Raw genomic sequence first — 121,896 nt, forward strand, 5'->3', positions numbered from 1 at the left:
GGGATCTTAGAAGTCTTTATTCAGCCTAGTATAGCAGTATGGTGCAAACACTAGCAAACAAAACATAGACTTGGAACTCAGGTGACAATACAATAATCCAACAGGGAACAAAACCAAACACAGGGCTTAAATAGGTACAAGATTAACAGGACACAGGTGAACTCAAATCAAATCAACACAAGGATTGGCTGGGGGAAAAACAAGACACAGGTGAAACAAAGAACCAAAAATCAGGGAAGGTGAGACAAGGCAGGAAACTACTACAAAGGAGGACAGGAAACACAAAGCATCACTTCAAAATAAGAATCAGGAACACCAAACACAACCCACAGAAGGCAGATCCTGACAGGAATAAAAACCTTCTTCAACATTCAAACTGTGTTAATATGAAAAAAAAAGAAAATCACATAAAAAAGAAAACGATTTTATTTCGACCATTTCGACCATTTCATTCTGGCGAGTTGAGGACCAAAGTGCTGGCCTGTGTCACATATGGTCAGCACACTCTATAGTAGGGAGGATTATCACAAAAATTAAGTGATATTTGAATTAAGTGAAATCACTGAATATACCTTTAACTCAATCATTTTTAGCCCATTTTGTAAACCCATTTCTTTCACCCCTGTGTCAATTATCTAATGTATAATCCTGGGGCTCTATACACTCCCTCCGCCAACCTGGGGAGAGCAACGGACTGACCTCATGTTTCCTTCTATGCATGAGAGGAGTCCAAGCCGCTTCTTTTCACCTGACGGTGGGGGGGTGGTGGGGTTTCCCTGGCTGGACGTATAGCGCGTGGCAGGAACACGTTATTCCAAGATCTTGTTCACTTTAGAGGTTATTTCAAAAGAACCTTTTAATTACAAATTATATAAGCAGCAGATCCACAATCTCGCGAGGATTGCACCACTCGCTTCACACGGGTGTGATTTTTGTTTCATATTATACCTCATATACTGCAACTGCAATTATGATGTATTAGTAGTATTATTAATATCATAGTTTAGTTAAACTTAAAACGGCACTATGTAACCTTTTTTTTAATGAATAAAATTAAATTTTGTCCAATTTTTGGTTGTGTGAGATCCGGCGCGCGACAAAGTATATAAATCAGGCGTTTAATCCATTTTGGGCCGGCGGGGACCCCTTTTGGTGTTATAGCGTTACGTTATGCTTTAGCTATTTGACAAAATAGCAGATCTACAAGCTCGTAGCGCGCCACCGAGTGGCGCGCTACGAGCTTGTATAGGTCTGCTATTTTTGGAAAAATCAAAGAACGACTGACATAATAGAAACACAGCTTTTTCAGAAAACTCTCAGGATGTAGAAGACACTTTTTAGAATCTGATCTTAGCCCCTTCTCTCATCTCTCTCCTCTCTCACACACACACACACACACACACACACATGTGGTCGACTTCACCCGCACGCCCGCATTCTCCACCACCACCTCGGCTTTGGCTCACACTCTCTCAACCATCTCTCCTCTCGTCTCTCGTCGCTCATCAAGCTATATCTTCGTCGTCGTCGTCATCTCTCAGTCAAAGTCGTCCTCTTCTTCTCCTTCCTCCTTCCAGGTGCAGCTCATCCACGACAACACCACTCCGGCCAGCCCCGCCACCCCGGCCGCCACCCCTGGGGCTCCGCCCACAGGGGGGGCGGAGCCCCAGAGCCCCGGAGAGCAGGTCCAGATGACCTGGACGGAGAAGTGCGACGGGGAGGGGACGCCCAAGAAGAAGCCGCCGGGCGGCGGCGGCGGGGGCGGCGCAGCCACGCCCGAGGGCATCAAAGATATCTTCAACATGAAGCCGTGAGTTTTATGTTTATAGGACAGTTGGTTCTCAAACGTTTTCATATCACGGTAAACCCCCCTCAAATGAACACTTATTTATCCGCGGACCCCCCCATTTGAAAACCGTTTGAAGGACCCCCCCTCCCATGAGTAAGACTTTCACGGTTCTAGACTTCTAGCAGTGATTTTCAACCATTCTTTTCCATTACAAGGACCCGTAGTTTGATATGCATTAGGGCTAGTACGGACAGACCTCGATTTAATGGGATTTCTATCTCTGGGAACCCAATTTATAATTGTAAAAAATCTATGTTTCATTTAACTCTGAGAGTGTATATACCCAAATGGAACCAAACCTGGTTCCATTTGTACACTCTCTGAGTTACGGCTAATCCAGTCAAACCCCTATAAATAGTCAAGCACACAGACTTCATTATTTTTGTGCTACACTGGTGTCTACTAGTACAAATGCTATTAACGTTGGAGTGGCTGCAGTTTCTTCCATCTGTGAAATGTAAAGCTGCAATGCATAATGTTTGGTATGGCACTGATGACCATGTGTTTCTCTTCTCGCCATGCTGCAGTGAGTGGGAGAACCTGTAAGTATTATTGAAGTCCATATGAAGCTCCAACTCATACATTCTCATACTATATGGACCAAGTTAACCAGTCAGTTAACCAGTCAGTTAACCAGTCAGTTAACCAGTCAGTTAACCAGTCAGTTAACCAGTCAGTTAACCAGTCAGTCACATGGATGCATGTGGAGGATGAGGTCATTAATGTGTCAATGAGCTTCCATCACCCTATTAACGATTTAGGAGCTGAAAGACGCTTTGAATCATAATACAATCATTTAGGGCTGGCTGGGTGATAAGCATATAGTACTGTATACGTGTTTATCAAATGATTTATGGTCATGTTTCACCAGGAGCCTGGATTGCTTGGTTCTATAGGTATAAAATGTGTTGTGTGGGGCGCTAGCCCCTCCTATATTCAGCTATTCAGTGTAGATTTTCATCTTACACACAAACAAAATTAAATTCCCATTGACAACGAATGGAGACTTTTATACGTCATATGTGTCTGAGCAAATAGACGTGTTACGTCATGATGATGTACGTTGATAAGAGCACGCCTCACTTCACACGGGTGTGTTTTCTTTGAAATCTCTATGGGAAAACTTTATGGGCTTTCTACCTGTGACGCCACAAAATGGCCACCACTGCTATATGCCCTATAGCTGATCTTAAAGTTGAGCAATCGTAGCTATTTCTTTTAAATAGCTACTAAAAGGTTACCTACACAATACGTGATTAAAACTAGTATGAATCCAAATGACCAGATGATATCCAGTCTCATATGACGTTGCCCCATAGCCTTATCATTAGGACTCTTTGGATCTGGGATGGTTTAGCATGTTGTTAGACTGTGTGTGTGTGTGAAGGTGATTTCAACCTGTTGTGTATTCCACCAGGAACCAGTCCAACGTGCGCCGCATGCACACGGCGCTCAGATTGAACGAGGTCATCATCAAGAAGTCCTCGGAAGCCAAGCTGGTGCTCCTCAACATGCCCGGAGCTCCCAAGAACAGGATGGGCGACGAGAACTGTATCCTTCAATTCTCCTGGGTTTCGCTTTACACATTTTGACATTTTGGGTGTAGATTAAAAAATCACACCTGTGTGAACCGAGTGGTGCAACTCCCCTCTCTCTCTCCCCCCCCCCCCCCCCTCCTCTCTCTCTCTCTCTCTCTCTCTCTCTCTCTCTCTCTCTCTCTCTCTCTCTCTCTCTCTCATTAGCAGGCAGCAAACACAGCACTACCCCTCTCTCTGTTTCTGGCGCCCCCTACTGGTATCAATAAGTCACATACTATCGTTCCAATTTCACGCATGCGCACACCACTCGTGCTCATGGCCACTGATACAAACAAACAAACAAACAGGTAGGTACACGGACACGGACATTGCTGGTTGTAGGAGTGGTTGCACCACTCAAAAAAAAACATATTAGTTTACGGTTTCAGAGCGACCAGGGCGCACATTTTTAACTTGTTTCATAAAACACGCGTTTTTTATATTTCTAAATGTGTCCAAAAACTACAGGGCTATATTTCTGTGGCCTCTCTCGTGCAACACCAACAAGCGAGCGTCGACTCGTATAACCCTCACCGTTTGTTTTGAGAGGGCCAGGCAGGAATGTTGTCACTCGTCGCAGGAAACTGTGAGGAACATTTATTAGCGTCGTAAAATCAGCGATCCTATCCCTCCTCCGCCGAGGTATACAGTATGCTACTGTGGTCGTCTGGACTGAACAAATTTAACTCACCAGTGACAGCGGTGTCGTGTAAATGAAGAACTGAGGCCTTCCCCGCAGAAATTGGCAAGCTCACAACGAGGTGCCGGTTGCAACGCAGGCTTGATCTAGGCTATTTCTGGCGTGTGACAGGCTTTTAAAGTGCCATTACATAATACATTGCCTTGTCTGCAAGAACTTCTGTTTAATGATAGATACTATAATATGTTTAACAAATTTGTTGTTTTTCTGAACTGCCCACTACAGCCCTCCTATATGAGACACTGACCGAGTAGAAAATAATTGCGCCATTATTAGTGAGGACCTATTATTATGAAGACTAGAATTTCGGCCCCCTTCGGGGGCCTCATCCCAGTGTCGTTGCAGCGCAATATGGGAAGAAAGAAATTGCGGGAGTCGACAGACGCCACTTCATGTTTCAGCTGTGTTTTTAAACTCAGTAGTGTGCCCTGCACACAGCGCACACTCGCAATTGCAGCTGGAGGGCGACGCGACACACACACGCCCACACACACACAGAGCGATGTGTGGATAAATCACTGAGTTTTTTCCACTTTTGATCTAAGGGGGCAGAGAGGTTGATTTAGGGGGGCAAACACCCCTTTACCCCCCCCCCCCCCCGTGGCGCCAGGCCTGCAAATCCAGAAGTATTATTTCCACGTTATAAAGTCCATGCACTGTAGTGAATAGCATTTATCCATTTAGATATATTGAATTACTTATTTTTACACAGGAACATAATGTGTGTCTTTACAATAACTGTAATGTAACAATAATACTAATAATGTAATGTAGTAATTATTTAATTAACGAATTAAATAACCTTATTTTATTCTGAAGGCAACCGGATGTCTTAAATTAGCTAGCTCTCAAACAGGAAGTTCTAAATTTGCTTATTAGACGGAGCCAACTCGCAGGCAGTGCCTCAGCCCAGATGCAAGAGAGGATCGTTACAGGATTGTATAGGACACCAGTTTTGGTGTGACACACACGGCTACCACATATAGCTTCATACTGGGTGAAAGTGTCCTTCCAAAAATTATTTTGTCGCTCGAAATTCTTATTCACAATGACATCGAGTTGAGGTGTTTGTGTTTTTAGGGTAATTGTTGCATAAGCACTATTTCGCACTCGAGACCGGGCCATCTCCCTCCCCTGTGTCTGAAGCAGCTAGCATGGAAGCTATATGGATTATGGAAGCTTTCCCTCCGATTGCACACAACCATGCCGTTATCCACGCGTCCATCCGATTGCTTTTAATGTAAATGTCCCATCCACTGAGCAAAAGCGATATAAGCGCCTTATTCATTCATTCGATGCCTTTGGGTGTGTGACATGTGTGGGGCTGTGCAGTGCTGTGGGCTTTCGGACGGAGCTGCTGTTCGAGTCGCTGAAAGGGGGAGGGGACTTGGGATGGCAGTGTAGAGTAGGCACGACATTGAGGGGTAGAAACCATCCCGGTCACGTGGTTCATCTAACGCGTGTGTCACTGTGAAGGACTGGCCCCATTAAGTGAACGTAGTTGGCGAGACAGGAGCAGTGAAAGGGGGAGGGGCCTTCGGATGGCAGTGTAGAGTAGGCACGACATTGAGGGGTAGAAACCATCCCGGTCGCGTGGTTGATCTAACGCGTGTGTCACTGTGAAGGACTGGCCCCATTAAGTGAACGTAGTTGGCGTAGTAGACGCCAACATGACGATTCTGACGTAGGCTGTAGAGGTTGAGCAACAATAGCGTGTTTCAGAAAAGTAATATTTAAACAGTAAATAAGACATTTTTGGCGAATGCAATGTAGTCTATATGTTTTCTGGGAGTGTGCAGGTTTTATTTTGCATATAGAGATGTGTGGTAAAAGTGTGGTTCGGTCGGAGAAAGCTGTTGGATAAACGGCCATGTGCTTATGTACCCCTGTCTATTAGGGTAGCAGGATAGGTTGAAAAGTGGTAAAGTGGTCCTTTTAAGTAATGAATGGTTATCATTAAAGATGGGTCTTACGTTGCTTCAGTTGCCCGGTGAATTACGCAATATTTTCTAAACTGACTTTAATTTGGCCTTGGACCCCCATATCAAACGGGTCCACTGATATGAAAATGTAATTAATTTGTATCATTAATGTCCTAATCGCACATGAGAAATAGATTCATAGTGGCGATATTGGAACGGCGAATTGAATTATAGTGACAAAAGCCTCTAGCGCCACGGAGAAAAAAAAGGTGTAACGCGGAAACCTGTGGCCTGTAGAATGTTGCTACCATAGGTGCACGTCGCTACATGTATGGTGGCATTGCGTGTAGAGTGGTCCTAATGGGCAAAAGGAGGTGGCTGAAATGTGCCTGAATAATAGCGTTTTATATTAACCGTACAATATGTGAAGAGATTGAGGTAATAAGCCTATAGTATAGAACCTTGGCAGAGTACTTGGAGAGAGCCACCGAGTGGCGCGCTACGAGCTTGTAGGTCTGCTATTTTTGAAAAAAAATCGAAGAACGGCTGACATTTTTAGAATCTGATCTCAGGTCAGAATGGGTTAATAATCAGACCAGTGTGTGTCCCAGTGGAAACCTCGTATGAATCTGATCTCAGGTCAGAATGGGTTTTAACCTGTGGCACAGTGATGTTTGTCCGGTCAGACCGGGTCATTGTCACTCACACACACCTAAATCCTACACGAGGTTAAGTATTTATATACTCGAGAAGAAAAAAAAAAGACTTCATTCTGTACATGTGATCCAGGCACCCTCAGGGGTTATACTCGACAGACAGGGGTTCCAAATGGAACCCTTTGCAGGTCTGTGTATATAACTCTGAGAGTTAACGGGTCGAATCTGTTTTTATATATGCCAGGCCACAGAACCACTAGTATTAACCCATGAGGGTCGTGCATACATCAGAACATACAGTGTATAGTATAGTAGGTATTCTTTTGGGTTGATTTCCTTGACCGTTTTTCTCCCCCCTCCCAGACATGGAGTTCCTCGAGGTCCTCACCGACGGTCTCAACCGGGTGCTCCTGGTTCGCGGAGGTGGCCGCGAGGTCATCACCATCTACTCTTGAGAGAGCAACCCCCCCCCTCCTCCTCCCATCAACCCCCCCCCCCCCTTCATCGACCCCTAACCCCTATAGTCCCACACCCACCACTGTGCTCAGACCTTTCCTTCCCCCATCACCACGTCATAATCACATCCAAACCGTGTCATTTATTTACGTTTTGGAAGTCCTCTCACGCCCACCAGTCAACAGCCCGAACAATGGCATTCTCTCCCCGTACAGAATGTCCCCCCGTCCCCGTCCCCTAGCTGATCTATAAGGTCACAACACGTTGCAGATGTGATGCGTCGTGGTCTTATGGATCTGTTATTTTTTTTTCACCCACGGCATCGTTGTACGACGAAGCATAAAATCAGACATCGTATAGGAGACAAGCTGCTAAACGGCGATACAAACGTTAACCTATACTAGACGGCCAAACCGTTATACACTGGCTATACCTTTTGTTTCTATGGCAGACTCTTTTTTTTTTTTAAATCACCTCAAATCGTTTTTAGGAGTTCTTTAGACATTTTTTTTTTTTACCATGAGTGTTTTGCGTTAGTTTTCTTTAAGCATACAATCATTTGAAATAGACGGTCATTGGGGCTGTTGGCTGAGGTGTGTGAACGTATAATATGCATGTTTTTATCTGTCTTTCTTTTTAATCACAGCTCGCTATTTGAAGGTTGGACTTTTGTTAGCATGGTAGTGCCCACAGACTTCTCTGCAGCAAATTGTCTTCTGATGTCCAGCTGAAATGAGTTCGGAGTGTGTGCGCGGTCAAATCCACGCGTTTCCGGGTTTTCGACGCGAACGATCAGCTAAAACAGGAAAAAAAAGGTATAAAGACTGCTACCCACAGTCACGGGACAGTGGGTGGAAGGAAGAGGACACATGGCGGAACAGGCGGATGCTACAAGACTGTGAAAATCCCAGTGACATTTGAAGACTTTAATGGTACGTGGATCCATGACACTTTTTTTTGAGCACTCCTTAACACGTCCATCCTTTCCTTGTGATTGTGTCATTTCTTTTAAGGTCGATTATGTTTTCCCTTCCATTCACCCGTATTATTGTATTTCTACTCGTCCCCATATGTTACTCTCTTTTAAGTGGCCCACTCAACCCAAAGTGTGCCACTTGTTAGTGCCAAAAAAAAACAACAAGGCTAGCTTGGTTTTTAGAGATTGACAACGTAATTAAACTGTGAATACTGCGTTTCCTAAAGCGGAGGGGCGGCCGTCCGACAGAGGAGTGTGTGGGGAGAGAGTATTAATGTGTCCCGTCGAGATCATCATTGTCAGATGCCAGCACACCCCCCCCCCCCCCCCCCCGACCTCTCGTGTGGATCAAACTGACTGTAAATAATATAAAAGCTCTTGACGCGTTGTTCAGTATGAGTGTAGTATTTTTGTGACATACTAAAAAAAAAAAAGCTTCTAGTGGAGAAAAATGTTCTCTCTCAAGAGGGTCAGCTCAAAAACTTGCTTTAGGCTCCTATCACTATGGTAACTGTCACTGTAACCTTTGACAAAGTACTGCACCTGCACTGTCCGCCACTGTGCAACAAGTGACATTTTAAATCCAATCCAGTCAAGTTCATTAAATGAACATTAAATGTGTTATTTTTCCATCTTAGAGAAACAAAATGTATTTGTTATGTTTATAGACAGAGGGTTACATACATATTTATGAAATAGTTATATGCCATTTTTTTTTAGACTTGTCACTCAAAGATATATTGTTTTTTTTTTTGCCAAATTTAGATATCCAACATGTGCCATATTATTATAAAGTATTTTTCAAAGATTAAATAGCAAACAAATTTCTATTGTTCAAATTAGAAGGAACAAAAGTGTGCTTTAATGATGGAGAGATGCCTACATGGAGTGGCAACGCTGTTTTGGAAAGTTCCCCCGGTTACAGGATAATCAGTGACGTGTGTCAAATCAACCAACCTCTTGTTAGCCGAGGATTCCTGGAAATTGGAAGAAAATTGATTAGTTAGTATTTCATTTGAGCACTCATTGATTGTTCACGGGGGCACTGTCTGAACACAAGTTAAAGAAATATCGAGTTGCGCGTTCTGGAAGAGCAAATGGTATATCTGTAATAGCTAAGGGAACTCACTTGGTCCACAAGACAGAACTCTATGCAGTAGAACCTATACTAATGAGATTTTGTATCCTCTAGATTGGCATGAGCCAAACCAGGTCCTCGACCGTAGGAATGAATTGTTAGCAAAGTTTAAATCACATTTAAGTTCAAAAGTGTATCTTGAAAAAAAGGAATGTGCAATTGGTGAAATTAGGAACTCACATAATCATGTTATTTATTTTTACACATATATTTTGTATATGTAGATTTCATACGTCATGAATTCAGAACCATGTCACTCTGACCAAGGACAGAAATCACTGAGTGTTGACTTTATTTTCTTTTTCTTTTCTTCTGTTTTTGGTCATTTGCACTTGTAGTAGATCTATATAAATGAAAACATATAAATATATATATATATATATACCAACACACACACAGTAATATATACTGTATATACATTTATATACATATATACAGTATATATACAAATAGAGGCAAAACAAATTAGTTTATAGAGCTATTTAAACATTATTCAATGTTTTTTAAGTGGTGTTTGAATGTCAGACCATTATGTTGTGAATGCTGCTAGTATCAATAGATTTATTTGTACTGTACATAACGAGACACGAGTGAAGGAACATGACAAAAAGATCACGAGAAAAAAGGGTAAACGGCTTAAACAGACATACATATCATTGTTGCTCGTTGTCTCTCTGGACAGGGTTCCTCATTTAGTTTGTATTATAGTTTGGTGGTTCCCAAGCGGTGTGCTGAGGCACACTGGGGTGGTGTGCCGCCATGGGACAAGTCCAGCTGTGCTTTGGGATTGTGTGGCAACTATAACAGTATTACCGCAATATACACAACTATAACAAGTAGTTATAACTCATTTTTGAAATTGACTATATCAATAATTTGTACGTTCAATTTGCCAATACTATATATTTACCAAATGCTGTAATTTGGGCATGCCATTATTGGCGATTGTTTTTTTAAATTTACATTTACATTTGTACGTCTTTCACAGATAAACGTCGAGAAAATAGCCTATCTACAAAGCTCAAAAGGCAGCCACGATGCGACATATTTTGAGCGTGTAGATCAGCTATAGTTTCGCCATGAATACAGGTGTGCCTCGACTTGTCCATTGGTGTGCCTTATGCACAGAATTATTGAAAACCACTGTATTAGAGAACTAACTTTATGTTGAATACCTTGACGCAATATTACACTATAGGGTGCCATTTGTTTGGTTGGTCCAGGGGCAATTCCCCCAAGTTGTTTAATTTTTCTTTCTTTCTCTCTCTCTCTCTTTTTACAAAACTGCTTAGTCCCTTCTCTAATGTTATAGCTCAGTAAAGCAGTAAATCAAGTCCTATTGCAGGGGAAATATTCCATGAATTTGAGCATTCTGATTAGATAAAAAAACAAAACAACAACTAAAACGTTTAAGAATATGTTTCCTTTACATTTCTTTGAATTGTCTGTTAGTTGTTATATAGGTTGTGAGAACACATCTACCTGTGGCACGTTACGTATTTGTTCAAGAGGCCATGCTGTAGGTCTTTTTTAGAGACTCTTGGCGCCTCAGATCATCAGACATTTTCTTTCAAATACTTTGATCTTTACACATGATTATGTCCAATGTCTTGATGATGTCTTTGAAAAAAATAATAATAATACGTTTTGAAAGAATATGGCCTGTTTTGGGATTGTCACTCGAACATTGCCTGCATCGACTGAGCCTTTTAAAAATCTATTCTAAAGAAGAGATATCTGATATTTATTGGAAAAGTTTACTGGGAAAATGAGATTTATTTATCAAAAATTATCAATGTGTTTTATAATTACTGTTTGCATGGTCTTACGTGGCGATATTTGTTTTTTAGTGGTTTCTATATCGTGATGAGTTCTATGTTCAAGGTGGTAGGCGGGGAAAGGGAATGTTTTCTCTTTCGAGGATCACAAAATGTCACTTAAAATTACAGATCGGAGAACCTGTTTGCCACGTGGCGACATAGCTTGACCTTGTAAACGAGTCTTTCGCAAAAAAAAAGAAAAAAGTAAAGAGTATGAGTTCACATTATCGTTAGGCCTACTTGTCATATTTCAATCTTTGCTCAAGTAGTGAAATGTAACGAAAGCTTTTGAGTCAGCGAATGGATGGACCTCACGAACGGTCATTTCACCCTTTGTAAATAATCTTATTACTGCAGTCAGAAACACTGTAACCTACTACGATGTTGTCTTTCGTTGTTATACTGGTCTAATCACTGTGGACAGAGTCTTAGAGTTTTGTAAGATTATGTGCAATATTGTTCTCACATAGATGTTTTCGTTTATTTGATTTTTTTTTTCTCCGTTCCAGATATTGCTTTTGTTTCATTGTTTGCATTTAAACAGCTAGCAGTGCCACCAGTCAGTTAGTTCATCACTATGTTTGTCACCAGGTCTTATGGACCCTAAAAAAAAAGACCCTTAAGTGAAATTGTGGAAGTCGGCTGTCCCACAGTGCTCTCTGGTGGCATGGGTGTATATTACACCAGTTGTATGGGGTGTGACATGTTATTTAAGATAATAATCATATTACATCCATTAATACTGCAGTTTTGGGCTGCAATAAACTACCTACCTGTTCATTTTGTTGACATTTTTATCATTTATGTATTCTCTAGGTCAGTGAGGCATGCATCACAACTTCATTTTTTATTTTTATTTTATTTTCTCTTGCTATATTTCTAAAAAGAATCATAGTAAATGTTCAATCTATAGTGCTTGTCACTCTATCTGTGAGGTGAGCCTCCTCCAAAATACCATACCCCTCTCCCCCCCCCCCCCCCCCCCTGTCACAAATCCACCCCCCAGCTCTATACTTATAATATGTGATTGCAGTATAAATTCTGTAAAATGATCAAAGAATATAAAACAAGCGCTTCCAATACTGGTACTAGGCTCTGCTTGAACGACACACAAGGTGGTCAAAAAAATAAAACCAGCATGTTCCTTCCTCATCCCTATAGCCCATCAAGTGGAACAGATCAAATCTTTCGCCTGCACAAACTGTAGCATGAGACCAACCTGCCGGTGATCATTACAAAAGTCTCCATCCTCTAATGGATATTAAGGGCTCTGAAACACATCTGTTGCTGGGTTGAGGAGGCTATCCTTTTAGAAAAAAACACATCTGTTGCTGGGTTTGAGGAGGCTATCCTTTTAGAAAAAAACACATCTGTTGCTGGGTTTGAGGAGGCTGTCCTTTTTTTTAGAAAAGACACCATCAACGACCATTAAACTGGTATACGCAGTGCCTCACAAATTTTTGCTTTTGTTAAAACAGAAAGACGGAGAGAGCCAGAAAGCCTATAATAGCTCACATATAAGGTTTACAATTTTTAACCATGAATAATATCCTTGCTCAGACGCAAGCAGATCTGTGACTCAGAAGGTAAATTGAGTGCTGCTGCATTTGTTTCTAATGTATTTGTTTATTTATGAGTCAGTGTGATCTCTCTGGGAGTCTGGTGAGGAACAAAAATGAAGACACTATCCCGTGCAGTGCAAGCAGAGCCCTACTCCAGTTATGTTGTGTAACTCAATGCATGCATGCAGAAGACTTATTACTACACCTGAACAAGGTGCAGTATTGAAAATATATTGGGTGTTTGTGGTATATATAAAAAAAAAAAAAAGTATTTTGTTCTTCTCCGTTTATTTGAGACGTTTTCTTTCGGTAGTATGAGATGTTTGCTAGTATCTTCTTTTTTTTTTCTTTTTTTTTTTTTTGACTGGCCAATCAGTGTATCCAAGATGAATGAATATATTACAGTACAAGATTCTATTTTTTATGGTAGATTTATTTGTTGCAAGAGGTCCTTTCAGATTGTTGTCAATTGTGTCGTATATATCCGCAGATAAACTGATTACCAAAGTATATTTCAGTTACATATGATAGGTGTGCAAATGTGTACTCCAATGAATTAGATACAACAAAATACTGATGAGTCATTGGCTGATTAAATAAATGGTTATTACTCTGACAATTGTTAAATAGGGGTTCTCTTTTTTTATTTTGAAAAATTGATAGTATTTAAATAATCAAAACTCTTCCAATGAACAGCACAGAAGCAAACTTATCAGCAAAGAATGTCTGCTTGCTGAGACATCACAGTACCTCAATAGTAAAAATTAGCTAAACAGGAGCTCATCTTAAATATGTTGATTCCCAGTCAGAATAACACACAAAGCTGCAATTAGAGTGCATTATAAGCTTTTGAAGATGCAAAATGATTTTTTTCCATTTAAATATATACACCCCAATCCAGAGGAAACCAACTCCTTATCTGGGTTTGTTTTTAATTCACTGGAGTCGTGGAAAAAACATTTTGTACGAGTGCTTGAAAATGGAATGGATGTAGTTACGAATTATATATAAATACAGTATATACGTGCACACAAATGTGTTTCCCTTAGTTTTAATCCCTTCATTTAATAACCTTTCATTACTCTTCCTTGATTGTATGTAGTCTTATGGTAAAGCCGTAGTGCGTTCCTTTCAGTTATGTGGGGGGGGGGGGGGGGGGGGGGTGTGTACATGTGCACTTGTAAAACTGCTGGGGAGGTTGCATTGGAGATCAGGGGGTGGTGGTGGTTAGGGGGTTTATGTGTAAATAAATAAAACAGTTTATTGTGGAGGTGTTTATTTTTTGTGTCGGTGTAAGGTAAATATTCTATTGAACTAGTATTATTCTCTATTGTGTTTCATGATACCTTCAAAAAAAAAGAAGAAAAAAAAAAAGAGGAAAAAGTAGTTTTATCTTATACATTTCAAATGCTTCTATCTATGGCTTCTGGCGATTACCCGTTCCATTTTATAGATTTGTCAGCACAAAATGCAATAAACCAATACCATTTTATTACAGTTAATTGTGTCGAGTCTTTAATTCCATCTTGTAAAAAAAAATCCCTGCAAAAAGATCTAAGTTATTATGATAACATGATACCTGTGTCTGACTGCCTGCCTGTCCAATTCTCCATGAGTAGCTGTCTGTCTGTCTGCCTGTCTATGAGTAGCTGTCTGACTGCCTGCCTGTCCAATTCTCCATGAGTAGCTGTCTGTCTGTCTGCCTGTCTATGAGTAGCTGTCTGCCTGCCTGCCAGCCAGCAAGTTGGTTAACAGAAAATAAATTGTTATGGCTGAGTAAAATAAAATACAATAAACACAATTTGCCTGAAAATAGATTACCCAGCTATGACCTTTTTCATGAAAAAAAAATGAATAGTGATATGGCTGACTGAGTAAAATAATACAATCTAACTGAAAATAGATAGCTATAAGTGAAGAGCAATTTCCGCAATTACCATTTCCGCAATTTCCATTTCCGCAATTTCCTCAATTTCCATTTCCACCATTTCCGCAATTTCCGCAATTACCATTTCCGCAATTTCAATTTCCGCAATTACCATTTCCGCAATTTCCGCAATTTCCGTTTCAGCAATTTCCGCAATTTCCATTTCCATGTCCAACTATTAATGGCAGCTGGGTTTCATCATTCCAATAAAATAGAATTATGTCCGTTTAGCTATAAAATTATGTCAGGGAATAGGGATACACAGTATATGTCTTAAATTTGAATTGCATCTCCCCCCCCCCCCAAGCTTTTATTTTCGTTCGAGTAATAGTACAACTCTAATAGTATTACTTATAATAATGTAATTAAAGATAACTTCATTCAGATTTATTTATTTTTATTTCATTTTCCAGATTTTTTTTCTTCTTTTTTTTAGATTTTCATTGGTGGGCCAGTCATAATGGTCCCGCGGGCCTGAGGTTGAGTATCACTGGGTTATAGCCCATGTTTTTTGAAATTTTGAAAAAAAAAGTTATCCTCGTTTCTCATCATTTTGGACCATGGCCATATCGTACGGCATACTATAGCACGCAGTTTTTCATCATTTTTGAGGATTTGAAAAAAATGAAAAAAGGAAAAAAACGATGGGTTATAGCTAGGGGTGGGTCCCGAACCTCGGGACCAATCCGGTACCGAACCGAACATGCTTGAGTACCGGGTACCCATTACAATAATTCAATTTCGGTTCTCTCTATCGGTTCCTGGGTGACACCCTGCACGCACGCACGCACATAAAACAGCTGATTATAATCAGATCATGCTACTCGGAGAGCCAGCAACAGAATGGACCGTGGTAATCGCTTCCTATTGTTGCGTTGTCACACGTCTAACCATTAGACGTGCAATAACAACAACACGGAACAATAGACTCTAACGACCCTCGGCCATTGAAATGTTAATGCTTAGATGCATGAAGAAGACGCTGCAAACAGCTGTGCGTCATTATAGCCACACACGTTTCTAACTTGCGGTCACAGTCGCGATACTTTTCAGTTGTGTGGTACTTTTATATTGATTTAACTGTAACAGAAAGTTCTATCCAGACGACAGTTCCATCTCCCTGCAGTCACGGAGCTGGGACTGACAGTACACAGTACAGAGACGAGCAGAGCAGGCGCAGCAGCAAGGGTCCGGCCCATTCCTCTCTGTTATGTCATATGACGAGCATTTAACTTTTAATATCACAATTATTGAAGCTAATCTTTAACTGAATCTGGAAGTATTCCTTTATTAAATGATTCTTCATAGTCTGGAATTGTAACTGATCAATTTTATTTTATATGGAGGGACAGTCAGTGGTGTAAACTTTATTTATATAGCACATTTCATACATAAAATGCAACTCTGTCACATTCTGTCTCTCCCTCAGTCTCCACACTGGCCTCCCATATCCCATTCCAGCACACCCAGTTCCATTTACACACCTGTCAACTACCTAATCAGCCCAGCAGTGAACACTTCTCCAATCAACCTGCTCACTATAAAACTGGACTCAGTACAAACACTCATTGTCAGTTCATAACCTGTGTCACAGATGTCCTGCCTGTTCATGTGTTGACTTTGATGTCATTCTGATTCATGCCTGATTCCTACCTGCATTCCCCTGTGTAAGATATCTCGTAATTCTTTATTAAATACTTTATTATTATACTCTAGTTTGTTGTGACTTTTCTCCTGGGTTCAACTCTGTCTGCATCCTTGACAACTAAAGTACTTCACATATTAAACTTTATTTATATAGCACATGTCATACATAAAATGCAACTCAAAGTACTTCACATGAAAATAAAATAAAAAATAACAAGCAGCGGAATGCCAGAAACAAAAAGTAGGTCAATCTACAATTAGCAAATAAAAATAGCAATACAAAACTAAAACATTAAAAATGGTAAGGAAATTTGTATTGGATAATACATTTTAAATTGATATTATTAGATATTCAACTTTATTGACATTTATAATTAAATTGGTGTCTTTACACTGTAGAATCCATTGTTGTTTGTTTCTGTTGCTTAACTCTGTTGCTTTAACTACATATAAGTGTCTATTTGTTTGTCTCTAAATGTTTTGATGAATTGAACAATGCCCTTTGTTCAATTCATGCCATACTATAGCACGCCGTTTTTCATCATTTTTGAGGATTTGAAGAAAATTCAAAATTTCAAAAAACATGGGTTATAGCCCATCGTTTTTTGAATTTAAAAAAAAAAAATTATCCTCATTTTTCATCATTTTTGAACATGGGCTATAGCCCCTACCATACGGCATACTATAGCACGCCGTTTTTCATCAATTTTGAGGATTTGAAGAAAATTCAAAATTTCAAAAAACATGGGTTATAGCCCATCGTTTTTTGAATTTTTGAAAAAAATGTTATCCTCATTTTTCATCATTTTTTAACATGGGCTATAGCCCCTACCGTACGGCATACTATAGCACGCCGTTTTTCATCATTTTTGAGGATTTGAAGAAAATTCAAAATTTCAAAAAACATGGGTTATAGCCCATCGTTTTTTGAATTTTTGAAAAAAATGTTATCCTCATTTTTCATCATTTTTGAACATGGGCTATAGCCCCTACCGTACGGCATACTATAGCACGCCGTTTTTCATCATTTTTGAGGATTTGAAGAAAATTCAAAATTTCAAAAAACATGGGTTATAGCCCATCGTTTTTTGAATTTTTGAAAAAAATGTTATCCTCATTTTTCATCATTTTTGAACATGGGCTATAGCCCCTACCGTACGGCATACTATAGCACGCCGTTTTTCATCATTTTTGAGGATTTGAAGAAAATTCAAAAATTCAAAAAACATGGGTTATAGCCCATCGTTTTTTGAATTTTTGAAAAAAATGTTATCCTCATTTTTCATCATTTTTGAACATGGGCTATAGCCCCTACCGTACGGCATACTATAGCACGCCGTTTTTCATCATTTTTGAGGATTTGAAGAAAATTCAAAATTTCAAAAAACATGGGTTATAGCCCATCGTTTTTTGAATTTTTGAAAAAAATGTTATCCTCATTTTTCATCATTTTTGAACATGGGCTATAGCCCCTACCGTACGGCATACTATAGCACGCCGTTTTTCATCATTTTTGAGGATTTGAAGAAAATTCAAAATTTCAAAAAACATGGGTTATAGCCCATCGTTTTTTGAATTTTTGAAAAAAATGTTATCCTCATTTTTCATCATTTTTGAACATGGGCTATAGCCCCTACCGTACGGCATACTATAGCACGCCGTTTTTCATCATTTTTGAGGATTTGAAGAAAATTAAAAATTTCAAAAAACATGGGTTATAGCCCATCGTTTTTTGAATTTTTGAAAAAAATGTTATCCTCATTTTTCATCATTTTTGAACATGGGCTATAGCCCCTACCGTACGGCATACTATAGCACGCCGTTTTTCATCATTTTTGAGGATTTGAAGAAAATTCAAAATTTCAAAAAACATGGGTTATAGCCCATCGTTTTTTGAATTTTTGAAAAAAATGTTATCCTCATTTTTCATCATTTTTGAACATGGGCTATAGCCCCTACCGTACGGCATACTATAGCACGCCCAACATGGGTTATAGCCCATCGTTTTTTCATCATTTTTGAACATGGGCTATAGCCCCTACCGTACGGCATACTATAGCACGCCGTTTTTCATCATTTTTGAGGATTTGAAGAAAATTCAAAAATTCAAAAAACATGGGTTATAGCCCATCGTTTTTTGAATTTTTGAAAAAAATGTTATCCTCATTTTTCATCATTTTTGAACATGGGCTATAGCCCCTACCGTACGGCATACTATAGCACGCCGTTTTTCATCATTTTTGAGGATTTGAAGAAAATTCAAAATTTCAAAAAACATGGGTTATAGCCCATCGTTTTTTGAATTTTTGAAAAAAATGTTATCCTCATTTTTCATCATTTTTGAACATGGGCTATAGCCCCTACCGTACGGCATACTATAGCACGCCGTTTTTCATCATTTTTGAGGATTTGAAGAAAATTAAAAATTTCAAAAAACATGGGTTATAGCCCATCGTTTTTTGAATTTTTGAAAAAAATGTTATCCTCATTTTTCATCATTTTTGAACATGGGCTATAGCCCCTACCGTACGGCATACTATAGCACGCCGTTTTTCATCATTTTTGAGGATTTGAAGAAAATTCAAAATTTCAAAAAACATGGGTTATAGCCCATCGTTTTTTGAATTTTTGAAAAAAATGTTATCCTCATTTTTCATCATTTTTGAACATGGGCTATAGCCCCTACCGTACGGCATACTATAGCACGCCGTTTTTCATCATTTTTGAGGATTTGAAGAAAATTCAAAATTTCAAAAAACATGGGTTATAGCCCACCGTTTTTTGAATTTTTGAAAAAAATGTTATCCTCATTTTTCATCATTTTTGAACATGGGCTATAGCCCCTACCGTACGGCATACTATAGCACGCCGTTTTTCATCATTTTTGAGGATTTGAAGAAAATTCAAAATTTCAAAAAACATGGGTTATAGCCCATCGTTTTTTGAATTTTTGAAAAAAATGTTATCCTCATTTTTCATCATTTTTGAACATGGGCTATAGCCCCTACCGTACGGCATACTATAGCACGCCGTTTTTCGTCATTTTTGAGGATTTGAAGAAAATTCAACATTTCAAAAAACATGGGTTATAGCCCATCGTTTTTTGAATTTTTGAAAAAAATGTTATCCTTATTTTTCATCATTTTTGAACATGGGCTATAGCCCCTACCGTACGGCATACTATAGCACGCCGTTTTTCATCATTTTTGAGGATTTGAAGAAAATTCAAAATTTCAAAAAAACATGGGTTATAGCCCATCGTTTTTTGAATTTTTGAAAAAAATGTTATCCTCATTTTTCATCATTTTTGAACATGGGCTATAGCCCCTACCGTACGGCATACTATAGCACGCCGTTTTTCATCATTTTTGAGGATTTGAAGAAAATTCAAAATTTCAAAAAACATGGGTTATAGCCCATCGTTTTTTGAATTTTTGAAAAAAATGTTATCCTCATTTTTCATCATTTTTGAACATGGGCTATAGCCCCTACCGTACGGCATACTATAGCACGCCGTTTTTCATCATTTTTGAGGATTTGAAGAAAATTCAAAATTTCAAAAAACATGGGTTATAGCCCATCGTTTTTTGAATTTTTGAAAAAAATGTTATCCTCATTTTTCATCATTTTTGAACATGGGCTATAGCCCCTACCGTACGGCATACTATAGCACGCCGTTTTTCATCATTTTTGAGGATTTGAAGAAAATTCAAAATTTCAAAAAACATGGGTTATAGCCCATCGTTTTTTGAATTTTTGAAAAAAATGTTATCCTCATTTTTCATCATTTTTGAACATGGGCTATAGCCCCTACCGTACGGCATACTATAGCACGCCGTTTTTCATCATTTTTGAGGATTTGAAGAAAATTCAAAATTTCAAAAAACATGGGTTATAGCCCATCGTTTTTTGAATTTTTGAAAAAAATGTTATCCTCATTTTTCATCATTTTTGAACATGGGCTATAGCCCCTACCGTACGGCATACTATAGCACGCCGTTTTTCATCATTTTTGAGGATTTGAAGAAAATTCAAAATTTCAAAAAACATGGGTTATAGCCCACCGTTTTTTGAATTTTTGAAAAAAATGTTATCCTCATTTTTCATCATTTTTGAACATGGGCTATAGCCCCTACCGTACGGCATACTATAGCACGCCGTTTTTCATCATTTTTGAGGATTTGAAGAAAATTCAAAATTTCAACATGGGTTATAGCCCATCGTTTTTTGAATTTTTGAAAAAAATGTTATCCTCATTTTTCATCATTTTTGAACATGGGCTATAGCCCCTACCGTACGGCATACTATAGCACGCCGTTTTTCATCATTTTTGAGGATTTGAAGAAAATTCAAAATTTCAAAAAACATGGGTTATAGCCCATCGTTTTTTGAATTTTTGAAAAAAATGTTATCCTCATTTTTCATCATTTTTGAACATGGGCTATAGCCCCTACCGTACGGCATACTATAGCACGCCGTTTTTCATCATTTTTGAGGATTTGAAGAAAATTAAAAATTTCAAAAAACATGGGTTATAGCCCATCGTTTTTTGAATTTTTGAAAAAAATGTTATCCTCATTTTTCATCATTTTTGAACATGGGCTATAGCCCCTACCGTACGGCATACTATAGCACGCCGTTTTTCATCATTTTTGAGGATTTGAAGAAAATTCAAAATTTCAAAAAACATGGGTTATAGCCCATCGTTTTTTGAATTTTTGAAAAAAATGTTATCCTCATTTTTCATCATTTTTGAACATGGGCTATAGCCCCTACCGTACGGCATACTATAGCACGCCCAACATGGGTTATAGCCCATCGTTTTTTCATCATTTTTGAACATGGGCTATAGCCCCTACCGTACGGCATACTATAGCACGCCGTTTTTCATCATTTTTGAGGATTTGAAGAAAATTCAAAAATTCAAAAAACATGGGTTATAGCCCATCGTTTTTTGAATTTTTGAAAAAAATGTTATCCTCATTTTTCATCATTTTTGAACATGGGCTATAGCCCCTACCGTACGGCATACTATAGCACGCCGTTTTTCATCATTTTTGAGGATTTGAAGAAAATTAAAAATTTCAAAAAACATGGGTTATAGCCCATCGTTTTTTGAATTTTTGAAAAAAATGTTATCCTCATTTTTCATCATTTTTGAACATGGGCTATAGCCCCTACCGTACGGCATACTATAGCACGCCGTTTTTCATCATTTTTGAGGATTTGAAGAAAATTAAAAATTTCAAAAAACATGGGTTATAGCCCATCGTTTTTTGAATTTTTGAAAAAAATGTTATCCTCATTTTTCATCATTTTTGAACATGGGCTATAGCCCCTACCGTACGGCATACTATAGCACGCCGTTTTTCATCATTTTTGAGGATTTGAAGAAAATTCAAAATTTCAAAAAACATGGGTTATAGCCCATCGTTTTTTGAATTTTTGAAAAAAATGTTATCCTCATTTTTCATCATTTTTGAACATGGGCTATAGCCCCTACCGTACGGCATACTATAGCACGCCGTTTTTCATCATTTTTGAGGATTTGAAGAAAATTCAAAATTTCAAAAAACATGGGTTATAGCCCACCGTTTTTTGAATTTTTGAAAAAAATGTTATCCTCATTTTTCATCATTTTTGAACATGGGCTATAGCCCCTACCGTACGGCATACTATAGCACGCCGTTTTTCATCATTTTTGAGGATTTGAAGAAAATTCAAAATTTCAAAAAACATGGGTTATAGCCCATCGTTTTTTGAATTTTTGAAAAAAATGTTATCCTCATTTTTCATCATTTTTGAACATGGGCTATAGCCCCTACCGTACGGCATACTATAGCACGCCGTTTTTCGTCATTTTTGAGGATTTGAAGAAAATTCAACATTTCAAAAAACATGGGTTATAGCCCATCGTTTTTTGAATTTTTGAAAAAAATGTTATCCTTATTTTTCATCATTTTTGAACATGGGCTATAGCCCCTACCGTACGGCATACTATAGCACGCCGTTTTTCATCATTTTTGAGGATTTGAAGAAAATTCAAAATTTCAAAAAACATGGGTTATAGCCCATCGTTTTTTGAATTTTTGAAAAAAATGTTATCCTCATTTTTCATCATTTTTGAACATGGGCTATAGCCCCTACCGTACGGCATACTATAGCACGCCGTTTTTCATCATTTTTGAGGATTTGAAGAAAATTCAAAATTTCAAAAAACATGGGTTATAGCCCATCGTTTTTTGAATTTTTGAAAAAAATGTTATCCTCATTTTTCATCATTTTTGAACATGGGCTATAGCCCCTACCGTACGGCATACTATAGCACGCCGTTTTTCATCATTTTTGAGGATTTGAAGAAAATTCAAAATTTCAAAAAACATGGGTTATAGCCCATCGTTTTTTGAATTTTTGAAAAAAATGTTATCCTCATTTTTCATCATTTTTGAACATGGGCTATAGCCCCTACCGTACGGCATACTATAGCACGCCGTTTTTCATCATTTTTGAGGATTTGAAGAAAATTCAAAATTTCAAAAAACATGGGTTATAGCCCATCGTTTTTTGAATTTTTGAAAAAAATGTTATCCTCATTTTTCATCATTTTTGAACATGGGCTATAGCCCCTACCGTACGGCATACTATAGCACGCCGTTTTTCATCATTTTTGAGGATTTGAAGAAAATTCAAAATTTCAAAAAACATGGGTTATAGCCCATCGTTTTTTGAATTTTTGAAAAAAATGTTATCCTCATTTTTCATCATTTTTGAACATGGGCTATAGCCCCTACCGTACGGCATACTATAGCACGCCGTTTTTCATCATTTTTGAGGATTTGAAGAAAATTCAAAATTTCAAAAAACATGGGTTATAGCCCACCGTTTTTTGAATTTTTGAAAAAAATGTTATCCTCATTTTTCATCATTTTTGAACATGGGCTATAGCCCCTACCGTACGGCATACTATAGCACGCCGTTTTTCATCATTTTTGAGGATTTGAAGAAAATTCAAAATTTCAACATGGGTTATAGCCCATCGTTTTTTGAATTTTTGAAAAAAATGTTATCCTCATTTTTCATCATTTTTGAACATGGGCTATAGCCCCTACCGTACGGCATACTATAGCACGCCGTTTTTCATCATTTTTGAGGATTTGAAGAAAATTCAAAATTTCAAAAAACATGGGTTATAGCCCATCGTTTTTTGAATTTTTGAAAAAAATGTTATCCTCATTTTTCATCATTTTTGAACATGGGCTATAGCCCCTACCGTACGGCATACTATAGCACGCCGTTTTTCATCATTTTTGAGGATTTGAAGAAAATTAAAAATTTCAAAAAACATGGGTTATAGCCCATCGTTTTTTGAATTTTTGAAAAAAATGTTATCCTCATTTTTCATCATTTTTGAACATGGGCTATAGCCCCTACCGTACGGCATACTATAGCACGCCGTTTTTCATCATTTTTGAGGATTTGAAGAAAATTCAAAATTTCAAAAAACATGGGTTATAGCCCACCGTTTTTTGAATTTTTGAAAAAAATGTTATCCTCATTTTTCATCATTTTTGAACATGGGCTATAGCCCCTACCGTACGGCATACTATAGCACGCCGTTTTTCATCATTTTTGAGGATTTGAAGAAAATTCAAAATTTCAAAAAACATGGGTTATAGCCCATCGTTTTTTGAATTTTTGAAAAAAATGTTATCCTCATTTTTCATCATTTTTGAACATGGGCTATAGCCCCTACCGTACGGCATACTATAGCACGCCGTTTTTCATCATTTTTGAGGATTTGAAGAAAATTCAAAATTTCAAAAAACATGGGTTATAGCCCATTGTTTTTTGAATTTTTGAAAAAAATGTTATCCTCATTTTTCATCATTTTTGAACATGGGCTATAGCCCCTACCGTATGGCATACTATAGCACGCCGTTTTTCATCATTTTTGAGGATTTGAAGAAAATTCAAAATTTCAAAAAACATGGGTTATAGCCCATCGTTTTTTGAATTTTTGAAAAAAATGTTATCCTCATTTTTCATCATTTTTGAACATGGGCTATAGCCCCTACCGTACGGCATACTATAGCACGCCGTTTTTCATCATTTTTGAGGATTTGAAGAAAATTCAAAATTTCAAAAAACATGGGTTATAGCCCATCGTTTTTTGAATTTTTGAAAAAAATGTTATCCTCATTTTTCATCATTTTTGAACATGGGCTATAGCCCCTACCGTACGGCATACTATAGCACGCCGTTTTTCATCATTTTTGAGGATTTGAAGAAAATTCAACATTTCAAAAAACATGGGTTATAGCCCATTGTTTTTTGATTTTTTGAAAAAAATGTTATCCTCATTTTTCATCATTTTTGAACATGGGCTATAGCCCCTACCGTACGGCATACTATAGCACGCCGTTTTTCATCATTTTTGAGGATTTGAAGAAAATTCAAAATTTCAAAAAACATGGGTTATAGCCCATCGTTTTTTGAATTTTTGAAAAAAATGTTATCCTCATTTTTCATCATTTTTGAACATGGGCTATAGCCCCTACCGTACGGCATACTATAGCACGCCGTTTTTCATCATTTTTGAGGATTTGAAGAAAATTCAAAATTTCAAAAAACATGGGTTATAGCCCATCGTTTTTTGAATTTTTGAAAAAAATGTTATCCTCATTTTTCATCATTTTTGAACATGGGCTATATAGCCCCTACCGTACGGCATACTATAGCACGCCGTTTTTCATCATTTTTGAGGATTTGAAGAAAATTCAAAATTTCAAAAAACATGGGTTATAGCCCATCGTTTTTTGAATTTTTGAAAAAAATGTTATCCTCATTTTTCATCATTTTTGAACATGGGCTATAGCCCCTACCGTACGGCATACTATAGCACGCCGTTTTTCATCATTTTTGAGGATTTGAAGAAAATTCAAAATTTCAAAAAACATGGGTTATAGCCCATTGTTTTTTGAATTTTTGAAAAAAATGTTATCCTCATTTTTCATCATTTTTTAACATGGGCTATAGCCCCTACCGTACGGCATACTATAGCACGCCGTTTTTCATCATTTTTGAGGATTTGAAGAAAATTCAAAATTTCAAAAAACATGGGTTATAGCCCATCGTTTTTTGAATTTTTGAAAAAAATGTTATCCTCATTTTTCATCATTTTTGAACATGGGCTATAGCCCCTACCGTACGGCATACTATAGCACGCCGTTTTTCATCATTTTTGAGGATTTGAAGAAAATTCAAAATTTCAAAAAACATGGGTTATAGCCCATCGTTTTTTGAATTTTTGAAAAAAATGTTATCCTCATTTTTCATCATTTTTGAACATGGGCTATAGCCCCTACCGTACGGCATACTATAGCACGCCGTTTTTCATCATTTTTGAGGATTTGAAGAAAATTCAAAATTTCAAAAAACATGGGTTATAGCCCATCGTTTTTTGAATTTTTGAAAAAAATGTTATCCTCATTTTTCATCATTTTTGAACATGGGCTATAGCCCCTACCGTACGGCATACTATAGCACGCCGTTTTTCATCATTTCTGAGGATTTGAAGAAAATTCAAAATTTCAAAAAACATGGGTTATAACCCATCGTTTTTTGAATTTTTGAAAAAAATGTTATCCTCATTTTTCATCATTTTTGAACATGGGCTATAGCCCCTACCGTACGGCATACTATAGCACGCCGTTTTTCATCATTTTTGAGGATTTGAAGAAAATTCAAAATTTAAAAAAACATGGGTTATAGCCCATCGTTTTTTGAATTTTTGAAAAAAATGTTATCCTCATTTTTCATCATTTTTGAACATGGGCTATAGCCCCTACCGTACGGCATACTATAGCACGCCGTTTTTCATCATTTTTGAGGATTTGAAGAAAATTCAAAATTTCAAAAAACATGGGTTATAGCCCATCGTTTTTTGAATTTTTGAAAAAAATGTTATCCTCATTTTTCATCATTTTTGAACATGGGCTATAGCCCCTACCGTACGGCATACTATAGCACGCCGTTTTTCATCATTTTTGAGGATTTGAAGAAAATTCAAAATTTCAAAAAACATGGGTTATAGCCCATCGTTTTTTGAATTTTTGAAAAAAATGTTATCCTCATTTTTCATCATTTTTGAACATGGGCTATAGCCCCTACCGTACGGCATACTATAGCACGCCGTTTTTCATCATTTTTGAGGATTTGAAGAAAATTCAAAATTTCAAAAAACATGGGTTATAGCCCATCGTTTTTTGAATTTTTGAAAAAAATGTTATCCTCATTTTTCATCATTTTTGAACATGGGCTATAGCCCCTACCGTACGGCATACTATAGCACGCCGTTTTTCATCATTTTTGAGGATTTGAAGAAAATTCAAAATTTAAAAAAACATGGGTTATAGCCCATCGTTTTTTGAATTTTTGAAAAAAATGTTATCCTCATTTTTCATCATTTTTGAACATGGGCTATAGCCCCTACCGTACGGCATACTATAGCACGCCGTTTTTCATCATTTTTGAGGATTTGAAGAAAATTCAAAATTTCAAAAAACATGGGTTATAGCCCACCGTTTTTTGAATTTTTGAAAAAAATGTTATCCTCATTTTTCATCATTTTTGAACATGGGCTATAGCCCCTACCGTACGGCATACTATAGCACGCCGTTTTTCATCATTTTTGAGGATTTGAAGAAAATTCAAAATTTCAAAAAACATGGGTTATAGCCCATCGTTTTTTGAATTTTTGAAAAAAATGTTATCCTCATTTTTCATCATTTTTGAACATGGGCTATAGCCCCTACCGTACGGCATACTATAGCACGCCGTTTTTCATCATTTTTGAGGATTTGAAGAAAATTCAAAATTTCAAAAAACATGGGTTATAGCCCATCGTTTTTTGAATTTTTGAAAAAAATGTTATCCTCATTTTTCATCATTTTTGAACATGGGCTATAGCCCCTACCGTACGGCATACTATAGCACGCCGTTTTTCATCATTTTTGAGGATTTGAAGAAAATTCAAAATTTCAAAAAACATGGGTTATAGCCCATCGTTTTTTGAATTTTTGAAAAAAATGTTATCCTCATTTTTCATCATTTTTGAACATGGGCTATAGCCCCTACCGTACGGCATACTATAGCACGCCGTTTTTCATCATTTTTGAGGATTTGAAGAAAATTCAAAATTTCAAAAAACATGGGTTATAGCCCATCGTTTTTTGAATTTTTGAAAAAAATGTTATCCTCATTTTTCATCATTTTTGAACATGGGCTATAGCCCCTACCGTACGGCATACTATAGCACGCCGTTTTTCATCATTTTTGAGGATTTGAAGAAAATTCAAAATTTCAAAAAACATGGGTTATAGCCCATCGTTTTTTGAATTTTTGAAAAAAATGTTATCCTCATTTTTCATCATTTTTGAACATGGGCTATAGCCCCTACCGTACGGCATACTATAGCACGCCGTTTTTCATCATTTTTGAGGATTTGAAGAAAATTCAACATTTCAAAAAACATGGGTTATAGCCCATTGTTTTTTGATTTTTTGAAAAAAATGTTATCCTCATTTTTCATCATTTTTGAACATGGGCTATAGCCCCTACCGTACGGCATACTATAGCACGCCGTTTTTCATCATTTTTGAGGATTTGAAGAAAATTCAAAATTTCAAAAAACATGGGTTATAGCCCATCGTTTTTTGAATTTTTGAAAAAAATGTTATCCTCATTTTTCATCATTTTTGAACATGGGCTATAGCCCCTACCGTACGGCATACTATAGCACGCCGTTTTTCATCATTTTTGAGGATTTGAAGAAAATTCAAAATTTCAAAAAACATGGGTTATAGCCCATCGTTTTTTGAATTTTTGAAAAAAATTTTATCCTCATTTTTCATCATTTTTGAACATGGGCTATAGCCCCTACCGTACGGCATACTATAGCACGCCGTTTTTCATCATTTTTGAGGATTTGAAGAAAATTCAAAATTTCAAAAAACATGGGTTATAGCCCATCGTTTTTTGAATTTTTGAAAAAAATGTTATCCTCATTTTTCATCATTTTTGAACATGGGCTATAGCCCCTACCGTACGGCATACTATAGCACGCCGTTTTTCATCATTTTTGAGGATTTGAAGAAAATTCAAAATTTCAAAAAACATGGGTTATAGCCCATCGTTTTTTGAATTTTTGAAAAAAATGTTATCCTCATTTTTCATCATTTTTGAACATGGGCTATAGCCCCTACCGTACGGCATACTATAGCACGCCGTTTTTCATCATTTTTGAGGATTTGAAGAAAATTCAACATTTCAAAAAACATGGGTTATAGCCCATTGTTTTTTGATTTTTTGAAAAAAATGTTATCCTCATTTTTCATCATTTTTGAACATGGGCTATAGCCCCTACCGTACGGCATACTATAGCACGCCGTTTTTCATCATTTTTGAGGATTTGATGAAAATTCAAAATTTCAAAAAACATGGGTTATAGCCCATCGTTTTTTGAATTTTTGAAAAAAATGTTATCCTCATTTTTCATCATTTTTGAACATGGGCTATAGCCCCTACCGTACGGCATACTATAGCACGCCGTTTTTCATCATTTTTGAGGATTTGAAGAAAATTCAAAATTTCAAAAAACATGGGTTATAGCCCATCGTTTTTTGAATTTTTGAAAAAAATGTTATCCTCATTTTTCATCATTTTTGAACATGGGCTATAGCCCCTACCGTACGGCATACTATAGCACGCCGTTTTTCATCATTTTTGAGGATTTGAAGAAAATTCAAAATTTCAAAAAACATGGGTTATAGCCCATCGTTTTTTGAATTTTTGAAAAAAATGTTATCCTCATTTTTCATCATTTTTGAACATGGGCTATAGCCCCTACCGTACGGCATACTATAGCACGCCGTTTTTCATCATTTCTGAGGATTTGAAGAAAATTCAAAATTTCAAAAAACATGGGTTATAGCCCATCGTTTTTTGAATTTTTGAAAAAAATGTTATCCTCATTTTTCATCATTTTTGAACATGGGCTATAGCCCCTACCGTACGGCATACTATAGCACGCCGTTTTTCATCATTTTTGAGGATTTGAAGAAAATTCAAAATTTAAAAAAACATGGGTTATAGCCCATCGTTTTTTGAATTTTTGAAAAAAATGTTATCCTCATTTTTCATCATTTTTGAACATGGGCTATAGCCCCTACCGTACGGCATACTATAGCACGCCGTTTTTCATCATTTTTGAGGATTTGAAGAAAATTCAACATTTCAAAAAACATGGGTTATAGCCCATTGTTTTTTGATTTTTTGAAAAAAATGTTATCCTCATTTTTCATCATTTTTGAACATGGGCTATAGCCCCTACCGTACGGCATACTATAGCACGCCGTTTTTCATCATTTTTGAGGATTTGAAGAAAATTCAAAATTTCAAAAAACATGGGTTATAGCCCATCGTTTTTTGAATTTTTGAAAAAAATGTTATCCTCATTTTTCATCATTTTTGAACATGGGCTATAGCCCCTACCGTACGGCATACTATAGCACGCCGTTTTTCATCATTTTTGAGGATTTGAAGAAAATTCAAAATTTCAAAAAACATGGGTTATAGCCCATCGTTTTTTGAATTTTTGAAAAAAATGTTATCCTCATTTTTCATCATTTTTGAACATGGGCTATAGCCCCTACCGTACGGCATACTATAGCACGCCGTTTTTCATCATTTTTGAGGATTTGAAGAAAATTCAAAATTTCAAAAAACATGGGTTATAGCCCATCGTTTTTTGAATTTTTGAAAAAAATGTTATCCTCATTTTTCATCATTTTTGAACATGGGCTATAGCCCCTACCGTACGGCATACTATAGCACGCCGTTTTTCATCATTTTTGAGGATTTGAAGAAAATTCAAAATTTCAAAAAACATGGGTTATAGCCCATCGTTTTTTGAATTTTTGAAAAAAATGTTATCCTCATTTTTCATCATTTTTGAACATGGGCTATAGCCCCTACCGTACGGCATACTATAGCACGCCGTTTTTCATCATTTTTGAGGATTTGAAGAAAATTCAAAATTTCAAAAAACATGGGTTATAGCCCATCGTTTTTTGAATTTTTGAAAAAAATGTTATCCTCATTTTTCATCATTTTTGAACATGGGCTATAGCCCCTACCGTACGGCATACTATAGCACGCCGTTTTTCATCATTTTTGAGGATTTGAAGAAAATTCAACATTTCAAAAAACATGGGTTATAGCCCATTGTTTTTTGATTTTTTGAAAAAAATGTTATCCTCATTTTTCATCATTTTTGAACATGGGCTATAGCCCCTACCGTACGGCATACTATAGCACGCCGTTTTTCATCATTTTTGATGATTTGAAGAAAATTCAAAATTTCAAAAAACATGGGTTATAGCCCATCGTTTTTTGAATTTTTGAAAAAAATGTTATCCTCATTTTTCATCATTTTTGAACATGGGCTATAGCCCCTACCGTACGGCATACTATAGCACGCCATTTTTCATCATTTTTGAGGATTTGAAGAAAATTCAAAATTTCAAAAAACATGGGTTATAGCCCATCGTTTTTTGAATTTTTGAAAAAAATGTTATCCTCATTTTTCATCATTTTTGAACATGGGCTATAGCCCCTACCGTACGGCATACTATAGCACGCCGTTTTTCATCATTTTTGAGGATTTGAAGAAAATTCAAAATTTCAAAAAACATGGGTTATAGCCCATCGTTTTTTGAATTTTTGAAAAAAATGTTATCCTCATTTTTCATCATTTTTGAACATGGGCTATAGCCCCTACCGTACGGCATACTATAGCACGCCGTTTTTCATCATTTTTGAGGATTTGAAGAAAATTCAAAATTTCAAAAAACATGGGTTATAGCCCATCGTTTTTTGAATTTTTGAAAAAAATGTTATCCTCATTTTTCATCATTTTTGAACATGGGCTATAGCCCCTACCGTACGGCATACTATAGCACGCCGTTTTTCATCATTTTTGAGGATTTGAAGAAAATTCAAAATTTAAAAAAACATGGGTTATAGCCCATCGTTTTTTGAATTTTTGAAAAAAATGTTATCCTCATTTTTCATCATTTTTGAACATGGGCTATAGCCCCTACCGTACGGCATACTATAGCACGCCGTTTTTCATCATTTTTGAGGATTTGAAGAAAATTCAACATTTCAAAAAACATGGGTTATAGCCCATCGTTTTTTGATTTTTTGAAAAAAATGTTATCCTCATTTTTCATCATTTTTGAACATGGGCTATAGCCCCTACCGTACGGCATACTATAGCACGCCGTTTTTCATCATTTTTGAGGATTTGAAGAAAATTCAAAATTTCAAAAAACATGGGTTATAGCCCATCGTTTTTTGAATTTTTGAAAAAAATGTTATCCTCATTTTTCATCATTTTTGAACATGGGCTATAGCCCCTACCGTACGGCATACTATAGCACGCCGTTTTTCATCATTTTTGAGGATTTGAAGAAAATTCAAAATTTAAAAAAACATGGGTTATAGCCCATCGTTTTTTGAATTTTTGAAAAAAATGTTATCCTCATTTTTCATCATTTTTGAACATGGGCTATAGCCCCTACCGTACGGCATACTATAGCACGCCGTTTTTCATCATTTTTGAGGATTTGAAGAAAATTCAACATTTCAAAAAACATGGGTTATAGCCCATTGTTTTTTGATTTTTTGAAAAAAATGTTATCCTCATTTTTCATCATTTTTGAACATGGGCTATAGCCCCTACCGTACGGCATACTATAGCACGCCGTTTTTCATCATTTTTGAGGATTTGAAGAAAATTCAAAATTTCAAAAAACATGGGTTATAGCCCATCGTTTTTTGAATTTTTGAAAAAAATGTTATCCTCATTTTTCATCATTTTTGAACATGGGCTATAGCCCCTACCGTACGGCATACTATAGCACGCCGTTTTTCATCATTTTTGAGGATTTGAAGAAAATTCAAAATTTCAAAAAACATGGGTTATAGCCCATCGTTTTTTGAATTTTTGAAAAAAATGTTATCCTCATTTTTCATCATTTTTGAACATGGGCTAAAGCCCCTACCGTACGGCATACTATAGCACGCCGTTTTTCATCATTTTTGAGGATTTGAAGAAAATTCAAAATTTCAAAAAACATGGGTTATAGCCCATCGTTTTTTGAATTTTTGAAAAAAATGTTATCCTCATTTTTCATCATTTTTGAACATGGGCTATAGCCCCTACCGTACGGCATACTATAGCACGCCGTTTTTCATCATTTTTGAGGATTTGAAGAAAATTCAAAATTTCAAAAAACATGGGTTATAGCCCATCGTTTTTTGAATTTTTGAAAAAAATGTTATCCTCATTTTTCATCATTTTTGAACATGGGCTATAGCCCCTACCGTACGGCATACTATAGCACGCCGTTTTTCATCATTTTTGAGGATTTGAAGAAAATTCAAAATTTCAAAAAACATGGGTTATAGCCCATCGTTTTTTGAATTTTTGAAAAAAATCTTATCCTCATTTTTCATCATTTTTGAACATGGGCTATAGCCCCTACCGTACGGCATACTATAGCGCGCCGTTTTTCATCATTTTTGATGATTTGACAAAAATGAAAAAATGAAAAAAACGATGGGTTATAGCCCATGTTTTTTGAAATTTTGAAAAAAAAAGTTATCCTCGTTTCTCATCATTTTGGACCATGGGTTATAGCCTATATCGTACGGCATACTATAGCGCGCCGTCTTTCATCATTTTTGATGATTTGACAGAAATGAAAAAATGAAAAAAACGATGGGTTATAGCCCATGTTTTTTGAAATTTTGAAAAAAAAATTATCCTCGTTTCTCATCATTTTGGACCATGGGCTATAGCCTATATCGTACGGCATACTATAGCGCGCCGTTTTTCATCATTTTTGATGATTTGACAAAAATGAAAAAATGAAAAAAACGATGGGTTATAGCCCATGTTTTTTGAAATTTTGAAAAAAAAAAGTTAGCCTCGTTTCTCATCATTTTGGATCATGGGCTATAGCCTCTATCGTACGGCATACTATAGCACGCCGTTTTTCATCATTTTTGATGATTTGACAAAAATTAAAAAATTAAAAAAACGATGGGTTATAGCCCATGTTTTTTGAAATTTTGAAAAAAAGAAAGTTAGCCTCGTTTCTCATCATTTTGGATCATGGGCTATAGCCTCTATCGTACGGCATACTATAGCGCGCCGTTTTTCATCATTTTTGATGATTTGACAAAAATGAAAAAATGAAAAAAACGATGGGTTATAGCCCATGTTTTTTTAAATTTTGGAAAAAAAAGTTAGCCTCGTTTCTCATCATTTTGGACCATGGGCTATAGCCTATATCGTACGGCATACAATATCGCGCCGTTTTTCATCATTTTTGATTATTTGACAAAAATGAAACAATGAAAAAAACGATGGGTTATAGCCCATGTTTTTTGAAATTTTGAAAAAAAAAGTTATCCTCGTTTCTCATCATTTTGGACCATGGGCTATAGCCTATATCGTACGGCATACTATAGCGCGCCGTTTTTCATCATTTTTGATGATTTGACAAAAATGAAAAAATGAAAAAAACGATGGGTTATAGCCCATGTTTTTTGAAATTTTGGAAAAAAAAGTTATCCTCGTTTCTCATCATTTTGGACCATGGGCTATAGCCTATATCGTACGGCATACTATAGCACGCCGTTTTTCATCATTTTTGATGATTTGACAAAAATGAAAAAATGAAAAAAACGATGGGTTATAGCCCATGTTTTTTGAAATTTTGGAAAAAAAAGTTATCCTCGTTTCTCATCATTTTGGACCATGGGCTATAGCCTATATCGTACGGCATACTATAGCACGCCGTTTTTCATCATTTTTGATGATTTGACAAAAATGAAAAAATGAAAAAAACGATGGGTTATAGCCCATGTTTTTTCAAATTTTGAAAAAAAAAAGTTAGCCTCGTTTCTCATCATTTTGGATCATGGGCTATAGCCTCTATCGTACGGCATACTATAGCGCGCCGTTTTTCATCATTTTTGATGATTTGACAAAAATGAAAAAATGAAAAAACGATGGGTTATAGCCCATGTTTTTTCAAATTTTGAAAAAAAAAAGTTAGCCTCGTTTCTCATCATTTTGGACCATGGGCTATAGCCTCTATCGTACGGCATACTATAGCGCGCCGTTTTTCATCATTTTTGATGATTTGACAAAAATGAAAAAATGAAAAAAACGATGGGTTATAGCCCATGTTTTTTTAAATTTTGGAAAAAAAAGTTAGCCTCGTTTCTCATCATTTTGGACCATGGGCTATAGCCTATATCGTACGGCATACAATATCGCGCCGTTTTTCATCATTTTTGATGATTTGACAAAAATGAAACAATGAAAAAAACGATGGGTTATAGCCCATGTTTTTTGAAATTTTGAAAAAAAAAGTTATCCTCGTTTCTCATCATTTTGGACCATGGGCTATAGCCTATATCGTACGGCATACTATAGCGCGCCGTTTTTCATCATTTTTGATGATTTGACAAAAATGAAAAAATGAAAAAAACGATGGGTTATAGCCCATGTTTTTTGAAATTTTGGAAAAAAAAGTTATCCTCGTTTCTCATCATTTTGGACCATGGGCTATAGCCTATATCGTACGGCATACTATAGCACGCCGTTTTTCATCATTTTTGATGATTTGACAAAAATGAAAAAATGAAAAAAACGATGGGTTATAGCCCATGTTTTTTGAAATTTTGGAAAAAAAAGTTATCCTCGTTTCTCATCATTTTGGACCATGGGCTATAGCCTATATCGTACGGCATACTATAGCACGCCGTTTTTCATCATTTTTGATGATTTGACAAAAATGAAAAAATGAAAAAAACGATGGGTTATAGCCCATGTTTTTTCAAATTTTGAAAAAAAAAAGTTAGCCTCGTTTCTCATCATTTTGGATCATGGGCTATAGCCTCTATCGTACGGCATACTATAGCGCGCCGTTTTTCATCATTTTTGATGATTTGACAAAAATGAAAAAATGAAAAAACGATGGGTTATAGCCCATGTTTTTTCAAATTTTGAAAAAAAAAAGTTAGCCTCGTTTCTCATCATTTTGGACCATGGGCTATAGCCTATATCGTACGGCATACTATAGCGCGCCGTTTTTCATCATTTTTGATGATTTGACAAAAATGAAAAAATGAAAAAAACGATGGGTTATAGCCCATGTTTTTTGAAATTTTGAAAAAAAAAGTTATCCTCGTTTCTCATCATTTTGGACCATGGGCTATAGCCTATATCGTACGGCATACTATAGCACGCCGTTTTTCATCATTTTTGATGATTTGACAAAAATGAAAAAATGAAAAAAACGATGGGTTATAGCCCATGTTTTTTGAAATTTTGGAAAAAAAAGTTAGCCTCGTTTCTCATCATTTTGGACCATGGGCTATAGCCTATATCGTACGGCATACTATAGCGCGCCGTTTTTCATCATTTTTGATGATTTGACAAAAATGAAAAAAATGATGGGTTATAGCCCATGTTTTTTGAAATTTTGGAAAAAAAAGTTAGCCTCGTTTCTCATCATTTTGGACCATGGGCTATAGCCTATATCGTACGGCATACTATAGCGCGCCGTTTTTCATCATTTTTGATGATTTAACAAAAATGAAAAAATGAAAAAAACGATGGGTTATAGCCCATGTTTTTTGAAATTTTGAAAAAAAAAGTTATCCTCGTTTCTCATCATTTTGGACCATGGGCTATAGCCTATATCCCCAGGGGTACCTGAGGGAGTTCCAGGGGGGACCCATCTATTTTGTTCATGTTCATAAAGTGCTAAAGTGTTTAAAGCAGTGGTTCCCAAACTTTTTCATGTCAAGGACCCCCAAATTGACACTACTTAGCCTGTGGACCCCCATTTGAAAAGATATGCCAGGGACCCCCATAAGAGAAGACGTACACATTTAGACGTCTACATTTAGACGTACACATTTAGACGTCTACATTTAGACGTCTAATTTTGAAAAAAAAAGTTATCCTCGTTTCTCATCATTTTGGACCATGGGCTATAGCCTATATCTTACGGCATACAATAGCGCGCCGTTTTTCATCATTTTTGATATTTTGACAAAAATTAAAAAATGAAAAAAACGATGGGTTATAGCCCATGTTTTTTGAAATTTTGAAAAAAAAAAGTTAGCCTCGTTTCTCATCATTTTGGATCATGGGCTATAGCCTCTATTGTACGGCATACTATAGCGCGCCCTTTTTTCATCATTTTTGATGATTTGACAAAAATGAAAAAATGAAAAAAACGATGGGTTATAGCCCATGTTTTTTGAAATTTTGAAAAAAAAAATTATCCTCGTTTCTCATCATTTTGGACCATGGGCTATAGCCTATATCGTACGGCATACTATAGCGCGCCGTTTTTCATCATTTTTGATGATTTGACAAAAATGAAAAAATGAAAAAAACGATGGGTTATAGCCCATGTTTTTTGAAATTTTGAAAAAAAATGTTATCCTCGCTTCTCATCATTTTGGACCATGGGCTATAGCCTATATCGTACGGCATACTATAGCGCGCCGTTTTTCATCATTTTTGATGATTTGACAAAAATGAAAAAATTAAAAAAACGATGGGTTATAGCCCATGTTTTTTGAAATTTTGAAAAAAAAAGTTATCCTCGTTTCTCATCATTTTGGACCATGGGCTATAGCCTATATCGTACGGCATACTATAGCGCGCCGTTTTTCATCATTTTTGATGATTTGACAAAAATGAAAAAAACGATGGGTTATAGCCCATGTTTTTTGAAATTTTGAAAAAAAAGGTTATCCTCGTTTCTCATCATTTTGGACCATGGGTTATAGCCTATATCGTACGGCATACTATAGCACGCCGTTTTTCATCATTTTTGATGATTTGACAAAAATGAAAAAATGAAAAAAAACGATGGGTTATAGCCCATGTTTTTTGAAATTTTGAAAAAAAAAGTTATCCTCGTTTCTCATCATTTTGGACCATGGGCTATAGCCTATATCGTACGGCATACTATAGCGCGCCGTTTTTCATCATTTTTGATGATTTGACAAAAATGAAAAAATAAAAAAAACGATGGGTTATAGCCCATGTTTTTTGAAATTTTGAAAAAAAAGTTATCCTCGTTTCTCATCATTTTGGACCATGGGCTATAGCCTATATCGTACGGCATACTATAGCGCGCCGTTTTTCATCATTTTTGATGATTTGACAAAAATGAAAAAATGAAAAAAACGATGGGTTATAGCCCATGTTTTTTGAAATTTTGGAAAAAAAAAGTTAGCCTCGTTTCTCATCATTTTGGACCATGGGCTATAGCCTATATCGTACGGCATACAATAGCGCGCCGTTTTTCATCATTTTTGATGATTTGACAAAAATTAAAAAATGAAAAAAACGATGGGTTATAGCCCATGTTTTTTGAAATTTTGAAAAAAAAGGTTATCCTCGTTTCTCATCATTTTGGACCATGGGTTATAGCCTATATCGTACGGCATACTATAGCACGCCGTTTTTCATCATTTTTGATGATTTGACAAAAATGAAAAAATGAAAAAAAACGATGGGTTATAGCCCATGTTTTTTGAAATTTTGAAAAAAAAAGTTATCCTCGTTTCTCATCATTTTGGACCATGGGCTATAGCCTATATCGTACGGCATACTATAGCGCGCCGTTTTTCATCATTTTTGATGATTTGACAAAAATGAAAAAATGAAAAAAACGATGGGTTATAGCCCATGTTTTTTGAAATTTTGAAAAAAAAAGTTATCCTCGTTTCTCATCATTTTGGACCATGGGCTATAGCCTATATCGTACGGCATACTATAGCGCGCCGTTTTTCATCATTTTTGATGATTTGACAAAAATGAAAAAATTAAAAAAACGATGGGTTATAGCCCATGTTTTTTGAAATTTTGAAAAAAAAAGTTATCCTCGTTTCTCATCATTTTGGACCATGGGCTATAGCCTATATCGTACGGCATACTATAGCGCGCCGTTTTTCATCATTTTTGATGATTTGACAAAAATGAAAAAAACGATGGGTTATAGCCCATGTTTTTTGAAATTTTGAAAAAAAAGGTTATCCTCGTTTCTCATCATTTTGGACCATGGGTTATAGCCTATATCGTACGGCATACTATAGCACGCCGTTTTTCATCATTTTTGATGATTTGACAAAAATGAAAAAATGAAAAAAAACGATGGGTTATAGCCCATGTTTTTTGAAATTTTGGAAAAAAAAGTTATCCTCGTTTCTCATCATTTTGGACCATGGGCTATAGCCTATATCGTACGGCATACTATAGCGCGCCGTTTTTCATCATTTTTGATGATTTGACAAAAATGAAAAAATAAAAAAAACGATGGGTTATAGCCCATGTTTTTTGAAATTTTGAAAAAAAAGTTATCCTCGTTTCTCATCATTTTGGACCATGGGCTATAGCCTATATCGTACGGCATACTATAGCGCGCCGTTTTTCATCATTTTTGATGATTTGACAAAAATGAAAAAATGAAAAAAACGATGGGTTATAGCCCATGTTTTTTGAAATTTTGGAAAAAAAAAGTTAGCCTCGTTTCTCATCATTTTGGACCATGGGCTATAGCCTATATCGTACGGCATACAATAGCGCGCCGTTTTTCATCATTTTTGATGATTTGACAAAAATTAAAAAATGAAAAAAACGATGGGTTATAGCCCATGTTTTTTGAAATTTTGAAAAAAAAGGTTATCCTCGTTTCTCATCATTTTGGACCATGGGTTATAGCCTATATCGTACGGCATACTATAGCACGCCGTTTTTCATCATTTTTGATGATTTGACAAAAATGAAAAAATGAAAAAAAACGATGGGTTATAGCCCATGTTTTTTGAAATTTTGAAAAAAAAAGTTATCCTCGTTTCTCATCATTTTGGACCATGGGCTATAGCCTATATCGTACGGCATACTATAGCGCGCCGTTTTTCATCATTTTTGATGATTTGACAAAAATGAAAAAATGAAAAAAACGATGGGTTATAGCCCATGTTTTTTGAAATTTTGAAAAAAAAAGTTATCCTCGTTTCTCATCATTTTGGACCATGGGCTATAGCCTATATCGTACGGCATACTATAGCGCGCCGTTTTTCATCATTTTTGATGATTTGACAAAAATGAAAAAATGAAAAAAACGATGGGTTATAGCCCATGTTTTTTGAAATTTTGGGAAAAAAAAGTTAGCCTCGTTTCTCATCATTTTGGACCATGGGCTATAGCCTATATCGTACGGCATACAATAGCGCGCCGTTTTTCATCATTTTTGATGATTTGACAAAAATTAAAAAATTAAAAAAACGATGGGTTATAGCCCATGTTTTTTGAAATTTTGGAAAAAAAAGTTAGCCTCGTTTCTCATCATTTTGGACCATGGGCTATAGTCTATATCGTACGGCATACAATAGCGCGCCGTTTTTCATCATTTTTGATATTTTGACAAAAATTAAAAAATGAAAAAAACGATGGGTTATAGCCCATGTTTTTTGAAATTTTGAAAAAAAAAAGTTAGCCTCGTTTCTCATCATTTTGGATCATGGGCTATAGCCTCTATTGTACGGCATACTATAGCGCGCCCTTTTTTCATCATTTTTGATGATTTGACAAAAATGAAAAAATGAAAAAAACGATGGGTTATAGCCCATGTTTTTTTAAATTTTGAAAAAAAATAATATCCTCGTTTCTCATCATTTTGGACCATGGGCTATAGCCTATATCGTACGGCATACTATAGCGCGCCGTTTTTCATCATTTTTGATGATTTGACAAAAATGAAAAAATGAAAAAAACGATGGGTTATAGCCCATGTTTTTTGAAATTTTGAAAAAAAAAGTTATCCTCGCTTCTCATCATTTTGGACCATGGGCTATAGCCTATATCGTACGGCATACTATAGCGCGCCGTTTTTCATCATTTTTGATGATTTGACAAAAATGAAAAAATTAAAAAAACGATGGGTTATAGCCCATGTTTTTTGAAATTTTGAAAAAAAAAGTTATCCTCGTTTCTCATCATTTTGGACCATGGGCTATAGCCTATATCGTACGGCATACTATAGCGCGCCGTTTTTCATCATTTTTGATGATTTGACAAAAATGAAAAAAACGATGGGTTATAGCCCATGTTCTCATTGCGGACTCTCCAGGCCTGACGGCTGTGCCTCTCGGCAGGCTGGCGAGCAGGAGGAGGCGGGGCTGACTGAGCAGGTCTACCCGGGCGGGGGAGGTGGCTCCCCGCTTCGGCTTGCCGTTTCTGCTCCTCTCCGGAGGCGATGAGCTTGTTTAGAGCGTCGTGGAACAGGCCCTCATGGGTAATGGACCCTCTAAGCATTACAGAGCGGACGTCACCTGGGTTTGGAATTGGAAACACGTCCAGCCATCTCACTCTTTCTTGTTGGACCGCGTTGGCCATGCCTCGTCCAACAGCCTCCGTGACGGTCAGCGTGAGCTCTATGATCTCATCGACGAGGCGTTGGGCCTCGGCCAGTTGGTCCGGAGTGGGGGCTGCACCCGCCTCGGCCAAGAGCATCGATAGGGAGCCCTGCAGTAGGGCCCCTGCATTGGCTGACTTGGCAATGGTCACCATGTTGTCGTAGAGGCGGTTGAGAGCTAGCGAGGCGTCCTTGTCTTTCTTGTCAGGGAAAACCGGGTCCCTATCCATGGGGAAGTAGTGAGGGCTGTGAGGGTTCACCAGGTATCCTGCGGTGGCCCTGTCTATTTTTGGGAGTCCTAGCAAGCCCACCTCGTTGGCGAGCTCGGTGTCTAGGGCCAGCCCCCGACGGCGCTGTTTCTTGGCGTCAGAGGCAGGTTCGGCCCAGGTGTGGGTCAGTACACTTTTAAAACCTCCGGCGAGCGGCAGCGAGTCTTTAGGTGGAGGCTCGGTCCGCACGACTCTGCGGCATTGCCAGCCGTCCTCTGGCGGCAGGCCAGGGTCCTCTTTTGGCCAGTCTCGCCCGCACCTGACCGCTGCTGTTCTGTATAGATCCAGCAGCTCGGTCTCTCGCTTACGCAGCTCGGCTGTAGGTGGATTGGCCTCTGGTGGTGCGATGGCGCCCTGCACGGGCGCCACTTCCTGTCCAGCAGGGGCTGCCTGTTCGGCCGCCATAGCAGCTGCTTGGGCGTCGACGGCCGGAGGGTCCTCGGCCCGCTGCTCTCCGTCCACATCAACGTATTCCTCCTCAACAATGACGTCGTCGTCGTCGTCGTAGTCGGAGTCGTGGACCTGGTCCAGCACTCTATAGTGTTGGTAGGAGGGAAGGCCGGTCTCCATGTCGTCGCCTTCGTCCCCGTCTCCGTCCCATTCATGGTCGGCACGTGGGGCGTTGGTCAAGGGCGGGAAGTCCTTGTCCATGTCGAAGACTGGGGGGGTCTTGGCCGTCGCTACTGGGGTCCCCTGGGACTCGAAGGACCTAGACGTGGAGGCTACTTCCTCTGGTGGAGGCCTACTTACCGTGGCCGACGCAGTGGAGCGGGGCCTGGCGCCTTGCTTGATGAAAACATCTCTCTGGTCATTGTTATTATAATCAGCAGAGGGTAAGGGGATCCCTGAGCTCATTGGTACACACGAGGGACTATGGCTAGGTCGTGTGTTATTTACCGTGGCGGGGCCTGCACGGCATCCATCTTGTGCGTCTTCGAGCAGACGGTCCTCGAAGTCATCATAGTTTTCGTCGTTGTCGCGCTCGGGGGACTCGTATAACTTCCGTACACGGGTCAAACGGCGCCAAAGATTGCGTTTGTCCATGTTCGCGCACTTAAGACATTTATCCGGAAAATCTAGGGCCTCTTCTGCGTGGTCGAGGCCCAGACAGTAGGCGCACAAGTTGTGCTGGTCCCATCCGGACATGGAGTTGCCGCAAGAGCGGTTCTTACATGTCTTTTGTTGCATCGGGTACTTGTCGCCTTGGTAGCGGCGGGCTGAAGCTCTAGAACAACTCCGTTCAGCCATGCTGCTGTGGTTACCTTAAGAGAACACTAGCAGCTAAAAGGTACAGCAACGGAGATAAACGACACGGCTTGTGCAGCACGAGACAGTGTATGGCTTATACAGCAACCCGAACAAAAAGGCTAGAAGCTATCGCTTATACAGCGGGGCTAACTAGCTAACAAAGGCTAGGCTTATACAGCAGCTAACAGGCTAGAAGCTATCGCTTTCACAGCGGGGCTAACTAGCTAACAAAGGCTATGCTTGTACAGCAGCTAACAGGCTAGAAGCTATGCTTTCACAGCGGGGCTAACTAGCTAACAAAGGCTTATACAGCAGCTAACAGGCTAAGCAGTTTTAGCTTACACAGCGAGTACTTACTTAGCGATAGAAGTCTTAAATTCGTGAGCTTATATCACCGAGGTGAGATCACCGATAAAGGAACCTCGCGGTACAGGTCGAATTGCAGACCCGTCCTTATTGAGATTAATTGTTTTATTTAACCAATATCGGAAAAAGGATCTCAGTGATATGAAAGCTTGTGTCTCACGAGCAGAAGAAAATCGAATTAGTGCGCATGCGCGTATTTCGCCGGTTATACCCGGGGAGGTGACGGAATACGGCATGTCGCAAAGGCCCATTCGACTAGTAGAATGTGAGTTTATTAATAATTATTCTGTGTCTCGCGCTCAGAGGGAGCGCTCCCATAGTGAATCGCTGAAGCGAATATTCCGCTATATAACCACGGTTACTGCGTAACCTCCAGTTATAGCCCATGTTTTTTGAAATTTTGAAAAAAAAGGTTATCCTCGTTTCTCATCATTTTGGACCATGGGTTATAGCCTATATCGTACGGCATACTATAGCACGCCGTTTTTCATCATTTTTGATGATTTGACAAAAATGAAAAAATGAAAAAAAAACGATGGGTTATAGCCCATGTTTTTTGAAATTTTGAAAAAATAAGTTATCCTCGTTTCTCATCATTTTGGACCATGGGCTATAGCCTATATCGTACGGCATACTATAGCGCGCCGTTTTTCATAATTTTTGATGATTTGACAAAAATGAAAAAATGAAAAAAACGATGGGTTATAGCCCATGTTTTTTGAAATTTTGGGAAAAAAAGTTATCCTCATTTCTCATAATTTTGGACCATGGGCTATAGCCTATATCGTACGGCATACTATAGCGCGCCGTTTTTCATCATTTTTGATGATTTGACAAAAATGAAAAAATGAAAAAAACGATGGGTTATAGCCCATGTTTTTTGAAATTTTGAAAAAAAAATTATCCTCGTTTCTCATCATTTTGGACCATGGGCTATAGCCTATATCGTACGGCATACTATAGCGCGCCGTTTTTCATCATTTTTGATGATTTGACAAAAATGAAAAAATGAAAAAAACGATGGGTTATAGCCCATGTTTTTTGAAATTTTGGAAAAAAAAAGTTATCCTCGTTTCTCATCATTTTGGACCATGGGCTATAGCCTATATCGTACGGCATACTATAGCGCGCCGTTTTTCATCATTTTTGATGATTTGACAAAAATGAAAAAATGAAAAAAAACGATGGGTTATAGCCCATGTTTTTTGAAATTTTGAAAAAAAAAGTTATCCTCGTTTCTCATCATTTTGGACCATGGGCTATAGCCTATATCGTACGGCATACTATAGCGCGCCGTTTTTCATAATTTTTGATGATTTGACAAAAATGAAAAAATGAAAAAAACGATGGGTTATAGCCCATGTTTTTTGAAATTTTGGAAAAAAAAGTTATCCTCATTTCTCATAATTTTGGACCATGGGCTATAGCCTATATCGTACGGCATACTATAGCGCGCCGTTTTTCATCATTTTTGATGATTTGACAAAAATGAAAAAATGAAAAAAACGATGGGTTATAGCCCATGTTTTTTGAAATTTTGAAAAAAAAATTATCCTCGTTTCTCATCATTTTGGACCATGGGCTATAGCCTATATCGTACGGCATACTATAGCGCGCCGTTTTTCATCATTTTTGATGATTTGACAAAAATGAAAAAATGAAAAAAACGATGGGTTATAGCCCATGTTTTTTGAAATTTTGGAAAAAAAAAGTTATCCTCGTTTCTCATCATTTTGGACCATGGGCTATAGCCTATATCGTACGGCATACTATAGCGCGCCGTTTTTCATCATTTTTGATGATTTGACAAAAATGAAAAAATGAAAAAAACGATGGGTTATAGCCCATGTTTTTTGAAATTTTGGAAAAAAAAGTTATCCTCATTTCTCATAATTTTGGACCATGGGCTATAGCCTATATCGTACGGCATACTATAGCGCGCCGTTTTTCATCATTTTTGATGATTTGACAAAAATGAAAAAATGAAAAAAACGATGGGTTATAGCCCATGTTTTTTGAAATTTTGAAAAAAAAATATCCTCGTTTCTCATCATTTTGGACCATGGGCTATAGCCTATATCGTACGGCATACTATAGCGCGCCGTTTTTCATCATTTTTGATGATTTGACAAAAAATGAAAAAATGAAAAAAACGATGGGTTATAGCCCATGTTTTTTGAAATTTTGAAAAAAAAAAGTTAGCCTCGTTTCTCATCATTTTGGACCATGGGCTATAGCCTATATCGTACGGCATACAATAGCGCGCCGTTTTTCATCATTTTTGATGATTTGACAAAAATTAAAAAATTAAAAAAACGATGGGTTATAGCCCATGTTTTTTGAAATTTTGGAAAAAAAAGTTAGCCTCGTTTCTCATCATTTTGGACCATGGGCTATAGTCTATATCGTACGGCATACAATAGCGCGCCGTTTTTCATCATTTTTGATATTTTGACAAAAATTAAAAAATGAAAAAAACGATGGGTTATAGCCCATGTTTTTTGAAATTTTGAAAAAAAAAAGTTAGCCTCGTTTCTCATCATTTTGGATCATGGGCTATAGCCTCTATTGTACGGCATACTATAGCGCGCCCTTTTTTCATCATTTTTGATGATTTGACAAAAATTAAAAAATGAAAAAAACGATGGGTTATAGCCCATGTTTTTTGAAATTTTGAAAAAAAAAATTATCCTCGTTTCTCATCATTTTGGACCATGGGCTATAGCCTATATCGTACGGCATACTATAGCGCGCCGTTTTTCATCATTTTTGATGATTTGACAAAAATGAAAAAATGAAAAAAACGATGGGTTATAGCCCATGTTTTTTGAAATTTTGAAAAATAAAGTTATCCTCGTTTCTCATCATTTTGGACCATGGGCTATAGCCCATATCGTACGGCATACTATAGCACGCCGTTTTTCATCATTTGAGGATTTGAAAGAAATGAAAAAATTAAAGAAAACGATGGGTTATAGCCCATCGTTTTTTGAATTAAAAAAAATAATCGTATTTCATCATTTTGGACCATGGGCTAGCCCATATCGTACGGCATACTATAGCACGCCGTTTTTCATCATTTTTGGGCCTTCAAATGCTTCCATCTATGGCTTCTGGCGATTACCCGTTCCATTTTAAAAGATTTGTCAGCACAAAATGCAATAAACCAATACCATTTCATTACAGTTAATTGTGTTGAGTCTTTAATTCCATCTTGTTGCAACAAAACAAAAAAAAACATTCCCTGCAAAAAGATCTAAGTTATTATATGACAATGTGTTCATCACAGGGCGTATACTGTACATGTTTTGAAACTAACATAACTACGATCATTATATAGGAAGAAAAAAACAAAACAACTGATGGGCCTGCAGCAATCAAATAAATGTCAACACATGCGACAACTCAAAGGGAAAAAAAAAGATCCTGGTTACAATTGCAATCAGAGCAACGAGGAGTTCAAGCATCTGTGTACAATACCAAGAATAATAAAAATAGAAAAAGATTCCTCATTAAAAGCATTTACAAATGCGAAAACAAAAATGTCTACTTTTCATCCAGTCACATTAACTTGTGATTTAAACCGAACAGAAGTTTGTTCTCCTTTTCATTATCAAGTTGGTGTAGGGGCTGCACAATAATGGCTATAGAATGACAATTCACTTATTTTGCTTAACACTGCAATCAGTTAATAAATCACGGTTAGCACAATCATCGCTAAAATTAAATTTGTTTAACAATGACGGTTATTATTCAATACTCACCATAAGTGGAAAAATGTTCACGTTTCATTTTGGTAACTATTCAGGTTCATTAACCCATTCAATTCGGGAATGCATCTGTCATTTTAGATTTGATACTACATACTAGATATATCATAGCAAGTAGCAACGTTAGGATATAAGGCATCTTTAGAATCAGCCTCAGGTCTAAATGGGTTAAAACGTAACGCGGGCCAAGTACAGACCCCTGTGGACCCCCCCCCCCCCCCCCAGTGAATACAGTTCAAGTGATTAAACCGTGTGTGTAACGTCATGGAGGTGAGGGGACAGGTACAACTGCTGACCAAAAAACGAGACTTAATAATTGCAAACCGTGCAGCCCTTACTGGGGATGAGAGGAAAAGAATGGGGGGGGGGGGCTAAACGGAACTATTTTAGTAATGCCGCGCGTACATGGACATGGGGGGAGCCTGCTGCTGGCCCATGCTCGGGGGCATGCCCCCCGGTCCGGGCCTCGGAGGTGGCTGCTGCTGCTGCTGCTGCTGCTGGGAGCTGGCAGAATTCACCAGGTGGTTCAGAGAGGGTCCGCTCTGAATCAGAGTGTCCAGAGCCTTCTGGACACTCGGATTGTCAAAGTTGATGCCCGAGGCCGCGCCGCCGGGGGGCCGGCTCTGGGCGCTCCCCTGCAGCGTCGCCCCAGGCATGCGGCCCACCGGCAGCATGCCGTAGCCCGGGGGCACGCCCAGCTGGGGAGGAGGCCCGCTCAGAGGAGGCATGAGGGAAGGACGGACCCCGCCCATCATCATCTGCTGCTGCGGGCTCTGGGATGACATGTTGATGAGGCCCGACGGGAGGGGGTTGTTGTTGTGGCTCATGGCCTGCTGCGGAGGCTGCGCCATGGAGCTCATATACGCCTGGGACTGGGACGCCATGGAGGCCGCCGCCGCGCCGACTCCGACGACTCCTCCTCCTCCTGCCGACGCCGCCGACGATGGCGGCGTCGCGCCGCTGTTGAACAGGCTGAGGATCTTGGCCTGCAGCTCCGCCTGGTGGCTGGGGTTGGGAGGGGCACTGGACGCGGCCGCCAGGTGACCGGACTGGGCGGGCAGAGCAGTGTTGGTCGGAGGCGGGACTGCTTGGGCTGGGGGCGGGGCATCGCGGTGAGCAGCTGAGGTGGGAGAGATTGAACAGTCATTAGGATTGCTTTTCATGCAAATTGTAATTTTATATCACGCCTTTATCCAAGGCGCTTTACATAGATTGTGCATTACATTCACCCATTCATAAACAGATGGCAGCGGAAACCGTGCCAAGGCACCAACCAGCACATCGGGAGCAATTCGGGGGTTCAGTGTCTTGCTCAAGGACACTTTAACAGTAACTCTGGGGGAGCCCGGGTTCGAACTGGCAACCTTGCGGTTCCCATCCAGACATTTCAATTTATGGAGATGATCTTAGTGCACTTTGTTGCTATAATTATTTTCAAATATAGAACACCGGAAAGAAAACTAACGTAAAAGTATCGGATCGGCCCTTATTTGGTCATATCGGTATTGACACATATGCCAGTCTAACCACAGATCCGACACAGGCGTAAGGGGTTGACACTATAGAGCGCCGCAGTCCCCGCCCCCTTTCAGAAAGCGAGTGGCCCAGGAAGTGAAAGCCCCATGCATTCTGCCATCGCCACTTTTAATATAATTTATTTAAAGACGGTTACGCCGCGGACAAAGCCAATTCGGATCGTGACGAATCATGACAATGAACACAATATTTTGGGCCGATCAAATAATTTATAAGACGAAAAATAAAACAAATAGTGTTGTCTCCTGACTTTCTTTTCTTCTTTCTAATGATTTGATCGTCCCAAAATATTGTGTTCATTGTCATGATTCGTCACAATCCGAATTGGCTTTGTCCGCGGCGTAACCGTCTTTAAATAAATTATATTAAAAGTGCCGATGGCAGAATGCATGGGGCTTTCACTTCCTGGGCCACTCGCTTTTCTGAAAGGGGGCGGGGACTGCGGCGCTCTATAGCAGGTAAATTAAATGTTGGGGCATGTGGAGTTTGCTTTGGAGTTGCCCAAACTGCAAGTGCACATTCTTTTTTGTATTACAGACATTATTCTCTGGTATCCGTATCGGCCAACACAGAAATTGTGATCCACCCCCTGCTCGAGTCAAAATAAAAACCAACGAAGAAGAAGGGGGGGAAGAGTCCCGCCTTGTTGTCTGTGCCAGCCAATGGCCTGCAGCTGGGCCCAAACGGATCTAGAAAGATGGCGATTTACAATTCAAGGAATGACAGGCTTCATTTTACGTCAATATCAGACCCGGAGAACGCTTTGTCCATATCTTTTTTTTTTTTTTTTTACAGTATATGGACATAACGCTACCGGCAAATACTTTGTGCAGGCTGCACACCAGCCGTGCATCCCAGGCTTCCCTCCTCATTGATAAACATTAGCATCGCTCTACAAGAGCTGTTACCTGGGGGCTACTAACCCGATAGCAGAGTGGGTTAGGGTACCGCACAACATGGGCTCCAATGCCTGCCAGCGAGGCCCAGCTTGCGCCACCATTTGTTGCATGTCACTTCTTTAGTCTTCATTTCCCCAAAAATATAGGAAGCATGCTCACCTGTATGAGGGTCCGTTGCTCGTACCAAGCGCTCCCTCTTGTCCTTTAGGTACACAATCATACTGTCCAGTTCCTCTGGAGTCACAAATCTAAAAATGGGGCAACATATGGAAATTCATTTTTAGCCACCTTAAATCATCAACTGCTTGGTATGCAATTACTACTACTGTATTGGGCTGCACGATTTTGCAAAAAAAAAAAAAAAAAAAACGATTATTTTCTCTGAAACCTCAATTTCGGTTTCGATTATTTTTCAGTAAAATAAATACATTGTCTCAAAATATGTTTTTTCTTTTTTAAATGCAAACAAATGTGAATTTTCCTATTGGAATAAACTTTAGTGCAAAACTTAAAAGGATCCCTGGCTACAAGACAAATATGCCTTAAAACATTACACTTGCCCTCTATGAATAAAAACATAAATATTTTTATATATTAATAGATAATCTTTCAATCAATAGGGACTGCTCCCATCGCAGGTTGATATGTCCATGTGTGGTCCAGCCCTATGGAATGCATATGCTAATAAAAACAACTTAATACTTCCTAAGAATAATATGAGCATCAAAGCAATATTTATTTAAATACTTTTTATTAGCATGTGCATGCCATGCATTCCCTGGGGCTGGACCACACATGGACTGGGCATATGTCATATGACATCCTCAACTTGCGACAGGAGCAGTTCCTATTGAGTGAAAGATGAACAGTGTACACTACCCAACTTTATTTTATGAAAGAAATACAAATATTGAAGGTGTTTTTATTTTTAGTATAGTGTTTTAAGGCATATTTGTCTGGCCATGGATCCTTTTAAACAAAGAAAGATAAATCCCCTTTGGGATTAAAGTGAAAACGTTTACAAAATGTCCAAATTAATTCTTAAAAAAAATAGCCAATTTAATGTTTAGGTGCCCACTCTTCCTGCACCCTTTTGCAATGTGAAATGCCACTGAATCTGTAGGCCTAAACATTTTTCATTTTGATTCTGTCTCGTCATATTATGGGCCATGTGAAAAGTAATGATGCCACATCTTCAACTTGCGACAGCTGATGCTTGCTTGTACCGTCAAGGCAAAAGTTTCTGAACGTCTCATCCTCCATTTTTACGCGTGCTGAAAATAGCCGATCTACTAGCTCACAGCGTGTTGCCGAGGCAACACGTCGTGAGCTTGCAGATCAGCTATTTTTAGCACGCTGATGCAACAGGTCGTACGGCGAAACATAAGACAGGCTTTCCCTTTGTTTTTAGCCGAGACGACGTACAGAGTCAGACACACATGGCTATTGGCTCCTCGATGCAAAAGAAACAGTAGTGTACACTACCCAACTTTACGATAAGGGACAGTAGGTCGGGACACGGTATTGATATTAAAGCTTCATGTTCTGCAGACTCGCCGATTAGCTCTGATCCATAGCCCTAATGCTAGGGTAGAATTAGCATCAGGGCTATGGACCAGAGCCACTCTCGCCGCTATGCCTGTCCATTCTCCAGGCGTGCTGCCGTCTCCCACAGTACTCTCCCACAGGGACCGACCCTCCACTATGTCGGAACTAAAAACCTGTCCCCGTAAAAATTCTGTGCCTGTGAGAGAAGGCAACACGAGCGTCCCAACCTGCTCCAGCAGCCTGAAAACATACACAAGCAAAAGCGTGTGTGCATCCACAACTTTTACAACGCCGAGTAGTTTGCTCCACATCTGAAACGGAGAAGCAGAGTCATTTCAAGACGACAGACATTGTCTAGCCTATTTTAGCAACTAAATCCTCTTTCCTATCGCTCCCCGTGGCAGACATGCCAACGCTGCTTTTCTCTCTGCGCGGCAGAGGGAGGAGGAAGTAACTACGGTAGCCTTGCAGCCTGCAGGCGAGTGCGAGAGAGATTTACCGTAAATGCCCTAGTTAAAAGGTAAAAACGATTTTCGATTATCTTTTTTTTAAATCGTCCAAATCCAAAAATCGCGATTTCGATTAAAATTTTATTAATCGTGCAGCCCTATACTGTATGTATGTGGTATTTCCGCATTTAGTCGAGGGGCCACAGGCCCAAAAGCTCAAGGAATAGAGTTTAACTCATTTTGGTGTTGGCATTATGCTATGCTTTAGCTATTGAAAAATAGCAGATCTACAAGCTCATGGCGGGCTACGAGCTTGTAGGTCTGCCATTTTTGAAAAATCGAAGAACGACTGACATAGAAACATAGCTTTTTTCAGAAAAATGTCATTTTCAAACAGACATTTTTAGAAGTTTTAATGGGTTAACCTGTGATGTCATGCCGTACTTTTTATTTGTGTTTTTTTCTATTAATTTGGTCATTAGTGTGCACGCCCCACTTACCATCAACAGTGCTAGCACTAGCACTAAGTTCCTGAGGGTGCATATCTCTGATGAACTAGTGGTCCACTAACAACCTCAGTCCACTAACACCCTAGTTTGACATGTCACATATATGTCGTCTATGGTGTGGTATACAAATGTTTTTTCGCAATGTTTCCGGCAGAGCAGACCTCTCATTATGTGGACCTTAATGACCAAATGAATAGAAAAAACAAATAAAGAAAGGTATGGCATGACATAGCAGGTCCTCTCAAATATTGGGGTGACTGGCTCCCCCTGCTAATTTTATTTCAAACTGTCCAGTAATGTGCAACATTAAACATAACACTTACCTGTTCTCAGTCAACAACGTGATGGTGGTCAGCTGGGAGATCGGGTGGCTCTCTCGGTCGGGCTCTCTTACTAACACGTCATCGGCCATCTTGGCAGCCTTCCTGGCGATCTCGTCGCGTTCCTTGTCCCGGTGTTCCACTTTATAGGCGTCGTAGTTGTGGGCAACTAGGACCATGGCATCCTGCATGGGCATGTTTCTATGCTCTGAGGGGTAGAGGAGAAAATATGGTTGTGTGTGTCCGTCACACACAAATTAGCCTGGAACTCACCTATGCTTTTTATGGCATAGGCAGCTCCCGGCAGGATCCGCCGGGAGAATATATGCGCAGCTGCGCGACATGAGACTAATTACTTTGAGCGACAGAGAGAGAGAGGAGCGTGTGTGTACATGTGTGCGTGTGTATGTCAATTTTACAAAGGTGCAGACAATCAGAAATCAGCAGAGAGTGAGCAATGTTTGCGCTACTCTATGCCGAATTGAAGTGGACTCAGACCCAGACTTTTTTTTTCTCCCTGGAAATAAAAACGTCTGGGTTTCCGAGGCTACACACAAATAGAACCTGGATGATTCTGCAAACACATGGTAAAAAAAGACCTATCAAATTACCTTGAGGTGTGCCGAACAAGATGTTGACCGTACAGGAGCGGTGGACCTGGTGCTGCTGGGTGATGATGATGGCGAAGGGGGTGCGGGCGCGGCCGACGTCCTCCAGGGCCTGCGTCAATGACACCTCCGTGTTGAGGAAGATCAGGTCCACCACCATGCCCAGATCGCGGACCTTCCGCCCGACCGTCTCAGCATACTCCCTACAGTTGGTTTGAGGGCAACACAAAACACACAGACGCAAGACGTACGAGCGGTATGAAATTAAAACCTTCCATGTAAACGGTACTAGTTAAAATATTTGAGCCTCGGTAACAAAACGTCGACGTTATAGAGACGTGGTGGGCGGTCAACGGGGGACACGCGAATGCAGAGAGTGGACTTACTTCTGTACTTTGTTGACGACGATGACGGAGCAGTCGACGGGTCGTGCCGTGTCATAGCGCCGCTGGAGTTCTTCGTAGTACTGCCGGTACAACTCGTTGCGTCGCCGCTCCTCCGGCCGCACACGATCCTCCACAGCTGGGGGGGGGGGGGGATGAACAAGTTTTAATTGATTATCCGTCTTTTACTTTAAAGGAGAATTCCATGCTAGAATGCTTTCTTACCTTTCTTTGTAGTTGTTACGTCCCCACAAAGAGGTCCAGGTGTTTTTTTGTGCAAAAACTCCTTATTGTCTATTTTCCCTACCATAAGCCCTCAATGAATTGCATTGCATGGGAATTGAATGGGGCTATGGGGTGTTATGCTAGTTCGCTTATTTCCATCGAAAGAAGTAGTAAAGTGTGCCGCTTGGGATATTATTTACATTATGAAGAGAGGATATATACAAAGAAATTATAATTTTGAGCGATGGAAATAAGCGAATTAGCACAACACCCCATAGCCCCATTCAATTCAATGCAATTCATTTAGGGCTTATGGTAGGGGAAATAGCCAATAAGGAGCTTTTGCACAAAATAACATCTGGACCTCTTTGGTGGGGACGTAACAACTACAAAGAAAGGTAAGAAAGCCTTTTAGTATGGAATTCTCCTTTAATTCCGTTAATAACAGGGTTGTCAGTGCAGAGTGACATTCTCAGTGATAAAATGGGGCAGAGACGTTCAGAAACCTAATCCAACAACAATTGTCTATTTAATGTCAGACCATTTAACCACTTATGCCCTTTATACTTCACTTTGATGAAGAGTGGAAATACCAGATCTACAAGCTCACAACTCATTGCAATGAGTTGTGTGAGCTTGCCTGGTAGATCTGCCATCGTCAGAATTCTCTTGACATTTTTGGCCAAATTAGGGACACCTGGGTTAATTGCGAACGCAGTGATTGCGAACGCAGTGAGCACTTACTATGAGACCTAGCAGATCATGTCTGTCTGTCTGTGTGTGTGTCTCTGTAAAATCTGAAATTCTGAATCCTAGTGGCAAATAAGAAACGCAAAACACATACGCTCAGCTTCACGTCGGCCATTCCAGGGATCTCTGTAAGGTTCTCTGAAGGGATCATCCTTCTTCCGGTAGTAGTCGTCTGCACCGCCTGCGCCACGGTAGTATCGATCATACGGCTCTCTGTAGCACAGAGCAGAAAACAAACACATTGAGGAAATGACACTGTACAAACAATATCAGGACACTTTGGGGAGCACCTTCAGTTTTAACTAATTTGTCATACTAGAGGAAAGAAACAGCTTTTTGTAGTCAGTATCCATCATTAGGCCATCCCTCAGGGGTGGAGTGCGCTTGGAAGCGAAGTCAAATCCCTGTTCTTTGGATTAATGATTCAATTAATTTATGAGCCTTCACACCTGCCAAACGAAGTGCACTTTCCGACAATACTCGGCAGGATTAGTTTTTAAAGGAGAATTCCATGCTAGAATGCTTTCTTACCTTTCTTTGTAGTTGTTACGTCCCCACCAAAGAGGTCCAGGTGTTTTTTTGTGCAAAAATTCCCATTCAATGCAATGCAATTCATTGAGGGCTTATGGTAGGGAAAATAGCCAATAAGGAGCTTTTGCACAAAATAACACCTGGACCTCTTTGGTGGGGACGTAACAACTACAAAGAAAGGTAAGAAAGCCTTTTAGTATGGAATTCTCCTTTAACATCCTGGTGTGAAGACGACCTTAGTGTCAAAGTGTCCTTGAGCAAGACTCTGACTGCTGCAGATATGCAGGTTGGTACGTTGCATGGTTAACTCCTCCGTGTATGAACATGTGTTAATGGGTAAATGTAAGGCACAATCTGAATCCATGTAAAGCACTTTCGATAAAAGCGCTATATAAATGCACCATTTACCACCATAGGACAAGTTCAATATATTTGCAATATGTTGTGCAGTCATGGGACTCAACACTTATTAACACTAACATTAACATTAACACTTATACGGCAACATTAACATAGCAACCTTCCCCATGTTTCTTTACTGGTCCGATCCAAAAGAGTGCAGTTTGCCGGCCAATGCTACATAGCTGACAATGAGGTTATATCTTCCCTTCTTCTCTGGAGTCCTGCCTCAAAGCAGACCAGAGGTAGAAAGCTGTCGTGATGTCCCTGATGCAATCGCTAAGGACACATGCTTCAGTAGGCAGGAACTGGGGGTGGCAATGAAGGACCGGGAAGTCTGGCGTAGCATTGTGGAATCCATGATCTCGACCGCGGTCGAAAAATGATGATGAACACTTATGGTGCTGACGAATCTTTCTGAATAAAAAGGTACTAGGAGTGCCAAGCAGATGAGCATACTTCGCTAGCAGACGGTAAGTCTGATCTCTCTTTAGAGAGACTGTTAATATTGTAACCGAGATGCATGATGGAGTCAGACATTAGAACTGAACATCGGCGTTTATGATCAATACGGTATTTTCTCTGGCCGTAAACAAGTTAGTAATGGGTGCTGCGCACGCACCCACCCACACAGGTCCGGAGGAGCTGAGCAAACGGCCTTTTCCAAAAGATGGATTTCAGCGCCCCCGCGGGTTTCATTTGATAAGACCATTTCTCTCCACGCACGACCTTGAAATAGTCATCCACGCACTCATTTCATCCCGGTTAGATTACTGTAATGCCCTCTACACTGGGATCAGTCAGTCATCCCTGTCCCGTCTACAACTTGTCCAAAATGCAGCAGCCAGACTCCTGACCGGCACCAGAAGGAGAGACCACATCACCCCCTGTCCTGGCCTCTCTCCACTGGCTGCCGGTAAAGTTCAGAATTCAGTTCAAAACCCTCCTGTTTGTTTACAAAGCCCTCAATGGGCTGGCCCCCTCCTACATCACTGACCTCCTATGCTCTACCAGGACCCTCAGGTCAGCAGACAGGGGTCTCTTAGGGGTTCCGCACACAAATAAGAGGCTCAGGGGGCGACGGCGCCTTTGCCGTCTCAGCCCCCACTCAGTGGAACAGAATTCCCCTCGCGGTTAGGTCTGCGCCCTCCGTTGAGTCTTTTAAATCACAACTTAAAACATTTTTATATTCACCAGCTTTTCCACCACCGACATGATCCTGCACCTTTCCTTTTAGACTATTCTGTCCTATTTTTCTGTTGTTTTATTATTGACGTCTTCTACACTGTATTATATTGTATTGTATTGTATTGTATTTGTGAAGCACTTTGGTACAATGAGAGTTGTTTTTAAATGTGCTATATAAATAAATTTGATTTGATTTGAGACGTGCGTGGACGTCCCGGGCATCATAAGTGTTAACTTCCAGAATGAATCTCACGGTCACCTGAATGCAGGGTCCCTGGGATCAGCTCGGGGATCAGCTCGTGCATCACCTCTCGGATCTCCTCGCGGATCTCCCCGCGGATCACCGCGTGGATCTCCGCGTGGATCTCCGCGTGGATCTCCGCGTGGATCTCCTCTGATCTCCTTGTCCCTGCTCCCGGAGCCACGGTAGCGCTCGTCGTGGTCACGGTGGTGCCCACTAGCCCTAGGTTCCCGACTCGGTTCCCGGCTTGATTCTCGACCCGGCGGCTCTCGACCCGGCGGCTCTCGACCCGGCTCTCGACCCGGCTCTCGACCTGGCTCTCGACCTGGCTCTCCTCGACCTGGCTCTCTCCCGTCACGACCACCGTCCCGGGACTCACGTGGATACACCGGGGAGCGGGAACGAGGCCGGCCGTCGCCATAGGGACCCCTGAGAGAAGCCAAAGACAAAATACATTTGGAACCGTAGAATAATAGGACATTTCCAGAATATTTATTCCAATACCACCAGAGAGAAAAAAACATACGTGGAAACTAGATGACCTTTATCCCAAAGAAACTATTTCGAAGCCATGTTTGAAAATTCCAAATATGATCAATATAAATGTTTTTTTTTTTATTGTGAAAATATGGTGAAATATTATCTCCATGACCATATTTGAGTGCAACAGAGAGCAAACCCTCACCGTACCGCAATTCCCGACGTGGGAATGGCGTGGCTGTAGCTTGAGACAACTCCATCCCAGCAAAAGTAGTTCCAGTGACGTCATTGAAATTAAGAAAATGGTCCGTGATCCATGTGCAAGACAATTACGAACACTCTAGTGATTCATTGACCAAGCAGGCACATCACAGTTCGACCCGTGTTTCATGAACAAAGGATTTTTACACAATGATTTAGCAAATCTGAAAAAGACTTCATAGAAAACCACAATCCTGTAACATATATATTGTTGATGTGATTGAATTCTGCTGGTGAAAACTTTGTTTCAATCTAAAGAGAAACATTGTCAATATGCATTGCATTTTAATATTTATGGATGGCGCTTGACTGACATTTTTGAAGATATTTTTTTCCTTCTAAAGCCCAACACACACCGTCTGTGAAGCGGGTGCACAGCGACGCGGCACAGGTGTTGAACAGCGGCGTATCGGAGCGTCAGGCGAGGCGTGAACGCGCGTCGGACGCCGCCGGTGTGGGACAGGTTCATTGAAAATAACGGAGGTCGGCTGTTTTGACGCGCGGCGTTCGCAGACGGTGTGTGTTGGGCTTAAGCGAACAACTTACTAACCGTGCTCTGAAGCTGACCATTTTTCATCTTGAATTCTACTTGTGTAGATCTTATAAAATCTGTTAAAATACATGATTTACCAAGGAGATGTCTACAGGAGAATGATCAGAATGTGTTTTAGGCACAATCTGAAGCATGTGTGACTACGCAGTAAAAGGCTCCATTAAGATATAAAGCTAACCCATTCCACTATTTTAAAATCGCAACGTCGAGGTGCACAACAAAGTTTTTTTAAGTGGCCGTGGCACGAGACGAAATCACGCAAAGGACGCAAGACACAAGTGAAGAAAAAGCTGTGAGACAACATCTTTGAGACAGACACTTGGCATTGCATTCCATTTGTTTCTATGATTTATTTCAAACAACCTAGATATATGAAATAAAAGCGAAATACGTCGCAAACCGCCATTCCCGCACAAATCGCGCAAAATGTATTGCAGTTTTTCCCGCGAAAATTGCTTGAGAATCCCTGGTGGATTTTGTTTTTACCGGAACCATCTGGAGAGCGCTGGTAGTTTCTTCACACCCATTTGCCATTACTTTACCTTCGAGGAGGGCTCGGCCTTGATAGAGGTTTAGTCGTTCGTCGCTCCACTGCCATATTTACATCTGAAAATAAACCAGTCCAAACGTTCAACATAACAGTGATATATGGAACCGTACGCTTTTCACGTAGGATGGAACCGACCGGCGTGAACACTTCCATGGTCCCAAAATGAAATTAGGGCTTCAGAACTCCCCGAGCATGAAAAAACCAAAAGATGTAAATGTGTCGAGTAGTCACATTTGCAGGGCGTGGGTTGAAAATAAAATGTAAATTAAATGCAGAATTAGAGAGCCGTTCGCCATAAAATTGTATTGTCGTACAAGTTTGAATGGCCGATAAGCGATTATAGAACCTTCGAAAGAGAAATTATACATTTGAATCTCAGGGTCCCACTGTCAAACCCCTTTGAAATGAAATGTTTCTCTCTCTTTTGTTTGTTCCCTTTTAGTAATGTTTATAGGTGCTCTTTTTGTAATGTTGCTTGTTTTTTTGTATGGGGACAAAGGATTGAAAATTGGAATTTAGCATTCTTGCTAAATCCGGGTAATTACAATGGATTGTATGTGTGGTGTTCGATGTGTGCCGTCACTCCCAAATAAACGTATAAATGAATAGAAAGGTTATGGAAAGGAACACCGTTAAATCTTGTTTGTTTTCTTCATATATATATAATCTGGATGTGGTGTGGTGGTGGTAAACTCTTTATACATGTGAAATAAAAGCTCGGCAGATGCATCAGCACATTTAATATTAAGCTTGGAAGACGTATCAACACGTTTGATATTAAAGCTTGGCAGATGACGTATCAACACATTGGTATTATTGCTGAATTTTTCCTTTGTTTCCATTTCATCAATATTGGAGAAAAAAAATTGGCTTGAAGAACAATGTCTGTCAAATCCAGTTTGTAAATGTTTGGGTTCAATTATTTGAGGATCAAATGAACAAAGGCATGTTCATACTACGATCCAGGAAAACCTTTACAGACAAATTAATTAAATAGTTTTCACAAACTCTGTAGCATGTTGTTTTTTTGGTTGGTTCTATGGGCCTCATTTATCAACATGATTCCCCCCCCCCCCCCCCCATTTATCGTTCCAGCGTAACTTTGGACTTTTAACGTACGCACGGGAGCTATCTGCACCTGTATTTCTGTCATAGACAAGTGGAGCAGCAATGTCTGACCAACTGATCTAAACAACTCCAAAAATGTACTAATAATAAAATACATACTAATAATATATATATGTAGTAAAGGCATATCATGAAACAACGATGTACACAACCAGACAAAGTTTCAGGGACACTCGAGGGGGAAATTATGTTTTACTACGCAGCCACCACTCTGTGGCATGCCCTTTATCAGCACTGAAATCCCTACATTTTCTTGCAAGATTTTAAGAATGAGCTTAAATCATGGCTCCGTCTTCAGACCAACTGGTCATAGTTTGATCCCGACCCCGGATACCCCCCCCCCTCCCCTGCTCTGGATTCTTCTCTTAGGGTCCTTCGTGTATAGCTCCCAGCCTTATATAAAGGAATATCTGTTTCATGGTTGTTTGTTTGTACAGTGTGTTTTGTGTTTAGGTTTTAGGTGGACCACAATGGAAACAAGCTTTAGCTTTTTTGTGTATAGTCCATGTTGGCAGTTTCTAAATTGATGTCATTTTTTAACTGCCAATAAAGTATTCCAATTAAAAACACAAAACAATATTTACAATGTTACAATGTTACTGTGCTTTACATGAGCGCATACATGCGAGAGGATTTTGGGAGCAGCGAGCACTGCCTGTGCTGGAATGTTTTCATGACATGGAGTCATTGGACTTGGAGACTGCAGGAGAAAGTCTCCAAACTTGGGTACTATAACAGACAGTAGAAGCCAATGTCTTTTCTGGAGTTATGTGCAAAATAGCAGCTCGGGGTGCCACGCAGATATGGCAGCTTTTACTCTGAAAGCCCCCCGCCCCCCCTTTTCTGTTCCCGTACAAAAACCGAGAGAAATAGGTTTCTTGCTTACCTCGCTACGATTACGATAAAGTTAAAGTATAAATTTGAAGTCAGAAATGAAGAGCTTAGTATATACATCTGGTCAAAACCACAGAGAGCTCCCTAGATTAGGAGATACGAGCTACTAGCCTGTCTTTCTGAGCGGTAAACAGGGAAGTGAACGAATAGCAAGGACCCCAAAAGTAATATTTCTCTTGTTTGTTATCAATGAAAATGCGCTAGGACATGTGTACACATCCTCGCAATGCATCGGTTGGATTAGCTAGGAAGGCTCCACACGTCCTACGGTCTAAATGGGTTAAAGATAAACCCCACGAGACACTCAAATGCCTAAGTGCTGAGCCACAGTGCAAGTGGGGACCGCATCGGGAGATCGGAGATAGGCAACGCAACCAGCCCACCACACATATAACTTACACATATAATCAGTCTACTGATCTACTCAGTCACTCCATTAAAGGTTCATATAATTGACAGCCCCAGCTATCGGTCATAAACATGGTGTCCATGACCGGTGACAGGACGAGATGCATTCAGTACTCCTTTATTTTGGCGAAACAGCAGCGTGCGACATGCGGCTGCGTGTCAGGGCTGTGCGACATGCGGCTGTGTGTCAGGGCTGTGCGGCATGCGCTTTCCATTACATAACTCTGCTTTCCCATACATCGTTTGGTCGTATTCCGGCTATAAAAATCGAGGTGTTTCGAGAATATTTAAGTGTGTTTTAATTGAATGACGCTCAGTTGCAGCTGTGACATTTATCAAAGCTCCAACCTAAATTTACGCCAGGATCAGCTGATCACTTGATAAATTCCACGTTGACGTGGGCGTACACCAAAAACAAAGCTCGAAATGAAGGCAGATATTTTGAATATACAGTCCATTGATAAATGAGGCCCTATATTTGTCTGAATGTAGTTGATTTGTTTTCCCTACCTTCTATAAGTCACCCGCCACAACTAGCGCATCTTCTTTATCTGGGAACAGGGCAGTCACATCTACTGTACATAAGTCTTACCTATTTTATAACCTTTAAATATTCGACCCTTTTGGTGCAGCTTTGCAGCTTCGGCTTCCTCAGTGTTTTCAAATTGCACAAATCCAAACCCACGGAACATGGACACGCCTGGAAAAGGGAGCATTCCAGGAGGAGCACACATTTATACATCCCAAGGAACATTGATTTAATTAATACAACTCAAGAGTGCAAAACAATTGGTAGTATAAGTTATCAATACAACACATGGCGCAACTTAAGTTTCCGAAAACGCATGCCTTTTAATACGCTTTTTCTTCATGTGTGCAGTATGTTCATGTTTTTTGGTTTAACAACTAGGATGTAAAATAGTATATATAAATTTAATTTTCATAAATGTTAGAATTACAATGAACAACATATTCCTCCTTTGAGGATATTTTGAAGATTACTGACCGACTACTTTTCCGTATGTTGAGAACAGCTCTTCCAAATCCTTCTTTTCCATGTCCGAGGTGGGTAAATTCCCGACAAAAATCCTCCTTTCCAAATCTCGCGGGTCATTGCTGCTGCAGGATCGTTGGTAACTCCCAGCTGAAGGGCTGCGGCTTCTCCTGCGAGACATGACTTGATCCCGACGCTGAACTGGCTTCTTTGTATGTCTTATGCGCTTGAAAATGTTCTCTTTTTTTTGCTCTTTAGCGTGCACCTTTAAATTGTCGTCCGCGATTCTGAAAAGTCCCAGTGAGGTAACAGAAAACAGAAATTCCATGGATGGACAATCATTTTTCAGGAGAAGCAGAAGTAACAGATGGTCAGATGTGTCACTAAGAATGAGACAACAGACAAGTTAAAGAGTTGTAAATTGCAAAATGCTCTAAATTCAACATTTGATGCGTTATGAAGAAATGCGTCACACAAATGTATCCATAAGAGAGAGGGGTGATATTTGAGGGTTTGAGATTCCTTTAGTTGTTCATGGGAAATACGTTCTTTCATATCAGGAAATAGTTGCACAAACAGAAAAGCCCACAATGGGTGCTGAAATGGTTTTAATTCCAACTGGGCGCCTTTGCCGTCATGGCATTTTAGACAAAAGTATGTCTTCCAAGGTAAAATGCCATCTAAGAATGAGGTTGGAGCATCTGCATCTCTTGGTTTGCAGATCCCTTCATGAAAATTGTAGTCAATTAGGATTCACATGGAATAAATTGTCTGCACGCAGGTCCTCCAAAATGAAATGTGGTTCAAAATTGAAATGCAAGCTACAGCGATCGATCGATTAAATACGGCTGCTGAAGTGTAGAAATGTTTACTCGAAAATCGCACCGCGAAGTTAACGAAAACGTGGATTAACGTTGAACCCTGCATATGGGAAAATTATATTTCCACAGTGATCTTTGACAACGCCAGACATTCACTTCAGGTTTCAAAACCAAAGCACAGCAAACTTGTGCCATTTAGAGGCCAAAGCAATTATTTATTTTTATTTCATTGTTTGCCGTTTTTTTCATGCACGTTTCTACAGCAACTTGTTTACAATAACTCTAGCCACGTTAAGCCATTTATCCCCACTATGTCATGCTGTCCAGGCAGCAACCTTGTTTCATACCTTCTCTTGAGCTTTTGTCTGGGTAAGGTATCCTCATAATACTGGATCCAAGGTCCGAAGTCTCAGATCTATAAACAAAAGAGTTGGAGGATACAATTGTGAATCAATCTAAAGTCTTTAGACACATTCATTAAAGATCTGGGGAGACCCCCGTTACTGAATAAAAAAAACATATCACTTATAGCAGTGGTTCCCAAACTTTTTCATGCCAAGGACCCCCAAATTGGCACTCATTAGCACGGACCCCCATTTGAAAATACATTAGCAGTGATTCTCAACCCGTTTAATTTCAAGGAGCCCCAGTTTGGACATCCTACGGACACACATTTAATGGCATTTATATCTCTGGGACCCCAATTTATATTGTAAAATCAATGTTATTCTAACTCTGGGAGTGTACAAAAGGAACCAAATGGACCGTACACTCTCAGAGTTACAGAGTAGATGTTCCAAACTATCATTTAGCTGGGTACCCCCTGGAACTCCCTCAAGGACCCCTGGGGGTCCCCTGACCCCACTGACTTACAGCTACTTTAGTTACAAAGGCATACAATTTTAAAGCATATGAACATGTATTAAATCATTCTTATACCCCTTTTTCCATTTTTTTATGAAACTTAACCAAAGCTTACCTGCAAACTATGGTCTGTCAAATGAAAATAATATTAATATATGCCTTAAATTTAAAGAACATGACTAAATTACATTCGAGTTTAAATATCCATATCGGTACATTTTCTAATCACACACCAACTTTTGTAGTATAGTATTTACATTTTAAGACCTTCTTGTTATATTGATTATACTGGTAGTGTAAAATGAATGTGAAGTGTTATCCTCAATATACCGGCATTTATTTGTGTCTATTTAATTTACCGGTTGTATTAAAACAATAATAATCATAATGCAAGCGGGGTCTACACGATTATTATTATTATTATTATTAGGGAGGTGGTAGAAGGGAGGTATTAAAGCCAACAACGTGAGTTGTATTAAACTTCACATCGGCCAAGCGCGCCATTGTTGCAAAATGTGTTACCGTAACGTACGAGGGGTGACTTGCATTGAACCTTACTTAATTAACCACACTTTCTGATGCGTAGCCGAGTTTATTAAAGAAAAGGACTCCACGTATCTATCCCCTGATCCATCCTCATGCAACGTAATTCTTCGTGGGGATTATGAATGGATAAAATGGAGCCACCCGGACACATTAGCTAGCTTGCTAGCTAGCCGTTTAGCTGGTTTACGTCTGGTTGACGACCTAATGAACGGGTTGGTTTAGCCAGCGGACTAACGTTCACTATACGAATTAACCTCCTTTATTGGACTCCAATAATAAGCTTATTTTAATACTCTATTTTGATTACCTCCAAATGTTGTTTTGGTGTCTCGCCACGGAGACGGAGTTGTTCACTTCACCCGTAACCTCGTCGCTAGTCGTAGCGTAGTTGCTACCACTGTTGCCAGCTTTAGGGCAGAAACAAGCAAGCGAGCCCTTGAAAATATATAATAGCGGGCCCGGGACCTTAAAGTCTATGCCCGGGACACGGCTAGCGTAGCTTGTCGCGGGATCTAAAGTTTGTTTGTTTAGAAAGGACGGCCATTGAAAACGCAAATGGTGGAATGTTATTTTGGCTTTCACACATTAGCAGCTCAAAGTCGCTTATGATAAGCAGACATGGCAACACTGGCGGTTGGGCTGTCGCCAACCTCTCATTCTGCTGCTGCATTATTAGTTAGAGCGGCTACCTGCCGCCACCCAGTGGTGTATTGCAAGTTAACAGATTCAAGATTCAAAAGTTTGTTTTATTATTATAACATCCGATTTCGATTATACAAGAATACAATTATTGGGTTCCAGCTCCTCTCAACATTGCAGCAACACAAAATAGAAGAGCCATAGAATAAAAATAAAAGATGTAATATAAAATATAATCCAAATGCACAATGTTAGGTGCTGTGTGCAGGGTCCTGACTACTTCCTCTAAATATTAGGTGTGTATATACAGCAACTTTAAAAAGAAAAATCGAATATTGTGTAAAAGTAAAATTTCTATTGTAATATAATTCTATATAATATAATTCAGGATATAAGTAAATAGCGCTCAACCTTGCTTCTTTCCTGCCATCAGTGCTGTGATCTTATTTCACTATAGGCTATGTGCAATGAATATATTAAAGTTTCACTTTCTGAATTATATTGCAGAAGAAAATTTACTTTTACACAATATTCAACATTTTTTGAGGAGCTATAAGCACACACGGGGGGTGGGGGTGTAAGGTGCTGCATGTGTAGTTCCAGTCATTCCAGTCTTAATAAATATGTGGTCTGCAGGTGCTCAGGTATGCATTTATACCTGCAAGCTTGGTTCAGGGAGGACGACACCCCTGCCATGCAAAGTCCTGGGCACTTTGGATTTAAACATGTCCTGTGTATGTTGAACTTATGTGGTTGTTGTGTGTGTATACACAGCTGCCTGCCTGAGTGAGAGTGCCAGACAGACGGGCAACAGGGTGAAAGTGCCCCACTGTTCATAAGCCTTTTGGAAGAGTCTGTTGGGCTGAACAGGTTAATAATGCTATTGGTAGTTTACGACGAGTTCAGGAAAACATAACATCCACCTTGTTCTATAGGTCCACAAAGCAAAGAAGTCCCCAGGACTATATATTTTTTAATCCTTTTTAGCCCAAGTGTTTTACTGTACCTTCGTTTACATATTTGACAAAGGAATCGATCAATCAAAAACCTCACGGCCTGGTGGAATTAAGAGAATGATGTGAAGGGAACAGTAGTGATGCTAACATTTTACAAGTCTATAAGTAAACCATGGAATTTGTGCACTTACGCTCAGGATAAGAGGCTGCTAAATGCCTAAACTGTAAACATTGTACACTTAAAGGATTACACTGCATCAATATGTTTTGTATTTTGATAATCTACTGTATGCCCAACATGCAGCCTTGATACACACATTGATGATAAAGGCCACATACACAATACAATAAGCACTAACTGGTCTCTGGACACAAATTTGTAAAAAAAAATATATAATATTCTAAGGCAAAAAAAGACATCTAACACCATGTGCAATGGTGTGCAATCTGCCAATTTCTCTCGCACAAATATTGTCCATATGTAGCTCAGTTTAAGAGATTGGTTAACCCATTCTGACCGGGAACCCGTTTTGGTGTTATAGCATCATGTTATGCTTTAGCTATTGAAAAATAGCAGATCTACAAGCTCATAGCGCGCCACCGAGTGGCGCGCTACGAGCTTGTAGGTCTGCTATTTTTGAAAAACCGAAGAACGAACATTTTTTAGAATCTGATCTCAGGTCAGAATGGGTTAATCAGACCAGTGTGTGTCCAGGTGGAAACCTCGTATGAATCTGATCTCAGGTCAGAATGGGTTAAGTTTATTCCTCAGGTCGGAGCAACAATTTTAGGTTAGCTAGAGTGGTAGCATGGATGTATATCGTGCTGCCAGAGTTCAAGGTTTCAAGGTTTGGAGGAGAAACTCTCCCTCCTTGGCTCTTAGCTAGCATGACACCTTTGAAAAACGGCTCCAGTCTACCGCATGGCCATTCTCCACATAGGCCCCGTCCACGTCAATCTCGGCATGTAAACGGTCCACTGTGTCCGCCGTGGATTCCTGTCCGGACAACTTGGTCTCCCGCTCGAGTCTTTTCTTCTTCACCGCGGCGATCTTCCTCACGCATCTCAACGACGGCAGCGGCTGGTGCTGTGCCCTCAGCAGCATGTATCCTTTGACGCCGCACGTGGCCCGTATCTGGCTCGCCTTCTCCATGGTCTCGCAGGACCACTTGACCCCTCTGCCGCTCCTCTGGCAGAGCCGCGCCAGCTGGTTGACGTTGAACATCTTCTCGATGTTCTGAACGAGGCTCTGTTTCTCCCACTCCAGCTTGTGCTTCGCTCTCTTCTCGTTCACCACAGCTTTCAGCAGCATGGCTATCCTCTCGTCCTTCTTTCGGATTATGTCCTTCAGGTACACCACTTCACAATCTGTCGCGTCGGCCGGCGAAGAGTAAGGCGTCCCGGTTACATCGGGCTCGTGCAGTTCTTCCGACTCTTTAGACTGCAGTTCCACAGAGGTTTCACAGCACACCGTCGAGGTGAGATTATCTGCGCCGTCGAGAGGACACAAAAACACACATTGTAGAGGGAGTCCAAAAGACTCAGGTTTCAGTATTCTCTCTCCCGGGCCATCGTCCATAACGATGACGTCCCCCCCTGCAATAGACAGAGAGCACAGTATGTTGTCAAAATGAAGATGAAGAATGAGAAATGTAAATAGTCCATTTCCAAATAGCCCAAGTATAAAATAGGGCTTAATTGTTTTGTAGACTATATAATCAAAATCTGCAAGGTCATTTGCAAGTAAAGGTTTTCAAATAATTGTAGTGGAGTAAAAAGTACAATATTGGCCTCTGAGAGATATAATGGAGTATAAGAAAACGTAAATATGCAAGTACAGCATAAGTACCTCAACCGTACTTTCACCACTGGTAATGACAAAATAAACATGGATATGTTTTCACTTCATGCCATTTTGTACAGTATTAACCCGTTAGCGTTTTCCTCACCACTGTCTTCCTTGTCTTTGGGCCCCTTCTCAGAACTCTGGCTGTAGGAGTGTTCAACGCTGTGTCTCTCCGGCAAAGGAGACTGGGCTAATGTTTTGGTCAAATTCTCTACTATCCGACGTAGAGTTTTATTCTTTTTGAAGTGGGGGAATTTCGTTGGAATAGCATTGGGCTTTAACTTCCGCAGGTTGTCCATGCGCCTTGATTCATACTGTGATTCCTCAAAGTGGTCCTAGAGACACAGTGGGGAAAATTAAAAGGGTTTAGTTATGACTCGCCACCAACAGGAAGCATATTCACGTCCACGATATGACACAATGCTTTTTATAATGGGGTGAATCTAGAGTTGCAATACCCTTCGCGTGGGATAGATGCATAGGGACCCTATATAAAATCATCCAAATGTCAGAAACTTTACGTAGGGTTCCCGAGAGGGGCTGTCCTCAACGTAGTCATGGTGAAATTGAGTGACCAATAAAAGCCAACAACCAACAAAGCAGATGAAAGAAATATTACTTGAAAATAGTAAAGGTGTAAAGATGGCTGCCATTATCAATTCATTGTCTGGTTTCTCTGAAAATAGAAATTCGACTAGGTCATACGAAATGTTCTTCAACCACCATGACATGGTTACAGATTAATTTGAGAGTCACTGATTAAAACATGACAGTTCTAGCTCCACTAACTCATTACCCAAAGACCCAGTTGCTCATGATCTACAGAATGCCAGGCATCTCCCAATAGTCTGATAGGGTGTACTCAATTGTATTGCACTGATTTTTGGTCAACACTTATCTCTGGAAATTGGTTTGCAACATGTCATTCACAGCAGTCAGGAAGTTGGGATATTCAACACTTGTTCAGCTTGTTAGGCTATAAGATACAGATACAGTTACACTCCCACACTGTACAGTGACACTGTACAGTGTGGGAGTGTATTTGATACTTTCATGGAAATATAACACTGAGTGTTATATTTCCATGAAAGTATCAAATGTTCTATTGGCAGCCATCTTGTTGTACTAGCTATAATGTCTGACCATCAATTCTAAGTATCAGGTCAATGCACTCTCATAGTCATATTCAGTGTTGGGATTTCAAAGAAATCTGGAGGAGTGATCATCACCTCGCACAATCTCGACCTGTCATGTGCTTTCCAGTTGCGCCTCCCAACCATTTTCTCCCATATCTCTCTTCTGACGGGATCCCGGGGGAAACAGTGCAGTTTCTTGCCCTTCTCGTTACGACTAGAACAGCCAGTAGCAGAACAACCGCCCATGTTGACAGACAGTCAGTCCTCACTTTATGTTAGAGGTTGGAGCCGATACCACCAGCCAGTGACTTTCCTCCAACTAGTACGTCATCAATGTTAAGTCCCGGAATGACAACAACCACGCATGCAATGCCAATGTGTGTACTTATACTTTGACTCGCTCCCTAACGAAGCAAATTAACATTAATCAAACACGTGTTTGTCAAATCGTGGAGGTTTGTGCTGCCCAGTCCTCCACGCCACGGATCAGCTTGTTGGTTTGTTGTTCCTGTGATGATGATGATGATGATGGCTTGTTGTCACGTGACAACTGACTTCTTCCTGCTCAAACACTCGGGGTTGCCAGGTTGTGGATGTTAAAGTGACGAATGTTACGAATACTTTACTGTCTACTTTAGTTTTGAGGTTGAGCTTTTAAAAATCAAATATAGGTGCTTTTTAAAAATCGTCACCATTCTCCATTCCCCTGGTATTCCTTTGTGTGGTATATGTGTTGACCTGATTGATTGATTTGTTGATTGATTGATTGATTGATTGATTGATTGATTGATTGATTGATTGATTGATTGATTTACGTTTGTATTAACAGTATGCAGAATAGGTACATTTCAAGCAAAACTCGATACAAAAACTTTTAACTGTGGACAACATCACAACACCATAAAGCATGACACTTGTTTGCATTAGGGGTCCAGTCCACCCTTTTCAATTCATCAGAAAACCTGCACTGGGCTTTTATAATTACACACAGGTTGATTAGAATTGTTCAGTAAATAATGCCTTAGTTTGATTTAATGCCTCACTAGTATACATCCCCAAAGAGTTATTGTCAAAGTGACCAATGTTTTTAAGACAACCTCTTCCTTGTTTTGGATTGTTGTGCTGGGTGGAGTCACACACATACCTGGCAACTCTGACGGTCGCTCGCTTTGTTAACAGCGTCTAATGAGGCAAGATGGCAGATTTTGAAGAGCAGCTTACCGACGAAGATAAGGTATTACCTTGTTATTTAATCATTCTACATGTGATGGCCATTTTCACATGCTAGTAACTATCGATGTTCTCTGAAGACGTTCTCCGGGGGGAAAATGGCAGCTTAATTTAGCTCAGCTACATGTATACGAGCAGAGGAGCTAGCTAAACAAGCCCATCTGGATGAGCTCAGCTGAGCCAGGGAGTGTAATACATGACAGTTCAGTGTTGTTGCACAATTTCAAATACAATATGGTGTTATTTAGGGCTTTAGGCTGTTTAATTTCCCGTTTAACACGTGGTTGCTGCAGTTATGTTAGTTTTAATGGGAGAGTTACAGTAGCTGTTGAAGAAGTTAGCTGACGCTAAATCAAAGGAAGTCAATGTACTTCCTGCATTTACTGTTGTGCTAATGACCAGTCTTCCACACCCACTTATGGATAAGCTCAGATCTGTCAAATTCGGACTCCGTTTTTCTTCCACTCCTATACATCTACGTTCCTATCTTCCCCTGCGGGCTTGCAAAGACTCGTTTTTGTGACTGCATGCAGCAGCTTGTTGTAAACTAATGCTTGGCATTCCTAGCCTTAAATCGTTGGCGACCCTAATGGTACAGCCACGTCTGAAATTACTCCAGAGGACATGCTGGTATAATTAGCTTATTAATTACAGTATGACAAAATGATTGAAATCCACATTTTGAATATACTCCAACTTGGTATACATGAGAAGTTGTATAATTATGTGTACCATCGCTACAGTGTAGTAGCACATCTTGAACCTACTATGGCTGTTAAACTGAATTAACTCTAGGCTGTCTTCACATTATGAAGACAATTCTGATGGTTTCTGAATAGAGCACATTGGCTACTTGGGACGAGACTGGATCTAGGTTACCCACTGAGCCACTGACTCTTCTTCAGACAGACAATAACTCAACCCCATATGTAGGTCATTGCCAGTTGCAGCCTTGAGGCCAAATAACCAATGGAATGGCTTTAATAGAACACCCACAATGACACCTAGCAGTAACGACAGCTCTAATATAGAGGCTATGGTATGTAGGATTGCAGTGACCCCACTTGCATGAGCTTAGGTTTAGAAAATGGGAAGGGTATGTTGATCTATTAATGTGCTTCAGCCCGGATTTACCTGTACCAACCAACTAACCATTGTTGGCTATTGACAAAAAGCAAGTGAAACTATTCCCATGCCTGTAGCCCCACTGCTCCACCCCTCCACCCCCACCCCAACTTGTCTGTGGCTTCGACACCATTATGCTTACACATGCATACAGGCTGCTAAGAAAAGCCCATGGGTGACAGATCCTGCCTGCCATCTAAGGAGAGGCCAAAGTGGAGCTATGAAGTCTGCAGCCAAGACCGCTCTCTGCTTCACTCTAGTGGCTGGTCACTTTTACGGTCCTTGGCTGAAGCCCAGGCCATTCTAGTATAGGTCCTGTATGTGTACACACAGTGCACATACAAAACCTATACTAGAAAAAATATCAACCCACAGTAACCCTGGTGTCCCTAGACTTAAGTGCCAAGTTGCCCAAAACAAATACATACTGTATGTACACTGTGCAGTATGTATGTGTTTTGGGAAGTTGCTGGCACTTCCGTTTTATCAACAGTCAACAATGGGCCGGGAGATTACCTGAGCAATAAAATACGTCATCATCATGACATCACAAAAGAGAAATACCTCAGGCCATAAATAAAGTGCAGTGCAATCGCAGTTAAGGATCACATCTACAAACTGAGTTCAATTCAGTGAATATCTTAGTTACACTAGCATTGGTTTTGTGAAGCACTTTTGTATTTATAGGTGAACAAATAGGCATATTAACTTCTTTTTAGTATGGTAACATTACAAACAATATTCTTTTGCAGGTCCGTATTGCGGCAAACTTTGTAATCCATGCACCTCCAGGAGAGTTTAACGAAGTCTTCAATGGCGAGTGTGCTTTGTGATTGAACTCAACCTGACTGCACCATTCAAATTGCTCTCATTTCATTGTTTACAGTACACAACTGGTTAACGCTTCCTATGTCTCATTATTTTCAGATGTGCGACTGCTGCTTGACAATGATAATCTTCTCAGAGAAGGCGCAGCACAGTGAGTTGCATTTGTTTCTGTGTTACTGTTTCTGCACATTTTAAACATTATACATTGGGGGCGTGTGTGGTTTCCACTTGCTTAATTGTACCACTTCTGAATTGTGTTTCCATGTTATTCCTCTATCCTTTGACAACAGTGCGTTCGCTCAATACAACATGGATCAGTTCACCCTTGCCCGAGTTGATGGCTATGATGTAAGTCTTTTAAAAATGTTTAATTTTACTACCTCCTCCTATGAATTAAAACAAAAATCCTATTCAAGTTGAATTATTTAATTGTCAACACAATAGGGAATATGGGAAATGGTGTGGCTCCATCTCGGACTACATCTGTCCGAATGAGTGTATATTAGTTCTGCCAACAAATGTTCCATATTCGAATGAATATTTGAATGTAAAAAATAAAAAAATAAAAAAAATTAAATTAAGAATAAATTCGAATTAAAAAAATAACAAACAAAAATTGCTGTGTGAGTTCTGGCGAGACTCTGTGCCACGTAAACTAAAACATTATACAACAATTAGGCTATTAAGATAATTATGAATCATTAATTTCAAGACTCATTTCTCAGCACCAACCGCAGCCCATACAGGGCCGGACCATAATATTGGTTGGTGACAGGTGCCAGCAAAAAGTGCCTCAACTCGCCAGAACGAAATGGTCTAAATGGTCAAAATAAAATCGTTTTTTTTTTTATGTGTTTTTTTTTTTTTTTTCATATGAAGACAGTTTGAATGTTGAAGAAGGTTTTTATTCCAACAGATTGTTCATTTGGGCAAATTAAACGTATACATTTATATGTCAAAGTAGGCTTGTTTTTTAACAATGTTTTGGGACCGGAGAAGCGCAGTTCTGAGATTTGCATGTTGTTTTCGATTGGTCCTGGGATCTCTTTGTCCTGAGGTTTCACGCTCTGGTCACCGCCCATTAGCGTGCTTGTGTTTGTAAACAAATAATTATTCTACATGGCTATAGTATGGAGGAGCTTTTGGGTTATACTTTACAGGAAAATAAACAAAACCACGTAGCTACTCGCTCAAATACGCTTCCCAGCCTGGAAGCTATTTCTACCGTACTTCCACCATCACACAACAACAGGCTAAAAGCTAGCTAGCCTAGTTAGCTAGCTGTCGTGTGTTAACAGAGGGACATTGTCTTAACTGCTGAGATGTTGTCATAAGCATCTAAACACATGTTTTCACTCCTAAAATGTATAAAACTAATAATACATGTGAAACGTTGCCCGTTAGTGCTATATTGCTTCATAGCCATGGAAGTTATTGCTTGTTGCTGCTTGTTCCTCCTCCACCCGCGGCGCAAATAGCCAAGAACACTCGTCTTTTCTTTAAATTATAACTCGCTCATTTTTTGCTCATTTAAAAAAAATCAAAATACTATATAAACTACGAAATTCGGGCTTTCATTTGGTATACAGATCGTTTGTGTAGGCCGTCTCTACGAAACGGTATCAAGTGAAAAGGAAATGTCGGGAATTCGTTTTGTGTAAAAGATTATCGTCAAATATATGGCCGTTAGTACTGTTAATTCAACATCCGGTGAGGGGAGGATACGGATTGTGTATGGAAATCAGCGCATACAGTGGGTGGGCTTTAGACCGGATGTAAGCCTTGCACACTAAATAGAAACCATGCAGGCATGTGAACGGATGTTTATTAAAAATAGCAAATCTACAAGCGCACAACGCATCATAGCCTGATGCGTCGGTTTTATTTATCTAAAATACTGGGTCAATTGTCTGACTTTGATTGCTGCCTTAAAGTACTGTAGACCTGCATAAAATAGTGTAGCCTACTGCAGGTATTTACAACACAATGTAAAAGCATTGGTCTAAAACTACATAGCCTATATCCATTGAAAACTCAGTTAGCCTACTAGTTACTTTTTAGATTGTATTATTACAAAACATACACTAAACAACTTCAGTCCTACATTTCTTTACTTTAACTCAAGTAAAACAGTGTGTCCACTCAACTGTCATTGACAGGTAACCTAGTGGGGGAGTGGTTAGTGGGTGGGGGAGTGATTATGCAAGACATAGGGGTGTGGACAAGCATCTATTGTCACACCCATTCCAGAGGTGCTAAAATCTGAAGAATCTTTGAAGGGAAATTTCTCTACTTTGCATTTGTATCTGTTATCTGTTTCAACAAGTTTTAGATGGTCATATCTCCTTCAGTTATTGTCCAATTTCATTGAATGATACATCATATGAAAGCTTACATTCTGTACTTTAATAATCTGTAATAATCTGTAATCTGTAAAAATCGAGTTGAGGACCAAAGTGCTGGCCTGTGTCACTTAAATTCTCTTTCTTTATCTATATTATAGATAAAGAAAGAGAAAGTTTTACAGCATATTAGGCTGCAATATTCATATCATATTCATATCAAAATCATATATACATTCGACATTCAAAATCATTCGAAATTTGTTCGAATACATGTGGTGTTTTAAAAAGGAATATTCGAATATAATTTTTTGGCCAATTCTGGCAGCACTAGTGTATATATATGTCACAGTACGATTGGAAAACCAGTACGATTGGAAAAAGGTCCACTCGGTTTCACGGACGGAGGCGCGCCGCCTGAAGGTGACTCTTTGAGCCGCGTGAGGCACCGCCGAGCGAGCTTAACCCATTCTGACCTGAGATCAGATTCATACGAGGTTTCCACTGGACACACACACTGGTCTGATTAACCCATTCTGACCTGAGATCAGATTCTAAAAATGTCAGTCGTTCTTTGATTTTTCAAAAATAGCAGACCTACAAGCTCGTAGCGCGCCACTCGGTGGCGCGCTATGAGCTTGTAGATCTGCTATTTTTCAATCACTAAAGCATGACATGATGCTAACACCAAAATGGGTTCCCGTTCAGAATGGGTTAAGCAAGAGAGTCGCCGTGCCGAGCGCTACAAAGTCAGCTTCAGTTGACTCAATGCCGTTTGAGTCATGTACCGATACACAATCGTCAAGCAATCATTCGCTATCGTTCACTATAGTTTTGAGCCAGCACGTCGCTCAAAACGCGGCCACCACCGAACACGGGGCAAAGAAAATAAATAACTGCAACCGTTTCCCCCACTACTGTATATTTCCTCCCCCATAGGTGCTGATCACGGAGCACGGAGACCTGGGCAATGGGCGCTTCTTTGACCCATGCAACAAGGTGTCCTTCAAGTTTGACCACCTGAGGAAGGAGGCCAGTGACCCTCAGCCCCACGAGGGCGAGGCGGCCCTCGTCCCGTGGCGAGACGCTTGTGACGCGGCGCTGAGTGCCTACGTCAAGGAGCACTACCCCAATGGAGTCTGCACGGTAAGCTCCAGCTAAACGTCTCTCTTTGCTCTGTGATGTTAGCAATGCTGCACATAATCATATGATCACGAAAAGAAAACCCGTTTGAGCATATCTTTGACTAGACGGTGTCCTTTCTGTCGCAGGTTTATGGGAAAACGATTGATGGCCAGCAGACCATCATTGCGTGTATTGAGGGACATCAGTTTCAACCTAAGAACTTCTGGTAAGTCGACTGAGGCAATTGGATCTGGTAGTTCAATGTATTAATTCATAAATGTGACACTCGAGTCATTTTCTCTTCATCGTCTCCTCATCTACCTCACTGTTCACGATTTATTATAGTTTTGGCAACTATTTTTCCTTTTCAGGAACGGTCGCTGTCGGTCCGAATGGAAGTTTAGCATTTCCCAATCTACAGCGCAAGTGAGCGGAGTCCTGAAAATACAGGTATGTTTTATTTCAATTGAACTATAGGTTCAGGGTGCAACACTGGTCTTTTACTGGAACTTTTGTGCAATTTGTTCTAACGGTAGTGTCCTTCCACCGTCCCATCCAGGTACATTACTACGAGGATGGAAATGTCCAGCTTGTCAGCCATAAAGATGTTCAGGAAGCACTGACCATATCTGTAAGTGTGCTGTTTTATTCAACCATTAGTGCTACTGAGAGGAGACAAAGATGTGGCATTCACTTTTGCCATATCTTCTACAGTCACGTTTTATTTAGGCTTTAGCTTTATAACAGTCAGTATGCAGTGCCAGTTGGTGCCACAGGGTGGTGCACTGCTCCCTTTTGTTTTGCTGTGTGTAGAAGATCTGACATCATTTCTGACATAGATTATGCTTATATTATAACTAACCTAACCAAGTACATAATAAACACAAATTCATTAATTCAATTATTGAAAATGCACGTTACAATTATGAGGTGGCACTATTATTTAAACTTCACCACCACCAGCTAGCCACCACAACAATATCATTGTTGCAATTTGTACTGTATATATTGCAATTTGTACTGTATATTAAATATACAGTACACATTGCAAATGCAATAATGATATTGTTGTGGTGACAAATGTTGTGTCTTTAATGTTCAGAATAATACCCTAATGGAAACAAGCCATAGTGCTTTCTTGGATAATAAAATCCTCTTAGCAGACCTTGTATTGAACTGCAGGCTACGTTCCTGTGCCTTTTTCTGCAAACGGTTTATAAAGTAATCAATCTATGGAGGTATAGCCTATGCACCTAAACGCTGGGCTCTCAACAGTCACGCGGTTAATTTAGAGCCAAATCAAAAGCAGTTGAGTTGCTTATAAATTGTAAAAAAAATAATAAGTGCAGACAAATTGTTTTGGCTCTATAGTTAACGTGATTCATAAAATATCAGACGGAAAGACGTCGTCGAGTCATTGGCATTCTAATCAGTCAATCTAGTCATGCCAAAGACTCTGAAAAATGGGACCCAGTGCCTCCCTGCTTGGCACTCAGCACTATAGCGTCATGCCCAGTGGGTGTACTTGTACATCGAACCCGCGACACACTTATCAGGCAGGGGTCCCTAGCCGATCTACATCTACACATATCTTTTGCTGAATGTTCACCTTATTATGGCATAACCCAGAATAAGGCCATCACGATTGGTTTTTTTCTAAAGCTGATTGGTGTAGACTAGACATACTGTACAAGGGTAGAGAAATATACAACGTTAAGTGAATGTGTTTGCGAAGGCAACATTATGTTAACCCTCTCATGTCGGGATTATGTTAACCCTCTCATGTCGGGATGCATTCTATGTTTCGACAGAATGAGATTCAAACCGCAAAGGAGTTTGTGAAAATCATCGAGGATGCAGAGAATGAATACCAGGTAATGAAACGGGAAAACAACTATTTTTCTATCTTGGGTCTTCACCAGAAATGTTGCCATAGAATTCACAGATCACATCAGCAATCTAAAGTTTTTTGTTGTTTGTCCATAGTTGTAACAGGGACACTTTGTAAGGGTCTTTTTCTTTTTTGCAGACGGCCATCAGTGAGAACTATCAAACCATGTCCGACACCACGTTCAAAGCCTTACGCAGACAGCTCCCAGTCACTCGCACCAAGATCGACTGGAACAAGATCCTCAGCTACAAGATTGGCAAGGAGATGCAGAATGCTTAATGACGGAAGAAGAGGCTATGTCCGTTCATTTGATACCAAGAGGAAGAAACAAAGCGGACGCTTGTGCAAAAAGATGACATTATTACAGTAATGTCTCTCTCTCTCTCTCTAAAGACAGACATAGTTTTTGGTTTTTGCCAGGGAATGATTGCTTCCATGAGCACCAAGAGGCAATATGGGCTTCATAATTCAAAAGGACTTTTGAAAGGTGCAACTAATAATAGCTCACTTGCAAATATATTATTTTGAACAACCAAGGCCTTTGGTGACACTGTGAAAGTTTGGGTGATTCCCTGCCACACACACACACACACACACACACACACACACACGTCAACATACACACTGTTTTGACCTCTCAAGGCTGACTTCTCAAATTGTACACCCCCCTTCCCCCTTGCCTTTCATGTAGCAAACATTTCTTCCATATAGCATAAAATTATGCTAGAAAGCTTCCATTGCCTAAATTATTTTTGAAAAGCAAAGGACTGTATGCAACGTGAATCTCTTCTGACTTGACGGCACTAAATTATATAGGTCCTTATTCGACAGAGTAATTATCTTTGTGTCACGCTGGCTTAATGTCATTAAGCCAGGGGGTCTAATTTTACCCCCACACTTGTCAACGACTACATTTTGCCTTCCTTCTCCTTGAATTGGGAGTGGTAGCTTTTTTGTTCTCTCTAGAGTGGAGAGATTTCAGTTATTGAGGTGAATCAATAGGTTACCTACTGTACCAATAGGCCCCTCCCTGCATTAGAATATTTCCCACTGTTTGCCTTTAGCTTTTGCTATATTTTTTTATACAAAATGTAAGTACAGACATTATTCAAAACAAATAAAATGTGTGCACCAAATATAATATTGCAACTGTTGTCATCATTACATTTGTGTTAACATCATGCTGATTATGGTTGTCAAAGAGCCTATAGGTGTCAAACTGTATTTTCTTAGATGGCTACTACAGTACAGTCTACCACATAGAAGGGACATATGGATGAATTTGGCAATGCCCGTTGTAATGAAGCACATAGAAATGCAACAGAATTGTTATCCTTTTTGTCATATTTAAACTGTATAGACTATGCATTTCCTGTGTCCAGCGATGTCTGTGATCAACTGTGTCAATTAAAAATACACATTATTCTGCCATTCATCATGCGCAGTGGAGTTCTTGTGTCTACATACGTACCTAGTACCTATTCCTTGAGTTATTACATCAATTGCATCCTCCTGTATTGCCCTATAATGCAGTGACTCACTGTATGCACAAATCCATCATAAACTTTAATAGTGCATCTGTTGCAGATCTATTTAGACCACGTCTACAGAATAAATGTTGCTGCCAATTACACTTATGTTTCAAGAATTATGCAGTGCATGCATTTTTGAAACTCCTTGATAAATGTTCCCTAGAATGGAAGAAAAAGAAAGATTCTAATCTAAAGGCCTTTAGCAATGAGTCCCGGTGATGTCTGTTACCACAGTGGGCGGGGGGTGGAACTTGACTTTACCTTTGGTTTCGCCATTTTTAACTCATTGGTATAACTATCCAAGGAAGTCCAGTAATGCAAATGACTTTTCTCAAAAATAGTTTATTAACAATGTGTGTTCACTTAAATCAAACATTCGCTACAACAACATTCTGTTTACAAAGCATTATTACAACTGTGCATATATAAACCTGGAACCTTTATCATTTGAAATACTTGAAAGTTACACGACACAATTAGAAGCAGGTTCCAAAGAAGATGTGTATATACAGTGTGTGTGTGTGTGGCGGGGGGCATGACTTTACTCATGCAGAAATGAACACCGTAAGGACATGTTTTGATTTAGCACTACATTATTTACATACGCATGTTCTGAATTTATACTGGACCCTCGGCCCTAAAGATGCTGTGCTTTTTTGATCTGCAAGCTTGCAGGCGGTGTCACTGCCACATACTGTGCACTGCATAATTGATGACCAAAAAAAGCAATTCAGATTTACAATGATTCTACCCACCCTCTTCGCTCTGAATTTGACTTGTTGCCATCGGGCAGGAGGCTTAGGGCAAAACTAGCTAAAAAAGGGTTACAAAACTTCGTTTGTGTCAACTGCTGTGGACATTTTAAATGAGAAAATGTTTAAATAGTTCACCTAACACCCACTGTTCATGATCACTGTTTGCTGTGTTTATGTGAATGCATTTTAAATATAGTATTTTAATGCATATGTGTATTTTATGTACCGGTAATGTTTTATTGTTGTAACTGACTGCCGGTGTGCCAAAGACAAATTTCCATTTTATGTGAATTTAATGGACAGTAAAGTTTTCCATATCCTTATCCTTATGGCTCTCCTTTAATGTTTTCATAGTGTGCTCATTGATACAGTTGTACTGTTTGTACATACACTATACAGTTCAAAACACAACATATCCATAGAGAGGTTATTTGAGGTAATGAGAGTATCAATCTGGTGCTTGTTTTTGTATTTGCAAAATTGCCCTGAAAAGAAAACGTATCATGTAGTCCACCACCACAGGAACATCTAACTGGCTTATTTATCATGTTCAACATCAACACATCTCTTTGGCCAGTAGAGGGCACCAGACTGTACATTATAAAATGTACTTGTACTTGTGACATAGCCAGCAGCTCTACTTACTTTGCTGGTATAATGAAATACAAGGAGGCATGCATCAATACTTATATTGTTGTCAACACATGTCACAACATCTACCCTCCTACGGACTATTAATTAATGAGACACAGCAAATACACGTTGACAGACATGTGGGTAGATGAGCAAACAGAGGCACAGAAGAGGAATGTGTGAAGAGTCTGAGCGAAAGAGGGCAGTCACTACTGGGCCTTCTAAAAACTGGAAAAACTCAAATTATTCCAAAAAGTACGAAAATGTTATGTTGCTATACTGTACATAAGAACAAGAACCCTGTCTTGAAGGGTAAAACCTCCCAAAAGGGCTTCCCAACCTAATTCCTAAATCGGTTAAGACAAAAGCTCAATCTAAGAAATCTTTCTGAGGTGTTCCAGCAAAAGTAAAGGCAAAATGGAATAGTTTTCAAATAGTTAGTTGGTTCCAACATCCTGTGGGGCAAACAGCCCCTGAACCTTATGAAAAACCTATAATGCAAAATATTTCTAGTTCAGTCATGTTTTGGGGGGGATAATATAACACTGACAGAAGCTCAAGAAACCACCTGCAGTTGTTTTGCATTGTGAAGTCTTTGACTTGTTCCAGTGTTACATGAATTCGTGTGGAATTGCCCTTTGTGAAACATGTCAGAAATGTCAGTCTGAATCAGCTGGTTGCCATGTGTATCTGCTCAGTGCCAAAGGTACATAGGGTTGCCAGGAGAGAAGGCACACTGGGAGAAAAGCAAACTCCTCGCAAAAGAAGATTGGCTTCTCTCAGAGGGGTCTCTAGATGCCAGGACAGGACAGCAGGATTTCTGTGACCGTGCTGAAATGTCAGACAGACTCACAGCTGGCACATTGCCATTGTATAGCCCAGGAAAGATGAAGTACGCTTGCTCACATACTCAGCCACACAATAACAAGGGACGCTTCATATTATCAATGCCTCTGCCATTCCAGCTTCAGCTGTGTCCCTGCTTGTTCCAAACAGCCATTGTGCATAGTTCAGTCATGGTGGCTTTTGTTTGGGCCTTTTGTGAATATTGCCATGGCGATGACATTAAGTAGTGATTCCCAGCACCTGAGCTGAGCTGATTTGGAGCTCTATAAGAGCAATTTATGTGTCTGTGATCCACATAGCAACTGACGAAGGTCCCATGCAGGACCCAAGCGTTTGCTTGCTAATTTCAACTCACTATGAGCACAGAGAACTTTATTATGAGCATCTAAAAATAAAATAAATTATATTTTCATAAGTCTCCTAAAGTCTTCCTTAATTTTTTTTATGCAGTGAGCGAAACCTTTTATGAGTTTTTCCTTTCGTCTCAAATGGCCACTTAACAATAGCCACTTAAGCTGTATATAATGTGTCAAATGACAAATAATCAAAATATCATTTTCATAAAGACATGCCCAAAATATTACTGTTACCACCAGGGTCGAAAGTGGCTGAGGACAGTTATGTGTTATTAATTATGTCCAATAATCAGATGGGAGGGGGCATTTGTCAGTTCACGATCATGCAGGACTGTAGCAGAAACAGGTAAACGTCTGTGACATAGCTACAGACCAGGGGTGGGCAACTTTGACGATGGAGAGGGCCACTATATTTCCACACTCACTCCAGAGGGCCACGTTGCATATTACTGTCGTAGCAAAAAAATAGCCGATTTGGCCGTTTTGAGCTTGTAGATCAACTATTTTTGCTATATTCAGAACTGAACAGTTGTGTCCCTCTTGAGAAGATTACATATACTTTGAGAAGTTCAAGGGGTTTTGAGAAATGTTTGAAGATTTGGCAGCCCTATTTGAATTACCTGTATCAGTATTGTTATAGCTATCTCAGTCTAGATCGATTGCTTCCGGAAACAATTTTCTCTGTATTGTAGATTTGTCTCTTGTTTTGTTTTGTTTTGTTTAGTTTAGTTCTTTTGTTTGTTTTCCATGTGGGTTTTTTTGTATATTATTGTTGTGATTATGTTCTAACTGTGTTGTCTTCTATGTATGTGGGGAGGGGGGAGGGCTGTGGACGGGCGTTCTGTGTATTTTGTAAAAATTGAAAATAAAAACAAAATATAAAAAAAAAAAAAAAAAAACTATTTTTGCTATATTTGAATTGAAATCCTGAAAAAAGATTTGGCAATTTTCTTTTATCGGAATCCTGAAAAATTGCCTTTTTATTTAATTTCAAATTAATGTAGTTGCGAACGCAGTGATTGCGAACGCAGTGAGCACTTACTATGAGACCTAGCAGATCATGTCTGTCTGTCTGTCTGTCTGTCTGTGTGTCCCCCTTTTGTGCCCATATATGGAGCTGAGTGATTTGTTTGTGATTGATGCAACACACTCCATATTTGGACGTATAGCTGCGTTCGCTTCCCGCGTTTGCGCGTCTTACTTGTTATATAGTTATGTTAACGTTATGAACTAAATCCAAACACATTGGACATACAAAAGCGGGTCATGTTTGCATGTTCGGAACATCAGAACATCACTATTCTGATATTAACCCGAGGGCCACATTAAGTGATGGCGCATGTGGCCCCCGGGCCGCCTGCAGTTGCCCATGCATGCTACAGACGTTTGGAACACAAACAGTGGCGTTGATGTCTGTCCAGAAAGAGACAAGAAACCATTAGCTGTGTGGGTGGCAAGGTGTGAACAGCACAGGAAGTGCTTAAGTCTAGCTAGGTTCACGTTTCACAACACTGTGTAAAGTGAGCTGCAAGCCAGAGGCGCTCCGACAAACACAAGTATACCGCACAGAGCGGTCAGTACACATGATGTGTGCAAGCCAAGCAGTGCAAAAATGAAAACAACATATCTTCAGGAAAACTCTCTCCCTCTTATGGCGATGACGATGACAACAAATATAGCACTGATGCCACACAAAGGATCCGTTTTGGACAAGATCTTCAAAAACATACAAGCCCAGGGGAATGCTGCTTAATTGTCCAAAGGTTATGGAGAACACTGTCGCTGACAAATGTACGTGTACATTTATCATCGCTCCTCTTAATAATGACAAATAAAATCTAAACAAAAATAAGTAATTGCCGTATTTATGATGAAGAAAAAGCGATAAGAAGCTTAACCCATCCACATAATATAACACACCAAGTCCATCTCTATAGCCCTCCTCGGGTTTTAGATAGGCTACTTCCTGATGCGAAACTGTTTTATCCACCATTCTATTGTTTGTTTGACCACATAACTAGTGAGCATAACAACATAGACGTTCACGCAAAGCTTATTTTCAGAAAACGGACACAAATATCAAAATGGAAACAAACCAGCACTTTCACATTACTGCTATATTTGTTAGGAGTGGATCGATTCACACTATTTCACAGCCATATAATACTGAACAATAATGCTGCCCGAAGGTGTGCTTAAATGTTCATGTCACTATGGTGCAATCACGGAATGTGAAAACTACAGTCCTTATTACTTCGCCTGGTGGCTTTGTAACATTGTCCATGTTTGCAGTGTGTCCATGGTCAAGTTTTATTCACCTTACAGTCAGTCAGACTTATTGACAATTGTTCTTGACTTTAGAAAATATCAACCGGGTAACGGTTGCAAGCCAGTCCTTGGAGGCACTGCTTGCAAACAAAATACAATCATGAGAATTGTAGGAACACTATAAGAATGGCTAAAAGAGGGGAGTTTGTTCTGTCAACATGGGTTGTGTCGAAATGTTTCGATAAGACTATGTTAACTTTCAAGTTTCGACCATAAAACTGCACACAGTCTTTTCATTTAAATATGAGGTGTGAGCTATATCTCAGTCATTCTCTGTAGGGATGTCAGGCCAAAATCTGGGCCTTTGCTTTCAGTACAGTATCTTGTGACTCTGCTTTCCGAAAAGCTTTGCCTTTTTAGGAACTTAACCCAGACTTCTAACCAGCACCAAATGTACTGCCAAATCTGCCTTAATAAAGCGTTCTGGCTCGGCCACCATGTGGTGCTTGTGTTTATAGGCTCCATGATTTATCGACAAAACCACACCGGTGTAGAGAACACAAAACTAAGCAGACTCCCTCTCCACGCTAAACACAACTAGTAAGGGACGATTGAATAACACAAATGAGCTTACCACATAAATAAATAACTCAGCCCTGGTGTTTACGTAATGCACCCAAATAAACCCTTGCGATGGGAGATGCTGACTGTGACTGCCCTAACCTAACCAATGACATAGACACTTGATTTGTGTGTCTTGTCATGAACAGCATACAAGAAGAACAAACCAGCTATAAGAAAACAAATGCTCAATGTTACAGCCAGATAACGAAAAGGACAAAGCTATACCTACAGTACAGTACAATCACCCCCTCACGATTCACGGATAGCACTTACTCTGTTCCACCCAACCAGGGCAATAAAAAAAAAACCCAAACTGGCTCTCTCTTACATACATATACGATACATGTCGGTCAGGCTGGGGCGGTGATCAGCCAGGGGGGACAGAGCAGCATGCATTCCGACTACGTGGCTCCCGCGTGCGGGCAGGGTTAGTATTAATGTGGCGAGTCGGAATGGCGATGCGTCGGAATTGCACGTTAGCCAGAGAGGGTGAAGCCAGAGGGACACGATGACACGCATTGACCAGGTGCAAAAAGGCTGTCACAGCGTGAAATGTGTGATACAGTACGAAGATGCCATTTGGTAAAGAAAAAAAAAGTCAGTCCTTCTCGCTTAGTTTTCTTTTTTTTTCTCCTTTCCGTTGGGGGATCAGCTGCTAATCGAGGAGACTGACTCGACTGCCTCTCAGAACAGCAGGCAGCCCTTCCTCTTTTGCCTTCGGACCTGCAGCGCCGCCCTGGTGGCCATCTCGAACACGTCCCGGACGCCGTCTTTGGTTTTGGCGGAGCACTCCAGGTAGCCGAAGGCGCCGATCCGATTGGCCATGTCCCTGCCCTCCTCAGGCTTAACAGGCTCCTGGACACAAAGACCGTTGAAATAAGACAAACATGACTCAATGTAATTGTCATAAAACCTGATGAACATTCACTTGAATGTGATTTACCATGTTTTTGAGTGGTGCAACCACTCCTATAACCAGCAATGTCCGTGTACACCTATGTATGCATCAGTGGTCATGAGCACGAGTATGTCACTTATTAATAAAGAGAGAGAGAGAGAGAGAGAGAGAGAGAGAGAGAGAGAGAGAGGAAGGGGGGGGGGAGAGAGAGGGGAGTTGCACCACTCGGTTCACACAGGTGTGATTTTTTATATACAAGGTGTATTTGTTGTCATGATTGCAGCGTCCTAAAAATAAATACCGGTAAAAGTGTCTGCAATATGGCATGAACAATGTCAGCCTGAACTGAACATGTAAATCCCCAAAAGCTGACATGATGACTTTAGGCTATATACTCTTTGTCACACATGTCCTGGGCATGTATGCAGAGAAAGAAAAAGCTGACAGCGAGCTCTGAGAGGGGTTAGAGGCGGCTTTGTCGACATATTCCTAGTACTAGCCAAACCTGGAGACAGACTAGAATAGGTTGACAGTGGCATGTTCTGCTATTCTATGAAAGAGACGGTCCAATGTGTGATATAGGGACATTCTATGCCATTCTCTGACTGAATGGGGCAGTTTGTGGCTGGTGTGGAGTCTGGACACATGTGTTCCCTTAAGCTATAGCCATATGATATAAGTTACATAACCAGGAAAGGTTTCTTTTAAAGGAACATTTGACCTTTTTTCAACATCATTCATCTCCAATATGTGGGTCCTCCTCGTCGCGAGTGACATTACTACCGCTAGTTTGAGCCAGAGAGTCGGAAAATAAATACTTTTTGTTACTCCACTGCGCCCTCTACCAATATTGCCAAGAGAAAAATTGGCAAAAAATTCCTTTCTGGCCAAAAAGTGCATTTTAAAGATGTAGTGGGGGGGGGCTCAGAGTGCGTCCACTAATGCTGGTCTGCATTTATAACAGTTCCATAGCTCTAATGAAGGCATTAGAGCTATATGGACCCTATATATAACCCTAACCTAAAATTATGCCTAAACCTTACCTAATCCTTATTTGTCCGCAAATTCATGTATCATGCCTCAGATTTTTATTTACTTAAAAAAAAAAACTTCAATATAATCAATATATTAAATATTCTCTGCTGGTGGTTACAGTAGGTTATGAGCTGACCACCCAAGTATCCCCGGTCAGAGAGAGTATATGTGACACCAAGGTATATTATCAACAAGGTCAGGTTTATTATCTCCTTAATCCATGGTTTATTATTCAAGGACGCACGGCTGCATAGAAGTGATGTGTGGAGGACTCAGTGAGAGCAGGTTCTGCATGTTGCCCGTGTGAAGGCTGGAGACTGAGTGAGGAGTGTGGGGTGAGTTGCTGGTTATATAGGGCACACCTAGACTGTGATTGGTCATTGAGTTGAGTGGTGTGATGGCAAACACATGTGTGATTGTGGATGCAGGGAATGGGGAATGTCCATCAGAGGCTGCCACTTTCCTTTTTAGTAAGGCATTTGCCCAGTCGGACTCTTAAGCTGCCCTGTTTTTAACTGTTTTATTCTTATTTTTATTTTACTTTTTTATCTGTAGCACTTTGAGATTTGTTTCAAATATAAAGTGCGTTATAAATAACATTTATTATTATTATTATTATTGGGACAGCATGAGATAATTCACGACAAATATAATATTGATATATTTATTGGGCACCTGCTTCATCTTGGCCAGTTCTCTCCTTGTGTGCTCATCGTTCCTCAGGTCCTTCTTGTTTCCCACCAGGATGGCTGGAACGGTGGGACAGAAATGTCTCACCTCGGGCGTCCACTTCTCCGGGATGTTTTCTGAGAGATGAAAATGCAATGTGCCATATATTACCACCCACGTTAAACTCATGAACGGAAATTCTTTCGCTGAGCTATCAAGGATACAATGTGTTCACTTTGCGCCCCTTACCTAAACTGTCAGGGCTGTCAATAGAGAAACACATGAGAATAACATCAGTGTCTGGGTAGGAGAGAGGCCTCAGCCTGTCATAGTCCTCTTGGCCTGCGGTATCCCACAGTGCCAACTCCACCTGGAACAGATCCAACCAATACAGGGGATGGGTATATACAGATGGGTACAGCCCGCATGAGCTTGTAGATCTGCTATTTTTCAATAGCTAAAGCATAACATAATGCATAACATAACGCCCAGAATGCGGGTTAAGGTCCGTCCTTATAATAACCATTCATTATTTAAGTGAATTAAATGTTTCCCCCAGAAACCTTTTGTTAAAAAAAAAAAATCACCACTCTTTTTTTAGCCTGCAAATGTATGATATGACAATAATATGAAAATTGAAGTTTAATGTTGTTCCTAATAACTTTAAAAAAATGCAACATCATTGCTGTCATGCAACTGATTTGTAATTGTTTCCTGTGCACCTGCCAAAAAAATAGGAAAATATGGGCACTTGTCCACACTGGATGAAGAGTATAATTGCCCATTGTTCCCATTACATAAACAAATAATCACCAGCTCTCAGCTCTAACCACACAGTTATTATTGTGCCTAAGTTACCGCTATGCTCCAAATAACTCAAACGAAGAGTTCTCTTTTGCTGTGGATGCAATGCTTGGCACGCCCGGTGCTAGAACTTTAATATTTCCTTTGATGTTATGGTTATACGATGACGGAATCAAAACAATGGTTTGTTGGGTCCTAAAGGGTTTTTGAGTGTCAAAAGCTAGCGGAAATTGTTTTGGTATAATGTGGTTGTCGTAATTAGCTTAGTTAGATAACTTGTTTGCAATAATCCTTGTTGCAAAGGATCAAATCTAATCTAACGAGAGCAGGGTGAACAAAAGCAGGAAAAGAGAATGAGGTGGAATATAGGCTAGCCTATAATCCATTTTCTTTTCTTGCCCTTCTGAACATAACAGATACATCTAATCGCATCTTATCTGGAAATGAGGGACCGGCCTTACATAGTCGTGCAGTCCCAAGTTGATTCATTTATTCTGTTAGGGAAATGGTACCCATTTCCCTAACAGAATAAATAGAGCATCACACCAGATACCTCCTATTCCTAGGGGAGTGCAAACTGCAGCATTGTAGCCACTGTAATTATATTTCCATAATTATGGTGGTCTGTATTGTTTAGCGGCGCCCATTGAGTCATGGTGATTACTGCCCACATTCATAAAGCAAGTTCATTTGTATTGCACATTTCAACAACACACAAAAAGTGCTTCATACAAAACACAGACATTTAAGACACAGATCATTAAGACATTGAAACACATTATAAATGGTTAGAATTCAAGTTAAAAGAAATCAGAAAGCTTTCTCAACCATTTTGTCATAATTATACCAATTGCGCCCCAACCCGATAACTGCTATATTTGGAGTTCCCAACGACGATGCACCAATTACCTCTCCCCAAAGCCAATTTCATAGCTTTTTCTTCACTCATAGCGAGGAGACTTATTCTCCGCAATTGTAAATCTGATAAACCTCCAACATTCTCAAGTCGGGTCAAGGATGTTCTATCCTTTATAATATACCATTGGAGAAGCTCAGATACAACAGGTACAAATCTCGCCAGAAATTTGTAAAGGCTTGGTCCCCTTTCCTTGAATTCACCCTTTCACTGTATTTTGATGCTGTGTAGCCAATTAAGTGTTTTCCTACATGTAATTTGGTTCATTGTTGTAGCCCCTTAATCTAGTAAAAGGCAAATATTATTGTATTTATTTTATTAATTTATTATTTATATCCTTTACTACCTGGTTATTTTTTATTTATTTTTATTTTTATTGTTGCTTCTTTTGTTGTCTTCTTTTGTGATGGAACCGGGGAGGGTGGGGTATATGTGGGGTTGTTTGTCTACCAAAATTGAAAATCCTATAAATAAAGTTATTAAAAAAAAAAGAAGAAAAAAATAGATCAGAAAGATAAGACAATAACATTACAGTGAAGAAATTATTAAAACAAATCTCAGTATATAGGCAGTATAGCAAACAGAAAGGCCTTTTTAGGTTTGATTTAAAAATCACTTGAGTTTGTTCCGGATATGTGGTGCATAAAAAAAATGTAATGCTGCTTCTCCAGATTTAGTTCTGGCTCTGTGTTCTTCTCAGAAAGCGGACAACCTGAGAAGTCTGGACTCTGGATGATTCATGAGGTATCACAAGACCATCCATTTATTTTGGCCCTGAAGAACCATTAAATGCTTTTGCTTTAATGAACCAACTATTGAAATCATTTATTTCACGGACTGGAAGCCAATGCAAACATCTGATCTGGTATCAGTTAAGGACTCGCGCAGCAGCATTCTGAATCAACTAAGAGCTGTGTTTTTAGGGAGCACTGCACCGTTACAGTACAGTCAAGTGTACTGAAGATGAATTCATGATGGACACGTGTTTCTCCTGCTGAGACATTTTAATCCTTGATATAGTCTTGGTGATTAAAAAGCTGACTTTGTAACTGTGTTAATGTGGCTATTGAAATTAAGGTTTGATATGACTATACACCAAGGATGTGTCGAGGATTGTCTTGTCACTTTTAAACATTACTGATTGAAGCTGAACACTGATATGTAATCATTCTTTCAACGTTCAATGTTTTCCTTGAGGAGATGTCTGTGACATTGATTTGTTTGGACCATTGCTATTGGTACATGCCGGTACATTTACAGCCTTGGAGAACTCTGTGTGTTTTTGTCTGCTTTAGATGTGTAATTAATTAAAGACACAACGTAATCCCCGTCCTTTAAAGGGCCACTTCACCCCTTTTTGCAACCAGATGTTATTTTAATGATGTTTGGCTTTGGGAGACAAGAAACACTTTCCTGGCCCTTTTTCCTCAAGATGTCTGTTGAAAACATTCAACAGGGCTGGAAGTGAATGACAATGCAGTAGATCATGGTGTTCCCACAGAGCACTAAGTATTAGTCAACGGTCCCAAAAATAGAGGGTTGCAGAGTCAGTGTGGTGGAGGGTGAGGCAGCTCTCCTCTCTTGACATGAGCGATGAGAGCAGTTGTGTTCCCTATGGACTTACTACAGACGCTTGGAGCAACAGAACCAAAACAAAAACATAAAGTAACAGAGCTATTTTTAGAAGTTGCCCATAGCCTAATGAAGGGGGAGATAAGAGAACGCCCTTTCTCCCAGAGAGAGGGGGGGGGGGGGGGGGGAGCATTCAAATTATTTTATACTGAGAACTAGGGCTGCAACTAACGATTATTTTCATAATCGGTTCATATCGGCCGATTATTTAAAACGATGAACCGATTAATCGGATTACACTTATTTAGCTATTACCTTAAAAATATATCTTAGGTTATTTTGAGACATGTTCTAACTAACAAAAAAGATAATTCATTCAAAAATACATTTGATTAACTGCTGATTAGGCTGCTATTCAAATAAAACACAAACTAAATTAAAAACTCATTCAAGCAACTCATGGTGTCTTTAGGCTTATATTCTGACTGCATACATTTTGATTAAAGAATAGCTACACATGTGTCAGTCTAAAAGGACTTACTCTGAACTAAAACAACATGTTTTGTTCCTGATACTATAATCATCGTGTCATTTTGCTCTGCAGTCGCTACCGTGCAGCCGTCATCAGATTGTAAAGGGATAAGAGCGACGGCTCACTCCTCCTCAGTTGACAACTAATTGAATAATCGATTCGATTACGATTCATCGATTCATCGTGGCAGCAGCCCTGCTGAGAACACAACTGTAATCCAGCAGCTGCGTCCCCAGTGAATTGAGCCTCTTATCTCCCACCACAATCACCCCCCACCCCCCCCCCCCCCATCTAAACCCAGGTCCAAGGAGCATAGATCTCTAAGTTTGTATTTCCTGCCCAGAACACAACGGTTCATCACCCCTTCTAGCCCCCACTACTATACCTCCTCTAGCAACCCCCTTCTCAAGTGCAGGAAATGAGAGCGTTTATCGGGCGGTGGAGAGGGAGCGGGACGGCCTTGGGGAGGCGGAGGAGAGGGGGAATTATTGTCAATTGACATCCCTGTTCTGCTGTCTGAACAGGAAGCCAGAGAGCAGAGAGTCATTTCCTGTTTTGTTTTTTTGCCCAAGTTGGTGGTTATCCTGCAGGCTTGCAGCGGCAGCGGTGAGGCGGTGGTGGTCAGTGCGAGAGAAACAAACAAAGCCCTTTGACATAACAGACCATCTGCTGGCTTTTGGACATGCTGCATGGGCCCCCCCCCCCTCCCCACTGCACTGACCAACTCACCGTGACTCAGATGATGATGTCATATACACACAGTAAGACATAACACACGTCTAACTATGAATGCACCACGTCTCTGCTGCACATACTGTACTGTAACGTACGTACGTGTGTGTGTGTGTGTGTGTGTGTGTGTGTGTGTGTGTGTGTCTGTAATCCTCGAGAACCGTTCCTCCCACCGACTTCAACGCGACACACGTTCCCGGTGTCGAGTCTGTCGGATTGCCGGTTGTCCTAGAACCGGCACAAAAGCCTCTGCCCCGGGCTCTGTATTAAATGGCCCTATAATTAGGCCTGTTCTGACATCACGATGATGTTCTGCATAGACTCCATATTTGGGCATGCCTGACAAAGAACTCCATATATGGGCAATAGAAGGGGGGACACAGACATAATTGCTGGGTGTTCTTCTGACATCACGATGATGTTCTGACATCGGCATATAGTCAGGCGTATTTTGGCATGCCTGACAGAAGAGCTTTGATGTTCCAAGTAGGCAAGTAAGTGCCCAATGGGCACCGCTCTAGTACATAAATAAATGTAATTTAAAAACACAGCCATAATGATTTGCGTCCAGCCACTAGAGCCACTTCTCAGAGACAATTCTAGAAGTTGTCATTTTAACTATTCTTTGACATCACTATATTAAAAAAATGTTTTTTTAAATCAGTGCTATTGAACACCCTTTACGTCGGTGTGTTAGTTAGCAAAGTATAAAATCACAAAACACCAAATTTGATAAGGCAAGTATTGCTTTGTTTTCAAAATATTAGGTTTTCTAAAAAAAAAACGTATATTTTTCTATGTAATGTATTTGCATTACAGCAGACCCGCAATCTGTGCACACACTGCACAGTATTATTGAATATTATTATTATTATTATTATTATTATTTATTCTCCAGCACAAACCTGTTTTCCGTCGACCTCGATGTCAGCGATGTAGTTCTCGAACACGGTGGGCACGTAGACCTCTGGGAACTGGTCTTTGCTGAAGACGATGAGAAGACACGTTTTCCCACACGCTCCGTCCCCCACGATCACCAGCTTCTTCCGAATGGCTGCCATCTCTGCGGAGAAACAGAGTTACCTTTTAGGGTAACAAGACAACTCACCCCCATTTCTGTTTTCCTCCCAGAATTTTCCCCCAGTGAGGGGTGGGAGAGGCTGGACAGCAGACGGCATGGACTTTGGATTTCTCTAAACTATAAACTTGCATGACAGCAGACAGTACAAATAAAATATAATTTATGAAAAGCTACTACAGTGAAGTCTGTTCACAGAAGTTGTTGTAGGATATGTGGGGATTTATCTGACGAGGTACCATTTGAGTGGGCAAAACGTTACATAATACTAAATAATACTAAATTGTTTATAGGGTCAATATAAGTAAAATAATATAGCCTTTTCCACCTGGAGTATCTTTTTAGATTTCTCCAAAAAGAATACAAACAGCATATTACAAAGTTATCCCCCCTCACTGGTGAAAATTCCGGGAGGAGAAACGGGCAAGCACCGGGGTGAGTTGTCCAGTATTCCCTTGTAGCATATCGTTGAACCTTTGACTTACATTCGCAGGGCCAGGGATTAACAGACAGAAAACAATCAGAGCACAACTTATTCTTGTTGTTTCTACTTTTCAATAGACCACAAGGAATGATAGAGAGAGAGAGAGAGAGACAAGCTCCTTTCTTTATCCTTTATGGAGAGAGACAAAGAGAAAGGCAGAAACATCAAGCCATTCTATCCAACTCTGCCCTATTTGTTTCAAACTCTTGCAGCGCATGTAAAGGTTAAGCCTTAACCTTAAGGTGTCCACGAAATTGGAACAGCTGCATGGTTGTTGGAAACTCGGTGGTTTCCTAAAGCAAAACAAACGGTGTTCCGCTCTCTATAATCTATGTGCTCTGCTGCTCTCTCAAGTGGCCTCATTTCTTTTCTATACTGATTAATTTAATTTATGGGAATGAGGGATGATATAGGAAGGAAGGAAGGAAGGAAGGAAGGAAGGAAGAAACTGGAAGGAAGACAGGAGGAAGGAAATGATAACATGTTTCACATTTACTGGTAGGTTATCAATAAAGATAAAAGTGAAAATGCCAGAGAGATGCCTACATGACAAACACTTGTTACAACACAGAATAGTACGGACGCATACCCGGCGATAATAATCAATGACTTACAGCTAAATTAGAAATCATAAAATATCTCTCAAGGTCATATATATATCGTGAAATGACCCTCTGCCATTTTCTCTGCTGTGTTGCATTACGTTTCTTCAGTAGTTGAAGATATTCTTTTGGCAAGTGACACAGCTGCAAAGTATTACTTAACTATTAGCAGCGCGCCGAGCAACTGATGGATGAGGTAGGTTCTGAGAGAGCTGGTTCGTAGGGGCAGCTCTGCATAGTGTAATCTGGCACACATCCACTTTAGCAGACAGCCTTCACAGCAATACCCTTCACTGTAGCACCCGCTTATTGGAGCAAATTCATCTTCTATGTCTGTGCTGCGGGCAAGTCTTTCACAGCTAGCCCACTACTCCACTTCAGATAGTATATGCAAATAGCAACTCTGAAACATTGTCTCGAATAGAACACTAGCTGGAATCACGAGTGAAACAACAGATGCTTTGAACAGTGGGAACCTAGAGATAGATTGGTCCGATTTCAGATCCACCTTCCTTAGTTGCCCTAGGATAGTGCGAGAGCATACTGTATAGTGTATACCACTGTTCAGTGTTTCCCAAACAGTTGGTTTGTTTTTAATTATTATAATTGTAATTGTAAAAAGCAAAAGTTTTCATGAATTAATACCAAGTTAAATGATTTTTCTAAGTAATTTCTTGAATAAATAAAATGAAAATGTAGGAAATTCCATAAATTAGAAAACAAATGTTTAAGAAGTAGTGAAAATAGCCGATCTACACGCTCACAACGCGGCATGAAGAGACACGTTGTGAGCTTGTAGATCTGCTGTTTTCACTAGTTTGGGTCCCGGGGCAAACGTCTAATCTCTCTTTTTCAGGTCTCGACCTGAAAAGCTTGGGAACTTTGGCTGTATACAGTACTCAGACGACTCATGGTGTTAAATGTTATAGGGGCTTTTTCTGCAGGCATTTTGAACATGACATAAAACATCTTGGCGATCAAGAAATAATCAAATGTATTTCAAAGAACATATGCAGAGTGTGGTCCACACACTGCACGAGGAGAAAAGCCAAGACTTTGCTGATATGTATTGTTCCGTTTAAAAGCAGGTACGGTGTTGTGGCATGGCGTCACTTGTTTACATCGCCAAACACATCCAACAGCTAAGTGTAAAAAACTGTAAAGGGGGCCGTCGATGACTCTAAACTAAAGCTGAACATGCGGGAGACAGAACAGCCATGGCCCCAGAGGCAGAGAGGCTCATCCTGTGAAACAAAACAATCCACTTCCGGTCCAGTGGAGCCCTGGGAGGTACTTTTGGCCGCAGTTCTGTTTGAACAGGCCTCTGCGGTGCCTGGGTAAGACGAAGACGAAGAGGGCTGCCAAAGGCCACATGCACACACACACGTATGTACGCACGCATCCATGCATGATTGTGCACACAATGTTGATCTGCTATTTCGGTGTGCAACATGCACATGGCAACGATCGAAGCTAAGTCAGGTTTTATTAAAGTTATTCCAAATATTCAAGACACAGCCAAGCACTATAAAGATGAGAAGGTAGGAATTACGCACATCGATCCTGAGCTCCCAAAAATACATTTTTAAAAAGAAAAGAAAATAAAGTTTGGGAGCTCATAGGACCGGTGGTGTGCGGCCTTTCTATACCTTCTCATCTGTACATATTTTTGGTCAGCACCCGTAGAATCTTTTGAGATGTGTGCGTGTTTCCCTTTTTGGATTCTATTTATCTTGTTTCCATTCAGGCCCTGGGTAATCAATGACAAAGCTATTAATGAATATAAATATAATATAGGTGTAGGTAAAATGTGCTATCTATCACAACAAGTAATGAAAATACATCTTTTGTTAATAAATGGATATATGTACAGTATAGCCAGGCTATACTAGCCAGTGTGTATGTGTACAGCGTCAGCCAGCCTATCGGCCGGGCAGATATATCGGCCATTATTTGCATTTTTTACGACATCGGTATAGGCAATTATTAGCCTGGAATCCAGTCTAATTCGCTATATTCTCATTTGTGGAGCGAAGTGAGTAAGAAAATAAGGCAATTATGCATGACAAGTGGTTAATAAAATGACAGAAGCACTACAGAATAAGTGAAAACATGCTAGACAAGTAGATATTCTCCCCATGCATGATTGTAGATTCCCATCAAAACTATCTAGTCATAGTTGGTCAATTTAATTCACCATCTCATTATTATCGCAGATGATCTTAATAATAAGTACTAGCTATGTGACATCTAGAGAAGTTACTATGAATATTGAAGAACACTGTGATTCATGTAAGAGAATTACATCCAGAACCTTGACCCTCTGTAACATGTTGGTACCCAGAAACATTACATTACTGGTGGGAATAGCCACTACAATACATAGGGAAACAAAAACACACCGCCACGTCCGATATTGTATTTGTGCAATACCGCTTCTCCGGTCTCCTTCTTTCCCTCTCCCTTGTGGGTCTTAGAAGCAAGCCAAAGTTATGCAACCGGCTGAGTGAACATACTTATTGCAGAGACCAGAGTGACCCTGGCCTAAGGGGGGGTAGGGCTTAAAATCTTCACATCTACAGTATGCAGACTAAACAAAGCAGTTGCGGAGCACAATTGAAGATTGCAAGAAGCACAAGTTCAAGGACAAATATCTCTAAAGAGAAGAGACTGGCAATCTTTTGTGCTTGCAAATTGGGAAAAATATTATGGTGAAAATTCCAACTATTGTTTTGCTTTCCCAGACTGCCCGGTGATGCACTTCTTGTTTTCTTTTCTTTTCTTTTTTTTTATGCTGTGCGCGGGTCAGACGATGACAACCGTCAGATTATTTCCTGGGTTTTGGGGTGTTTACGAACTGGCTGAAACAAAGTTCTAAACACAAGGCTGGGTTTTGTCCCAGTTTTGCCACTCTGGCAAATGAATTCCATTCACACAGAAAAGAGATGGATGATATAACACAAGAAACAACTATTACATCCACTAGACTATGAAAATATTCCACTCATTAGTCATGACTGTGATTTTCCAGGGCATCTTTCTGGAATTTATGTTTTTTTAGACCAATCTCCTATAATCTCCCCACTTTTTTTTCTCGCATTTTTCTTTTTCACGCCCCTGGTCACTTACCAGTATACAATTAAATGAAATTGAACAAAGCATTAGATTGCGGGAGTTTAAAGCACAGGCACACTGGAATTTATTTCACCTCTTTGTGCCAATCTGAGAAATGGGCCAAAGTTCAAAAAGTGGCAGAATCCATTGCTGTAGAGAGCAGGCAGTTAAGAGTCAGAGATTGTCTATGACTCTAAAATCATCATCATATACTCAGGCATAAAACAAATGGTATATCATACTATCTATGAAGAATGCCTATAGGCTCCAACACTAGCCTCTAACTAACTCAACTGTATTGTACAGTTTAATATTTTGGAGATGGCACATAGGGCTTTGAGAAGATAGTTTCACACTAGACATTTCGACATTTCCGACTAATGATACTTAGGATACGATGACCAAACAGTTAGAGCAATGCATTCGTCGTTCATTTCACCCCACTAGAACGGTCCAATAAGTTGTATCAGTACCGTATGCAGCCTTTAACCACATGAATCCTATTCACCCTGTTTAGCAAAAAAATAGCAGATCACAACCCGTCACGTTGCAAGGACCAAGTAGGGCGTAGGCCGTAGGCTATAGACTGAGTATAGACTATGCCTAGGCATAGGATTTAAATGGTGAAGACCAGGAAAGGACAACATTCAAGCTATACCATATTAGTAGCCTACTATAAGAAATATCTTCAATCATCTAGTAGTCCCATTTTGTGATGTCAATATTACCCAGCCACAAAGAATGTGAGGGTTTGTAATGCCACACTAGTGGCACTGGAATGTTGACTACGGAGATTGGACAACTGAACTCTGGAAAGAATGAAGACCAAGATTCCAAGTTACCAGTCACTCTACTATACTAGATCAAATATTACAAAGAAAGACACATGCTATGCTCTCTCTCTCTCTCTCTCTCTCTCTCTCCTTGAAGAACTTAATTGGCATATTATGGTATTCCATTGATCAGCCATAATAACAGTGCTGTGGCTATGGCTGGGTGTCAAATGAACATATTCTCCTCAATCCTTTGACACTCGTGCTGGCTTCTGTCTATTAGGCTACAGTAGAGTGGTGTCTGGACTCTCTGGAGGACTCACAGTCACAGTTTCATGACTCAGACTCACAAGCAGTGTGTAGTCTCTCAAAAAGAGGGCGCTCTTTCTCCTTTATTTGCCGATGGGTACTTCTCAGATTGTAAGCATGACACCTGCAAGTGCATGAGCTACTTCTCCCCGCCTCAGAAATAGCCCTAAAACTGAAGTCTCATTGGAACGTATATATTTGACCATAGATGTAGGCTTCGGTATGCCTTAGAAAGGCATCTATTTCCTGCGCATGTAACATGTTCCAACTTTAATTATGAATTATTATTATTATTACACTTATTATTATTTAATATTAGTATTATTGTATTCGATAGGAAGAGAGCTACTGTAGGTCTCAGACTGTAGGACTACCTCAGTCAGTCTTCTTCTTCACATAGTCTGTCGATAATAGACATATAAGAAACACCATGGTAACTAGAGCAACTACAGTCTACACTCATGCAGTGTTGAACACTGACTGGAGCCAAGAGCGTCCACAGACATTTAGAAACTGACCACAAGTACAACTACTGCGTACAGAATAGCCTAGGCTACTTGTATAATGAATATACTTTTGTCATTACCTTTTGTCAGCCAGCAGAGTTGATGTTATATTCTTTTTATTGACCACTTGTTGCTGCTGCTGCTCCTCCTCGCAGTTGCGACACACGCGCTTTCCGTGGCAGGTGTTACAGTTTGACTAGTGCCTGGTTTGTCTGGTTCCCTGGGCTGGCTTTGCGCGTGCATGAGCCGTCTTTCACAGCTGTTTCATGAAGGGGGCGGAGCTATCTTCTATCTTCTCAGAGCTCGGAGCTATCTTCTATCTTCTCATTAAATATCCATCCGATTGTTTGTGGAATCTCACTTGTATGAAACAGTGACAACATGCACTTATAAAACACAGTTAGAATGATGAAAATAAAAAATAAATGAAAATATCTGTGGGATTCGAACCGTCTTTGCAATGAACCAAAATAACCTGGGAAGCTGTGCGCAGCGAATCACACTATGATGCGCTGACAACTGCTGTAGGAAACGATGTAATTGATCCTATGTGTGTCTGTCCAGGCGTGAACTTGGGAACAGTATAGTCACAGCATGCCATTTCATCTTGTGACTCTGGTTTTTTAACGAATATAACCACTCCGATTGAACTGATCAATGAATAGCTGTAGAAACAAGTCAATGATGTTGGTATAGTCACATCATGAAACACAAAGGGCCGATTCATACTCCTATTTTACGCTGTTTCGGCGCTGTAGTGCCGAAAATGACAATGCAATGGCAAGAGTTTGTTTCACGTGTGACTATACCATATTATATCACAGTCACAAGTTGACATGTTGCACTGCCTGCTAGACAACAGCAGGTGGTGCTGTTTTATGCTCTGCACAGTGTACTCAGTTAAAGTCGTCTCTTCGGTGCTACTGAAAATTTCTGACGAGCCGAAATCATTTTCGGCACTACAGCGCCGAAACAGCGTAAAATAGGAGTATGAATCGGCCCTTTGTGTTTCATGATGTGACTATACCAACATCATTGACTTGTTTCTACAGCTATTCATTGATCAGTTCAATCGGAGTGGTTATATTCGTTAAAAAACCAGAGTCACAAGATGAAATGGCATGCTGTGACTATACTGTTCCCAAGTTCACGCCTGGACAGACACACATAGGATCAATTACATCGTTTCCTACAGCAGTTGTCAGCGCATCATAGTGTGATTCGCTGCGCACAGCTTCCCAGGTTATTTTGGTTCATTGCAAAGACGGTTCGAATCCCACAGATATTTTCATTTATTTTTTATTTTCATCATTCTAACTGTGTTTTATAAGTGCATGTTGTCACTGTTTCATACAAGTGAGATTCCACAAACAATCGGATGGATATTTAATGAGAAGATAGAAGATAGCTCCGAGCTCTGAGAAGATAGAAGATAGCTCCGCCCCCTTCATGAAACAGCTGTGAAAGACGGCTCATGCACGCGCAAAGCCAGCCCAGGGAACCAGACAAACCAGGCACAAGTCAAACCGTAACACCGGCTGCAGACAGAGAAACTGCATCATTGAGGCCCCATAGCCCGGAGACCACCGGGCCAACAAACTAGCCAATCACAGAACGAAAATCCCTCCGGGCAATGGGACCACTCGTGTCCGCTCCTATGCTGGTCCACTCCCTTCTTCTGTCAAAGATGACGTCATCCACACCAGGCCAGGTAGAAAATGATGATGATCTTTGATTTGATTTTAGATTGCCTACTTTATTGTCCTCTTTATTGACCTTTTCATATCCTCCCAAAAAATAGCAGATCTACAAGCTCACAACACACCGCAATGCCACACGCTGTGAGCTTGTAGATCAGCTATTTTTTTTATATCCGAACTACAAAATAGGGTTAAATTAGTTACATTGATTTTACATTAATATTCAAATTCGAATAGGCCTATTCAATGAATGGCCAGTCCAGATTCCTGAGCCAATTAAGCAGCAACATTCCTACATCATCCTTTTTTATTTTTCCTTGTACTGTTGTTTGTTTAGCAATGACTATTTGAATTCATGACAAAATATCCTAAAGGAAGGATTTCCATAAACCCTTCAAACCTATGAAAGCAGGTTCAAACTGTATGTGTATTCTATTGCTCAACATTTAAGTCTATACAACAGTGAACCTTTCTTATATGAAAGCACGGATTTCTATGCTTATTATCAGTATATTCCTATAGCAATGTCAAACCTACCTTGTTGTTCACCTACTGCACTTTTTGAATGCTGGAAGCATTGATTTTAGATACCGTAGTTAATGTAATTTCTCTCCTCACAGGACAAAACATGTACTTGATTATGAAAGGTTGTCAGATAACAAATGACAAGTAAACGTGAATTTTCTGCTAAAGAAGAACACTTAATCACAGACACAATAACTGGGTGTTTGGCTAGTCTATTAATGAAGTTAAAATAATATGGGGGGAAAAAGTCAGATTTATTTATCATTTGATACACATTTCTCTCTACTTCTGATTTTGGTAGCTCACATATCTAAGACACTGCCTCACTTTAAATAAATAGTTATGGACAGAAACATAAAATGTTTACCTTTCTGTTTATAACCAATTTCTTACAAGAACGTAAGGAAATGAGGTATACACTACCATTTGCATTTCTTTGTCACTTTTACAAGAACGAGAGTTTAGTGCATCTTCAAGAAAGAAAAGAAAAGAAAACAACATAGCAGGTCCCCCTCATTTCTCACCTCGAGAATAATAAGGCATATCTGTGAACTTCATCACATTCTACCAAACCGAGAGGGCTAAAGAATATAAAAAATATGGACTAACCTTTACACTATCTCTCATAAATTAAACCAAAGATCACATTCACGTTCTACAGTCACTGTGGGAAGAAAGCAAGACTTAAGTTTAATTTCGCCCTACTGAATTGTCTTCTTATGAGTGTTCAATAGAAAATAACAATATGAATCTCAGTTACCAAACAACGGATAGGATACCGAAGAGTATGACAGTCTTAGAGTGTATCAGGGGTGACGGGTCACACACTACAGCTTTAACTTTGGAGGTACAGATAATACTTACTGACTCATTCTCATTCTATTTGGGCCAGAAGTCGACTATAGGTTCATGTGTCACTTCAATGTACCCCGGGCTCCACAATTGAAAAGGATTCAATCTTAATATGTACAATACAAACGTGGGTCTTGTAATCCATTCTTTCCAGAGTTCAGTTGTCCGTTTAGTCAACATTCCAGTGCCACTAGTGGCATTTGCAAACCCTCACATTCTTTGCTATTTCCAATTCAATGACAACGTAATGGGGGTCAGACCATTCTTCCTCTTCTGGGAATGGAAAAATAATTTTCAGTCCACTCAACACTGAGACAAGCTAGTCATAGTTTTGAAGGTTAAAATAATAACTACAAAAACATCTAACAAGGACTTAATTCTCATTGGCAACAGTCATGGGAAGCAGGTTTGGATCATGTAAAGGGAATATTGTCATATAATGTTCAATGGACATCTTTTCTTCAATCAAAATGCAGCCATAGGGAGGATTTGAGCTGTCCCTTGAGTAAGGGACCAGGATGGGGTCCAGTGGTCTAGGATGGTCAAGTGGTCAAACCAGAGTCTCCCCGTGCGTTGAGAATGTTTTTTTTTTTGTATTATTTCCTCCCCTTCTGCCTCTATGGTCCTGTGGATAGAGAGAGAGCTTGAAGGGAGCTTGAGGGATGGTGGTGGTAGTAGCCGGACGCGAATCAGCCAGTTAAGTAGCCGGGGGGGGGGGGGGGGGGGTAAAGATCCAGTCTTTTATTTGGCGGTGGATAAAACACCTTGTCATGTTGTCTCTTGTTCGTGTTGTTCTGCCAGTGGGATCACAAACACGGTGATGTCGTCCCCAGAGCCCAGTCTGTCATTGGGTAATCGCCAGCCTCGCTCTTTCAGCACTCCCCGTGACCTCATCAGTAGATCTTGGGCTGCCAGTGTGTATCTTTGTATCGGACACATGCGGGGAAAGCACACACACACACACACACACACACACACACACACACACACACACACACACACACACACACACACACACACCTCAGGATTACTTTGGCTGATTGGTGACTCGTCTTCTTATTACTAGTACTTACTTATGCCTATATTGATAGTTACAGTGAAGACGGACAAGAAAGAGAGAGACATGCAGCAAAGGTTGTCATGAACGGGACTTGAACACGCAATGCGCCCTCAGGCCAGAGCCTATAATGTGGCATGCGCCTGGACCACTAGGCCAGCGGGCACCCAAACATATGACTCTCTAGTAGTAATATTTCCCAACATTGCTCAGCAAGATAAGAGTGAATCAGAAAAAGTAATTAAACGAAATTAAAACATGGAACATGGACTTGATTGATTACAAAGCTTTTGCCTAGTACTGGTTGCAGAACTCTGCCTATATATGCCTGGCTTTGTAAAGGTTGCCACCTAGTGGATATATCGTGTACAGTTCACTGTAGGATGTAATTTTCCCAATCCATTCCGGGATATTGTATCATTAGTTTGATGGCTTTTTGTTTTGCGGTGAAAGAATTGCCATACTCTATACCTCATGGGATCAGATGGGTCACAGCAGGACAGGAAGTTGGACACGGCGCTCGCTGCGTCCCTGTCTGTCGTCACGTCCCACAGTCCATCTGTGCCCATGATCAGGACGTCATCGGGGCCATGTTTGTGTTCGGACATGTTGTAAACGATTACCTGTAATGGGAGGCATGTTGTGATTATGCACACAGAGCCCAATCAGTAAAAACAGTGGTTGAGAGCACAATGATGCAATTCAAAAAACATCTTTAAAAATTGTTCCCGTGCCACAATATATTCCAGTCCAGTCCGTTACACAACGTTGAGCCACGGGAGACACCCGCCGAGTGTTCCTAAAGGGCCGCGTCGAGCATTGCACAGTTTGGTAGAGCCGACTCAGCCCACGTCCGAGTCGTAAGTCGATAATATGGACAGAATAGTAAATAATGTCAAACCCAAACTCAGCCAGCCACAGTGAAACAGCACTTCCATACTAGTGAAAAGCCACACCCCCGCCGCAGTCAAAACAGGCAGTAGTCGTGTAATTATCGGGTGGTGAAGGAAGCTGGAAGGATCATTGGTGCCTCTGTTCCCCCCTTGTTGGAGCTCTATAAAGAGCGCTGTGCCAGAAGAGCCACCAGCATCATTGGGGACCCCCATCATCCCTCCCACGGCCTGTTTATGCTCCTACCCTCAGGGAAAAGGTATTAGGGCAAGGACAACCAGGATGAAAAACAGTTTTTTTCCAAGTGCAGTGAGGCTCATAAACGAACTGCGCCCCCTCCCCCCCCCCCCTCCCCCGGCAAAATTGAATGAAGCGTTGGACTGAACTGGACAAAAAAATGCACTTTGGAATGCACAACAGCACTTTAACAGTGCTGGTAACGTTTTGTTTTTAAGGATAGCACCATGCCACTTTATTTATTTATAGGTTGTGCGTGGTGTTGGTAACTTTTAACTTGCCCATATGAATTGCACGTCATCATACATACTGGGGTCTCTTTTTAAATGTCTGTCCTTGTTTGGTTTTAGTTTTTGCTTGTGTTTTTAAATAGGCTCTATGTTTTATGTTGCACTGCCAATAACTGTGGGGAAACGATATTTCATGTTCTTTTGTATGCAAGTACATAGGAAAATGACAAATAAAATGATTCTGATTCTGATTATGTACGGATTTGGGGGGGTTTCTAGGCGTGTATGTACGGAATTGCAATTTCGCCCGTATTTACTTGTGAGATGGGGGTTGACGGCTGAGTACAGGCAGTCACAAAGTTCACCCTCCCTGCCCCCGGCCTGCCTCACAGAACATGTTGTTTTGCGTATATAGGCGCTTGGTCAATGTATACCGCATGCTCCATCATCACAGCTGTACTAAATGTGCATCACGTATGGTGGTTTAATGAGCTGGCTTCTTGCTCACCTCAGGGCAACAGGAGAGGAAGGGCTTGATGTAGATGTTGGAATTGTACACCTTGAGTTCATGGTCGCCCAGCCCACGTGTTACACCAATTGTGGCCATGACACGTGCCTATACACATACACACGCATGCACACGCACGCACGCACGCACGCACGCACACACACACACACACACACACACACACACACACACACACACACACACACACACACACACACACACACACGAATGAGCACTCCATTGTGCATTTAAATGATATGGAAAATCTACTTATGAGGGATTACTGAGTGGGGAACAGTGCTGTCACACAACAACGACTAAGACCAGCCATATCCAGAGATATTGTCACACAATAATTGTGTGAGAGCCGGGGCTTATGATGAATGTTATTATGATATTCAAAGGATGTCATAACTCATAATCACTGCATTGTTAACTTGACTTTGTTGGAAGAACGACAATACTGGAAAATATCTTGATATTATCGATGAATATACATTTGCTGCAGCTCACCTTTTTGCCCTCTCCATATATCAGCGGGAACTTTAGATCATCTTCGACGATTGTCTTGTAAGCCCTGCAAACCAACCCATCTCATACATTTAAGATGCAGGGGTAATCTACTCAGCTGCTAAAGTCATTTAGACGTTTATTTTATATATATTAGAGATGAGTGTGCAAAGTATAATTAACCCGTTTTGGGGCGGGGAACGCCTTTTGGTCTTAGCATTATGTTATGCTTTAGCTATTGGGAAATAGCAGATCTACAAGCTCATAGCGCGCCACCGAGTGGCGCGCTACGAGCTTGTAGGTCTGCTATTTTTGGAAAATCGACTGACACACAGAAACATAGCTTTTTCAGAAAACTGTCAGGATGTAGACGAAGACATTTTTAGAGGATCTGATCTCAGGTCAGAATGGGTTAATGATCCAGAACGGGATGCTTTTTTTGCAGATTTACCAGCCAGTCATAGTGTGGTCTCTAAAGAGCATCTTCTTGCCCAGCTCACTGTGCTGGATCCGGCGAGGGAACTCAATGTGCGTGAACTCGTTCCCCAGAAGCTCTGGCCTAAGGAAGCCCTGCAGCATGGAGGGACGCAACAAGAGAGAATAATAGAAATTACACTCCGGAAAAACTCATACAAAATGTCTTGAACATACTACTACTACTACTACTAGTACTACATGCAACGTCTAGGGTTTTGAGTATGTCACTTTATTGGGCACTGCACTGGTACTAGGTGCTGGGCGCTGCCACGCTAATAACTATGCGTCTGTACCTGGCTGGCACTAGAGTTGAGGAAGTTGGAAGGAGAGGGGGTGAGCTGGGAGCCGACATTTTCTTGTTTGACCGCAACGACACCTTTTAACATCCACGGTAGTATAATAGTTAGCTGGGTGTAACTTTACCTGTGCTGAGAAGAATAAATGGTCAAACTGACGGCTTGGAGCGGACCTGAATTATTTTACGTGCGCGTCATACAAGTGTCTACTACTCTCATGCTTATAGCTCCTCGGCTCACGGCTATTGAACAGCCTACAGCCGCAATACTACTACTACTACTACTACTACTAATACTACTACTACTACTACTACTACTACTACTACTACTACTACTAATAATAATAATAATAAGGTTGAAATAGGTTGAACGTTAGTAAATAAATAATTGCTCGGAGGAACATTTTCACAGTATGTTCTTTTAAGTGGTGTATAGCAGGTCATGTTGACCTAAACTTTACAGATGGAAACCATGGCTATGAAGTCAGTCAGTTAGTTAGCCAGTTGTTTCATATTTATAATAATAATAATTATTCACTACTACCGTATATAATAATAATAATAATAATAGGTAGTATAATATACACAATAACTACCCTTTGACATGATATCACTGTTAATGTGCATAGAAATAGCATATTAACACCAAAGATACCTCCCTCTCTGTCCTGTGCTGTTTTAGCCGCAGTAAAACATCCTCTTCATCCACCCACCCCCACTGTATGACTCAGAACTACAGTACAATGAGCTCCTATAAAACAGGCCATCAGAGAGAACACCGCTTTCGGTGGACAGAGAGGTTTCCTGCCTCTCTATAAGCCAGTGTGCTGCTGCACGCGGTATAGCTACAACATTTCCTTTTGGTAAAAAAAACCCCAAAATGCTTTATCCGAGATTCATGCTCTTCCTCTTGTGTAGTTCATTGTTTATGTCATATTATTCAATATGCTATAGGGAAGAAATGCTGTGAATCTAAAATAGTATATATTTTATGTGAAAGTAGTAATACCAGGTACTGCAGCCGCTGTCTCTCTGACTCAGGTGTGAACTCGTTAGACATGGGGATAATTTCATCATTTCGTACAATTATGCTCCTAGAAAGAGAGAGAGTGAGAGAGAGATCACACACACACACACACACACGCACACACACACACACACACACACACACACACACACACACACACACACACACACACACACACACACACACACACACACGCACGCACGCACACGCACACACACACACACACACACACACACACACACACACGCACACACACACACACACACACACACACACACACACACACACACACGCACACACACACACACACACACACACACACACACACACACACACACACACAGATCACTAAGTAAATAATTGTACAACCACATTAGCACATTGTCAATATTATCATATAAATAAGGTAAGCAGAATAATACAACTCTACACTACTACAATTATATTTTAAAAATACATTAACTGATCAGTGTTTTCATACGTTTTCAGAAGGCAGATAGATGTCTGACGTCTCCTTTCTTTGCCAGCTCTCTTCTTACCTGCTGTCTCCGGCATTAGCCACATAGAGCTTCCCCATCAGATGCATGGCAGCTATGGCACAACACCCGCCGGAGATGGTATAGGAAGCCTTTTCCTTTTCAATCAGCTCGTCCTGAAAGAAGAAAACGAAAGGGAACAAACGACATCAAAAGGGCCTTTGCGGTGCCGGTGCGTGCCACCCACTCAGAACCCACAATCCCGTTTGTGAATAGCGTACTGTGTTCTTATTCACGATCAAAGTAAAAAAATACATCATAGCAGTACGGAATGAGGACGGAAAAACAGGTGGATCTGGAGGAATACATTATCTGAGTTACAGGTTGATTCACTATCAGGGATGTTTACTGATAAACGCCTTTTTTCACACCCTTGACTTATAGTGCCTGCCTCTGATCTCTCTGATTCATCTCCAAATGAATTGGATTAAAAGGAAGCACACTAGTTTCTTAACAGTGAAGACGTGTTGCAAACTTGCAACACAAGTGTAACTGTGTATACACAGTACACAAATCCTCAGTGTTCATGTGGCCATTTGTTCCTCATTTGGACACTATAGCAAAATAAGCGCAGATTTTCCGCAGCAGAAAGTTGCATCTCCTCCAACTTGCTGAAGCTGTCATTTAAAAAGCAATGTACTTATATGGCTGTCAATTTGTTTTGTTATGCCCAAAACAGGCAATATTGAAGACATGGAAAAGTTGACATTCAAGATAAGAATAAGAGTAGACCTCTATGAAAAAAGATGGGAAAAGTGGTCGTTATATAAATGGACAAGAGGTGAAACATAGTAGAATGATGGAAAGGAAAAGTTAAAAGGTATCCCCAAAGTAAGGTTCTAATTGTATTTTCTTTATTCTGTAACTTCATTTTTTATGATCCGTTTGTTTTATTTTATGTCTTTATTTTATTTGTTTTTGATGTGGTCGTTGTGAAGTTTGTCTTTGTACTATGTTGTTGTTGTTGTTTCTGTTTGTTTGATTATGTGTCTGTAAAACCCTGAATAAAAACAAAGTAAATGCACGCACATTCATGAAATAATTCAAACAGGCAAAGGATTCAAAATAGTCAAGAAAATAAATATGATTCGAAGTACTGCTCATAACAAAAATAGTCAAGAAAAAAAGGCTTTAAAGGCTCCTAGAAACATTTAGCTCAGGAATATGTGTGTGTATGCTTGTGTATGTGTGTGCCGTGCAAATGTTTTCATTTTTCACATTTGCACTCTGCATGCGCCGTAGATGGTTTGAATTATAGGCTCCCCGCCGAGTTAAACCAACACTGTGGATTTTTTTTTTTACAGCGTCACAGTCCCCCCTTACCATCTGTTTGAAGGCGTTCTCGATGACGCCCATGATCAGGCTCTCCAGGCTCACCGCCTTCTCCATGTGAAAGCGCACCGCCGCCGAGGAGGAGGAGGAGGAGTCGCCGACGACCACGCCGTCCACGCCGCCGTCTTCTCCTCCCGGCTCCTGCTGCGCCGACGAAGAGCCCTTATTCTTCGTGGTCTCATTCGCCGCCTGGTACGGGCTGCCGTTCTTCGCCAGGCAGATGGGCAGCGGAGAGGAGGGGCCGTTCTCCAGCAGGTGGGCGATCTCGCCCAGGCGGTCCCTGATGATCCTGTGGAGGAGCTTGGACGCCATGATGGCGGCGCCGGAGCCGGCGTGGCCGTCGAACACGCCCCAGTAGTGAAGGGGAATCCCCGTGCCGTCCTATATATAGGATATATAGGGACAAAGAAAAGAGCTTTTTAGGTTTTTTTAAACCCCGTTCTGACCTGAGATCAGATTCATATGATGGTTTCCACTGGACGCACCACACTGGTCTGATCAACCCATTCTGACCTGAGATCAGATTCTAAAATAAAATGTCAGTTCTTCGATTTTTCAAAAATAGCAGACCTACAAGCTCGTAGCATACTGTACTGTACTGTACTGTACTGTCACCCGAAATCATCATACAGTTAATGTGTGTGTGTGTGTGTGTGTGTGTGTGTGTGTGTGTGTGTGTGGGGGGGGGTGTGTGTGTGTGTGTGTGTGTGTTTGTGTGTGTGTGTGTGTGTGTGTTAGGCTGCGCAACAGTGACACTTGGTGGTGAAAACCATGTGACCAAACGCTATTTTGGTGCTCGGACAGACCCAGCCAGCTATAGGGACCCAGGGACACACATACATACATAGCTGTCTATAGGAGTGGTTGCACCACTCAAAAACGTACAGTTACAGTAAACCTTCAGGATACGGTATACAGTAACCATTTCTCTACAGCCAGGCCACCATGCACAAACTGCTGTATGTGATACTGGCCCAGGACCAAAGAGATTATGGTTGTGAGTTAGTAAGGAGGAGGCACAGATTAATGAGGGCTTACAAGCTCAGGCAGCTGGATAGTTGGTGACATTTTATGATACGTTTTAATGCTAAGCACCATGTACCCCCCCCCCCCCCCACACACACACCCTGGGTCTTACTACACCTCTAGGGCACTAAAGCTAGATTAGGTTGGCATAGGAGTGTAAAAAAAAAAAAAAAGGTATTCAGTTCAGCATTTTTCTGTTTGAAGTGACATATACAGTAAGGATACAAATTATATACACAATACAATAACAGCATGACAAGGAAAGAGGATTATACGTTACTTTGTGAATCCCCGTGTGCTGCCTGCTATAACAACCCTCTCTACACAAGCAATGGGAACCGTTTTCCATGTGGTTCTTTTCTCTGCCGCGGTGTAACGAGCCACAACATCCCTTGCCAACAATGTGTTTGCAGGGCTATTTACAAAAGCCACCCTGCGGCCCCACAGACTAGCTAACAGATGACTAGGCATGAGACTCTGTCTCTGTCTGTGTCTGTTTGTTTACCCTCCGTACTAGAGAGGGGGGTGTCAGGCGACACGAGATGATGTAATTAATTTAGGGGGGGAAAACGGCGAGGGCATATGTCTCATAACCAGGAGCATAATGGAGTCATCTGCTGAATAGTCCCGTAGTCATATAGTGCTATTTCTAAATAGTATAGCACTCCAAAAGTATACAAAACACAATGGTATAACTATATAACGATCATTTTATTTGTTGGTTTATTTTCTTATGCCGGCTAGATAAGATCATGTTTAAGGTTTTGTCCTTTTGAAATTTCGAATACAACATTGACGCCATTTCCCTGCTGGTCCTCCTCAGATAAGCATTCCTAGTCCAGACCCAGCTGAACCACAGAGAGCAAAGGAAAGGAAAAGGTACTATGTTTACCCTGCAGGGTAACTGGACTAAGCTCAAGAACTTGTTTATACAGCCAGGCCCTGCTCATAGAACATTTCATGGTAGGGGTTCAATGCCTTGTCCATAAGGGCACTTCAGCGGTGGTTAATTTTAACGTGCCGGTTCAGGGGATACGAACTATAGCGACCTTTCCGATATCAAGCATGAGCGTTTGAAAAAAAGATGAGCCCCAAACTAACCAACTGATTTAAATTCCCCTTCAGTATTAATCACAGTATGATGGCTTCAGGATTTACTCTGACTCTAAGCAGGCATTTGAAATGTTTCTTTTTTTTCATTGCCCAGCTGCTGCTACAGTAGATTTTACAAAGGGGCAATACTGCAGTCCCAGTGGTGCTGTCCATCTCTTACCCCACTGTCTTCCAGCAAGGTGGAGTTGCGATGTTTGCCACTTGGCTTCTTCACAAAAAGCTTCTCACAAGAGGCCTGGTCCTCATTCAGCATGCTCTTCCCTGCGTTGATCACCCTGATGGAGGGAGAGAGAGGACAGAGAGAACCGGTGAAGATCATGATGGATGATGTTTGCAAAGACAATTACAGAGGTGCACATCGACACATCAACACACTTCTACATTTTCTCGATTTGGACACCAACACAATTGAATTGGGCTGTATTTTTGCGTGTATTAAATACCAGGTCTTATTACTTATTAACTTAACTCAATGCTCTTTGGCCACTCAGAATAGCCAAATGGCATTGATCACGGCCTCCAGGTCTTAAGTTAAGTAATTAGACCCGGTACTTAAGACACGCAAAATACAGCCCTTGGCAAGTGTGCAAAATGCCGGAAGTGCTAACTCGCCTGAATCGATTCATGAAACCTCAGCTGCGTGCTCTTTTGCTTGTGCTATACATGCACGGGCAAACGAGCTGCCCACCTGCAATTCCAGCTTTGGCCAGTAGAGCAGTCTGCCATCCGTCGTCTACTGTGCATCTGACCTCAAACCCTTAAATCTCCATATAGGGAGCTGACCTGTCCTGACATTCCATAATATGTTGATCTGACCTCATCAAACCCTGTACAGTGTACACTCAAGACACGCTCCATAATAACTAATGTCTATTACAACTGCTGTTCTAAATCCTTTAGACCCATACAGTATACAATACATACATACATGGGGACCACACAGGAATTTTCCTACATACATACCATACATACGCAGCCGACCACAGTACTTGTACTAGTAATAATAATAATATATTTTTTTGGTTTTTTTTGGAAGGGGGATAGATTGAGTTCGAGGGAGAGGCAATTGGAAAGGGCACAAACCATTTGAAGTGGCAGGTTATTGGCTACAATTCCCAGTAATTGATTTGTTTATAGGCAATATGCAAATAAGAGCTCACCATTGATGCATGCTCAACTCTTATTTTGGTCCAGATTACTTTTCCTTTGGTGTGGATAAAACACATTTGGGGGCAGCTAGGGCCCCAAAACTCCCTCTATATGCAGGGAAAGAAAGAGAACCTGTGTATGGGTTATTATAGCCTATATACACAGCCGATACAGTATTGCTCTTATAACACTGAGGATGTTACTGTGTGGTTATTAGGGAGACAGATTTAGCTAACAGGGGGAGAGAGACAGAAATGTAGTCGGACACAGAGCAAGATAGATGCGCGTACACAGAGTTCAGGGAGGATACCGCCATAATGTCCCAGAGGAAATTTGCAGAATGGATTAAGTGTATTCATTATGAGCTGCTTCCCAGTGGAGGCTAATGGCTTTACCGTAAACGCATGGCTTCATGTTTTAACAGCATGTGAGTGCTTTAGTACAGTGCTATTTATTCACTGAAGGCAGCACCAGTGCAGAACAGTGACCCCTTTGATATCATCTATCTATGCATTAGTTCATGGACCCCCCATCTGATACGCTTTTTCATTATCTGCGACCCCCAATATACACTGTATAAAAATCAGTTAATTTAAAGGGATATTTCACTTTCAAACATGTTTGGGGTCATTTTTTAACGTCTACTCAGGCTTTTGTGAGGGCACCCAGACAGGTTTAAAGTTACTTTATTCAGTATTTAGATATTTGATATTCATTTCATGAGGCACGTACGCCCCTTTCCCCATTGTCCTTGGTTCTGCTGACTGATAGGCTATTGTCCTAATGTATTGCATGTATTTATATGTTTACATACTGTACATGACTTAAAGGGACAGTTGTGCAGCAGTGTGTGGACCCCATGCTGGCATATTACATAACATTTTCAATTACAGATTAGCTAGATTACGCTGCGGTATCATACATTCTTCTCAATAGTCCGTAGCCCCAGAAACATTAAGTACAGAATAGTAATTTTACTGTTAATGTTGGGAGAGAGGGAAAGAAAGATATAACACAGAGAGAGAGAGAGAGAGAGAGAGAGAGAGAGAGAGAGAGAGAGAGAGAGAGAGAGAGAGAGAGAGAGAGAGAGAGAGAGAGAGAGAGGGGAACATGAAGAGACAGACGTGCTGCGTGTCATGTTGTAGTATTGTTTTGTAGTCGACAGACAGGAACGGAAACTTCCTTTTCCCTCTCAATAAAAGCTCTCGTAGCCTGTAGCTTTTATTGAGAGGGAAAAGGAAGTTGCCGCCGCCTGTTGTTTTCCTGTCTGTCGACTACAAAACAATACTACAACATGACGTAACGATATCATCCGCTCCCGCCCGGATCATATATACCGAAATGAAATGGTGCCCAGGCTACGAGTTCTCACACTCATTCATGTCAAGGCTGCTCATATGTAGTGATATATTTGTACCAGCAGAGCGCAGGAAAGTAATGGCAATCACAGCACTCACAGTGTATGTCAGCGCACAGACAGAAGAGGTTTACTGGTGGTATAATATTGTTGCTTAAATATGATCATTTTGTAAAAGTATCAATACTCTATTTTAGAAGTAGTTCACTATTGAATATTTAGGCTCCTTGAGTAAAAGTATATTGCCATCAAAATGTAGCCTACCAAAAGTAATGTATAAGTAGCCTATATATATGCCAAAGTATAGGTCTGAAGTGGTTTTGTAATAATAATCCAAATTAACTAGACCTAATTATAGTGCAGTTCAATATTTTCCTTTGAAATGTCGTGGAGTAGAAGTAGCTAAAATTAATGCATTTTTAATGTAGCCTATCCAGTAAAGTAAACTAAAATGTGTGAGTACAGGGCCTATACTTGCAAATGTAGCCTTCTTACTTTCCACCAAGAGAAGGAATTACCAGGCCTATGCCAAAATAGAATTGGAGATTCAAAATTGGATGTGATTAAATTGACTATATGAAGTTATTTAAGATATTTCTACCATAGGCTCAAATTGCATGGCATATTCTGGATGTATGTAGGGTTGTAGGCTATCCTATTGAGGGGATATTATAATATTAAAATAATCTGAAGCCCAACACGAGGATAAACCAGTTTGCTAATTCACAACTAGCCTACTACTACTACTACTACTACTACTTTGGTGTTGAAACTTCAAATTTCTCGAACTATTATAAACTTTCACGACAGTATAGCCTACAAATATGCAACGGATTAGGCATATTAAGTTATGGAATGTACACTAACTCGTTTACCTCAGAGAATGTTTTCATTCTGGATAAAAAAACATAAAATGGTCTATCTAATGGAATAAATTGATGATCAAATGCAGGAGTTTTGAGTTTGACGATTCAACTAACTGTAACTAGGGCCGTCAGCTTCCCCCATAGCGGCTAATAGAACTAGATGTGTGCTCATTGCTCACTGTTCACTGTCACTCCCAATAACATATCAACACGAACATATCACGGTAAACACATATACGAGCACGGTCAAAAAAACGGTTTGGCTCTCTCTCTCATCAATCATTAACACCTGTGATTAATTGGGATTAAATTAAGCCTGACTTTAATTACTATACACCGTTTTTTTTGTTTATTTCCCTTCTAAACTCATCAACATATCTCCATAATACGAGAACAGAGCTTTTGTGTGACATGGTGTTTTGAAAGTGCTCACGTGTCACGTGTGCTATAATTGAACACACCGTGCGCACAATGTTGGAGGAGGATGTGATTCTGTGACCAGACCATGTCAGATGTCTTTGTTTCAGTCATATGTTACTGAAACTTGTGACATTCGTCATGTCTCGTAACAAAGAGTCCTTCTGTGTCAGATCTCTCCTACAGTACGGCAACGCAAGAACCCTTTTAAAGAGGAAGTTTACTGTTCCAGTTAATTCTCGATTTTTGTGGCCTGCAGACATATTATGATGAAACTCCCTGAAACTTTCTCACGTAATATTTCCAAAACATACAGTAAAAAAACCCAAAAAAACCAAACAAAACTGCAATACAGAGATTATAATTAAGAAACATTTTAAGTTTCTTAATTACATACATATATTTTTTTTAATTAAGAGTTCTGCTCAAAGCCGGAAACTATTTGATTTGTTTAGATTTTTTGTCAAAGAAATGTATTTGAATTTTATGGAAGACGACAGATGGCATTCCAACTGAACATAATGTGGATGGCCCAAATAATGTCACTGTTACCCCTGGAGAGGCTTACATAATGAAACGCAGAATTAAGGCAGACGTATTCTAACAGTAGCCTACATTTTAACAGCGGGCGACAGCCAGACGTGCATTATTTGTCAACGGGACCTGGCAACTACTGGCGATAGAGGCAGGTGAACAGGCGATGGTCGAAAAGTGGACAGAGGAACGTCGGCCGAAAAGATACAAATAATTCATCTTTTGGGGCGACGTCGCCTGGCGATGCTCGCCGTTAAAAGGTTAAAACGTACTGTTAGAGGTATGCACCCCTCCTTTGGACTATAGGAAGAGAGCAGTTGATTCTGACCGCTTCATCATCTTTACCCTGACTGTTATTTATCATGTAAGGACAGCCCACACTCACTTGCACACACACATACACAGGGGGCACATTGGCACAAGTCCCACTGTTCCCCCATTTCGCAAGCTCTTATACCACTTGGAAAATACCTTTTACTTTCAGTTGTTTATTTTCCTTGTTTCATTGTTTTTTTTATTTTTTTATATAGTTTTTCAAGTGTCACAAACATTGTACACTGTCTTCTAGTAAGTCTGTCTAGTGTTGTTCCTTAATGTCAGAAAACCCTCAAAATAAATGATAAGACATTGCATAACAGTCAAAGTGGGACAGTGGCCATTTTGAAGATGCGCGAGCATCCACTTGCACTTGATGGGCTGAATTCAAAGCCTCAGGTATCTCCAAATCAGCGCAATGAATGTTGTTTTTGGTGACAATTGTGATACGCGCGATAAAATCATGGCAATGCGCCCTAGATAGATTCATTAATGCTGGCGGAAGAAAACGGTTAATTATCTCCAGGCATCTCCAGAGTGAACTGAATGAGAGTATAGGAGAATTTGTGCTCATCAAACAAAAGTGAATCAGAGGTTGAATGACGCAAGGGCCAGGTAAGCGCTGACAGATATGGCCAACTGCTGTAGGCCTCCTAATTCACAAAACCTTTTAATCTGTAACATGGCGAACATGAAATAATTTGCCATGTGATTGTCTGTGTCTCACTGTCTTTTCCTATATTCTAAATGATTACAAGTATTTGTTTCTTTTCGGAACGGCAGGATAAAAAGACATATACAGGAATAATTGAGAGATGACGCCATGCGATGCAAGTCACGACGTGCATCACAAGCAGGTCTGTACCTACTGTATATATACAGTATGTTAGATGATCGAGCTGTGTGAGCCACTGTAGAACACGATGCAACATAGGTTACAGTAAACCGTCATTTGGTTTCACAAAGCAGAATTGCTACAGTGGAGTGATGCAAATCACGTGGTGGGACCTGACAAAATCACTACTACCAAATGTAATGGAATTAGTCATTGGACAATGACAATGTCTGTTTTCAACCACAATGCAATTGCAAGCATGCACTGCAGTCTTTCCGAATAAAGTTGAATAACGGTAATAATTAGTTGACTATCTGACTATAGAACCGTACCAGAGGAGCATATATACACACAGCACAGTTCCATGGGGGGGGGGGTAAAATTAGTTTTATGCTTTATTTCAGATACTGTATAGGAGTGTAGAGAAACAGGAAAGCAAGGGGAGAGATGTGCGAGACCAGACAGTACAGGGGTTGGATTGAAACTCAGCTCCTCGCGCTCACAAGGAGCATATGATCTGTAACTAACTGGCTGAGCCACCTGGGACCCACCCCAGAGGTCAGGAATATTTTAATTACATTTTCCAATTTGCATCAGGGCACTACATTCCATGTAATATGCTCTAAATAGCTTGGGAGAGTCTTTAGCAAGAGCCTCTGCTCCTCAATGTATACACTACACAAACGCGCACGCACGCACGCACGCACGCACGCACACACACACACACACACACACACACACACACACACACACACACACACACACACACACACACACACACACACACACACACACACACACACACACACACACACACACACACACACACACACACACACACACACACACACACACACACACACACACACACCATTTCTTGCAATACTAATACTACAATATCGGGGCCCGGGGCAGTAAGTTCACTCTGAACTACCAAGGTAAGTATATAGTGGCTTTCCATGGGCCGCAGCTGGCACTAATTGGTATCCAAGTGTTCACATTTTCACAGTGAACTGGACTGTGGCCAGCAGAGTGGCCTTTAACTGTATGCCATCCATCTCCACCGTGTTAGGTCACCATTGTTCCTATACTCATTAATGCATAAATAAGGCAACTCTTAACTATAAGGAGATTTGAGTGTTTGTTTGGGGGACCTCGAGGTGTAGCTACAGCCTATATAGTCTTGGTAAGAAAACCTCAAACAAATGTTGGTGCTTTGATAATACATTTTGATTATATGTTTCTAAACATCTCTAAAACCAAAGAGATGTTCATAGATTTTAGGAAAAATAAATCGTGTCCCCTCCCCCCCCCCCTCTTCATCAATGGGGAAGAGGTAGAAAGAGTTTCCTCCTTCCGGTTCCTAGGGACCACCATCCATGAGTCCTTATCATGGGATCTTAACACCAGTCTCATAATAAGCAAATCACACCAGCGTCTCTATTTCCTGCGGCAGCTTAAGAAGTTTAAAGTCAGCAGCCATGACTCACTTCTATAGGGCCACTATTGAAAGTGTTCTCACCTTCTCTATGCTTGTCTGGTTTGGTCACACAACCTCTCAAGACAAATCAAAGCTGGAAAGAGTAGTACGTCGCGCATCAAAAAACATAGGATGCAGCCTCCCTACACTTTCCTCACTCTATTCCACCAGAATAATTAGGAAGTCAAATAAAATCATTGCAGACAACTCCCATCCTGCACATCACCTCTTCAATCTCCTCCCATCAGGCAGGAGATATAGAAGTATCCAGAGCTCTACATTTCGCTTCAGGGATAGCACTTACCCCGTAGCCATTAGACATCTGAACTCATAGTATATGCATATGTAATTTCCTATGCTGCTGGTTTTTGTTTTTGTATTGTACTGTCCTTCTTGTTTGTGTATCTATGGTTGTCTGTATATGTTGTATGAACCAAGACAAATTCCTATCAACTTGTTGACATGGCAAATAAATTATTGAATCTTGAATCTTGGGTATATTTTAATTTGTGACATTTTATATTCCATTTACAGGGTTTGAGTAGGTGTGATCTTTTGTGAGGAGGAGCTGGGGCGCTATGCATGGAGTCAGTAAAGTGTAGGGGAATGGGTTTTAACAGGGTTTATGACATTGGGACAAGTCAACCGTTTATCCTCTGTATTTCCAGAGCCTGAAAAATATCAGATCTACAAGCTCATAGCGTGCCACCGAGTGGCACGCTACGAGCTTGTAGGTCTGCTATTTTTGAAAAATCGAAGAACGACTGACATTTTTTTAATCTGATCTCAGGTCAGAATGGGTTCATCAGACCAGTGTGTGTCCAGTGGAAACCTCGTATGAATCTGATCTCAGGTCAGAATGGGTTTTAACCACGGAGTGCCTGTGGTTATTCAATGGGAGCCTTGAGTATATTGACTGAGTAGGTTTTTGTATTTGGTGCATTTAATAATTTTTGCTATATATATTTTGTATAATGTTATGAATTTGTATTGAGAGGTATAGGGTAACCAACCAGATGCAGGTTGTATAGGAGGACCTACAACCTTTCGCTGTTCTATGCCACTGCGGGACCAGATTGTTTGTTAAGGGCCATGTGCCATATAGGACATATCATACTTGGCCATAAAATAATACTAGTGCATCATGGTTTGTATTGTATTTGCTGTGATTACTTGAATTACTTTATTTACTTCATTTGCTTTTGTGTCTTTGCATTGCTTTGATTGGTTTATTTGCCGGTTAATGTGATTGTAGGATCCCTCACTCCTATTTGTGAGGGTGGCGTAGTCATTTAAAAATAATATAGCCCTGCTGCTACACACAGTAAAATCCTCAATGTCAAATTAGAAACCAAATGGACCTGTAATGCGCAATACCTATACTCCTTCAGATGTTGGGGGTTCGGACGGGTACGCGGTCAGGCTTAGGGTCGATTCAAACTCCTATTTTATAGCCGAATAAAAGTCGGTTCGGCGCTGTAGAGCCTACAATTTGACGTCATTTGAGGTTCGGGGGGGGGGGCGGGTACCGTCCTAAAGTCGGCTCTTCGGTGCTACTGAAATTTTCTGACGAGCCGAAATCATTTCGGCACTACAGCGCCGAAACAGAAGTATGAATCGGCCCTTAGGGCCGATTCATACTCCTATTTTAGAGCCGAATAAAAGTCGGTTCGGCTACAATTTGACGTCATTTGAGGTTCCGGGGGGGGGGGGGGGGCTGGGGCGGGTACCGTCCTAAAGTCATCTCTTCGGTGCTACTGAAAAAGGACTACTGGAGTTCAGAGAAAAAGTCGTGAGACAGTCAATCCGAAGTTCGGATTTGTAGTTACAGTATGTCACCTCCCCTTTCTGAAAAAAAGTTTGGACGTCGAAAGAAGTGTGTATTGTGCTTATAGCTTAAGGGTCCATTTGGTTGTACACATCACTCTCAGAGTAATGAATGGATACATTTTATTTCTTACCGTGTAGCGTGTACTATAGTTCCTTGCATTACAGTTGCAGTATACATTTGTGTTATTATTACAAAACATACACAGCTCTGTAATACATTTCAGCCATTTGAAAATGGCCAATCCATACCAACGCACTTGTAGATCCGCTATCTTCATTTTGAATATCGGACATTCACTTGGAACCGAGTATTTATATACTGCAGCATAGGCCTATTGATTATTTTACTTAAGTTATAAGTTAAAAAAAAATCCACGTACTGCTATTAAATGCTGCAGAATGCACAATGTATACCGATGACAGTGTGCATAAGGTTGAACAGAACGGCCAGAGTAACTGCAATTTCCTCGCGCCCTCTCTCACTGTCTATATGCCCTTTTGAGAAGAGGTCTCGTATCCTCGTCATCACAAACCTCTCTCCTGTTCCCCCGGGAGCCACTGTGCGTGCATGACTCGGCCTCTTTTTTTTTTTTGTTGAGTGTCCAGACTCTCTCCAGAGGAGGGACAGACTGCATGCAGTGTTATAATCCACACACTATAGACTTGACTGGGCGTATTCAACCATCTCTTAACCCCCTCTGACAGAAATGGAATGCAGGGAAGTGTGCTTTTCTTCCCCCCCCTCTTCCCCTCATTCCTTCTTGAATTGCCCGGGCAAGCCAATAAAGCCGCCCACTTTGATGGGCGCTGCATTATTTGTATCAGCGAAATAATTGCAGGTGTATATAATTGCGAAAGCAGGCATTTACTAAAAAAAACCATGCATCTCCCGTCCGTCAGTTAGTTAGTCACCGCCTCGTGACATCACACAACCTGTACACTCAAGACACGCTCCATATATGAAAGGTCATACAACAAAGTTGCACTGAGCAATTAAGTCTGACACGTGTGCATGCGTGACGTATGTGTGTGCGCACGCCCTCCTCCGCCCGCACGCGCGCATAGCCTACTCATTCGTATAGGCTACTTCCCAGTTCCCATGTATTTGTTTGAGTGGGTGTGTGGATATATTGCTACTGCATTTGTGTCACTGTCAAGGACTTAAGTTGGAAGATATGGGGATTTCTACTGTCGTTATAAAGCAATTCATAACAAAATGATAACTATAACTATAGTAGGCCCTACCTATAATGTATAAAACAATGTAATGTATATCAGAATAGCCCCACAGAACATTTGCATTTCCTGCTTTCACTTTTGATTGTTTGCTCCACTGTTTCCTCAATGAAATGAGACGGGAATAAATATGAAGCGTTATATTAGACAGTTCTATATGAGACTGGTTATTACATCGCCATTGACTTCACTGCCTGTCCACGGACCAGGTGGGCGTTGCGTAATACAATAATACGGAAGGTAATTTATTTTGTGCAGCAGAAAGGGCGATATTTCGACATCACTGATCACTGGAGTGAGGAGTGAGGCTACTGCAGTGCACAAGGGGCTGCTGAGTTCTGACTGAAGCCTGCTTTTATATACTTGGTTGTGCGACCGTGTCGCGCCGAAATGTGCTGATTTACAAGCCCACAAAGCATGGCGACGTGAAGCGCTGTGGGCTTGCAGATTGGCTATTTGTCCGTCGCACAAATTATTGAAATTAAGCACGGGGCTGCAGCAAAATATTGCCCACACAAAACACCTTCAACGGGCCACCGATGATCGACGAATGCACATTTTAAATGCCTCACACAATTCTGCGCGTTTTTGGCAACTGCGTAAAATGTGACCCAGCCACTCACTCTGCATATCCCGTACGCCAGGGCAGACGGCTGTCTCTCTTCAGCGTGAGCACCGGCCGCGATGCGTGCTCGGTCGAATACTGAAGGAGCTCCGGGGTGAGGTCCAGAAAGTCCGGTCGACCGTAGGGAAACCGCGGGGGAAGACCTCCGTCGTGTCCGCAGTTCTGCCCGTTACCTGAGTGGTGGTGGTGGTGGCCGTGGGGCATCATCCCCCCCACCAGAGTGGTCATCGCATTTTTTACCTTGCTTATCATTGCCTTGTCTAGAAATAAAAGGGAGAGAAAAAATATAGATACATCCAGCCAGGGTGGGAAATACTAGACGGATATTTATTACCAACAAAAAGAGCCAGCAGCGACGAAGATCATTTCAGGAAGCGATTGTTGCCCCGGCCATGTGACGTACGCTACACAGACACCGTGTGTGTGTGTTTTCCTCGTTCGAGAAAAAAAAATCCCTCTACTGCATCATGCAATAACGTTTATTATAAGCCGCGAGTAGGCTATCCCACAGCTAGAAGGCAGGGCTTCCGAAGGCTTTTACTAGGGTGATGATTGCACGCACTGCACAGCCCGCATGAACAGAACAGACCGTCACTTCAAATAATGCATGCAGCCACTCCAGCCAGAGCGTCATTGTTGAGCTTTACATTCTCATATTAGAGATTAACCTGAATACTAGAGCCTGCTTTGCCTCAGAGACTGTATAGGAAGTTAATTTCGCCATAATGATAACGAGGGACATGCAATTGGCAATTATAGCCGAAATGAGTAGTAGGGCTTCGTGACAAATCATAGAAAGCTGTCTTTTTTATGTTGTGCATTAAAACCTACCTGTGCCAAAAGGTGTGCAGTGCAAGTGCATGTGTGTGTGTGTGTGTGTGTGTGTGTGTGTGTGTGCGTGTGTGTGCGCACGCGCGTGCGCGCGCGCCCTCTGTAAGTGAACAGGATATCTGCTGCATGGACAATACTTGACAATAAGCCTAATACAATTGATTCAATGATATCAAGACTAGAAGTAGGCCTATTTCATGAAGTGGATTAATAGGATAACGTTTTGTAGCCTTTTTTTCTTTTTTTTCCCTAAGCCTTATACAAAAAACCTGGATCCCTGGCTAATAAAACGTATAGGTCTATGCCTTAATATACATACTTGTCCTTTATAATCATAATAGGCCTACAAAATGTAGGCCTATAACAGCGATAACAAGTAATGGCAACATAGAACACT

General features: G+C 40.3%; 6 protein-coding genes across 7 annotated transcripts in view; 2 read left to right on the forward strand and 4 right to left on the reverse strand.

Annotated features, from left to right (window-relative positions):
- slc12a5a (solute carrier family 12 member 5a) overlaps nucleotides 1-7,159 on the forward strand; it is a gene marked incomplete at both ends in the record, with an annotated part of 263,063 nt that extends 255,904 nt beyond the window's left edge. The window contains 4 exons of the mRNA XM_080785760.1: nucleotides 1,578-1,810; nucleotides 2,377-2,391; nucleotides 3,267-3,400; nucleotides 7,068-7,159. Of these exons, the coding sequence (XP_080641886.1) occupies nucleotides 1,578-1,810; nucleotides 2,377-2,391; nucleotides 3,267-3,400; nucleotides 7,068-7,159 (474 nt within the window). The remainder of the gene's footprint in view (nucleotides 1-1,577; nucleotides 1,811-2,376; nucleotides 2,392-3,266; nucleotides 3,401-7,067) is intronic.
- A 38,719-nt stretch (nucleotides 7,160-45,878) lies between these two features.
- Nucleotides 45,879-63,933, reverse strand: ncoa5 (nuclear receptor coactivator 5). The gene is made up of 12 exons (XM_080785793.1): nucleotides 63,860-63,933; nucleotides 62,490-62,557; nucleotides 61,334-61,608; nucleotides 60,920-61,027; nucleotides 57,890-57,953; nucleotides 56,072-56,482; nucleotides 53,789-53,907; nucleotides 52,723-52,858; nucleotides 52,340-52,539; nucleotides 51,732-51,936; nucleotides 49,062-49,150; nucleotides 45,879-47,587 (listed from the first exon to the last, which is right to left on the reverse strand). The coding sequence occupies exons 3-12, from the start codon at nucleotides 61,500-61,502 to the stop codon at nucleotides 46,854-46,856; spliced, it is 2,235 nt and encodes a 744-aa protein (XP_080641919.1). The 5' UTR covers nucleotides 61,503-61,608; nucleotides 62,490-62,557; nucleotides 63,860-63,933; the 3' UTR covers nucleotides 45,879-46,853.
- Nucleotides 63,934-65,903: 1,970 nt separating this feature from the next.
- LOC308330523 (uncharacterized protein) lies at nucleotides 65,904-68,634 on the reverse strand. 2 transcript variants are annotated; one of them, XM_080785416.1, is made up of 3 exons: nucleotides 68,399-68,634; nucleotides 67,097-67,328; nucleotides 65,904-66,743 (listed from the first exon to the last, which is right to left on the reverse strand). In XM_080785416.1, exons 2-3 carry the CDS (start codon nucleotides 67,290-67,292, stop codon nucleotides 66,031-66,033), a joined length of 909 nt encoding a protein of 302 aa, XP_080641542.1. In that variant the 5' UTR covers nucleotides 67,293-67,328; nucleotides 68,399-68,634; the 3' UTR covers nucleotides 65,904-66,030. The 2 variants fall into 2 exon arrangements, with proteins under 2 accessions (XP_080641542.1, XP_080641541.1); XM_080785415.1 differs by having other exon boundaries at nucleotides 68,223-68,634.
- Nucleotides 68,635-69,241: 607 nt separating this feature from the next.
- LOC308321950 (F-actin-capping protein subunit alpha-2-like) lies at nucleotides 69,242-78,104 on the forward strand. The gene is made up of 10 exons (XM_080773083.1): nucleotides 69,242-69,363; nucleotides 71,237-71,300; nucleotides 71,412-71,463; nucleotides 71,603-71,660; nucleotides 74,594-74,800; nucleotides 74,926-75,005; nucleotides 75,151-75,229; nucleotides 75,339-75,410; nucleotides 76,591-76,653; nucleotides 76,809-78,104. Exons 1-10 carry the CDS (start codon nucleotides 69,325-69,327, stop codon nucleotides 76,947-76,949), a joined length of 855 nt encoding a protein of 284 aa, XP_080629209.1. The 5' UTR covers nucleotides 69,242-69,324; the 3' UTR covers nucleotides 76,950-78,104.
- A 6,004-nt stretch (nucleotides 78,105-84,108) lies between these two features.
- On the reverse strand, nucleotides 84,109-97,884 carry LOC308336533 (transforming protein RhoA-like). The gene is made up of 5 exons (XM_080793915.1): nucleotides 97,789-97,884; nucleotides 91,748-91,905; nucleotides 86,536-86,656; nucleotides 86,293-86,423; nucleotides 84,109-84,539 (listed from the first exon to the last, which is right to left on the reverse strand). The coding sequence occupies exons 2-5, from the start codon at nucleotides 91,901-91,903 to the stop codon at nucleotides 84,369-84,371; spliced, it is 579 nt and encodes a 192-aa protein (XP_080650041.1). The 5' UTR covers nucleotides 91,904-91,905; nucleotides 97,789-97,884; the 3' UTR covers nucleotides 84,109-84,368.
- Nucleotides 97,885-100,168: 2,284 nt separating this feature from the next.
- ppm1j (protein phosphatase, Mg2+/Mn2+ dependent, 1J) lies at nucleotides 100,169-121,087 on the reverse strand. Its single transcript, XM_080775400.1, has 10 exons — nucleotides 120,667-121,087; nucleotides 110,185-110,299; nucleotides 107,877-108,266; nucleotides 106,557-106,669; nucleotides 106,000-106,084; nucleotides 104,670-104,788; nucleotides 104,222-104,285; nucleotides 103,709-103,816; nucleotides 102,314-102,465; nucleotides 100,169-101,707 (listed from the first exon to the last, which is right to left on the reverse strand). The coding sequence occupies exons 1-10, from the start codon at nucleotides 120,918-120,920 to the stop codon at nucleotides 101,554-101,556; spliced, it is 1,554 nt and encodes a 517-aa protein (XP_080631526.1). The 5' UTR covers nucleotides 120,921-121,087; the 3' UTR covers nucleotides 100,169-101,553.
- Between the last annotated feature and the right edge of the window lie 809 nt (nucleotides 121,088-121,896).

Source organism: Protomyctophum bolini, assembly GCF_963924005.1.
Source record: "Protomyctophum bolini genome assembly, chromosome: 2".
NCBI classification, from domain to species: domain Eukaryota; kingdom Metazoa; phylum Chordata; class Actinopteri; order Myctophiformes; family Myctophidae; genus Protomyctophum; species Protomyctophum bolini.

Excerpts from the sequence above, each read along its gene's own strand:
- ncoa5 (XM_080785793.1), bottom strand. The coding sequence starts at position 61,502 with ATGTCTCGCAGGAGAAGCCGCAGCCCTTCAGCTGGGAGTTACCAACGA. Across the intron at positions 51,937-52,339 it reads CTTGTTCGGCACACCTCAAG|AGCATAGAAACATGCCCATG; the intron begins GTAATTTGATAG and ends TCTACCCCTCAG. Across the intron at positions 47,588-49,061 it reads AGCAACGGACCCTCATACAG|CTGCTCACCGCGATGCCCCG; the intron begins GTGAGCATGCTT and ends CTCCCACCTCAG.
- LOC308330523 (XM_080785415.1), bottom strand. The coding sequence starts at position 68,375 with ATGGGCGGTTGTTCTGCTACTGGCTGTTCTAGTCGTAACGAGAAGGGC. Across the intron at positions 67,329-68,222 it reads ACAGGTCGAGATTGTGCGAG|GACCACTTTGAGGAATCACA; the intron begins GTGATGATCACT and ends CTGTGTCTCTAG. Across the intron at positions 66,744-67,096 it reads CAAAGACAAGGAAGACAGTG|GGGGGGACGTCATCGTTATG; the intron begins GTGAGGAAAACG and ends TGTCTATTGCAG.
- LOC308321950 (XM_080773083.1), top strand. The coding sequence starts at position 69,325 with ATGGCAGATTTTGAAGAGCAGCTTACCGACGAAGATAAG. Across the intron at positions 74,801-74,925 it reads ACCCCAATGGAGTCTGCACG|GTTTATGGGAAAACGATTGA; the intron begins GTAAGCTCCAGC and ends TTTCTGTCGCAG. Across the intron at positions 75,230-75,338 it reads GCGGAGTCCTGAAAATACAG|GTACATTACTACGAGGATGG; the intron begins GTATGTTTTATT and ends CGTCCCATCCAG.
- LOC308336533 (XM_080793915.1), bottom strand. The coding sequence starts at position 91,903 with ATGGCAGCCATTCGGAAGAAGCTGGTGATCGTGGGGGACGGAGCGTGT. Across the intron at positions 86,657-91,747 it reads TCGAGGTCGACGGAAAACAG|GTGGAGTTGGCACTGTGGGA; the intron begins GTTTGTGCTGGA and ends GATCTGTTCCAG. Across the intron at positions 86,424-86,535 it reads TGACAGCCCTGACAGTTTAG|AAAACATCCCGGAGAAGTGG; the intron begins GTAAGGGGCGCA and ends TTCATCTCTCAG.
- ppm1j (XM_080775400.1), bottom strand. The coding sequence starts at position 120,920 with ATGATAAGCAAGGTAAAAAATGCGATGACCACTCTGGTGGGGGGGATG. Across the intron at positions 104,789-105,999 it reads GACAGCGGCTGCAGTACCTG|GGCTTCCTTAGGCCAGAGCT; the intron begins GTATTACTACTT and ends TCCATGCTGCAG. Across the intron at positions 101,708-102,313 it reads GACCCATCTGATCCCATGAG|ATACACACTGGCAGCCCAAG; the intron begins GTATAGAGTATG and ends TCCGATACAAAG.